This window comes from Bufo gargarizans, chromosome 2 (assembly GCF_014858855.1).
Source record: "Bufo gargarizans isolate SCDJY-AF-19 chromosome 2, ASM1485885v1, whole genome shotgun sequence".
Taxonomy (NCBI): domain Eukaryota; kingdom Metazoa; phylum Chordata; class Amphibia; order Anura; family Bufonidae; genus Bufo; species Bufo gargarizans.
Window position 1 is genome coordinate 505,849,146 of NC_058081.1, and position 144,179 is coordinate 505,993,324.

Consider the following 144,179-nt stretch of genomic DNA (forward strand, 5'->3'; position numbering starts at 1 on the left):
TACTAATCAATGGTTGCTACCTTATACCCCCATTGATACACCATTTTCACATCAAACCAATAAAACTCCAAAAACATGTCGGCCTCCATAAACCGCGACCAAACCCCCCGATGTTCAAGCTTGACGCATAACACGCGCTTCTCCCATTCATTGCAACTAACGCGAGATAGGTTGGGGCCAGCAGGTTAGGCTGATCTCCGAATGAATGATCATGCTGACTGAGTCTGCGCACTTCGCCTATACAGAATCAAGCTAGGTAGAGCCGCGACCAGCAGAATACGAGTTACAGGGCTGGTCAGTGTGTGTATGACGGCGCATGCGCAGACAGGGAGGCTCTGTGAGAATGTAAAAGAAAGGGCTTTGCTTCTAGTTTATATTTAAGTTTCCTGCACTTTCAGCTTAGACATGGACCTGGAGACGGTGCTGGGAAGAGTGAGGCCGGGGAAGCATGAGGAGACTGAATCAGCTCTGAAGGAATACAATGACCAGGTAATGCAATACCCTGCATTGTATGCTGTGCTGTCATTACATTGTGTACAGTGCTACGAGGTGGTCACCAGGCTGTACTGTCTGACTGCACTGTGCTTATGGCATGATTACCCCTCTAATAATATAATATGCTTGATTTCCATAGCAACGACGTATTCGTCAGTGCTTTACAGTCAGCAGACATACATTTATATAGACTTCCTGTTTACATAGCACCGACATATTCTGCAGCGCTGTACACTAGGTTGTCGTCACATCAATACACATTCCCAATGTGGTTTACAATCTGATCTCCAGATTTTACATATACATTAGGTACTGCTTCCTAGAAAGCCAATGAACCCATCAGTATGTATTGGAAACCGCCATCAACGCGTGGAGCACATACAACTCTATGCAGTCGTTGGATTTGAACCCAGGACCCCAGTTCTAACCAAAATGACCACCGTTCATGCAATTTCTGCTTTAGGAATGCCCTTAGGTGCAGTGTATGTGCCGGTAGGGTGCTGTTTTGTTTCCCGTCGTGATGGATGGTCTGAGGTCGTACATTCCTCCTCGTTGACCAATATGATAATCATGTGACAAAAGTTCACAAAAATTGCATAAAAGAGAAAAAAAGAGCTACTAGAGTCTTATGCAAGTCACATGTACAATTTGCCAGAAGACACAAGAGACCTGGAGGGTCAGGGGGGGTTATAGTTAATACACTGGGTGTCCGTTCCATATTCTGTGCTTCGATGTATCTTCATATGTGGGTAAATGGAGGAGATTTATCAAAAAGCGTGGAGCAGTTGCCCATAGCAACCAGTGAAGTTACTTTGATTGATAGCTGCTAGAATTGGGGAAGGCTCTGATGGCGGACGCCTAAAGGACTTGTCTCTAGATACGAATGATAGGGGATAAGTATCTGATCTGTGAGATCCCCACCGATCAAAAGAATGGGGGTTCTGTGTCTCTGAATGGAGCTTAGATTGAGCTTGCACGTAGCTGCTGCATTCGTTCAGTACGGCGCTCGGCTATTTCTGCCAGTCTGATAGGGAATGAATGGCGCATACTCAACCGCCGTTCCATTCATACAAGAACAGGAGACCTGATTCTCCTGATCAATGGGGGTTCAACTATTGGGATCAGATAAAGACAAATACTTTATTGGTGATGAGGGTAGACTCCTAATGTGGGATGGTTGGGGTTTGATCAGTAGTATGATGGGGCTATGCTGCTTGCTTCAAACTTCTCTGAGGGCTTCCTTTATGACATCCCTGTGAAGACCACCATTGCGGTCACAGTGGTTCACTTTCTATAGTGACGGCCTGGGGCATTAGACTGCCCATGCACATTGAAGTAATGTCAGTGTGATACACCAATTACCTAACGTCTTTTAGGTCTTAGTGGAAACTAGATTCAGCCATGTTGGATTTCAAGATGTCTATAAACTACAAGCTGACTTGGTCTCTGGACTGAGTGATTGGGCATCCACTTGGCAAATGAGGTTCAATGTGGATAAATGTAAAGTTATGCATCTTGGTAGTAATAATCTCCATGCATCATATGTCCTAGGTGATGTAGCACTGGGAGAGTGACTTATAGAGAAGGATTTGGGTATCCTTGTAGATCATAGATTAAATAAGAGCATACAATGTCAATCAGCTTCTTCTAAGGCCACCAAGATATTGTCATGCATTAAACGCGGCATGGACTTAATACTACCACTTTACAAAGCGTTGGTGCGGCCTCATCTGAAATATGCAGTTCAGTTCTGGGCACCAGTCCATAGAAAGGATGCCCTGGAGATGGGAAAAGTACAAAGGAGAGTGACTAAACTGATAAGGGGCATGGAGGGTCTTAGTTATGAGGAAAGATTACCATATATAAAGTCCTACTGTAACGAGGGGGTGCAAAACTAGGCGTCGTCTGGTTATCATGATCAGATAGTGATGACTAATCCTAGCAGTATGCTGTTGCTTGGCCTCATTCAGATTATTATTATTATTTTATGCACTTATATAGCGCTACTATATTCCGCAACGCTTTACAGACTTTGCATCGGACTGTCCCCAATGGGGCTCACAATCTAAGTTCCCTATCATATGTCTTTGGAGTGTGGGAGGAAACCGAAGTACCCTGAGGAAACCCATGCAAGCACAGGGAGAACATACAAACTCCATGCATGAGTGGTATTGATGTCGTAGTGAAGAATGGACAGCCCCCGGACTGGACATTGATCTGTTATAGTCCTTGTGCAGTTTTATGCACAAACCGATGGAAAGTCCTAGCATGCACTGTTTTTAGTTCTTGTTTTCCTCCAACACTCGCCCATTTTAGTGACTGGTTGTGCAAGAAAACCAGACTGCACACAAATCGTCCTTCTTTTCCGGCCTAGCTCTCTTTTCTGAAAGAGCCCTTATTATGGTGGAAATACCCTTTTAGGTATATTGTTTTTCTTCTATAACGAAGACTAGGCTGACGCCAGAATCGGTTGTCCTCTCCTAATGGGTATATCTTCTTACATTCATGTATGTTTAATAGGTTAGAGCATCCCATATCTATGAGGAAACCATCTTACCCTAAAGTATCGGTATACACCTACGTGAGTTCAAGTTTGTTTCTAAAATAAATTTGAAACCCTGGATAGTGACGTCGTTCGTAAGGTTGAAAAAAGACATCTGTCCGCCCAGTTCGGCAAGTTGATCCAAAGGAAGGCAAAAAAATTCTCTGTGAGGTAGAATCCAATTTTCCTCACTTTAGAGGCAAAAATATCCTTTCCGACTCCAATCAGGCAATCAGAATAACTCCCTGGATCAACGACCTCTCTCTAGTAGCTATAGCCTGTAATATTATTACACTCCAGAAATACATCCAGGCCCCTCTTGAATTCCTTTATTGTACTCACCATCACCACCTCCTCAGGCAGAGAGTTACATAGTCTCACTGCTCTTACCGTAAAGAATCCTCTTCTATGTTTGTGTAGACGAAGAAGATGTCCCCTTGTCACAGTATTGGATATAAATAGATCTCTGTATTGACCCAGAGGTGGGACCTGCACCTATCTGACATTGGTGGCATATCCTAAAAATATGTGAGGCAACCCCTTTAACACCTGTTTCTTCAAATATAGGCCTCTGTTGGGGGAAGTTGTGCCAGTCACACGGCAATGACCATGTAATGCATGTCTTGGTTCACCAGTGCCAGTGCTGCTTTGTTAGCGGCTGGATTTAGAGAACATGAATAAGGCTCTGTTCACATCCGCGTTGTGGAGTCTGTTTTATACGTGGAACCATATGCGATGCCAGATCACACAACAATCATTGTCAGTGCCCTGCGACCCCAGTGACTTTTATGGGGTCCGATAGATGCTGAGGTGTATGTCATCTTGACAAGAAAAATAGCGCTGCTTCCGGAATCTGCAGTGGACACAAATGTGATCATGTCCTTTTACACAAGCATATGAACACTCTTTCCCGATTATTGCCCCATGCAAATATTTCCGCAATCATCCGAAATGTTGATCATGTCTTTAATGTGGTCATAAAAATGATTGTCAGCAGCAGATCGTCCCTTGTACTCAGGTATCTGATGTGGACAGACATTGTAATTCTGTGAGAACTGAACCATCACAAGAACAAGTCCCGATAATTGCCCAGTGCAAATAAATAGGAAAATCGGGCACCAATCGACTCCTTACGAGCTGTTCATCCTCCTCTGTGAAAGCACCTCGGAATATTCCACTTTTTATGGGAACAAATGTGACTATTATTTAACCCCTTTTATTAGGGATCGACCGATTATCGGATTTACCGATATTATCGGCCGATATTCAGGATTTTGAACGTTATCGGTATCGGCATTTATTTTGCCGATATTCCGATAACGTCCTGGGAACACAGATCGCGCTGCTGACAGCGCTCTCCGTGTTCCCTCAGCAGCAGCACAGGGAAGAAGGAGCAGTGTCTCCTCCCCCTGTGCTGCTGCTGCCGCTCCAGCCAATGGGAGGACAGGGGACAAGAGGAGGGGAGGAGCTATGGCCACTGCGCCACCAATGAAGCTTAATCTCACATTAATTCATATACAGGAGGCGGGAGCTACAGAATCACATAGCCGGCTCCCGGCCTCTGAGCTGTAGCTGCGATCTGCGGTAGTTAACTCCTCAGGTGCCGCGGATCGCAGCTACAGCTCATAGAGGTCGGGAGCCGGCTATGTGATCCTGCAGCCAGCTCCCGCCTCCTGTATATGAATAAATGTGGGATTAAGCTTCATTGGTGGCGCAGTGCGCCCCCCCTCCCCCCCCCCCCAATATTAGGCATTGGTGGCGCAGTGCGCCCCCCCTCCCCCCCCCCCAATATTAGGCATTGGTGGCGCAGTGCGCCCCCCCTCCCCCCCAGTATTAAGCAGTGGTGCGCCCCCCCCCCCTCCCCCCAGTCGCAGTGCACCCCCCACAGGATTCCCTCTCCCCTGCTCCTCCGATCGGAGCCCCAGCAGTGTAATGCTGGGGCTCCGATCGGTTACCATGGCAGCCAGGACGCTATTGAAGCCCTGGATGCCATGATAAGCTCCATGCTGCTGTGTGCACAAAGCACACAGCAGCAGGGACAGTGTGAGCTCCTATTCACCCTGATAGATCTCTATCAGGGTGAATAGGACAAGGGTTCTAGTCCCTAAGGGGGCTAAAAGTTAGTTAAAAAAAAAAGTAATAAAAATAAAAACACCAAAATATTAAATATAAATGAAAAAGAAAGATTTACAAAAAATAAAAATACCCATTAACAATAAACATTAATTTTCAGCAGATTTGTGGGAATTTTTTATTTTTTTTTCAAAAATGAAAATTCCCAGAATATCGGTATAAATTATCGGCTATCGGCCTGAATGTTCACAAATTATCGGTATCGGTATCGGCCCTAAAAAATCAATATCGGTCGATCCCTACCTTTTATACACCAAATGGACCCTATAACAGGGCTGGCCAACCTGCGGCTCTCCAGCTGTTGCAAAACTACAACTCCCAGCATGCCCAGACAGCCTACAGCTATCAGCCTACAGCAGGGCATGGTGGGAACTGTAGTTTTACAACAGCTGGAGAGCCGCAGGTTGGCCAGCCCTGCCCTCTAAAAGTCACTGGGATCGCAGTGCCGACGATTGTTGTGTGATCCGGCACTGCATCGCGTTCCACGTATAAAACAGACTCCACAACCCCGATGTGAACAGAGCCTTATTCATGTAGTTGCTTGCAGTTTTATGAGGAAATTTCTTTGTATAGAGGAAAGTTGCTAACAAAGGCTGGTATAGCTGAACTGGTGGAACTGGTATACAGCGGTTGTATAACAGCTTCCTGGAATGTATCACACGTATGGAAGTGCAGTGCATGACGTCTATTATGGTCTGATGGAAATGATGCCTCCGAAGGGAAAATGCTAAATGGAAGCTGAGTAGTTGACGCAATCGATTCTTCCAATAACACATTAGCTGTGCATGGAAAACCGAAATATATGACAGATTAAAAAAAACCTAAGGCAAGAAGTTAAGTAACTCAGTGAATTACAGCTCGTTTTATACTCCAGAGCTGCATTCACAATTCTATTGGAAGCAGTCGACAAGCTCGGAGACAGATACACCCCATCGGCTTTGCTCAGCTCCTACAATGCAGGGGAAGAGTTATTTTTTCCCCAACATCATATCATTCCAGAGTGCCTAAAGACGACTACTCATAATTTAAATCTGTGTCCGCCCGACCCTGCACCTTGCATAGAGCTGAGAAGTACAAACACATTACTTCCTCTCGCTCCTGGCTTCTTCTTGCTCCGCCTCCCTTATTCAAGTTTCCAGACTCCACCCACCATCTGACATCATCACCGTGCGTCACCCACCCGTGACGGTTCTATGTGGCGAACTCTGTGTGAGTACTGAGTGTCTCTGGAGAGACTTTTCCTGCTGCTGCCTAGTGTGTGCTCTAATGACAAAATTACAAACATATTACTTCCCGCAGCGGGCCGCCCCCGGCTCTCCCTCCTCCTTGCTCGCATATTCAAATCTCCGCCCATCGACATCTGATGTCAGAATCGGAGCACACAAGCGAGGCAGCCGCGGGAAAAGTATATCGTAAAGTATTATTGTATGTATGGTGGCCTGTGGCCACAAGACTTTATTATAACATCTCCTTGTGGCCCCCCGCCCCCTACAGTGTAACGTCTCCTTGTGGCTGCCCCCTACAGTATAACGTCTCCTTGTGGCTGCCCCTACAGTATAACGTCTCCTTGTGGCTGACCCCATACAGTATAACGCCTCCTTGTGGCTGACCCCATACAGTATAACGCCTCCTTGTGGCTGACCCCATACAGTATAACGTCTCCTTGTGGCTGACCCCATACAGTATAACGCCTCCTTGTGGCTGACCCCATACAGTATAACGCCTCCTTGTGGCTGACCCCATACAGTATAACGTCTCCTTGTGGCTGACCCCATACAGTATAACGCCTCCTTGTGGCTGACCCCATACAGTATAACGCCTCCTTGTGGCTGACCCCATACAGTATAAGGTCTACTTGTGGCTGACCCCATACAGTATAAGGTCTACTTGTGGCTGACCCCATACAGTATAAGGTCTACTTGTGGCTGACCCCATACAGTATAAGGTCTACTTGTGGCTGACCCCATACAGTATAAGGTCTACTTGTGGCTGACCCCATACAGTATAAGGTCTACTTGTGTTTTTTTCTTTTAAACGGGTATTTATCGCGATATATATCGTTATCGCGATAAATTTCTTAATATCGTTATCGTCTGAATATTTTTGATATTGCCCAATCCTAGCTGTAACTCGGAATCAGTACAAGATAAGTAATAGACCCATTCAGTGGAATAGGAATCTTCACATGCACGATTTTCTACACAAACCATCCATCTGTGCAGAGAAGATTGCAGAATGTTCTATTCTTGCCTGTTTTTCCTGCAAGACTCTGTGGGAAAACCAGACCTCACACGGGCTCCAAATGGGATATGGACTTCATAGATGGAGGACCTCCCGTCATCCTGCTTACAAGGGACTGCCAACAGAGAATCATTTATCAATGAGTGCTGCGGCGGCAAGCAGGTGTAATTACAACTCCTGCCATCCCCATTCACTCAGTGGGACGGCTCCTTCGTATTCACTTGAATTGGAAGGAGTCGTCCCATAGAAGTGAATGGGGCGGCTTATGTTATAACAATCAATCTTGCTGCGGGGGCTCCAATCGGAAGAGAGGGGGAGCCTGAGGGGTTAGGGTACTTTCACACTTGCGGCAGAGGATTCCGGCAGGGAGTTCCGTCGTCGGAACTGCCCGCCGGATCAGTGAAAATGCATGCAAACTGACGGCATTTGTCAGACGGATCAGGATCCTGATCCGTATGACAAATGCATTGAAATGCTGGATGTGTCTCTTGTGTCATCTGGAAAAACGGATCCGGCATTTTATTTTTTCACATTTTTTGCGGTCTTAGCATGCGCAGACCACAATGCCGGATCCGTTTTGTTAGAACACTCGGGGCCGGATCCGGCATTAATCCATTTCAATGGGAAGTGTTCCGGAATTTTGGACGGAGATAAAACTGCAGCATGCTGCGGTATTATCTCCGTCCTGAAAAGTCAAAAAGACTGAACTGACGACATCCTGATGCATCCTGAACGGATGCTCTCTATTCAGAATGCATGGGGATTAAACTGATCAGTTATTTTCCGGTATTGAGCCCGTAGGACGGAACTCTATGCCGGAAAAGAATAACGCTAGTGTTGAAAGTACCCTTAAGGGTGCACTCACACGTTGCAGATTTTGTTGGAGAAATTGCCACAACGGAAAACCAGTTCCATTCATTTTAATGAGGCGGCAAGCACATGGATTTCTGCAAGCCCCAATCAGGTGAATGGAACTGGTTTTCATTTGCAGAAATTTTTCAGACAAAATCCGCAAGGCGCCCTAAATCTGTGTTATCTCCGATCGTGGTCATTATCTGGCCTATGTAATTGTGTTGCAGATCAACCAACAGATGAGCACATGATGCCCGACTATTGGCAGCCTGTCGCCCTGTGTAACCTGGCGATAATTAATACAGCTGAATGGTGGAGGTAGGATTGCGGTAGGAATTCTTCCTCCTTGATATCCTTTGCATCAACTAGTGTGATAGATCAATGCAAATAAGTGCTGACTGACTCTTGTATCAATGATCAGTGCTTGTCCTGTTTAGGAGCTTTAGGCTCTGTTCACCCTCATGTTAGTTCTTTTCCTTGAAAGTAGCGGCAGAGTGGTCTGGCGGTACTAAGCTGCTGCTCCGATGCTGTCTGCGATGCTGGATATTGTCAGAGCAAAGAAGATAACCCCGCTTCGGGAGAAAATTTGTGGTAGCAAAACACTGACAATTTACATATAGGGCTGCAAGAAGTACCGGGGGCCGTATGTCTGGAACAGGAGGCCCCTCAGAAATAAAGCAAGCACTGGTGAGCGGTCCGGTTAGGCTGGAGACTCTGGTGCCTCCATCGCAGATTAAATAGTACAGCATATAGTGCTAACATGACAGGCACCGTAGCTGAACTGAACGCACCCCGTTATATGTCAGTGCGGTCCGTTGGGCGCCATTTGTGTCTATCTTGTAACTGATTAGTGACAGCTTGAATTCCATCTCTTTACGCCTATCGGTACACGACCTGTATATTGACTAGGGTGCCCTTTTTGTAAAGAAGTTGATCAGCACAGGTCCAACTTCGCCAACACGCGGCTGATAACAGATTATCCACAAGTGAAGCCGCAGCCACCGTACATGTTGTCCATGGATTGTATGAAGGAGCCACTCCTGGCTCATCGAGGGTTAGCATGGCGTCCTAAGTGGGATCTCTATGATGATGCCCGAGATGTCCGTACGCCCTAACAGGGAACATGGAGCATATAATAGAAATGTACCATCTCCGACTTCAAAATAAAAATATTTAATATTATATAGTATTAATTTATTAAATGCGCAGCTTCTTGCATATTTAGGTAAATTTTTAAAAATGTTAATCCTATAAATATATGTTATGCGCCCTCATTGTAAAGCCCTGATTTATCCAAAAAGAATGATAACTAGCAGGACTGATATGGAGAGAACTTGTAGTCCCCAAGAGGAACTGTAACCTCTCCTGACATGTCTGTTTTAGTAACTACTTGCATTTCCCCATTTAATAACAGTTCTGGGGCATCTAGTCTTATGACTTCATGATGCGCTAGTCCTTTATTATTCCTGCTAGAAGTTATGAATTAATTGCTAGCAGTTTGTAGTTAGGCCTAGTTCACACGAACGTTTTTTTTTTGCGGGTGTACGGGCCTTTTTTTTGTGTTCCGTATACGGTCCGTATACGGAACCATTCATTTCAATGGTTCCGCAAAAAAAACTGAATGTGTTCCGTATGCATTCCGTTTCCGTATTTCTGTTTTTCCGTTCCGTTGAAAGATAGAGCTTGTCCTATATTTGGCCGTAAATCATGGGTCGTAGCTCCATTCAAGTCAATGGGTCCGCAAAAAAAACCGGAACAGATACGGAAATGCATCCGTATGTCTTCTGTTTCCGTTCCGTTTTTTCGGAATTATCTATAGAAAAGGTTATGCCCAGTCCAATTTTTTCTATGTAATTACTGTATACTGTATATGCCATACGGAAAAACGGAACGGAAAAACGGAAACGCAATGGAACTTAAAAACGGAACAACGGATCAGTGAAAAACGGACCACAAAAAACAATAAAAGCCATACGGTCGTGTGAACTAGGCTTTAAGGTCCAGATGGGTGTAACCAGATGGGTGTGTCCCCCTGCAGAGTCTGATACGATGCAGGCAGTGCTGCCAGTGCCAGACTGTGCAGGGACACATCCCATCTGTTAACACCCATCTGGACCTTCATGACGCATTGCTAGCAATTCAGTCGTAACTTCTAGGTGGAGTAATAAAGGAATGGCATATCACAGAGTCATAAGAATAGATGCTGCCGAATCGTTATTACATGGTGATGCATGGAGTTACTAAAACAGGTCCTCTTTAAATCAACATTTTCTTTTTGTAGTGTCTCTCTGCTTTAGCTAATCGAAAAGGAATAAGTCTCCCAAGTGGAGAACCCCTCTAAGCCTGTGGACGACCCATGTGAGATTGTATTGGTCAGTCGCATCTATTTGCAGCATGTTGTTTCTGATCTCTGATGCATTAGCAGGTTGGGTTTGCTCATTTTCGTTCTCCACCTTCCTTCATGGAAAGCATCAGAAGCCCACATCATGGCTGCTTTGCATAAAGGAAGTGTTTGATCTATGCCAAATGACGTACTTGGTGATCTTTGCCAGCCCAGCGTAAACTGGGAGAAGCTGCGTGAGGCAGAACAGCCACTGCCATTACGTAGATTTATATATTGATGTCTTTTTAGCATACATTTAGCTACATTTACTGCGAATTCTAGGCTCAGTCTGAATGAAAAGGTGATAAATATTTCAGGAGGACCCGAAACGCGTTGCTGCCTTATACAATGCGCTCTGCATGGAGAATGCTTTGTATAAATTAATAAGCAGGACTTGGAGTCAACTTTCACACTTAATGAGAGAGGACTTGGCGCTGAGATGTACTTTGGCTAAACAAACGCATTTTTCTATTATTTTATCATTTCACTGGAATTTTACATTGTAATTAATCAGATTATAGACCAGTATAAAGAATCTTACATTTATTTTTGAGTGATGGACACCCCCATAAGGAAAGCTTTCTATTGCCTTGCATAGAGGCGCTGTGATTCTGTATTACAGAGCCATCGGTACTCCTTGTCTTACCACACAATACCTTCTTGCGTCAGGCTACTTTCACACCAGCGTTTTTGAGGGATCCGTCATGGATCTGCACAAACGCTTCCGTCATGGTATTACAACCGCCTGCATCCGTTCAGAACGGATCCGGTTGTATTATCTTTAGCATAGCCAAGATCTGTTTTCTATTGTGTCAGAGAAAACGGATCCATCCTCCCTGACTTCCATTGTGTGTCAGGACGGATCCATCTTGCTCCGCACCACATCGTGGACAGAAAAATGCTGCTTGCGGCGTTATTCTGTCTGCGATGGGGACGCAACCAAACGGAATGTAATGCATTCTGCTGCACTTTGTTTCGTTCAGTTCGGCGTTTTCTCCCGCTATTGAGATCCTATGACTGATCTCAATAGCGAAAAAGGGAAAGCGCAGGTGTGAAAGTAGCCTAAGACTACTTTGTGGTTTTTCACATGAACAACTTTACTCACGGCCCTTAATTACGGTAGATAATGGTCAGGTTGCCATAGGTGAGGTCTCAAGATGGATGATGAAATAATTGTATATCCTGGTCAGCAGACACAGTTTCAATCCAGATGGGACATATAGCTCACCCTAAAGGCCCCTATAACTATCCCTGCCTACAGGGGCGACCCGACTCTCGGTGGCTAAACCCTCTGATTCCCTAATACTTCCCTATATATCAGGCATGGCCAACCTGTGGCTCTCCAGCTGTTGTAAAACTACAACTCCCACCATGCCCTGCTGCAGGCTGATAGCTGTAGGCAGTCTGAGCATGCTGGGATTTGTAGTTTTGCAACAGCTGGAGAGCCTCAGGTTGGCCATGTCTGCTATATATGCTTTAAGGTTCTTCAGGGGACCATAAGGCAAAGTCCAAGGAATGGTATTAAAAGATGGTCACTTCAATGCTCAATGTCAGGAGCGCTGACTTTTTAAGGTTATTAGTAGAAGTGATTAATAATAACTTGATTTATGGAATTGTTGGTTAATATATTATTTCTGATGGTTCCGAATTTCAGTTCCCCTTCAAGCTGAGCATCGGCTCGCAGACACAAATACACCTTTGTTGGAAGGTAAACGCATTCAGTGCGGTTATTTCCATACAGGAATGCTCTGACGACCGTGTGCTGTACTTTGCCTCGGCCCCACCGGGGACAATCCCTTGATGCGCTAAAGATATTTTTGCTAGAAAGCAAATACACAGGGACTTCTTTAACGAGATCCACTTAGCTTTCCTGGCACGCCTAAATACTTCTAATCCCCATCTTTTCTTGGAACTGTGCATTGTACCGCTCCTCTGTTATTCCTCCTATAAATGTATTTTTTTTAAATTGACAGTCGGGTGTTATCTTTCCCTCTGTTAAAGGGGTGATTGGACTGTAGTGTCATACAGTGTATAGACCCAGCTCCAGGAGGAATAACAGAGGAGAGTTATGACAGACGATGCTCCAGAATTGATATTTCACAAGGAATACAGCCATTTACGACAACAGGCATGTCAGGAGACGGGTTATCATTTAAAGTGTAACTGTATAGGGGTCTGACACCTTTAGGTGGGGCTAGGAGAGTAGAAAACACTTAGGGGGTTATTTATTAATACCAGCGTTTTAGACACCGGTCTTGACATCCCCTATAGCTGGCGGTGGATCCTCCGGAGTTCTGTAGAGGCACCGTCCATAAAATCCAGCGCCAGCTCTAAATGTAAGCCAACTTCCTAGCTATCCTATATTTAGACCTTTTTCTACGCCTAAACCTGCCGGCCCATCCCCTTTCCCGCCTGCACCACGCACACTTTTTTTTTAGACCTGGCGTGAGTGGGGAAAAGTTGCAGATTGCCAATCTGCGCCAAAGTTGCAATCTGCGCCAAAAATACACCTTATATAAGTGTATTTCTGGTTAGTAAATGAACCCCTTAGTTTTAGAACAGATAGCTCAGTTCCATTGAAGATATCATCAGGGTTAGGCCTCATGCACACGACCGTTGTGTGTTTTGCGGTCTGCATACCGCGGATCCGCAAAACACGGATGGCGTCCGTGTGCGTTTCGGAATTTGCGGAACAGCATGGACAGCCATTAATATAACTGCCTATTCATGTCCGCAAAACGCAGACAAGAATAGGACAGGTTATATATTTTTTATATGACCTGACTAAGGATCCGCACCTATAGTGATCCGAAACCGGTCGATTTCTTGCATTGCTGTACGTTGGTTTTAATCTGCACGGGATTTAATAAACCCTCGAGTATTTTCAGTGAAGCTGGACCGTTTTTCTCTTCATTCTGGGATATATTTTTTTGCGGACCATGAAACGGAGCAACGGATGCGGACAGCACACGGAGTGCTGTCCGTATCTTTTGCGGCCCCATTGAAGTGAATGGGTCCGCATCTGAGCCTCCAAAACTGCGGCTCGGATGCGGACCAAAACTATGGCTTAAGATGCAGAGTTGCCAACCAGAATTTTTCTTTTTTTCTGGATAACTTAGGCCTCTTTCACACTTGCGTTGTCCGGATCCGGCGTGTACTCCACTTGCCGGAATTACACGCCGGATCCGGAAAAACGCAAGTGTACTGAATGCTTTCAGTGTTACTATCGCAGTCAGGACGCTATTAAAGTCCTGGTTGCCATAGTAGTAGCGGGGAGCGGGGGAGCAGTATACTTACAGTCCGCGTGGCTCCCGGGGCGCTCCAGAGTAACGTCAGAGCGCCCCATGCGCATGGATGACATGCCATGCGCTTGGTGCGCCCTGACGTCACTCTGGAGCGCCCCGGGAGCTGCACGGATGGTAAGTATACTGCTCCCCCGCTCCCCACTACACTTTACCATGGCTGCCAGGACTTTAGCGTCCCGGCAGCCATGGTAACCACTCTAAAAAAGCTAAACGTCGGATCCGGCAATGCGCCGAAACGACGTTTAGCTTAAGTCCGGATCAATGCCTTTCAATGGGCATTAATTCCGGATCCGGCCTTGCGGCAAGTCTTCAGGATTTTTGGCCGGAGCAAAAAGCGCAGCATGCTGCGGTATTTTCTCCGGCCAAAAAACGTTCCGTTCCGGAACTGAAGACATCCTGATGCATCCTGAACGGATTTCACTCCATTCAGAATGCATTAGGATAAAACTGATCAGGATTCTTCCGGCATAGAGCCCCGACGACGGAACTCTATGCCGGAAGACAAGAACGCAGGTGTGAAAGAGCCCTTCGGCTATTTTTACACTCGCGTTTGGTGCGGATCCATCATGGATCTGCACAGACGGATACGTTCAGATAATACAACCGTCTGCATCCATTCAAAACGGATCTGTTTGTATTATCGTTAACATAGCCAAGACGGATCCGTCTTGAACACCATTAAAAGTCAATAGAGTACGGATCCGTTTTCTAATGTGCCAGATTTTGTCATAGAAAATGTTTGGCTCAGTTTCATCAGACGGACATCAAAATGCTGCAGGCAGCGTTTTGGTGTCCGCCTCCGAAGCGGAATGGAGACTGAACTGATGGCTTCTGAGCGGATCCTTTTCTATTCAGAATGCATTAAGGCAAAACTGATCCTGAACGGTCTCACAAACAGAAAGCCAAAACGCGAGTGTGAAAGTAGCCTTATCCCAAAATCACCGACAGCCAACATTTTCTATGGAAACATTGGAAAACCACAATGAATGATAGATTTTAAGTAATACAATATATATACTGATAAGAACTCATTACCAGCATTTACTATGAGCTGTAAAATGATAATTACCACCATTACCATATGGGGAATGTAAAGTGATAACTATTATATGCAGTATCATAATCTGCTTTAAAAGCGGAGAAATTAAAATTTAGAAAATTGTGACTCTGCTTTATGTTGGCATCATTTTGAAAAATTTTTTTTTTAGGATGTTAGAAAGCTTAGAATATTAAAATAAAATTAAGAGGATTTCCAGTTCAGTTATGAAGTCACTTTGTGGGTCTTGTATAGTAGAAACCACCCCATTTCAGAAACTACACCCCTCAAGTGTAATGGAAGCACAGCCCGTTGGGCATTTCTAAACCATGTCAAGATATCTTCGCCTAAATAGCGGTCCTTTTACATGGGCAGATAATCTGCCCAAAACAGCCATCATCAACCTGTGCTCGTTTTCTTCCATTTAGTGTAATCATTAACTGTATGTTTAGACGAATGATCGTAAGATCATTCCTCCCCTTACAGTTTGCATTATTATTAATATTATTATTATACAAATCATTATTTACATGAGGGGAGGTTCTGCTGACAAGTAGTAATTTTTATGTCTGCATAAAGGATGGAATCCGTGACAAATGGGCATGCACTCATGAACTGTTAGATCGTGGGGGTCTAACCACTTGTCCCCCATCGACCATGAAAGTGGGGGTCCCATGCTCCAGAATCAATTGAGCGCCTGATCGTTCAGTCGCACAGCTACTTTCTATAGGCCTGGCCGAGCGCTGTACTCGGCTGTCTCTAGCAGTCCCATAGAAAATAAATGGATCAGTGAGGTCCAGCGGTTGGACCCGCACAGATCTAGCAGCTATCTCCTATGCTGTGGATCGGAGCACTTCTGCGGTGCTGCCCAGGTCAGGTTCCGGCAGCCATTTTGTGACAAACATGCTGTATATGTTTCTCCTGTTCATGTAGTTTGTATCTTCTCCACACAGAATCGTACCATGTTTCAGTTTGATCCAGCTGACGAAGAAAAGAGAAAGGCAAGTATTGTTTCTAGAAGGGCATCCTGACCTTGAATGGTGTGATTTTTCTGCCTTGTCCCTGGCATGTTAGTGAAGTTGTTCCCTGTTCATTTTCATTAGGATTTTATGGGAGTTTTTCGTGCAAGTGTAAGCATCTTAGAACTCTGCAGTGGGCTGTTCCTCTGTTATTCTTCTTGTAAATGTATGAAAAAACTGACAACTCGTTGTTACAACCCCCCATTGTACTGTCCAGTCTTACATTGTCAGTACTGGTAGGACAGTGTGTAGGTACATCCCCCACGGAATAGTATCACCCTATTGTCAGTTTATCATTTATTATTTTTATTATTTATAAATATTAATAATTTATACATTTTCAGGAGGATTAATAGGGCAATGGCACAATGCAGAGCTCTAATAAAGATTCTTCAGTACATTTATGTATTTACTAACGAGACATGTGTTTTCCGGGAGTTTAATATTGTTGGCCTATTCTCAGGATAGGTCATCGATATCAGATTTGCAGCGGTCCCCCCAATTAGCAGTTTGAGGAGGCTGCGGTGGACACCTGCCTCCTTGCTGCAGATAGGCCATCAATATAAAAATCTCGGACAACCCCTTTAAACTGTGTATTCTTTTGATATACAGTTAGGTCCAGAAATATTTGGACAGTAAACATAAGATTTGGCGTTTTAGCTGTTTACCAAAACATTTAATATGCAGTTATATCATCAATATAGGCTTCAAGTGCAGACTCTCAGCTTTAATAAGAGGGTACTAATTGGAGGAAGGGTTTAGGAATTACAGCTCTTTAATATGTAGCTGCCTCTTTTTCAAGGTATCAAAGCTAACTGGACAATTATCTTAAAAGCTATTTAATGGGCTGCATCGGCTATTCCCTCGTTAATCCATCATCAATTAAGCAGGTAAAAGGTCTGGAGTTGATTCCAGGTGTGGCATTTGCATTGGGAAGCGGTTGCTGTGAATCCACAACATGCGGTCAAAGAAGCTCTCAATGGAAGTGAAACAGACCATCATTAGGATGAAAAAAAGAAGAAATCCATCAGAGAGATATCGGAAATGTTAGGAGTACCAAATCAACAGTTTGGTACATTCTAGTAAAAAAGAGCGCACTGGTGAGCTCGGGAACTCTAAAAGGCCTGGACGTCCGCGGAGGTCAACAGGGGTGGATGAAGAAAAACCCCTTGACAACATCCATCCAAGTGAAGAACACTCTCCAGAAAGTAGATGCATCAGTATCTAAGGCTAGTTTCACACAAGCGGCAGCCTTCTCCGGCAGGCTGTTCCGGCGGGTGAACAGCCTGCCGGATCCGTGCTGCCACTAGGGCACGCGTGCCGCCGGAGGTCTGCTCCAGCCCATTGACTATAATGGGGGAGGGCCGGAGTTCTGGCGGCAGCACGGCAAACATGCTGAGAGGCGGGCGGAATATAACTACGACATGCTGTACGATTCTGGCACACGCCGGTACAGCCTGACGGAGAAGGCTGCCGCTAGTGTGAAAGTAGCCTTAGTCTACCATAAAGAGAAGACCATCTGAGAGGAAATACCGAGGGTTCACCTCAAGATGCAGACCATTAATCCGCCTCAAAAATAGAAAGCTAATTCCTCAAGCCGATGTTAAAAGCTGAGAACTTTGCTAAAATCTTCCAGTCAGGAACATATATGAGCCCCTCATGCACCACGTCACGGTTTCTCAGCAACCATGCGTGCTGAGACACCGTGACGTGGTGCATAAGGGGCTCAGATATGTTCCTGACTGGAAGATATTGGCAAAGTTCTCCGCTTTTAACATCGGCCTGAGGAATTAGCTAGTATTGTCAGTTGCGTATCATTTTGGTGCATTTTTTGCAGTGATTTGTGTATGTACTCAAAAATAGAAAGGCGAGATTAGACTGCCCAAAAAAATCTAAAGAAGCCAGCCCAGTTCTCGACCAGCATTCTTGGGACAGATGAAACTAAGATCAACCTGTTCTAGAATGATGGGAAGAAGGCATGGCTTCTAATGGCACTGGGTCACTAGTGTTTATTGATGATGTGACAGAAGCAGCCGGATGAATTCTGAAGTGTACAGGGATATACTTTCTGCTCAGATTCAACCAAATGCAGCAAGATTGATTGGATGCCGCTTCACTGTACAAGTGGACAATGACCCAAAACATACTGCAAAAGCAACCCAGGAGTTGTTTAAAGGGAACGTGTCATCAACTTTATGCTGCCCATACTAATGGCAGAATAAAGTAGAGACGGGTGAGTTGATTTTATCATTTATAATCTATCATTTATAAGTAAAAAGTAAGCGGTTGGCGAGAACCAGCATCACAATCATTGCAGCACAGGCCTGGAAAAGAGTCCTGGCCACCTGAGAAGAGTCATGGTTATTCATGAAGTCCTGCTCTCCTGCCCACCTGCTGATGACTGACCGTCTTCTACCTATTTTTTTCCCTCTCTCTCTAGGAGAGAACTGCCAATCATCAGCAGATAGGCAGGAGATTATAATAACCTGGACTCTTCTCATGTAGATTTGACTCTTTTCAAGGCTTTTGTTGCAATGATTATGATGCTGGTTCTCAGCAACCACTTACTGTTAGCTGATGTGTGACACACCGCTGACATCAGCATTTCTGTCACTATTTTATGCTGCCTTCATTAAGGTCAGCATAAAGTTGATGACAGGTTCCCTTTAAGGCAAATAAGTGGAATATTCTGCAATGGCCGAGTCAATCACCAGATCTCAACCTGATCCAGCATGCATTCCACTTGCTTAAGACAAAAGTTAAGGCAGAAAGACCCACAAACAAGGAACAACTGAAGACAGCTGCAGTAAAGGGCTGGCAAAGCCTCACAAAAGTGGAAACCCAATGTTTGGTGATGTCCATGGGTTCCAGAATTCAGGCAGTCCTTTCCCACAAAGGATTGTCTACAAAGTATTAAAAATGAACATTTGATTTATGGTAATGTTAATGTGTCCAATTACTTTTGAGCTCCTGGAATGAGGAGGCTTTGTAGAAAACCTGTTGCAATTCCTAAACGTTTCGCAGGATATTCTTGTTCCACCCCTTTAATTAAACTTGAAAGTCTAGACTTCAATCTCAGTTGTTTCATTTCAAATCCAATGTGGTGGCATGCAGAGCCCAAATCGTGAAGATTGTGTCACTGTCCAAAAACTTCTGGATCTAACCTAGTATATATCATTCATTTTGCAGAAACTGTGTGAAGCCCTTTTTGAAGTCCTGGATAAAGGAGCGAGCACGTCCTGTCAGATGACATGCTTGGAAGCTCTCCGCATCCTCTCCAGAGATAAGAAGGTTTTAGCTCCAGTGACCACAAGGGAAAATATGGAAATCCTGATGAAAAAGGCCAAGCTGGATCCTGAAGTGAAAACTCTGGGGGACGTCGCTGACTTCCCGGTCGTTGTTGAGGCGTTAAAGTGTTTGTGCAATATCGTCTTCAATAGTCCTATTGCGCAGAAGCTGAGTCTGGACCTGAACTTTGCTGCCGGGCTTTGCAGGCTATTGGAAAAGTGCATGGACGGACGCGCAGTCAATGACATTCGCTGCTTCGATCTGCGGCTGCTCTTTCTGCTTACACTTTTGCACACAGACATTAGGGCTCAGTTAAAACAAGAACTCCAAGGACTGCCCCTACTGACAAAGACCCTGGAAAGTATCCTGAGTGTTCAGTGGGCAGGGAAATACCAGGCTGTTACTGAAGTGAGTGCCCCCGCGCTGTCAGTGCAGGAGACGGACTGCACCATCGAGGCTTTAAAAGCGCTATTTAATGTGACACTGGACAGCTGGAACGTCCATAGTGAGGTATGGCTTTATTTTTTACATTTTCTAACATACATGCATGTTTTTCAGGAGTTGTCTACTTGTGGACAGACCCTTTTTGTCAGGTAATATACGCTGATCACAGGATGTCCCACTGTTGAGCTCTCCGGCGATAAGCTGTAATCTGTGGGGGAACAGGTAGTAAATGTTCAGTATCCCTGCAGCGTAAATCATCCAGCAGGTGCGACGTTTCGGCTATACATTAGCCTTTTTCCAGGAATTTATATACTTGAAAAAAGTTTCCCAGTTTCCTTGCAGCGCCACCACAGGAGAAATGAAGCATTACACAGTGTATTATATTAAAGGGGTTTTCTGGGAGTTTTACACGGAAGACCTATCCTCTGGATGGGTCATCAGTATCTGATTGGTGGGGGTCTGACACTCGGGACCCCCGCTGATCAGCTGTTTGAGAAGACAGCAGCACTCGCTCAGCTTTTCCTAGGCCAGGGGTAGGCAACCTCCAGCTGTTGTAAAACTACAACTCCCAGCATGCACAATTGCTCTACTCTTCTTAGAACTCCCAGCGAAGTAATTAAAGCATGCTGGGAGTTATAGTTTCACAACAGCTGGAGAGCCGAAGGTTGCTCACCCTCCCCTAGGCCGTGTGACATCACGTTCATTGGTCACATGGCCCAGGACAAGCACAGCCGCTATACAATGTACAGCGCTGTGCTTGGTGAGCTGAGAGAAGGCCGTGGCTCTCACAGGAGCGCCGGTGCCTTCTCAAACAGCTGATCGGAGGGGGCCCAGGGTGTCAGACCCCCACCGATCAGATACTGATGACCTATTAGTCTAACATACATTTTCAACCAAATTGATCATTCGTTGGGTGAGGATCTTTTAAGCCAGGCGATGACAGACCATCATCATCATCTGAGAACAGGTCCGCTGCGTTTTAACATTTTTATCCATTAGCCAGATGAAAAAGTATTTTATTCAAAAAAAGATCGCTGATGGACAAAAGATAGTTCTTCAATAGAACATTCCCAGAAAGATCTTTTGTCCCTCGCCCGGTTTCACTGAACGTTTATGGCCAAACGAGAAATGAGTCAACTTTGCAATAGGTTGTAATGAAACATCCCCTATGGTTTTCTGTCTATAGCTCCTATACAGACCCACGTGTCTCCATGGTAACAGACAACAAACCAACCCTGTAGAGTCTGATTCTGCAGTCGTACTCCATAGCTGTACACAACTGAAAGCAGGTCCTGGGGCTAATCCTGTGTTCTGTTGTGTATCTTGCAGCCAGCTTTGCGTTGTCTCCATGCATGGGGTATCATCAGTCCGGGTACCTGTATGGCAGTGCGGCCATGTACACCTTTTTCTATATTTTGCCCATTTATCTGTGCTTTACAGCTTTATAACCTCTACACTATGTTGCCATAAAGTAGGCGACAAATGGAAGGCTACATTAGAGTAGGTTACGGCTGTATTAATCGCTAATGAGTATTCGTGTGTAATACTGCCGCCGATTGCCTAATAAATGAGCAAATGCTTAAACTTAAAACATACTTAAAAGTCAGCGCTTGCTGGCGGCAGATCGTGCTGTCTAATAGTGATCTGCTGCTGGTAAACCACTAGACAGTATGAGGACGAGCAGTGGCATTAGCGATCGCTGCTCCCCATGCTGCGGAGGATATCGCTGCAGATCTCCTCGCTAGTGAGCAGGCGAGGAGATCTGACACTCGGAACGCAGCATGCTATTACATGCATACGTTGGAACGCTTCCCTCCTAACAATCGCTTGCTGAGGGTCCATTCACACATCCGCAATTCTGTTCCGCATTTTGCGGAACGGAATTGCGGACTTATTCATTTCTATGGGGCCGCACAATATGCTGCCCGGATCCGAAATTTGCGGACCCGCACTTTCGTAATTCCGTTCCCGAAAAAAAATATAGAACATGTCATATTCTTGTCCACAATTGCGTACAAGATTAGGCATTTTCCATTAAGTGCCGCGATGTGCGGTCGGCAAAATGCGGAATGCACATTGCCAGTGTTCGTGTTTTGCGGATCCGTGCATCTGTAGATCCGCAAAACACTTACGGACGTGTGAATGGACCCTTAGGCCTCTTGCACATTTCCGTTCTGTTTGTTTGCGTTCAGTTTACGGAACCATTCATTTTGATGGATCCGGAAAAAAAAAACGGAAGATACTCCGTATGCCTTCTGTTTCCGTATTTCCGTTCCGTTTAAAGATAGAACATGTCCTATTATTGTCCGCATAACAGACAAGGATAGTACTGTTCTGTCAGGGGCCAGCTGTTCCGTTGCGCAAAAAACGGAATGCACGCGGACGTCATTTTTTTTCGGATCTATTTTTTGCGGACCGCAAAATACTGAAAAAGCCATACGGTCGTGTGCAAGAGGCTTTAGACAAGGTTTGTTTACTGCCTGTTACCATGGAGACACATCGTCTGCATAGCAGCTGTAGTACCAAAACTGTAGGAAGTTTGTAGTTAAAATTTATGGCAAAGTTGCTTCATCTGTCATTTTAAAGGCATTGAGACAGAATCATTTGGCTGCGACCGTGAACATATGGGGAAGCAAACAAAAACAGGTATGGCAGCACATTTCACATACAAACAATAAAACGGGGAAATAGGGATGATACTAAATTAAAGGGGTATTATACCTACTATAAATGAAAAAAAAAATAGAAGCTCTTTGCGCACATTTTTGGGCCCGACACACGTTTGATCAAAAATGTGTGCAAAGAGCTTCTATTTTTTTCATTTATAGTAGGTATTGTACCACTTTAATTTAGTATAATGCCTATTTCCCCGTTTTATTGTTTGTATGTGAAATGTTGTGCTGCCATACCTGTTTTTGTTTGCTTCCTGCATGCTAGCTTTATGGATGTGCACCTGTGACTATGAATGTGCTAGTCTAAATTTTCGTGAACATATGGGGTCATTCATCAAACTGGTGTAAAGTAGAACTGGCTTAGTTGCCCATAGCAACCAATCAGATTCTGCCTTTCATTTTCCAAAGGAGCTGTCAAAAATGAAAGGTGGAATCTGATTGGTTACTATGGGCAACTAAGCCAGTTCTAACATAGTTTAGAAAGTTGAAAAAATACATTTGTCCATCCAGTTCGGCTTGTTATCCTGCAAGTTGATCCAGAGGAAGGCAAAAAAAAACTGTGAGGTAGAAGCCAATCAGATAACTCCCTGAATCAACGACCCCTCTCTAGTAGCTATATCCTGTAATATTATTACACTCCAGAAATACATCCAGGCCCCTCTTGAATTCCTTTATTGTACTCACCATCACCACCTCCTCAGGCAGAGAGTTCCATAGTCTCACTGCTCTTACAGTAAAGAATCCTCTTCTATGTCTGTGTACAAACCTTCTTTCCTCCAGACGCAGAGGATGTCCCCTCGTCACAGTCACCGTCCTGGGAATGAATAGATGATGGGAGAGATCTCTGTACTGTCCCCTGATGTATTTATACATAGTAATTAGATCTCCCCTCAGTCGTCTTTTTTCTATAGTGAATAGCCCTAATTTTGATCATCTTTCAGGGCACTGTAGTTGCCCCATTCCAGTTATTACTTTAGTTGCCCTCCTCTGAACCCTCTCCAGCTCTGCTATGTCTACCTTGTTCACAGGAGCCCAGAACTGTACACAGTACTCCATGTGTGGTCTGACCAGTGATTTGTAAAGTGGTAGGACTATGTTCTCATCACGGGCATCTATGCCCCTTTTGATGCAACCCATTATCTTATGGGCCATCTTCTTTACACCAGTTTGATAAATGACCCCAATAGCCTTTACACCTTTACTTGAGGTTCTCCAGACCATGCCTCGTTACGTAGTGAATGTGTAGTGTGAGAATTCATCTCCGCTGGCTCCATGTTTCCCATCTTCCTCTCTCCAGAGATATTTGTGCTATCAGATATGATGTCAGGGAAGCCATTTATAAGTTGGCATAACAATGCACAATGAAAATGAAAGGAACAAACTCCCGTCCACAATTTCCTGTTGATGATAATACATAATGGATGGTGTTCCCTGTGGGCATATGCTTATGTATTTGATGTCCTAGCAATAGTATCATTGCGGATCTTGTTGTGAATGGATCAAACCAATTGCCGACACATCCATAAACATCATCAGAAGTCAACCATAAAAGTATGCGCCAGTAGCCAGTTTCTTATTCTATTGGCTGGCTTATAAAGTGTTACTGTAGTGTGTTTGAAGAGGTTGCGGCGCTTGTGAAACGCTTGTTTATTATACTCCGCCATATAGCGCTGACGTATTCTGCAGCACTTTACAGACATGAGCAACAAGCTGTCCCCCCAGTATGCCTTTGGAGTACCTGGAGGAAACCCACACAAACACTGGGAGAACATGCAGACTCCATGTAGATGTTGTGCGTGGTCGGATTGGAACCCAGGACGGTGAGGACCCCAGCGCTGCAAGGCAACGCGCTAACCACTGAGCCACTGTGCTGTCCTTTGTAGATGACAGCTGATCGGCAGGGGTGTCAGGAGTCAAACTCTCATTGATATGGTAGTGGTGACCACTCCTAAGGACCATGCCATTAAAGATGTCGTGTGCAGAGCGGGCGCCATAGCCGCCAGGTGCCTGCTGTTTTACACAGCAGACACCCCGAGCTCATGACTGCTCGTGTCATTTGTGAATACGGCATCTGAACAGCCCCCACGCTAAGATGAATTTTTTTTTTTTCAGCTTCCCACTACATTAAATGGTGCCATTAGAACGTACTTTAAAAAAAAAAAAGCATGTGAATGAAGAATAAAAAGAAATATGGCCCCGGGAAGGCAGTGACTACAAAACGAAAATGAGAAAACTAAAAATCGCTGTCATGAAGGCGTTAAAAACATCCCCTTAACTTGTATGGGGGCTGTCGGACCGTGAAGACAAAATAGAACATGTCCGATTTTTAGAGACCAGTATTCACAAATTAAAAACGCTGCCTGTCGTCGTGTGAATAAGGTCCAAAATGATATTCCAGTTTTATGTAAAGAAAAAGCTTAAAGGGGTTTTCCCATCTAAGTACTTTAAAGCTCGGTGACCACACGGGCCATAATTGTGTAGGTCCCATAGCTGATTATACTACACAGATAATGAGCCGTTGGGGTTTAGGTACCTAGTGATTGAGTAAGCAAAATTTGGAATGATGGTCACCTTTAATATATAAAACTTTTAATAATATTAATGATAAAATAAATGCCCTAAGATGAGGTGCAGAAAAAATATATATGGGAGCAGGGTGGGAATCCACCCTACTCTTGGTGAGTATACTAAAACTCTAGGGAGGGAGGGAGGAAGGGGGGGGGGGGGGGGGAGGGATGCTGGGTCTCAGCCCCTAATAGCGCCCTATTGAAAAGAGCCCTATTCCCGTACTCCACAGCCTCCTAACAAATACCCTCAGTTCTCCCTAAGCAGTGCTCTGACTGCCCAGCTTCGTCCTGACAAGGAGCAAGTGAGGGGGGAGGATTTCCCTAGACGTAATTGTGGTACACCACCTGCAGATACGCCGCCAGGTCCCTGGAGGCGATCGCCAATGGTACACTTGACCTGTGAGGATAAGTGTCCTGAAAACAATGTATGTGTGGGTGTCAAGGTTGAACACCCCACACATATAAAAAATTGATGATGCTGAGAAGCTCAATAACCATGAATGGCCCGACGCGTTTCCCTGTTGTATTACAGTTCGTCAGGGGCCCAAAGAAATGGATGTCAGCAACAGTAGCGGTGACTTGTCCACCAGTTGGGACAGTTCACCAAATCACAATTAAACTGTAGACAGCAACGGTTATTAACAGCTGATATGTATCATGTTTCTTTCAAGCAACCCCCATAGTGTGGCATTATAACAACAAGCCGCAGTCACAAATGGGGGTGAAAGGAGGTACTTAGCTCGTTAGGAGTCACCGGTCAGTGGACCTGTCCCTGCGATGCAGACTGGTTCCTATTCATACACAGTCTGTGTGCTGGATCCCGCGTGTGGCAGTGCAGCAAGAGACGCCGGCTCAGCTGCACCATTTGAGCCATCGGCGTCATCTAAGCTCCGCCCATCTGCGCCGTCATGTGACCCATCACGTGACCACAACGTCATGGTCACGTGGGGCATCACATGATCGCAGGTCCTGCGACCATAGTGAGATGGGGCGACATCGACAGCCGGTTATTAAAATATCCAAGTGTGCTTAGTGTATGTTAAACACAATCGCTAACCCACTGTATTTAGACCTCATGGGGTAACTAGAATTGAGTCCCCATAAGTCTGGGACGGAGAAATTGTATGGGGATGCCCTACAGGGATAGGGGGGTCCCCACCATAGTAAATGAAATTCCATATTCATTCAAATGAATAGTGCGCCGCTATGAACCACAAACCAAGTGGCGCAGCGTCACTGCTTAGAGTATTTTGGCCAGAAGAGATGTAATAAACATGTGTCCATAAATTTGGACCCCCCCCATATACTCCAGTTACCCGTATGGTGGTTCAGAGTAACGTCCCTGAAGTATATGACATAATGTCCAGCGGGTCACATAGTGACAGTATATGATCATAATGGTAAGCAGAGATAAATAAAAACTGTTCACCCACAGGGTCTGAATGAGCAGCTTTCATTCAGCTGTTTCATCTGAGTTTATCTCCTACCTCCTGCGCAGTTTTATTTATCTCTGCTTACCATTAGGATCATATACTGTCACTATGTGACCCGCTGGACATTATGTCATATACTTCAGGGACGTTACTCTGAACCACCATACGGGTAACTGGAGTATATGGGGGGGGTCCAAATTTATGGACACATGTTTATTACATCTCTTCTGGCCAAAATACTCTAAGCAGTGACGCTGCGCCACTTGGTTTGTGGTTCATAGCGGCGCACTATTCATTTGAATGAATATGGAATTTCATTTACTATGGTGGGGACCCCCCTATCCCTGTAGGGCATCCCCATACAATTTCTCCGTCCCAGACTTATGGGGACTCAATTCTAGTTACCCCATGAGGTCTAAATACAGTGGGTTAGCGATTGTGTTTAACATACACTAAGCACACTTGGATATTTTAATAACCGGCTGTCGATGTCGCCCCATCTCACTATGGTCGCAGGACCTGCGATCATGTGATGCCCCACGTGACCATGACGTTGTGGTCACGTGATGGGTCACATGACGGCGCAGATGGGCGGAGCTTAGATGACGCCGATGGCTCAAATGGTGCAGCTGAGCCGGCGTCTCTTGCTGCACTGCCACACGCGGGATCCAGCACACAGACTGTGTATGAATAGGAACCAGTCTGCATCGCAGGGACAGGTCCACTGACCGGTGACTCCTGACGAGCTAAGTACCTCCTTTCACCCCCATTTGTGACTGCGGCTTGTTGTTATAATGCCACACTATGGGGGTTGCTTGAAAGAAACATGATACATATCAGCTGTTAATAACCGTTTAATTGTGATTTGGTGAACTGTCCCAACTGGTGGACAAGTCACCCCTACTGTTGCTGACATCCATTTCTTTGGGCCCCTGACGAACTGTAATACAACAGGGAAACGCGTCGGGCCATTCATGGTTATTGAGCTTCTCAGCATCATCAATTTTTTATATGTGTGCAGTGTTCAACCTTGACACCCACACATACATTGTTTTCAGGACACTTATCCTCACAGGTCAAGTGTACCATTGGCGATCGCCTCCAGGGACCTGGCGGCGTATCTGCAGGTGGTGTACCACAATTACGTCTAGGGAAATCCTCCCCCCTCACTTGCTCCTTGTCAGGACGAAGCTGGGCAGTCAGAGCACTGCTTAGGGAGAACTGAGGGTATTTGTTAGGAGGCTGTGGAGTACGGGAATAGGGCTCTTTTCAATAGGGCGCTATTAGGGGCTGAGACCCAGCATCCCTCCCCCCCCCCCCTTCCTCCCTCCCTCCCTAGAGTTTTAGTATACTCACCAAGAGTAGGGTGGATTCCCACCCTGCTCCCATATATATTTTTTCTGCACCTCATCTTAGGGCATTTATTTTATCATTAATATTATTAAAAGTTATATATTAAAGGTGACCATCATTCCAAATTTTGCTTAGGTCCCATAGCTGCCAAAGTCTCAGTGCGGCCCTGTGAAGTAGTCATTGCATGCTGCATAGGGTACTTTCACACATTTGCGGCAGAGGATTCCAGCAGGCAGTTCCATCGCCGGAACTGCCTGCTGGATCTGGCAATCCGGACGCAAACTGATGGCATTTGTCAGACTGATCCGGATGCGGATCCGTCTGACAAATGCATTGAAATACTGGATCCGTCTCTCCGGTGTCATCCGGAAAAACGTATCCGGTATACATTTTTTTTAGCGTTTTTTAAAGGTCTGTGCATGCGCAGACCGGAAAGCCGGATCCATTTTGCTGGAACACTTAGTACCGGATCCGGTACTAATACACTTCAATGTAAATTAATGCCGGATCAGTATTTTTGGACGGAGAGAAAACTGCAGCATGCTGCGGTATTTTCTCCGTCCAAAAAACGTAAGAGGGACTGAACTGATGCATCCTGAACGGAATGCTCTCCATTCAGATTGCATTAGGATAAAACTGATCAGATTTTTTTTGGTATTGAGCTCCTGTGACGGAACTCAATACCGGAAAAGAAAAACGCTAGTGTGAAAGTACCCTTACTCTGCTCTTTTTGTAGTTCTCAAATGTGTATGCATATTCAGTAGGTAGAGAGGAGAAAGCTACTGGTAGACACCTCTGGTGGTGGCATCTCCTGGGGGAATGGAAGGATCAGGCGAAATTATTCATTTCTATTTCAGATCATGTGTCAGGGGAGAGTCAGGAGCTCCCCATACACATTGACAGATAAACCCACCAAGTATGTATGGGGGACCTTTCATTTCAAGGTGGGACCTGCACCTATCGTGCATTTATGGTATAGCTGTCTGAAAATAGTGGGCCTTTTTTCAGTGAATTTTTCTAATATATGTGAACGAGGATGTGGAATCACATTTACATGAGTAGGTAGATTGCACATTTGGGTGTGGTATATCTTGATGAAGTTCTGGCCTGTGAACATAATCCTTCTGCTATTCTTAGGGGAGATTTATCCTGGTCCAGCGTTTTACGCTGGTCTGTGGTATCACATGCACTGCCCGAGGAAGCAGCAATGGTGATTTCTTAATCTCAAACAATTTATTGAAATAAAAGTCTCCAACAGTGGTGGGTATACCCCCCCACAAAAAACTGTCAATGTCTCAATAACTTGTCATGTGGCCTTAAGCATCAATTACAGCTTGACAATGATGTATCATGCTGTTCACAAGACGATTTATTGTCTGCTGAGGTATGGCATCCCACTCTTCTTGAAGGACGGCCCTCAGGTCATTGAGGTTCTGGAGTACAGAGTTACGTACCTCAACGCGGCGACTCAGCTGATCCCATAGGTTTTCAATGGGATTCAGGTCTGGAGAAAGTTCAGGCCACTCCATTTGAGGTACCCCAGTCTCCAGCAGCCGTTCCCTAATGATGTGACCTCGATGAGCAGGCGTATTGTCATCCATGAAGATTAAATTAGGCCTGTGTTGTTCATGCAGAGGCACAATGACTGGATTAATGATGTTATTCAAGTAGTATGGGCTTGTCACTGTACCATTCGCATAGTGTAGGGCAGTTCTGTATTGACTAGACACACCTGCCCACACTGTAACCCCACCACCACCAAAGTCTTGTCTGGTGACAACAGTGGCTGATGCATAGCGCTCTTCTTGACGTCTCCAACATTATTGGCAGCCATCATTTCTGCTCACGTGTATCGACTTTTATCAGTAAACAGCACTGAGGCCCACTCGTCCCTCATAAGCGTAGATGCTCCCTGGCCTACGCAAGACCATTACGCCTGTGGTCAGATACCCTTGCAGGTGTTCTAGCACACAGACCACCCTGATGTAAACGGTTTCGAATGGTGCCTCTCGCCTCCCTTACATGTGCCTGGAGTTGTGTGGCATTCATTATCCGGTTTCGCAGGGCATTGTTCACAATGAAGCGGTCATCAGTGTGGGATGTGGCCAAAGGATGTCCACTTCTATGCCTTTCTGTGACTCTTCTAGTCTCTCTGTATCTCTTTTGCAACCTGCTGATGGCACTCTGTGACACTCTAAGCTCAGTGGCCACTTCCGTCTGAGTACATCCTGCTTGAAGCCTCGCAATGGCGAGGTACAGTTGATGAATTGTTAGGTGTCGTCTTGGTCTTATGATGTCAAAATGTGAACAGCATGATGAGGAGGACTGTTTAATACCAAGTCTAATTGAACCAGGAAATGTTTTGAGCGATTCATGGATCAAACACCGGATGTGAATTTTGCTGTTAAGCTCCTTGTTAGAGAACAGCAAATTTTGCAAAAAGTACTGAAACATTGAACAGTTGGACATGTGCATTCAAAAAGTTTAGAGAAGGTCACATTAAGTTCACCTGTAAAGGTTAGAGTGCATTTTAGGTTTATCCTGAAATTTCACCCACAAGCCAAATATCCCTAACTTTGTACAACCAAGTATTGTATATGTATATCTGCGGTGGCCAACTGGTTCTCCGATTGGCAGTGTTGCAGGCACTCCGCTTTCTATACCACTCTGAGTAGGAAGGTTGGGGGATTTGGGTGTAAGTAAATTCAAATTTTGCTGTATGCAGGTATAATTTTCTTAAATTTTTTTAATGCTGTTTGAGCTTCCTGACTCTTTTTTCCCCTCTTTATGTTGCACAGAGTGACGCTCATCAGTTCCGCCATCTGGCTGCCATTTTACGCCATATTTTACTTTCCCGGGGTCCATCTGAAGATAAAACAGAGGAGCTGCACAGGTTAGTGTAAACTACATATCTGTGACTGTGTTAAGTATGAAAAATAGAAAGCATCACTGCCTGTATAAGACGGTAAAATAAATAATAATCTCTTTATTCATATATTAGCTAAAAATAGATGGAAGTCCTGTTATCAGTAAAACGGGCAGATGGGGGGACTACTGTATACATTAGCACCTTGATGCAAAATAAGTGAACACCTCTGTCTAGTAACAGCACGGGTGTATATCTATTGGGGGCAAAAGTTGCCTACGCCAACCCCCCTCCAATTAGACCCAGATGCTGTGTGGGTTTGGAGGTCAATAGATATATTCCCCCAAATTGTACACCAATGTGCTAATGTATACAGCAGTCCCCCTATCTGCCTGTTTTCCTGATAACAGGGCGACTTCCGTATCTTTTTGACTAATATATGAATAAAGAGAATATTATTTTCTTTTTTAACCGTCTCATACAGGCAGTGATGTATTCTAATTAATTTATCTTCAGTTAGCCTATTGAAAAATAGAAAGCCTGAACACCCAGTGAAAATCCTTCTACTAATAGGGGGCACTATTATTTAGATTTAATACATTTAAAGGGAATCTGTCATGTCATTTTCACCTATATAACTAACAGCATTGCCCCACAGAAGATTGCACATACATTCCAAACCTACTTGTGTGCACTTTGTGTCTTTATTCCCTGTCCAGAAAAAGTGCTTTTATTCTGCTGGAAAACAGTTCCCTAATGCCCGGCTTTGGTGGGATTTGCTGTTCCAAGTGCCCAAAGCAAGCCAGATTTAAGAAGAGGGGAGGGCTGCTTTAGCTGCTCATATCTTGAGAGAAGACAATACCAGAATCACAGCATTACATCCATTACATCGGAAGATATAGCTGTTAAAAATCAGGATGACAGAGTGAAAGTACTTGGGGGTACCATCTCTCCTTGGGGGAGAGCGCCTTAATTGGCATGGAGAGACTAATAGGCCATACATGCTCCTCTTAGGCATGGCATGTAGGAGCATGTATGGCCTAAAAGTCTCCTCACGCCGATTAAGGCGCTCTCTCCCCTAGGAGAGATAGTACATCCCAAATCCTTAGGCCTCTCACCTAGTTAAAGGGAGTCTGTCACCTCCATATGGCCATATACAGCGCTTACATGGCTCTGTAGCACACCTATACAGGATTGTAACGGTACCTTTGTCTTTGTCTTTAGACTTGCCCCAGCAGGAAAAACGAAGTTTAATTCATATGCAAATAAGCACTCGCAAGTGCCCAGGGGTGGCGTTCAGTGTGTAGGTGCCCAGGCTGCTCTGCCTTCTTTTCACTTTACTCCTCCCCAGTCTCTGCCTTTGCCCACCCTCCAAATCTCTTGCCTCATCGATAGGTCTGGACTTGGAGGGCGGGCAAAGGCAGAGGCTGGGGAGGAGTCAAGTGAAAAGAAGGCAGAGGAGCCTGGGCACCTACACACTGAATGCCGCCCCTGGGCACTTGCGAGGGCTCATTTGCATATTAATTAAACTTAGTTTTTTTCTGCTGGCGCAAGTCTTAAGACAAAGAAAAAGGTACCGTTACAATCCTGTATAGGTGTGCTACAGAGCCATCTAAGCGCTGTATATGGCCATATGGAGGGGACAGAGTCCCTTTAAGTCAGTACTCTCTGCTCTGCACTGATGAGGGGCAATCACCCCGAAACAGCTGTCTGCAGATGAGGTGCTGGCTTATTTATTATCCAATCATGTCTCAAGGCTTATTTTAAGGGTCGAACATTGACTTTTAGGATAGCTGCCTTACATCTAGTGGCATTAAAGGCAGAAGTTGAGCTCGATTGCATCCCTAGATTGAAAGTAAAAACACGTTTCACTGATTTCACTCCTGACTTGATTTTTAACAGCCATATCTTCCAATGTAATGGATAAAATGTGGTGATTTTGATATTGTCTGAAAGCTTTGAATGCCATCTTTCAAACAAGACACTACTACTGTATATCTAGCTGCTACCAACTCCAAAATATGAGCAGCTAAAGCAGCCCTCTCCTCTTCTTAAGGCTACTTTCACACCTGCGTTCAGGTGTCCGCTCGTGAGCTCCGTTTGAAGGGGCTCACAAGTGGCCCTGAACGCAGCCGTCTGGCCCTAATGCATTCTCAGTGGAGGCGGATCCACTGAGAATGCATCCGCCTGCCAGCGCTCAGCCTCCGCTCCGCTCAGTGAGCGGACACCTGAACGCTGCAAGCAGCGTTCGGGTGTCCGCCTGGCCGTGCGGAGGCGAGCGGATCCGTTCCGACTTATAATGGAAGTCAATGGGGACGGATCCGCTTGAAGATGACACCATATGGCTCAATCTTCAAGCAGATCCATCCCCCATTGACTTTCAATGTAAAGTCTGAACGGATCCGCTCAGGCTACTTTCACACTTAGAAAATTTTTATAATGCAGACGGATCCGTTCTGAACGGAGCCACCGTCTGCATTAATATGAGCGGATCCGTTCAGAACGGATCCGATCGAACGCTAGTGTGAAAGTAGCCTAAGTCTGGAATAGGAATAGTGTATTGTATTGTATTTTAGAAGCAATAAAAAAATCGCTTGTTTTAGGCAACTTTCACATCTGCGTTTCTGCTGGCTCTGTCATGGATTAACAAAAACGCTTCTGTTAGGATAATACAACCGTCTGCATCCGTTATGAACGGTTTTGGTTGTATTATCTTTAATTATAGCCTTGTTGGATCCGGCACTAAAACCAATTGTAAGTCAATTGGACTGAATCCGTTATCTTTTTTATCCGAAAAAACAGATCCGCCACCATTGACATTTTGTTTCATGCTGGATTCGTCTTGCTCTGCATCCCATGACTCACTCAAAAATGCCGCTAGCAGAAAAAGAAAAATGTAGATGTGAAAGTAGCCTTAACCCACTTGTGGGACTATTAACTGGTTAAAAAGGTAAAAAAATTATAACATTTATTAAATTTAAAAAAATTCAACTAAAAATAGAACATTTTTTAAAAATAAAATCTCTTCCACATGTTTGGTATTGCCGCATCTGTAAAGACCTGCACTACACAAATATCATGTAAATTATTCCATATTTTGAACGCTTTAATAAAAAATGCCACCATTGCTTTTTGCTTAGGTGTCAGCAAATAATCGTACTGACCCAAAGGATCAGTTTTGCCCTAATGCATTCTGAATTGATAAGGATCCGTTCAGAATGCATCCGTTTGCCTCCGTTCCACCTCCATTTCGCTCTGGAGGCGGACACCAAAACGCTGCTTGCAGCATTTTGGTGTCCGCCTGACGATGCGGAGCCAAACGGATCCGTACTGACACACAATGTAAGTCAATGGGGACGGATCCGTTTTCACTGGCACAATAGAAAACAGATCCGTCCCCCATTGACTTTCAATAGTGTTCAAGACTGATCCGTTTTGGCTATGTTACAGATAATACAAACTGATCCTTTCTGAACTGATGCATGCGGTTGTATTGTACGAACGGAAGCGTTTGTGCAGATCCATGACGGACCTGCACTAGGGTTGGGCGATGTTCACGATATACCGCGGTATTAAAAAACGGCGACATGGCGATATCGCCGTTTCCTAATTAACGCAGTATTTTGTGACATCATCGAAGCGGTCATGTGCGTTGACCGCTTCAAAAACTGTGTCTGTGGCCGCCTGCCCCTGCATCATTACATACCAATTGCTTCCCGCAGTGGCCGACCAGGCTCCTCCTCGCTTGCTCCCATGGTGCAGTCTCCGCCCACCGACGTCTAACGTCGGAATCAGATGACGCCCAGGCTGAGCAGCGCAGTACAGGAGAGAGTGGCGGGAAAGGCAGTGAGAACCCCCACAGAATTCACGCCTGCAGAGAGAGACCCTATATATCACAGCTGCCGGACAGGCAGCTATTAAAGGTAAGGTGGCCAGACGTCCGGTTTTAGGTCGGACAGTCCGGTTTTCAGGCTCCCTGTCCTCCGTCCGGCGCAGTGCCTGGACGGACACAGGGATGTCCTCCTTTTCAGTTGCTCACGTCTCAGACAGCAGCATTGTGCTGTCTGAGCGTGAGCTGCAGCAACTGACCGAGGCTTCTCTCACCCCCAGTCAGTCACTAGAGCCGCAGATATGGCTCCCTGTGGATGACTGAGTGGAAGAGAAGCGCCCCAGCTGCCCCCGTTTACCTTCCATTCACAAAGTTCTTCCCTCTCCTCCCCCGTGTTTTTTGCCAGCCGATGGTGGGGGCGTGGCTTTATGAGGTTTGGAGGCGTGGTTTTGGGTCATTGTGGGAGTGGTTTGGACGTTGTGGGTGTGGTTTGGGCCGGTCCGGCTTTCTAGGGTGAAGCCAGTGGCCACCCTAATTAAAGGTGTAATGTCTCTGCCTATCAGATTACCCCAATTATATGTCTTCTGTCTGACCTTGGCCTACTCAGTCCTTCACGCCTGCCTGCCTGCAACTAGCTGCATGCTCCGCACTGCACATTGAAATAGCAGGCAGGCAGGGAATGAGCCATCATGAGTCCCTCCCTCCCCCATGACATGACCAACAAGAAGGAATTACTGTAAGGTGGTGGCAGGCAGGTCACATAGGTGGCAATAAGACATATGGGGGGGGGGCAGCACCCTGTGGCTGCTGCCCCCATACTGTAATGTCTCCTTGTGGCTGCGCTGCTGTCCCCATACTGTAATGTCTCCTTTTGTGGCTGCCCCCATACAGTGTAACGTCTCCTTGTGGCTGCCCCCATACAGTGTAACGTCTCCTTGTGGCTGCCCCATACAGTGTAACTTTTCTTTGTGGCTGCCCCATACAGTGTAACGTCTCCTTGTGGCTGCCCCCCATACAGTATAATGTCTCCTCCTTGTGGCTGCCCCCATACAGTATAAGGCTACTTTCACACTAGCGTTCGATCGGATCCGTTCTGAACGGATCCGATCATAATAATGCAGACGGAGGCTCCGTTCAGAACGGATCCGTCTGCATTATTTTAGCATATAACAGCTAAGTGTGAAAATAGCCTCGTACGGATCCGTCCAGACTTTCAATGTAAAGTCAATGGGGGACGGATCCGCCTGAAGATTGAGCCATATTGTGGCATCTTCAAACGGATCCGTCCCCATTGACTTACATTGTAAGTCTGGACGGATCCGCACGCCTCCGCACGGCCAGGCGGACACCCGAACGCTGCAAGCAGCGTTCAGCTGTCCGCCTGTCCGTGCGGAGGCGAGCGGAGCGGAGGCTGAACGCCGCCAGACTGATGCAGTCTGAGCGGATCCGCTCCATTCAGACTGCATCAGGGCTGGACGGCTGCGTTCGGGTCCGCTCGTGAGCCCCTTCAAACGGATCTCACGAGCGGACCGACGAACGCTAGTGTGAAAGTAGCCTAACGTCTCCTCCTTGTGGCTGCCCCCATACAGTATAATGTCTCTTTGTGGCCCCAAGTGTTTTTTTCTTCTAAATGGGCATTTATTGCGATATACAGGTCCTTCTAAAAAAATTAGCATATTGTGATAAAGTTCATTATTTTCTGTAATGTACTGATAAACATTAGACTTTCATATATTTTAGATTCATTACACACCAACTGAAGTAGTTCAAGCCTTTTATTGTTTTAATATTGATGATTTTGGCATACAGCTCATGAAGACCCAAATTTCCTATCTCAAAAAATTAGCATATTTCATCCGACCAATAAAAGAAAAGTGTTTTTAATACAAAAAAGTCAACCTTCAAATAATTATGTTCAGTTCTGCACTCAATACTTGGTCGGGAATCCTTTTGCAGAAATGACTGCTTCAATGCTGCGTGGCATGGAGGCAATCAGCCTGTGGCACTGCTGAGGTGTTATGGAGGCCCAGGATGCTTCGATAGTGGCCTTAAGCTCATCCAGTGTTGGGTCTTGCGTCTCTCAACTTTCTCTTCCCGATATCCCACAGATTCTCTATGGGGTTCAGGTCAGGAGAGTTGGCAGGCCAATTGAGCACAGTAATACCATGGTCAGTAAACCATTTACCTGTGGTTTTGGCACTGTGAGCAGGTGCCAGGTCGTGCTGAAAAATGAAATCTTCATCTCCATAAAGCTTTTCAGCAGATGGAAGCATGAAGTGCTCCAAAATCTCCTGATAGCTAGCTGCATTGACCCTGCCCTTGATAAAACACAGTGGACCAACACCAGCAGCTGACATGGCACCCCAGACCATCACTGACTGTGGGTACTTGACACTGGACTTCAGGCATTTTGGCATTTCCCTCTCCCCAGTCTTCCTCCAGACTCTGGCACCTTGATTTCCGAATGACATGCAACAGTCCAGTGCTGCTTCTCTGTAGCCCAGGTCAGGCGCTTCTGCCGCTGTTTCTGGTTCAAAAGTGGCTTGACCTGGGGAATGCGGCACCTGTAGCCCATTTCCTGCACACGCCTGTACACGGTGGCTCTGGATGTTTCTACTCCAGACTCAGTCCACTGCTTCCGCAGGTTCCCCAAGGTCTGGAGTCGGTCCTTCTCCACAATCTTCCTCAGGGTCCGGTCACCTCTTCTCGTTGTGCAGCGTTTTCTGCCACACTTTTTCCTTCCCACAGACTTCCCACTGAGGTGCCTTGATACAGCACTCTGGGAACAGCCTATTCGTTCAGAAATTTCTTTGTGTGTCTTACCCTCTTGCTTGAGGGTGTCAATGATGGCCTTCTGGACAGCAGTCAGGTCGGCAGTCTTACCCATGATTGCGGTTTTGAGTAATGAACCAGGCTGGGAGTTTTCAAAAGCCTCAGGAATCTTTTGCAGGTGTTTAGAGTTAATTAGTTGATTCAGATGATTAGGTTAATAGCTCGTTTAGAGAACCTTTTCATGATATGCTAATTTTTTTAGATAGGAATTTGGGGTTTCATGAGCTGTATGCCAAAATCATCAATATTAAAACAATAAAAGGCTTGAACTACTTCAGTTGGTGTGTAATAAATCTAAAATATATGAAAGTCTAATGTTTATCAGTACATTACAGAAAATAATGAACTTTATCACAATATGCTAATTTTTTTAGAAGGACCTGTATATAGTTATCGCGATAAATTTCGTTATCGTGGGAATATTTTTGATATCCTCCAACCCTAATCTGCACCAAACGCGAGTGTGAAAGTAGCCTTAATTAAAAACGATAACTTGTCCCGCCGAAAAAAAAGCCTTAAAGGGAACCTGTCACCGGGATTTTGGGTATAGAGCTGAGGACATGGGTTGCTAGATGGCGGCTAGCACATCCGCAATACCCAGTCCGCATAGCTCTGTGTGCTTTTATTGCTTAAAAAAATCAATTTGATACATATGCAAATTAACCTGAGATGAGTCCTGTATGTGGGATGAGTCAGGGACAGGACTCCTCTCAGGTTAATTTGCATATGTATCAAATCTGTTTTCTTACACAATAAAAGCACACAGAGCTATGGGGACTGGGTATTGAGGATGTGCTAGTGGCCATCTAGCAACCCATGTCCCCAGCTCTATACACAAAATGCCGGTGACAGGTTCCCTTTAAGTAGCTACATAGGTGGAAAAATAAAAAAGTTAGCTCTTGGAATGCAACAATGAAAAAAATGAAACAAATCGCTTGGGGAGTAAGGCCTCGTTCACATCAGCGTTAAGCCTTTCCGTTCTCCTGCTCAGTTATAGGAGCAGGAGAACGGAAAGGACGGATTGGGCACATAACTGAGACGAGCGGAGCCTACGGACCCCATAGACTATAATGGGGTCCGTTAGGTTTACGCTCAGAAAATGATTTTGGAGCGGAGACAAAAGTCCTGCATGCATGCAGGACTTTTGTCTCCGCTCCAAAATCATTTTCTGAGCGTAAACCTAACGGACCCCATTATAGTCTATGGGGTCCGTAGGCTCCGCTCGTCTCAGTTATGTGCCCAATCCGTCCTTTCCGTTCTCCTGCTCCTATAACGGAGCAGGAGAACGGAAAGGCTGAACGCTGGTGTGAACTCAGCCTAAGGCCCAAAATAGGCTGGTCACTAAGGGGTTACACTGAGAAGGCAGAGACCATGAAGAGATCCTGAAGTTAGTGAAATGCAAAACGGTAAAGCCCATAGTTCATTTGACTGTATAGTTTAGGAAAATTTCCAACACCACTGATGTTAACGTAATTTTTTTATGTTTAATTTACTATGGAGTTAAAGGAATCCTCAATGTTGGGCAGTCTCTTGGTGTGATTGATGTCAGGATGGTCAGCGTTTTAACCCCTTCCCGCTTAGTGGCGTACTGTAAAGTCTTTGAGAGCGGGTAGGTAACGCTCTGTGCCAAAATAACGTGTCCTGGTGATAAATCGAGATAATGCACACGGGACGAGAGGGAAGTCTGCATACCTACATGCTTGCAACATTTCAGGAGTCACGCCCCCTTTCTCAAGTATCGGTCTCGATGCAAAAAATTTGGACAGTGCACTTTATTTGAAACTGCACTTTATTCATTGAATTAAACTATGGATGAAGATGTTGGTGTTCTCTATATTATCTTGTAGAGATAAAAGAAGGCTAATGGCTTAAATCCGTATGTTGTTTCATTTGTTGGCTTCCCCTTGGAATAAGGATTCTGAAGTATCTATTTTTATGACTTTCTGATGATCCATTCCTTTATTATCCCTGCTCGAAGTTATAAATAAATTACTAACAGTTTGCAATGAAGGTTCAGATGGGTGTTACCAGTTGGAGGTGTGCCCCTGATCAGTCTAACACTGGCGGCACCCCCAAATGGCACCAAAATCTTCACCTTCGCTGAAAACTGATGGTGATTTATTCATAAACTTCTAGCAGGAATAATAAAGGAACGGCACAACATAAGGTAATAAGACATGGGGAATGCAAGTAGTTAATAAAAGAGACATGAGGAGAGGTTACAGGTGCTCTTTGAGGACGTGGTGATTTTATTTATTTATTTAAAAGATTTTTTTTTTTCATTTCAATTCAATTATCACATTTAGCAGTATGAATAATAAAATGATCACATTGATCACAAAAACATACTAGAAAGCGATCAGAAAGTCATTTGTAGCCCAAAATAGCACCAATGAAAACTAGATCTCATTGCGCAGAAATCAAGCCCTCATTCAGCTCCATCGATGGAAAAGTAAAAATGACCCACAGAATAAAGTAATTGGGGAAAATTTATCAAAACTGGTTAGTTGCCCATAACAACCAATCGGATTCCACCTTTCATTTTTCGGAACTCCTGTGGAAAAAACTGGCATCTGATTGATTTGCTATGGACAACTAAGCCATTTCTACCTTACACTTGTTTTGATAAATCTCCCCTTAATTCATTTATACCAAATAGTGAGTTGCTGTTTTTTTTTTTTTTTTTATGCTGTTACCCCCAAAAACGTAATAAAAGTCCTATAAATCATTAGATGTACCTCCAAAAAGGTGCCATTTAAAAATACAACGGGAAATCCTTATTACCTCATTGCATTAGATGCCTGAGGGCATCTTCTCCTTGGACATGTGCAGAGCTGAACAGCTGGGAAGCTACACTAGTACACACTTGATTTGACCTCTGTTAAAACATTCAGCATTTATCTGGTGTCCAGTTTTCGAAATTTCATGGCTCTCTTCCTATCATTATCATTAGCACCGTGCCTGACTTCTTCTGTTGACTTTGTCATCATCCATGAGGCCACTTCAGTGCGTCAGCAGATTCCTCACTCTGTTTGACCATAGTTAATTCTAAACTTCCCACATCCTCATTCCCGTATACAAAGATGATCTCTTAATTGTTGAGAATATTGGAAAAAATGGCTAAAGATATATTGAAAATAGTGAACTGCATGGGAAATATGCCTTATAGGGGTTGGCTACTTTCTGGCTACTTGTGACCAATGTGTATGGATGATGACCAGGATTGCCAACCAGAATTTTTTCTTCTTTCTGGACAGCTTATCCGCAAATCATAGAGGGGGGCTCACTATACACAGCACTGCTCTACAATAGATGGTAATGATGTGATCCTGCCTACAATATGCCCTCATGGCTGAGCAGCCTGACAGGAAAACTCACCAATATGTAGTATATGCAAGTGCCAGAGCGTAGTAAGGTCACGCCCCCTCAACCCCATAGGCAGCTCCTTAATACACAGTGCCACTGGCGTTTGGATCTTATGACTCTAGGGCTGGGCTTCTGATTTTTGACTGATGATTTCGATCTTGACACGCCCTCCTGGTTCTGACTTCTGGCTTGGCAACTGTTCTGATTCTGGTTTGCTCTAATTGCTATTCTGGTTTTGACTCCTGCACACAGTTTTTTTTATCTGTCTCACTGTTTCTGATTCAGCTTATATTAGTCTCTCCTGGTTTGACCCGGCTAGTCTGTTCCTCCAATTTCTTAATGTAGTCGTCGATCTGTCACTAGGCTCTTCCTTCCTTAAAGAGGACCTTTCACTACTGTAGAAACTGAAAACTAACTAGATCAGTGGGCAGAGCGGCGCCCAGGGGTCCCCCTGCACTTACTAGTATGCCTGGGCGCCGCTCCGTTCGCCCGGTATAGGCTCCGGTGTCTCAGCTCCCTCTGACTGATTTCTTGTAGGAGGCGTGTCCCTTGCTGCAGTGCTGGCCAATCGCAGCGCACAGCTCATAGCCTGGCTTTAAGGTCCAAACGAGCAGTTCTGTGGCGTTCAAGGAGACGAGGTCTCTGAAGACGTTTTTGAAGCCCTTCAGTCTCAGATGCCGTCTGATGGTTATGTGGCTGCAGTCAGCACCAGTAAGGGCCTTAATTTGGGTCGAGGATCGTCCAGTGTCTTGACGGACAGCCAATTGGATCCTCCGGCTCAGTTCTGATGAAATTTTTGTTGGGTCTTCCACTTGACTTTTTTGTTCCATAACCCTCAGGATCATTTAAGAAATTCCAAATGACTGTCTTACTGCGTCCCACCTCAGCAGCGATGGCACGCTGTGAGAGACCCTGCTTATGCAGTTCAACAACCCAACCACGTTCAAAAAGGGAGAGTTATTTTGCCTTTGCCATCACAACGTGTGACTACCTGACAGAAAATGACAATGAATCCACATCTTTGCACAGATTTGGCCTTTTAAAGGCATGTGGTCCTAAAATTTGGATCACTTGAAAAACAGCCTGTTTTAGTTTAATCGTTATTTTCAATTAATTGAATGCTCAAAAAATGTTTTGTCTCACTCTCATTTCTTCTTGTTGCATGTTGAAGCTCTACTTGGAACCTTGTTAAGATCCAACAATGTAAAATATGATTTTTTGCCATTTTTCAAGTGGTCTTAAACTTTTGATCAGTAGATAGAAACGGAACAAACCAGATCCGGCATTAAAATCATCCTAAGTCAATGGGTGCCGGATCCGGGGGGGGGAGGGTTGTTAGTTTTTTTTCATGTTCATGCCATATCCTGTTTGTTCAGTTTTGCAGACAGGACTTAAAAAAAAAAAAAAACGGTCACAAAACGCAACAACGTGGAACTGATGCATCCTGATCAGTTTGCTGCTCATTCACAATGAATGAGGACAAAACTGAACTTGCCCAGTTTTGAGATCCTCTGCTGGATTGAAAACGCTAATGTGAAAGTAGCCTAAATATAATTGCATGGTAAAGTCCAATGTATTACTTTATTATCTTTAGCGTGATACATACACTATATACAGACTGCGACAACCACCCAAATCTGCTTGTAAAATGGTCTTCTAGTGGGGTGGTCCTCTCAAAGAAGAGACATAGTGGTCTGTTGGAGAGGGTTCACACTACATATATAGCCCTGCATTCCCTTCCCTGTGATGCAGGGTAAGCCAACCCTACTGTACATTAGCATATTGCCCCCTCCTCTCATTGCAGGTAGTGGATACATTTTACACCGCCCTTACTGAAGTGGGGAAAAAAAATCTAAACCTATATAAGTCTCAGTTCACATTTCCAATGTCGGAAACTTTGTCCTATTTAATAGAACATTGAGCAGCATTCTACACTATTCTTCCCATGGAAATGACAGAAACCCAACATACCTTTTTATGTGAGACCTCAAGGCACACAACTGTGTTTTGTTATGCGGTCCTCAAACCGCGAATCTGCAAAATACGGATGCAGTCCGTATGATGTCCACATTTATTTTCTTTGGTGAACCTGTTGACTTCACTGGGTCAGTGGTCTGCATTTTGCAGACATGTTCTATCTTTTTGAGGAATGAACATTGAAGTCAATAGGTCCGCAAAAAAATTCTGATGTCACATGGACCATATCCATATATCCTTATGGTCGTGTGCACGAGGCCAAAGTCACTGGGGTTCATCAGGGGCCATTGTAACAGAACCAAAAAACAGGCGTTTTTGGGTGTGAACAGAGCCTTATTTTTTATAGATGTATTCTCCCACTATGCGCTCTGCTAGACATTTTGAGCCATTCAGTGCCTGCATCCCATTTATATTCAGAAATGCGGAGCATCATGTGGTAAACTCCTCTTCATTCCCACACTGAGGTGTCTGAGTGAAACCCCTGCATGGCAGGAGGGGGTGGGGGGCACGTCGAAGTGATTAATGACCACTGGGGAGAGAAAGGAGGAGTAATGTCATTATAGACATACTGACTTAGGAATGCAAGTACTATTGTGCTCCCAGCCCGAGTCACCGGTACCCAGAACATTTTATATACTTTCACAAATAAAACTGACAAAGATCACTATGTGCCCTCGCCAAGAAAACAATTGTTCGTGCACAGCCATGCAAAAAAAATCTCATTTTGTCAGTGGCACGGATGGGTTTCGGTTTGATCTTGTTAGGAAAACCAGAAGAATGGGGGGAATGGGGGCACTAGAATAAACTGTTACAAGTGGGAGCGGTCAAAGATGGCGCCATTGTGTCACTGAATGTAGTGTTAAATGTGTGCCACGTCTGTCATTCTATCCTAATATTGGCAGTGCCACGTCATGTGTCATCACCATAAATCCCTTTTACCTCGAGGCCCTCAGCAAGCTGGTGGTTTTTCTGGGAAAGATTCAGTTGGCTATGCATTACCCTAGCAGCTTCCGGCAGCCATTTTGTGCTATACATGGCCATCCTGACAGACTCCAGTGTTTTTGGCATTCTGTTCTCCCACTAGGAGTTTGCGGCAGATCTGACGGTCCATTTACAACTGTATGGCGTTCAAACCATGCTGTGTGTCCATGAGGCCTAACTGTATTCCATGATATTGATGCTTAAGCAGCAGGGGAGAAGAGTAGTGAGTATCGCTTCTTTGGTTAGTAGCTGCTTGGGTGCTATTATTTTAAAGGTTTTCTGTCACATGAAAAATGGGCATTAAGCTGGCTGACATTATCGGTGTGCTAATGTCAGCTGAACTATATTAGTGCCATATCACTGCCTGAAGCCTTCCCTCACTGCGCCTGCGTCAAATACTGAACGGGACGGCCGCGGATGCGGACAACACATTCCGGTCCCATTGAAGATTAATGGGTCTGCACCTGTTCCACAAAATTGCGGAACAGATGCGGACCCATTTTGCGGACGTGTGAATGGACCCTTAAGTGCACAGGGAAAGGTGCGCTTTTGGGGGGGGGGGGGATATCTTTATTAAAGGGACACTGACAGGCAAATTCAGCATATTGTGTTATATATCTGACATTACAGGTCTTATACAGTCTATTAAAAGCATGTAAGTATCCCCCCTGTCCACCTTCTAAATACCGAAATATAACGTTTTATAACTTGCCTGTCTCCTCACCAATCTGCCCAAGGGGCGGCGTTTCATCTGAAAATGCGCCCAGCCAGCTGCTCCCAACTGCTGTTCTGTAGCCCCGCCCAGCTCATCAATATTCACTTCGCTGGGCGGGGCTACAACTCTCCCCAGTCACGATCCTGCGTATGGTTGATAGAATCCTCATGGCAGCGTCCGTCTAATCCTCTGCGCCTGCGCCCCGCCGTGGTTAGATCGCGCCTGCTGTACACACCCTGCCTGCGTTCCCAGAGGCAGCTGCAGCCTCTGCCTCATGCGCATGCCCCAGGCACTGTTCAAAGCAGCGCTTCAGAGCGCTGCTCACTCACATCTCCAAAGGGGTTAATGATAGTGCGGAGAGTTGTAGCCCCGCCCAGCGAAGTGAATATTGATGAGCTGGGCGGGGCTACAGAACGGCAGTTGGGAGCAACTGGCTGGGCGCATTTTCAGATGAAACGCCGCCCCTTGGGCAGATTGGTGAGGAGACAGGCAAGTTATAAAACTTTATATTTCGGTATTTAGAAGGTGGACAGGGGGGATACTTACATGCTTTTAATAGACTGTATAAGACCTGTAATGTCAGATATATAACACAATATGCTGAATTTGCCTGTCAGTGTCCCTTTAAAAATCCATCAATAAAATATATTACAAAAAGTATTATTAGGGCATCAGGGACATTTTTCCAAAAAGTTAACTCAAAGTTTAGTTACTCCTTAACTTGAAAAAACCCTTTAAGGCATCTTTTCTCGCTGCCTGTAGATGAGTTTCTCTCATATCTTCCTTGTCCCACAGCCCTAAACAACTTTTTAACATTTTTAACTCCCTTCTTCGTCCCCCAGCGCCCCCACCCTCTCATCTCAGCTGAGGACTTTGCCACATACTTTAAACAAAAGATAGTCAACATCAGAGAAAGCTTCAGTGCACAGTCCCCACAGACCCTCTACACAACTGCTCAGTACTCTTCTCCCAACACCCGCTTCTCCACCATTACAGAAGAAAAACTCTCCACTCTACTCTCCAGATCACATCTCACCACCTGTGCACTTGACCAAATCCCATCCCACCTCATCCCTAACCTCACCACAGTGTTTATACCACCCCTAACTCATGTCTTCAACCTATCACTAACCTCTGGTGTCTTCCCCTCTGGTTTTAAACATGCTACCATTACACCCGTCCTCAAAAAGACTTTACTTGACCCATCTTCTTTGTCCAGTTATCGCCCCATATCACTTCTTCCATATGCCTCAACGCTACTTGAGCAACATGTCCATTCTGAACTGTCCTCTCATCTCTCCCTCTGCTTCCTCTCTGACCGGCTACAATCTGGCTTCCGACCCCACCACTCAATTGAGACTGCCCTTACTAAAGTCACCAATGACCTACTAACAGCCACAACCAAAAAACATTACTCTGTCCTCCTTCTCCTTGACCTGTCCTCTGCCTTTGACACTGTCGACCACTCCCTTCTTTTACAAACTCTCTCATCTCTTGGCATCACTGACCTGGCCCTCTCCTTGATCACATCATACCTCACAGGGCGGACATTTAGCATCTTCCACTCTCACACCACCTCCTCGTCTCATTCCCTCTCTGTTGGTGTCCCGCAAGGCTCTGTCCTAGGCCTTCTGCTCTTTTCTATCTACACTCTCGGCCTGGGACAGCTCATAGAGTCCCATGGCTTTCAGTATCAGTTTTATGCTGATGACTCACAAATCTACCTCTCTGGTCCAGACATCACCAGAATCCCACAATGCCTATCTTCAATATCCTCCTTCTTCTCCTCTCGCTTTCTAAAACTTAACATGGATAAAACAGAATTCATCATCTTTCCCCCCCATCTCGCTCAACCCTCCCAACAGACCTATCTATCACGATCAATGACTGCACACTCTTCCCGGTCAACCAAGTCCGCTGCCTTGGAGTGACCTTGGATTCTGCCCTCTCCTTCCGATCGCACATCCAAGCCTCCACCACCTGCCGCCTCCAACTCAAAAACATCTCCCGCATCCACGCTTTCCTCCACTTTGAGTATGCAAAAATGTTTGTACACGCCCTCATCATCTCCGGCCTAGACTACTGCAACATCCTCCTCTGTGGCCTTTCATCTAGCACTCTCACACCCCTCTAATCTGTCCTCAACTCTGCTGCCCGACTAATACACCTATCACCCTATTACTCCTCTGCCTCTCCCCTCTGCCAATCCCTTCACTGGCTCCCCATTGCCCAGCGAATTCAGTTCAAAATACTAACAAATACATACAAGGCTGTCCACAACCTGTCCCCTCCCTACATCTCTGACCTACTTTCTCCTTCTATCACCTCTTCCCACAATCGCCTCCAAGATTTCTCCCGTGCATCCCCCATACTCTGGAACTCGCTACCCCAACATATCAGACCCTCACCTACAGTGGAATCCTTCTAAAGAAACCTAAAAACCCACCTCTTCTGAAAAGCCTACAACCAGTGAACCTGCTGCCTCTATACCGCCACTTTACCCTCTCCTACTGTGTCCTTCTCCCATACCATGTAGATTGTAAGCCCTCACGGGCAGGGCCCTCTCTCCTTTTGTACCAGTTTGTAACTTGCCTTGTTCATGCTTAGTGCAATTGTCTGTATTATGTATGTATACCTCTTCTCATATGTACCGCGCTATGGAATGAATGGCGCTTTAATAATAATTAATAATAATAATAATAATGCTATCTAGTCTGTGGTGGGAGACTGGTAGCCGCACGCAGGCTCCAGATTCTTCCCTCAATAAGCTTCTGTATCTACCACATAATAATTGTTGGTATTCTTGCTAACAGTTAGGCGTCACTTCTGTCTCTGAAATCGCCATCAAGCACTGCCCCCCACATTTTTCGCCAGCTGCTCTGGCATCTTCTGGGGATCGGACAGTGAGGGTCACTGCGCGGCTACCAGTCTCCCACCACAGACTAGATAGCATTATGATATAATAGTGCTGACAAAACACACAGAAACAAAAGAGGCGACACAACCGAGAGTTTTAATTAATACATTTAATGGTCAATGAAGACAATATTAATGATTGAGATTAAAAGCTAAGTTTTATAAGGAAATATAAGACATATGTTAAAAGAAGGCAAACAGTAGTCTGACTAAAGGTAAACATTTACAAACGCAAAAACACAAAATGCAATCGCACACTGCAACCAGCACTCTGCCCTGCCTTTATGCTGGATGTTGAATAAGGCATTGGTGTACATTTTGGCCAAAGCGTAATAAGCCACTCCCCACGTCAAGGTCGCCTTAATGAGTGGTCCCTAACACTAGTTCCTACCTTTTATGGGCCATGACAGCCACACAAAGTCCAGGGAGCGCAGGTACAGCATGCACGCCAAGCACACTCTGCTTTTAACCCCGTCCGGTGCCATTACAGCTTTCATCGGATCCAGGGATGCAAGTACCAACATGCATGCTGAGCCCACTATATACTTCTCCTTGAGCCTAATGGCTACTGGTAGGTGCTATATAAGCAGACTCAGTTTTATACTTACTTTAAAACCAGCCTCCAGGGCAGACTAACTGGTCAGGTGTGCATGGCTGCATGGAGATCGCGACGCCTCCAATATATACTACAAAGAAAAAATATGGGGGATTCAGCCCGCACAACCCCTAGGAGGTGCAGATTGCTATGGCGAAATACAGATACAAACGCATAAACACAAAATGCAATCGCACACTGCAACCAGGCAGGGCAGAGTGCTGGTTGCAGTGTGCGATTGCATTTTGTGTTTTTGCCTTTGTATCTGTATCGTGGCGATCTCCAAGCAGTCATGCACACCTGACCAGTTAGTATGCCCTGGAGGCTGGTTTTAAAGTAAGTATAAAACTGAGTCTGCTTTCATAGGGCCTACCAGTAGCCATTAGGCTCCAGGAGAAGTATATAGTGGGCTCAGCATGCATGTTGGTACTTGCATCCCTGGATCCGATGAAAGCTGTAATGGCACCGGACGGGGTTAAAAGCAGAGTGTGCTTGGCGTGCATGCTGTACCTGCGCTCCCTGGACTTTGTGTGGCTGTCATAACAGGTAGGAACTAGTGTTAGGGACCACTCATGAAGGCGACCTTGACGTGGTGAGTGGCTTATTACGCTTTGGCCAAAATGTACACCAATGCCTTATTCAACATCCAGCATAAAGGCAGGGCAGAGTGCTGGTTTGAATTTGTATTTCGCCATAGCAATCTTCACCTGCTAGGGGTTGTGCGGGCTGAATCCCCCATATTTTTTCTTTAACGGTAAACATTGCCTGTAGTACTCCCTACGCCACTTGGATCTCCGCAAAAGGATCCACTAAGAGCAAATGTACAAAATGACAAACTGCAGTATAGTTATCCTTTGCTCACTCGCCAGCCTTGTGTATTCTCTTCTGATCCTGTAGTTCCTGCTTATTTATTGGGCGTTACGTTTTATTTTAGGATTTAGCAAGTCGTATTTTTTTCTCACTTATTGTATGACTGATTACATTGAGTTTACAGATGCTGGTATATGCATCTGCAGTATTGCACTACATTGCCTCTATAGGTTGTCAGCCAGCTTTATATAGACTGGTATGACATATATCGGCTTGGATATGCAGTTACACTCCCCCTCCCTTCTAATCTCTACTGGTATGGCATTCTGTTCAGGTCTGGACCCTGTGCGGCAATGTATGGATCGGGGGAGATCGCTATATCATGATTAGAGTTGGTTAGCAGTGCTTCTTCTCCAGCTCTAGAAGAGGCATTCCCTACAATGACTATGCCATGCTTCAGTTTATAATTATTGGTCATGGAAATGTATTTTTTTTCCTTATTTCCCCAGCAATACCATCAATCTGTTGAGCAACGTCCCTGTTTCTTGCCTGGATGTCCTCATATGCCCTTCTGGCAAAGAAATGTCTGCCAATAACAATGAGCCAGATATGGAGGCTATCCAACTCATCCTGGATTTCATGGAGAAGAGGATTGACAAGGTATTCGCTCCTGGCCTCATTCACACCAGCATGTTTGCAATCCGCATATGGCCCGGATTTTGTGTACCGGAATCCGCTGCTAATGTTAGGGCTATTCACTTGGGTGTATTATTTCCGTCAGTATTTGAAATCCGCAGCATGTCCGAGTTTTGTGTATATTAGCTTCTAGATATGCCCATTATAGTCTATGGGAGTTCATAAAATGCAGGAGGGAAGGAATACACATGGAAATTTGGATGAATTACTGAAGTATTACTGATAACAATCTTAATAGTATATAATCCGGAATACAGGTGTATTCTAATACCCTCGTGTGAAAGAGGCCTCTACAGTACTGTTTTTTAAAATGACACTTTTTACTAGTCATTGGGGAGTTACTTACTGAAATGACTCTATATGTAATCATTTTTTGTTTCACCCTTACCCCCTCTAACTGCTGGCTATGGACTACATGGGCTCCTGACTACAGATTGCTGTAAATGTGACTAGTTCTGTAGTCAGAGGGTGCTTCTAGTCATCTGCATTTAATTTTCTAAACATGGTTATGCCCACTTAGTCTCCTTTAATATCTATATCATAAAATCCTGCTGTTTTCACACTGGCCACTAAGCCCAATAATAGGCAAAACTTCTTGGTCTGTACGGATCACTTTACTGCAGTTTTCTCCTTATTACAGGTAGGTTTAGAATATCACCTCTGTGTATAGATAAGACAGGATCCACCATTCACAACAGGTGATTGTCAGAGCTTATCTATTCTTTCCTTGTACAATGAGCTCTGCACAGGTCACAGAACATTCCACAGAAAACTCTCCCATAGAAATCAATGCCCTCCTGACCATTGTGTATCTGGCCTATGGGGCTGCCATAAGGCAATTTTCTTAATGCTTAGGCAAAAAGGCCGCCTCCATAATCCTGTTCAGGACATAGAATAAATAAATCTCCAATCAGAAAATAAATACTAATTTAAAGGAAACCTGTCACCATGATTTTGCGCATAGAGCTGGGGACATGGGCTGCTAGATGGCCGCTAGCACATCTGCAATACCCAGTCCCCATAGCTCTCTGCGCTTTTATTGTGTAAAAAAATGTTTTGATTGATATGCAAATGACCTGATATGAGTCCTGTAGCCGGAGAGGAGTCAAGCGGAAAGGAGCCCTGCACCGCCCCGCGTCCTCCGAATCTCCTCCTTGCTGGCTAACGTCACAGAGCTGGAGCGCCGAAATCTCGCGATGCGTGAGCTAGCGCATGCGTAGTTCGTTCCCTGTGTTGATGCCAGTACAGGGAATGAACATGATGCCGACACTGCGCATGCGCTAGCTCACGCATCGCGAGATTTCGGCGCTCCAGCTCTGTGACGTCAGCCAGCAAGGAGGAGATTCGGAGGACGCGGGGCGGTGCTGGGCTCCTTTCCGCTTGACTCCTCTCCGGCTACAGGACTCATATCAGGTCATTTGCATATCAATCAAAACATTTTTTTACACAATAAAAGCGCAGAGAGCTATGGGGACTGGGTATTGCAGATGTGCTAGCGGCCATCTAGCAGCCCATGTCCCCAGCTCTATGCGCAAAATCATGGTGACAGGTTTCCTTTAAAAAAAAAAGCAAACGTATCGCTATTTTTTATCAGAAAAAAATGTTGGTGAACACATTTCCTTTAAACTCTGTGTTCATAGAAACCAATTTTTTAAATAATTGTTAGCTGTTACTTATTTTAGCAGTACTGTAGTATTAAATTAAATACAAACTATTTTCTGTAGCAGTCAGCACAGAGAGATAAAACACCAACAAGGAGAAGCCGTAGGGTTACACAAATTGAGGAATTAGCGCGTGTCGCTAAGCTTAGCACAGCGGGGTGTCTGGGAGCAGCGCTGTGTACGGTAACCTGTGAATCGGTGCTATAGCCACTTCAGCATGAGAAACGATGGGGACTGAGAGGTCGGAGATCCATGATCTTAGAGATATGCAGTCACTTTATAAGCTGGGGATACCCCTTTAAGACCAGGGCTCTACACACGATAAAGGAGCAAACATATTTGCCTTCAAGAACACAGTGCGATATTGCCTCTACTGTAAGACTGTGGAGGCTCATGAAATCTCATATGCTGTCATGATTTTTTGTCATTATTGCAAATAGAAAATATATATATATATAATCAGTATCTCCCAAAAGTTAGAACACCCCTGACATTTTTGTAAATATTTTATTCTATCTTTTCATGGGACCACACTGAAGATCTGACGCTTTGATACAATGTAAAGTAGTCAGTGTACAGCTTGTATAACAGTGTAAATCTGGTGTGCCCTCAACATAACTTGTTCAACATGGCACCTCATGGCAAATAACTCTGAGGATCAGAAAAAACAAACTGTTCCTCTACATAAGGATGGCCTAGACCGGGCATGCTCAACCTGCGGCCCTCCAGCTGTTGCAAAACTACAATTCCCAACATGCCCAAACAGCCACAGCAGGGCATTGTGGGGGATGTAGTTTTACAACAGCTGGAGGGCCGTAGGTTGAGCATGCCTGGCCTAGACTATAAGAAGATTGCCAACACTCTGAAACTGAGCTGCAGCACGCTGGTCAAGACCATACAGCGGTTTAACAACACAGGTTCCACTCAGAACAGGCCTCGCCAAGGTCGACCAAAGAAGTTGAGTGCACATGCTCAGTGTAATATCCAGAGCTTGTCTTTTCATATAGACGTATGAGTGCTGCCAGCATTGCTGCAGAGGTTGAAGGGGTGGGGGGGTCAGCTTGTCAGTGCTCAGACCATACGCCGCACACTGCATCAAATTGGTCTGCATGGCTGTCGTCCCAGAAGGAAGTCTCTTCTAAAGATGATGCACAAGAAAGCCTGCAAACAGTTTGCTGAAGACAAGCAGATTAAGGACATGGATTACTGGATCCATGTCCTGTGGTCTGATGAAACCAAAATAAACGTATTTGGTTCAGATGGTGTCAAGCATGTGTTGCGGCAACCAGGTGAGGAGTACAAAGACAAGTGTGTCAACAGTCAAGCATGGTTGTGGGAGTGTAATGGTTTGGGGCTGCACGAGTGCTGCCAGCAGTGAGGAGCTACAGTTCATAGAGGGAGCCATGAATGGCAACAGGTGACATACTGAAGCAGAGCATGATCCCCTGCCTTTGGAAACTGGGCTGCAGGGCAGTATTCAAACATGATAATGATCACTGCCTTGCTAAAGAAACTGAGGGTAAAGGTGCTGGACTGGCCAAGCATGTCTCCAGACCTAAACCCTATTGAGCATCTGTGGGGCATCCTCAAATTGAAGGTGGTGGAGCGCAGGGTCTCTAACATCCACCAGCTTCGTGATATGGTCATGTAGGCATGGAAGAGGACTCCTGTGGCAATCTGTGAAGCTCTAGTGAACTCCATGCCCAAGAGAGTTAAGGCAGTGCTGGAAAATAATGGTGGCCACACAAAGTATTGACACTTGGTGCTCAATTTGGCCATTTTCACTTAGGGGTGTACTCACTTTTGTTGCCAGCGGTTTAGACATTAATAGCAGTGTGTTGAGTTATTTTGAGGACACACCAAATATACACTGTTATACAAGCTGTACACTGACTACTTTACATTGTATCAAAGTGTTGTCCCATGAAAATATATAATAACATTTTTACTGAAATGTGAGGGGTGTACTCAATTTTGTGAGATACTGTATATCACACATGATTTAGTGCTGCATTCTCATAAGAGATCCCTTTGGAAAATGACATGTCACTATGGAGCCCTGGCCTAAAATGTGAAGATTTGGGAATGTGCAATAGCGTGTATATTTGTAGGGCTATCCTACTGTTTATTCTTATGGTGTAATTGATGGTTTAGTCTGGTGCCGGGGACCCTGTGTCTGACTATAGTTTATCACTGCATTGCTGGATTTAATTTTATTTCCTGTTTATACACAGTCTGGTTAGCATCACACAGTCTTCTCCTTCTTTCCATCTTATCTCAGGGATGCAGCTATAGAGAAGGCCTTACCCCTGTCCTCAGCTTACTCACAGAATGTTCCAGAACACACAGACCCATCCGGAAATACATCAAAGCGGAGGTAACGTCTGTATGCTAAACCATATGATAGAAAGTGCAGGAAACCTGTATTCTGGGACTGATGCTTCAAATTGTGGCCTTTTGATGTTCTGCTTATTACCTCTTCTAATCTGTTATTTGCTGTGCCAACACACCCTAAATTCTGACCCCTAATCCCACTCTGATCCTCACCTTGCCACCTCATCAGTGTCCGTTGTCCAGTGTCACAAGGCCAACACAACCTGAATTCTGACCCTCAACCCCCCTCCAATTCTCATCTTGCCACCTTATCACTGTCCACTTCTAGTCCAACGAAGGTGGGCATTGACAGACTGGAATTCTGGAAGTGGGAAGTCATCAACAACACTAGGGCTTAGAAGTAATGTACTACAGGCTTGTCACCCATTATACCTGCTATACCTGTTGATGGGCAACACTCTTTATCTGTTTGAGTACTTAGAAGTCTTAGGTGATGGTGGCACAACATGAATATGGCACAGTCACAGCATTACTGTTTGTAACCAGCAGGGGTCTTTCTGGAGTGTTATGATTCTGTACTGCTGTGGTACTCGTTCCAGTACTATACGACTACCATCATGTGTGAACGCAGATTTGTGAAGGAATCCTTTAGAAGACCTATTTTTTTTCACTTCCTTTAGGTTCTCCCACCACTGAGGGATGTCTCAAACCGGCCAGAAGTGGGGACAACCGTAAGAAACAAACTGGTGCGATTGATGACCCATGTGGATTTAGGGGTCAAGCAAATTGCTGCTGAATTTCTATTTGTTCTGTGCAAAGAAAGAGGTAATTGACCTATGCAGACCTTATTGTTTAGTGGCTAAGAGGCCCTTCTTTTTACAGAAAGTTCAGACATTCCAATATAATGTCTATGGGTACTGGCCAATGGGGATAGAAGAAAAAAATTCCATACGTGTTAGTGGGGCATCTGGACAGATAGAGGTCATGTAAATGAACATTTGCCATGAGCTATGACATTTCAGTGACCAGCTTAAAGGGACTGTCTTTCAAGAGAGAACCCCTTTAAAAAGGATCTGTCACTTTTTCTGGCATGTCAGTGAATATTCATATTACACATGAAATAATTCTGGAGCATATTTTCTCTTAACCCTGTGTTTTGCCGTTCCTCTGTTATTCATCACAGAAATTTATGACCCCTGGGTATTACCAGTTGGGGGGGTGTCCCTGCACACTGTCCAATCAGTGCCGGACCGTGTAGCTGGCCATTTGGTCTTGCTTCCACTAAAACTAATTTTGCCTGGGGAAACCTTAGCCATCTGAGCTGCTGCGAAGCAGATGTAGTATTACGTGAAAGTAAAGCCATTACTACAGCCTTGTCTACTATTCCTTTCCATTGCATGTTACCGATGAGAGGGATGACTGTACATTAAAGGGGTTCTGCACTTTGTTTAAACTGATGATCTATCCTCTGGATAGATCATCAGCATCTGACCGGCGGGGGTCCGACACCCGGGACCCCCGCCGATCAGCTGTTTCAGAAGGCAGCCGCGTTCCAGGAGCGCCATGGCCTTCTCACTGTTTACCGCTGGCCCAGTGACGTCAAGACTAGTATCAACAGGCCTGGGCGGGGCTAAGCTCCATTCAAGTGAACAGAGCTTAGCTGCGCCCAGGCCAATTGATACTAGTCGTGATGTCACTGGGCCAGCGGTGAACAGTGAGAAGGCTGCAGCGCTACTGGAGCACCGCTGCCTTCTCAAACAGACAAAATCTGTTGACAATAAAAATTTAGAAAATTTCAGATGGGCGGCGTCCTACTCTCCACACAAGAGACTGCGTTCTTTTCGGTGTTCACAGTCTAGATTGCAGCAGTAGTGCAGTGTACAGTAATTACAGCCATTCTGCCCTTTCGCTTGAAAGGGAGAGGAAACTGTAATTACACTGCACTACCTCTACAGTGTAGACACCATGCAGGTAAACGTTAAAGAGGACGCAGCTCTCGCACGAGTCGCCTCTTCAAACAGCTGATTGGCGGGTGTGCTGGGAATTGGACCCCTGCCGAACTGATATTGATGACCTGCCCTGAGGAGAGGCCATTAGTATTGTGACACTGCACAACCCCTTTAAGTTTTCCTGTGTCCCAAACTACCAGCAAGGCAGCAAGGACCCCAGTTCTCTGTTTACTGATCTCCTGTGACTTGGCCAGGAGTGGGTTATGTATTGTGTCTCTTGTAAAGTCTTAGCTTTTTGGGTGGTATAAGTATTTTATTACTGACTGTGATTATCCTGGCAGTGGATAACCTGCTGAAATATACGGGCTATGGAAATGCTGCTGGGCTTCTTGCTGCGAGAGGTCTCCTGGCCGGTGGGAGAGGCGATCGCTGGTATTCTGATGATGAGGATACAGACACTGAGGAATATATAAAGGCAAAACCAAAGTAAGAATATCTAATCTAGTCTATCTGTCTATCTACAGTGGATATATAAAGTCTACACACCCCTGTTAAAATGTCAGGTTTCTGTGACAAAATTAGACAAAGATAAATCATTTCAGAACTTTTTCCATCTTTAATGTGACCTATAAACTGTACAACTCAATTGAAAAACAAACTGAAATATTTTAGTTAGAGGGAAGAAAAAATCTAAACATAATATGGTTGCATAAGTGTTCACACCCCTAAGCTAATACTTTGTTGATCACCTTTTGATTTTATTACAGCACTCTCAGTCTTTTTGGGTATGAGTCTATCAGCATGGCACATTTTGACTTGACAAGATTTGCCCACTGTTCTTTGCAAAAACACTCCAAACGCCCCTATGTCAAGATCCCAGAATCCTACTCCACACTGATGAGGGGCAGCACCCCGAAACAGCTGTCTGTAGTAGGATAACTGGCTTAGGTCTTCCCCATCACATCCTTAAAGCTTGTAAAAGAGCGGGATCTTGACATAGGGGCCACTTAATATGGTGGATTTGGTGATCTCTGTAATGGGGACACCCCTTTGCTCGGTTTTCCTTCCTTTGAGAGATATCTGGCTTTCACTATGTTGAAGACCCATAACTGGGGCTCCACAACTATTTTGCATATTACTGTTTCCCAGGGAGCTTTGCACTTTGGATTGCTGTGTCGAGACTCTTAAATGAGGCTCCACCGAGTTTTCTGTAGCTGGTCTCCCTAAGATCAGCCATTGTTTTGTTTGAGTATATCTTGAGCATAGTTGTGAGCGTGTTGGGCGTAGCCATAGCAGGATTCCAAACATCTGACAGACATGACTTGCAATACCAGAGGCAGTCTTTGGACAAGAGTGGTGCTATTTCAGATGTGATATATAATTTGACACAGCTTGGGAACCTCTGGGGTATTTCACCCAGCAGCAGGTTACAATAGAAGGGAAGCTCAACCAGCACTTAGTGGTGAGTGACATTGTGGGGCATTGCTTAATCTTCTTGGCACAGATGAGACACGTCCTCTTAGGCTAGTTTCACACTAGCATTCGTGAGATCCTGCAGGCTGTTCAGGCAAATATGCAGAGAATTGGTAAGACAAATACTTTGTCTCGCCGATTCTCGCCATATTCGTGGGTTGCAGCACGATCTCCGCTGCTCCCCATTATAAATAATTTGGCCGGACAGCATCCATGTATCGTCTGGCAATGCCAGATGCAGGGAGTAACTTATGAGCACTATTGTGAAACTAGCCTAAGGGTGGGTTCACACTAGCGTTATGGAGTCTGTTATGGCTTTCCGTTATAATAGGGTTATAACGGAACATAACGGAATCCATAGGATGGAATGCAAAACGGAAGACTTTAAGAGGCATTCCGTTTTGCTCCGTCCTAATAGAAGTCTATGGGAAAACATAACTGATCCGTCTGGGTCCCGTTATGCAAGACGGAAAATAAAGTCCTGTCCAAAGGCGTCCGTTTTGCATTCCGTCATAATGCTATGGGCAGCAAAACGGATCCGCCCTTCCGTCTTATGGATTCCGTTATGTTCCAATATAACCCTGTTATAACGGAAAGCCATAATGGACTCCATAACGCTAGTGTGAACCCACCCTTAACATGCCATTTTATATTTTATTCATAAAGAAAAAAAAAAAAAATATATATATATATATATATATATAAAACTCCTTTAGGACAGGTAATTTTTAATGTTAATATTAGCCTATGAAAAAGTGAAATATAATATTAATGCCCATCTCTGTCTTTCAGCATAAATCTGATAACGGGTCATGTGGAAGAACCATTGCCAAATCCTGTGGATGAAATGACAGAGGAGCAGAAGGAATATGAGGCAATGAAACTCGTCAACATGTTTGACAAACTTTCCAGGTACTAAGGCCACATAGAGCTTGTATCATATTATCAGTCCAGTTATAACCCATTAAAAAAAACACTCAAGGATTTTTTTTCTTTGCCTCTATAGTGCAGAATAGGCTTTTATTAAAGAAAAGGATAGAGGCTGTTGTGTATGCCTTATCTATACCTGTTTTATGTTATGTCTAATTTGTAGGTTGGCAGCCATCTTGATTCCTTCTCCCTCAGATAGGATTTTCCTAATTAATCGTACATTTCCCATCATACCTGAATTTGCAGAGACAGAGGGAAGATTCTTACCACACTGCGCTGCTCTATGCACTCCGAGGGCAGCCATGACAGATTAGTCACACAGCTGCTATCCCCTCACACTGCTGTCTCTCCATGTATTTCTTTGTCATGCAGCTTCATCCTGTCTCCCATCTATACCCAGTCAACTCTCTCTCCCCTGTCAGCTCTCCGTGCAGGAGGTAGAAGACCATTGTGAAGGCACATCTAATAGAACTGCACTGGAGAGTCAGCACATACAGATAGTACAGACAGACAGTGTGTCAGGAGGTTTAAAAAACTGCAGCTAATCCTTGTATACACTACTATATATCTGCACTCCTGTTACTTCAGATAGGGGAGATGTTATATCTTCAAAAGAATAAGGGATATACAGAGGAGCGGTACAGGTGGTGAGGTAGTAATATATGTAAAAAAAATATATAAAAATGGAGTGCTTCTTTAAAGGAGTATTTCCATCTTGTAAAGTGATAGCATTTCACTTGGATATGCCATCATTTTGCTTGGTGGGTGGACTGACCTCTGAAACCCTTACTGATCCTGTGAATATAAGCGCTGATTTTGAGTTGTGTCTAAGTTTCCCCTACACAGCTTCACTCCTGGCCAACCAGCTGTGCGGGGAACTGCAGATGAGGGCATAAAAGTAGGGCATTTAAGTAGAAGCATGCAATGGTGATTTCCTCATCTCAAGCAATTTATTAAAACAACAACATTGGTGGGTATACCCCCACAAAAAACTGTCAATGTCTCAATAACTTGTCATGTGGCCTTGAGCATCAATTACATCTTGACAACGACTTCTCATGCTGTTGACTCTTCTTAAATGGCGGCCCTCAGGTCATTGAGGTTGCAGAGGCTTACTATCCTCTACACTGCGATTCAGCTGATACCATAGGTTATTAATGATATTCGGGTCTGGAGAAAGGGCACGCCACTCCATTTGAGGTACCCCAGTCTCCAGCAGCCGTTCCCTAATGATGTGACCCCTGTTGTCCATGAAGATGATATTAGGCCTGTGTTGTTCATACAGAGGCACAATGACTAGATTAATGATGTTATTCAAGTAGTATGGGCTTGTCACTGTACCATTCACAAAATGTAGGGAAGTTCTGTATTGTTTAGACACACCTGGCCACACTAACACCACCACCACCGATGGCAAACTGTGGCTGTTGCATAGTGCTCTCCTTGACGTCTCCAACATTGTTGGCGGCCATCATTTCTGCTCAGCATGAATCGACTTTCATCAGTGAACAGCACTGAGGCCCACTGGTACATCGTCCAGAGTAGAAGCTCCCTGGCCTATGCAAAACGATGACGCCTGTGGTCAGGTACCCTTGCAGGTTGTCTACGCTGATGTAAACGGTTTTGAATGGTCTGACGTGACACTTGGGTGTCTCTCACCGCCTTTAAATTTGCCTATAGATGTGTGGCATTCATCATCCGGTTTTGCAGGGCATTGTTCACAATGAAGAGGTCATCAGTGTGGGATGTGGCCAAAGGATGTCTACTTCTATACCTTTATGTGACTCTACCAATCTCTGTATGTCTGTTGTAACCTGCTGATGACACTCTAAGTTCAGCGGGCACTTCCGTCTGAGAACATCCTGCTTGAAGCCTCGCTATGACGAGGTACTGTTGATCAATTGTTTGGTGTCGTCTTGGTCTCATGATGTCAGAATGTGGACAGCATGATGAGGAGGACTGTTTAAATACCAATTCTAATTGAACCAGGAAATGTATTGGGCGATTCATGGATCAAACACCGGATGTGAATTTTGCCGTTAAGCTCCTTGTTAGAGAACAGCAAGTTGTGCAAAAAGTACTAAAACGTTGAACAGTTGGACATGTGCATTTAAAAGTTTAGAGAAGGTCACATTAAGTTCACCTGTAAAGGTTAGAGTGCATTTTAGGTCCATCCTGAAATTTCACCTAACTGTTAACATCCCTAACTCTTTGTGAGTAGTGTATGAATTAAAATAGGCGGCAATATCCAACATAGTTCATGGACAGGTTTAGTGCTGTTTCTAGGGGATAAAAAAACAGATCTATTGTTCTAATCTTGGACATCCCCTTTAAATCTGCCAGAAACTGGACTCATAACTCCCAAAGTGTGAAAGGGCATTTTAGACATATTCCCATCCACTAGCACTGCAGGGGCAACCCCCCTATGTGATTGACCCTGGCCTGATTGGAGTCTTCTCTATTTTGGATGGTTCATCATTCATTTAATATTTTTATAACATTTACTGTCCGTTTAACAAATGGCAAATTGGTGCTTTAAAGGCTGTTATATTGCATATTTTCCTCAGATTATGCTCTTCCCCATTTACCCTTATAGTTTTAATAAGTGAGCTGTTTTGAATGCAGCGCTTTATGTATATCACAATGGCTTCTTAGTTAAGGCTTCGTGCTGCCAGCCAACCTTTTGTTGGTAATGGAATCCTACAGTGGAAGAATCGGGTCCAATTATCGCCGAGTTCTGTAATACATTCAGTAAAGCAGCAAGGATATAAGCGGCCTGTGCGGGCCTGCTCATTAAAGAGACGTAATTACAGGCTAATTGTTAAGGCCGTGCTGTTGTCACTCCTTGCGCTCTTTGTAGCTAGTGACAAAACAAAATCATGTCATAGAAAGGGAATAGAAAGTATTGTTGGTATTTAGACTTCAATTAACACCAAATATTAATAGGGAGGGAGCGCCATATTGTGAAATAAGAGCTCCAGGTTCTGAATGGCTCTTGGTTCGCTCAGACAGTCATTAATGGTGTATGGGAAGAAGCATGCTTTGGTGTCTTTGTGACTGTCGGGATGAAAGGTCGTAGATGAAAAACAGTGATTTCTCAGGTACGTTTCTAATTAAACATGTGGGTGAAAGGACTTCTCCTCTTAGGAGACCTGGAAGCTAGTGAAGGAATGTTACTCGGACAGACCTGTGTTGGAGATGAGACTTTAGCAGTTACGTAACATTTTTGCAGAACTCTTTATAAATTGTTCCTGCTATCCATTTCCCTGCTTCTCTGCTCATTAAAAGTGTTCTGTGCTTTGGGCAGTGTCTACTTGTTAGCAGGTTCCTTTAATGATGAGCAGATTACAAGTTGTCCCCCTGCTGGAACCATCAGTAATCATCTGTGATCAGTGCAGATGACCTGAGAGTAGGTTGTCTATTTTCCTGAAGCACCACCACAGGGGAAATTAAGAATTAAACATTGCTCCTTCAAAGCGGTGGGTTGTCTTTGCAAGGCAGGAAAGAGAAGGCCTCCAGAGTGAGTGGCGCTCTTTTTAACCGCTCTCCAATTTAATTCAGAGATCAGGATGCTAAACAGGGTCCACCCTTTTATTAACTCAGAATTCCCTAATAGGATGTATGAAAATGGGTTTTCTAAACAGGACATTGCTTTTAAGATATGCCACCAGATAGGTGTGCCTGCTCTGCTACATTGGCTAAATCTTAGATAAGTGCCATATGTCTAAGCCAGTTGTTGTCTAATTCTGTTCCTAGAGTAGAAATTTAGCAATATCTCATCTTATTAAGAGTTATTTAGGGGGTACAAGGGGGGCGTGAGTTTCTTAAATGCAAGTTAAGAAGTTGGAATAATTTCTAATAAGCATATGGGGTGGTCCTCTATGTAGACATAGATAACATGCTGCATAAGAAGGAGCTTGCCAGACTAGTTAGCATACATTAAATTCATGTGACTGTATACAGTCAGCTCATTGGCTCCCCTAGTGGTAGCTGAAAGCAGCCAAAGTTGTATTATCTAAAGAGAAGTAGGATCAGTCCTATTCTGCTGATTGAAATGATTCATGTGTAGTGATGAGCGAACTTCGTGTTTTGAAGTTCAGCGTTCGGGTTTTCTGGCAATTCAGTTATGGATTCTGTTACACCGGACTAGAACCGCACCACAGAAGCCTTTAAGGGGCATTCCATTTTGCATTCTGTCATAATAGAAGTCTATGGGCGGCATAACGGATTCATCCGGTTTCTGTTATGCAGGACAGGGCGCCGTTAAATTGGTTGTCCAGTTGGTGCTTTGCCGTTCTACTGACTGCTGTGAGGTTGTGATGGTTGTAAATCACAATTCCATTCTTTATAGGAACACTCCAGACAAAACTGATACGCAGTATTATGCCTAGTGGAAGTCCTGAGGGGCGGGACATGGCTGATTCTCGCTTTTGTCCTCTCTGAATCTGTGTCATGCCCTGCCCTGCCCCTGAGGCTCAGCACTAGACATAAGTGTTTTACTTGTTGTGTTACTTTGAAGAGGTAGGGGGGCAGCTTTTTAGTAAATACCCTATACCTATTCTTCCACCACACATACCAAGAGGTATGCCTCAGACCTGCTCTACTAAGAGCAGAGCCCCATTTTATAGAGTAGGCTCTTTCCAGGGCACACACCCTGGTCCTACAGCTCTTTCCCTGATCCCTAATAGATTATGTAGGATGGGTTGCAGTTTTCTAATGTATACGTCATCCCAATTCTGCCTATTCGGGGCACAGTTTTATGAACCTCTTTGTAGCGGCATCAAGTCCATGACCACTGTAGAAACATGTCTTATCTTGTACATGCAGGCTGTTCCCGTTGTCCCGGACACATCTTGGTACAGCCTGAAGTTTTTGGTTGATGGCATAAAGTTGAAAATTAATTTCCTGCACTTCTTTATTAGCTTTAAATCAATATTTAATGATTCCTAAATGTGGCAGTGCCTTGCAGGGCAGATATAATTGGATTAATGTTGGAGAGCCGTCGGGAACTTTAAAAGGATTAAACTGATTGTCAGCTCTGTAATTAAACCTGCACAGACAAAAGGTTGCCTAATTCCTAGTGAATCGACTGGGTTTCAAGCACCACTAGAGGATGTGCCTGCAGAATGTTCCTACTAACTACCAACCCATTTCCCCCCCTATTCTTCTTCAACGATTACATTGAAAACACATCAAGTCACCTATTTAATTGGCTCAGAGCCTGGTGCAGAACTGGTGCTGGGTCCGGGGCAAGTTATTTATTTCTATATTTAAAAAAAGATTTAAAAAAATAACAGACAAAAGACACTGCTGATACAGCCCTTGTCTTGTCCGCTACTCATTAAGCATCGGCTTCAGCGCCTTGCCTTTAATTGGACAGCCACAACTATGCCCAAGCGGCGCCCATTCTTCCTCCAGTCATTGTGGTCCTTTATTTGCTAAACATTACGGTCTGACAGTTTTTCTGTCGCTTTGGTCTATGGAAGATGCAGCGTCCATGTTATTATCTAGTACTGAATAGATCTTTTTAACTTTGTCTTTCAGAGAAGATATTATTAAACCGATGGGAGTGAAACCTGATGGGACGATGGCTCCGCTGGAAGAAGCCGTACGCTATACACAGATTGCCGAGGCAGACAGTTCAGATTCAGACTAGACCTTTGCCTGCTGGTTTTTTTTTTTTGTTTTTTTTTTTTCTTACAGTGAGAGATTGCTATTTATACTCTTGATATGTCCAAATTAAAAAAAAATATTAAATTATGATTGTTACAGTCCAGCAGCCCTGGAAAAAAAAAAGTCCTTAAAAGGCTATGACCACCTTTTGGGGGCAATTATTTTGAGATTTCATTTTACTCATTTTGGGCTAATAGTCATTTTTCAGTTGGCCTTTGTAAAAAACTTTGCTTGTTTATCGGTGGCACATACAGGACGATTATTGGTGCGTCTAAATCCACTTTTAACACTTTATAGACACTTATTATGTCATATTCCTATCAGTAAGTTAAGCATTCATTATAGCTCAATTCTTATGAGTCAAGAGATCAGAGATAAGTAGCTGTCAACAGTATAAACAGAGCCCAGCACTAGAGAATCTCAAAGTTGTACAGAGAAAGGGGATAAAAATTTTAAAGACAAATTGAAAAAAAAAAAAAATTTGTTCAAAATGAGTACAATGCAATAATAAAAAAAATGCCCTTAAAAGGTGTTCATAGCCTTTAAGTTTCTCTTTTCTCAAGTTCTACTCACTACGGTTATAGCCACCAATAAAGCTCTTATAGTGGTCAACCAATTTGCCCAGAATTTTCTATGAAAAATCTGTCCAGTTATCCAGTGTTCCACTGCCTGCTTGGAAGAAAGGCAGATTTGCCATTTAGGATCCTAGGGAAGATGGGTGACAATCCTTTTGGAAAGATTATTATTAGCCGTTTTGACAGTAAGAGTTCTTTTGGTGTGGATTTTGCTTGAAAACCAGCTAAAAACAAACAAATACACTCATGCGAATGGGCCCTTAAGGAGGTTAAAAGGAAAATTCTAGGTAAGACCTCTTGCACACGACTGTTGTGTGCCCGTGGCCGTATTGCGGCCTGCATACAGCGGGTCTGCAATAGACGGATACCGGCCCATGTGCACTCCGCATCACAGATGCGGACCCAATTACTTTAGTGGGTCCCCAATCACAGAGATTCGGAATGGAAGCACAGATCGGAACCCCATGGAAGCACTCCGTAGTGCTTCCGTGGTGTTTCTGTCCGTGCCTCCGCACCGGAAAAAAAAAAATAGAACTTGTTCAAGTTGAGTGGGTCTCGATCCATCCCGTCCGCCGCACGGACGTTGCCCGTGCATTGGGGACCGCAAATTGCGGTCCCCAATACGCTGAACAGACCCACAACAGCCGTGTGCAAGAGGCCTAAACCGGATACACTTGGTATGCCTAGTACAGGGGATGGATAGGGGGCATGATGCAGGGACTCAGTGAGCACCAAATAGAATCCATATGTCATACACTGCCTTCTACAAAATAGGCCTCATTTATCAAACTTGCTCACGAATATTCAAATTGCGAATTTTCATTGCAAATATCAGCACTTCGAGAATTCGCGAATATTTAGAATATGGTGTTATATATTCGTAATTTCGAATATTCGAGATTAAAAAACCATCAGTACACAAGATTCCTTCCTGCTTCTAGCTTGTGCGCTAATACAATATCTTTGACTTTAGGAGTAGTGTTAAATGCGAATTCGAATTTTGCCCCTGCCGCTCATCACTATTGCTCACCACAATATTACACCCAATACCGAAAATGAACTGAGATCAAACGGGTACATCATCAAAAAATAAATCCTTTATTGAATATAAATTACATCTATAAATCTTGAGACCATGATGATACACAGAAAAAATGACCACACCTGAGGAGGTATGTCAGCGCCAGTACATGAAAGAGAAAAGGGAGTGGGGTAGAGGAATGGAGACAAAAGGTAAATCAGCTGGCTTAATGCGGTGTATAAATCAGTGACCCCAATTGATATGTATGTAATTGTATAGAGACATATAAACATCCAAAAGAATATAAAGTGCATGTAAAGAATGCAATGAAATAAATCTCCACATGAATAAACGGTCACAGGCAACACAGCAAAGTGCATAATAACAACTGAATCTCCATATCCATAGTTATATGGCTGTGGTACAGTAAACTTTGTAGCCTACCTGCTTCGTAGCTGTGAATAGGGTTCCCACCCCTGTCAACTTGTGTAGTAAAATCACAGCAAGGTTTTTTGAATATTTTTATTTTATTTTCAGAAAATAGGAAAAAGCGGCTGCTTTTTCACGTTTTCTGAAAATTAAAAAAATTATTCAAAAAACCTTGCTGTGATTTTACTACATGTGGTACAGTAACAACATCAAAAAATGGCCTAAGTAGATATAATCAAAGACCAGGGCCTATAGCCACATCCCTAAAAACTCAGACATAATATAAATTCACACCTATTGTGTTGCGGAAATATCCACCTCAGGAGAGCCACGTACCCCGACGCGCGTTTCGGCAATGCCTTCCTCTGGGGGTCCTTTTTGTCTCCATTCCTCTACCCCACTCCCTTTTCTTTTTGATGTACTGGAGCTGACATACCTCCTCAGGTGTAGTGATTTTTTTTTTTATCATGTTCTCATTTTATAGATGTAATTTATATTCAATAAAGGATTTATTTTTTGATGATATACCCGTTTGATCTCAGTTTATTTTCAGTATTCGGTGTATTTATACTTACTCTTCAGGGTCTTTTCACATAGCATACAAATAAATAAATCTATGAATGTACTATGTTTTTTTGTAACCTCTGTAACAATCACCACAATATTAGCCTGGCTTTCCATTACAACCAAGAACAGCACAGCATTCGTTTGAGGAAAACTCGGTCAGTTTTTCATTTCTCAGAGAGTGCATTATCCCAACCAAAAAAAAAAATAAAAAATGCATCACCTATCCACTAGGATCCAACTGCTGAGACTCCTGCTTTAGAAAAAAAAAAAAAAAGACAGTGACCGCAGCAATGAAGAGGTTGGAGCAACGGTGCAGCTGGTCTTCTTGTATTTTAGAAGAGTGATTGAAACATTTAAACGGTTTCAGTGGATAGGCGATAAGTGTTATTTTATAAGTTGGAATACCCCTTTAATTGAAATGGAGCATTCAAGAATTTATATGGGTTTGGTTTTTTTTTAAAGGGAAAGGTTTTGTGAGAAAAAAAAAATGCAGCGGAATACTGGACAACCCCCTCACTGAGACAGGAGGGTGAACTTCACACCCTTGTAAATGCCACAGATGATTCCATACATTGCAAAGTTATACTGTATCTTGATGTGATCTCACAATCAGTATTAAATAGTCTGCAATCCTAGATTGGTGCCACTCTGCTCACACTGGGATGTTGTACGGAACCACTAAGCCTCAAACGCGCTATGCACATCCTATACACTGGGGACTGTATATATATTTACATATGAACACATTTATGTATTGGTTATAGGGACTGTGTATGGCTGATTTGGGGAATTGGCAATAAAATGACTTTTCCAGTTTCAGTAAGCTTTATCCTTTTGCGGGTTTATTGGCACTTACAAGTCTACATACAGGTGAAACTTGAAAAAATTTGAATATTGTGCAAAATGTATTTTAGGAATGCAACTTAAAAGGTGAAACTAACATATGAGATAGACTTATTACATGCAAAGCGAGATATTTCAAGCCTTTGTTATAATTTGAACGATTATGGCTTATGAAACCCCAAAGTAACAATCTCAGGTCCCCTTTGCTCAGGGGGTATGAATTAATTAGCTTACTAGAGTGTGACACAACCTTTTCACAATATTCTAGTTTTAAGTTGCATTACTGATATAGGTGAACTTTTGCACAATGTTCTAATTTTTCAAGTTTCACCTGTAATACACGTACTGCAAAGAATTGTTTAGATCTTTATTTTTTGCCAATAGGGGGCAGTATTAAAATCTAGCTATTACAGAATACTACACAGTCAAGTCACATTATAATGACCACCAACTAATATTACAGAGTAATCTCCATGTGCAGCACCTTCACGAGCTGGGAGTGACTAAGGTCCTAGTAGGCCGTCACAGGTATCTGGAGCCATGCTGACTGCAGTTCATCACACAGCTGCTGGAGGATGGTGCATAGGGAAGAATCCAGAGAGTGAACACAACTATCAAGGTGGGCCCATAGATTCTCAATTGGGTTCAAGTTTGGGGAGTTAGGGGGCCAAGGTAGTTAGAAATCTTGTTCATGCCCTTCTAACCAATGTCAAACATTGCATCATGTCACACGGCTAGATTAGTCTTTCTGGAAGGTCCCATCCACCCCAGGGAAGACTGAATGTATTGGGGGTATGAGTTCTGCACGGTATGAAATCAGTTGAGAGTACCTTCCACATGGATGAGTGGTCCCAAAGAATGCCACAAAACATTCCCCAGACCTCAACACTGCCACCACCAGATTGTGTTCTTCCAGCGATTGTTGCAACGTTTTTATTCTCTGATGTTTCTCCCCTGACGCACTAAAGCCTCATTTATGTCCATACTCAAATCCGTGAGAAAGTGGTCAGTGATGCATCCGTGTGTCAGTCTTTTGCTGTCTGTGTTTCACTGACACTGCACAGCTGAAAAATACATTTTCAAAGCATCTCTTCCTAATGGTCTGTGAAACACTGATAGTCTATGGGTCAGGGAAAAACACGGATGCTATGATGGATCCGTGAAAAATAGAGCATGCATCCTTGCTAAAAACACTGACTGTGCCAAAACCCTGATGTTTGAATACACACATTAAAATAAATGGGTACGTGTACTGTCCGTGGAGAACACGTAAAGCTCATGTCTGACACATTGAAACGTGAATGAGGCTTAACACCCATCCATTTGATGAAGCAGAAAACGTGACTCATTGGCGAAGTCAGCGGAGGTCCAGTTCCGATACTCCCCCATAAATTGAAGCCTTTTCTGCTGATGTTACTTTGTTAGCAGGGACTATACAATCTGCTTCAGAGCCCCACCACATAAGATTCGCTGAACTGTTGTTTTAGGGCTCATGCACACAAATGTATTTTTCTTTCCATGTCCGTTCCGTTTTTTAGCGGACTAGATTCTGAACCATTCATTTCAATGGGTCCACAAAAAAACGAAAACAAAGTTACTCCGTGTGCATTCCGTTTCCGTAGAAAATAAGAAAAATATAAACATGTCCCATTATTGTCCGCATTACAGAAAAGAATAGCACTGTTCTATTAGGGGCCAGCTGTTCCGTTCCGCAAAATACGGAATGCACAGACGTCAAACGTATTTTTTTGCGGACCGCAAAATACGGTCGTGTGCATGAGCCCCTAGACTCGTTTGGAGCCTCCTGGTTCATTTTGATGAGCTAATACACTGTAGTGCATCTGTCTGCTACGAAGGTGCGAACAGGCAGACTTTCACCTATACCATCAGTGGCACATGGTGCTCTGCAGTTTCCAAGTCACTTATTTGCAGCGGTGCCATTTGTCACTCACGCTATTCTTACCACAGCAGCACATAAAGGGTGCTTCACACAGCAGATTGTGGCAGAAAATGCCACAACTGAAAATCAGTTCTATTCACCTTCATGAGGCTTGTAATAATCTATGTGCTTGCTGCCCCACTCAAATGAATGGAACAGATTTTCAGTCGCAGAATTTTCTGCCACAAAATCAGCCACATGTGAAGGCACCCAAACAGTTCCGGGCCAAGGGTGGCGGTATTTCTGAAACTGTGCAGTTTCGGAAGAGAATAATCATGTGTTTTTTCAACTCTGAAATATCCCTCATTGCTGTCATGGCTAAAAGGGGCTATGCGTGCAGACAGTATCACACACGCCATACTCACCAAGCCAGCTCATGACACGTGACTTCCTTCCGCCCTGCCGAAGCTGAAAATGGGAATTTGGGTCCTATCTGGCAGTAGTCCGTAAAACATTGACTGCCTGCAATCACCACTAGAGGAAGTTTACAGCATACTGTGACACACTAAACTCAATAAGACAATTTACAATCAGCTCCCTCTAGTGGTGGCAGCAGGTAGTCAGCATGCTACCTCTTAAATCAATGTCTATAAAAAGGGATCTGGAGCTCTGTAAACGCAAGAAAAAAAAGTTCAAACCACTCGGAAAAAAAAGAAAGGCGCCGAGTTCAGTACCAAAAACAAATTAAATTCAATGAGGCAAATTTTATTAAAAATCTTAAAAGCATGCACATTCCCAAAAAGGAAATTGAAAAACAAGGTATGGTATAATATATATGTATAATATTATATATATATATATATATATATATATATATATATATATATATAATAAAAAACACGACATTTAAAAGACTGATGTAAATACACATTTACAAAAACATATCTGAACGGTTTAGGAATTACATACAGGAAATAAAGTGCAGAATAAAATCCCCAAACCTTTAAATCAATATGATTAAAACTTAATGGCATTTATATTCCGATTTTGCCTGACAGCGACAACTGATCCATTGGCTCTGGTATTGCAGCTTCTCTATATTCAAGTGTAGGAGGCTGAGCTGCCGTACCGAACACAGCCTATGTGGAAAAGTGGCTCAGTGTCTAGGGGAAGGGGCAACTTTAATAGAATTTATTGACATATTTGCAAACTTTCTTCCTAGATTTAAAAAAAAGGTTGAGATTTCCCTTATATTTATGATAAAATAAATGCAATTGATATATTAAGTGCTGTAGTGCATTGGGGCATCGGTATACAAAAATAAAATCATCATCAATGCCCTGTAGATTTCTAGTGTTAATCAGTGGTCGGTCTTCATCACTTCTGGATCAAAGGACATCTTGTATAGCAACTCAATTTATGTAGTATGACATTTTGAGAATGGAATCCACACTGAAAGCAGTCAAATGGGTTACATTTTGTTTTAGTGCAGATGTACAGGGAAAAAAATAAAAAATATTATCTATCTATCTATCTCTTTCCTCCAGAAACAGTGCCACTCCCTTTCACAGGTTGTCTGTAGCATTGCATCTCCATTCATGGCAATAAAAAGGCAGGTGTGCCAGAGTTTCTGGACGAGAGCAACCATGTTTTTCTAATATTGCGACTACCACTTTCACTTCCATTTACAAATTTTGAAAAGTAGAGACATTCAGATTATTTACACATAAAATGATCACCATGATCTCAAAACCCCCTCCCCAGCTTCCGGTCTGCTGAAGCAAACTCGTCAACATAGGTTTCTGTGGCCATATAGGGAAAGAAATGTTTGGACAAAGTCCCATTAAAATGGGCAAGGTTTGTAAATTTGACATGGCACAATACCTACCTAGAGCTTTTGAGATTTAATTAAGTCATCCAGGTCTGTCTGCCAGTTCAGGGCACTTATGAACTTTCTGGTGACCACGCAGAGCTCACCCAGCTCGACAACATCTGTGCTTCTTGATGGCTTGTTCTTAAATGGACCAACAAGATCGCGGTTGATTAGAAGCCGTGGGACATTTGGGCGCACAGCATGTACAATATTGGCAAAGGGTTCAATCTAAGAATATAAAAGGAAAATTGGAAAATAAGTTCTGACTGAAATGAGGATAGGCAAACTAAAAAAAATCTACAAAAGGTTTTTAAAAAGTGATCTGTGGCCCTGACAGAATTATCAGTGTCCCAATAAAGGTAATGGCACATTGATCTGTGGACATCAATCCTGCCAGCGACAAGGGCCAAATGGTCTTTTCATAGCCCACGTCCAATAACATTCTGCTTTTAGCCAGTGCCTTGGATTTGTTATAAGATTCCTGCTTCTAATGAATCAATTGACTTGAAATCGTTGTCAAACAAGCCCTCTTGATGTTTGACCCTGCAGACAGAAGGAGGGGGAAGAGCGGTTGGCATACGAGTATAGTAGCGGCTACCCATGAATATTAGACCTAATTTATGCAAATGGGGATCAAGTTGACATGACCAAAATCACAGCATCCCTCTGCTTAGAAATCGTCCGATTGGTTCCATTAAAGTGGTTCCCTGGGATATTCACATTGATGGCAAATCTGTCAGCAAGATCAAACCTATTAAACCAGGCATACAGCCTGATAGGGTTGATCGTGTTGATAAAACCAATACCCTGAATTTATGACAGTCCATTGCAGAGAAAAACACATTTTTATTCATATGAAAATAACTTTACTCCCAGGGAATATGGGAGGGACTACAGCTGAAAGGGGGTGTAAAACTGGCGCTCCGCGGGCTCTGGCTGGCCCTTCAGTGCTCTAGAGGTTATCTGCATAGGAATAAAAATGCCATTTTCTCAGCAATGGGCCATCAGTTTGGGTATTGTTTTTATGCTTGGTTTAATAGGGTTGATCATGCTGACAGATTCTCTTTAATGCTGGATTTAGACAGCCTGACTGTTCCTTCCCGATAACTGCCTGCTCGTCAGTGGAGGTAAGAGCTGCATTTACATTCAGCGACTACCTTCACTGTATGGGACATTGCTTATCCTCATAGAAATTCATCATTTCTGGGCAGCAGATCGCCGTTTACGCAGCATAATCTGCAGCCCAGAAATGATGATTTAATGTGCTGCACAAAGGGTAATGTCACCCAATGAATGAGCATTTTGCTTGTTCATTGGGCGATTGGCAGCACATTTAGGCTACTTTCACACTAGCGTTCGGAGCGGGTCCGTCTGATGTTTCATCAGACGGATCCGCTCCTATAATGCAGACGTTTGCATCCGTTCAGAACGGATCCGTCTGCATTATAACTTAGAAAAATTTTCTAAGTGTGAAAGTAGCCTGAGCGGATCCGCTTGAAGATTGAGCCATATGGTGTCATCTTCAAGCGGATCCGTCCCCATTGACTTCCATTATAAGTTGGAACGGATCCGCTCGCCTCCGCACGGCCAGGCGGACACCCGAACGCTGCTTGCAGCGTTCAGGTGTCCGCTCACTGAGCGGAGCGGAGGCTGAGCGCTGGCAGGCGGATGCATTCTCAGTGGATCCGCCTCCACTGAGAATGCATTAGGGCCAGACGGCTGCGTTCAGGGCCGCTTGTGAGCCCCTTCAAACGGAGCTCACGAGCGGACACCTGAACGCAGGTGTGAAAGTAGCCTTACACTGGCGTATTATCAGGAATGAGCATTTGTAGTAATGTTAGTTGACAAATATTGGGCTGTGTAAATCAAGCTTAAAGATCCCATAGTCTTGTCAGCTAAAACATGCCATTTTCAGAGGAACTGGCCAGATGAGGTCATGGGAGAGAAGAATCGGGTGTGTTGAATTTCAACACCGATCCTTCTAATTGTGGAGATAAGCCACTGGCTGGCAGCAGCTTTTACCCTTCTTCTCATTCAAACTGCATACAGGTATTGAAGGTGTATGGGCACCTTTAGGTTAGAGTGATGAACAAAAGCCAAAATAGTAAGTTTAGTATTTGTTTTGATGGGGCCACAGAGATGGAGCAGGTATACTACACACAAGGAGGTTTAGACATGGGTGTACATAGGTTGGCCGAATGGCTACTTGTAGGCCATGGTGGCGATAGAGATGTGGATATCATTCTTGATTACGTAAAATAGCCCCCATATCCTCCAGCTCTCAGCTAATGCCTCATTCACTTAATTTCCAAGAGGACCCTCCTCCCTGATGTGTCATGACGTATGCTGTACTGCTGTGAGCCGTGCTTGATAAAAGTTGAGATAGTCCTGAACCACAAATTGACAGTGCTTGTTCCTCATGAAACTACAACCCAAAAATCTTTTTGTTGCCTGCCATTTGAGAATGCAGTGTTCCATTTTGTTGCCCAACAATGGTACTGTCCAAAAAGGTGTAATACGTTGCATCCAGCCAACCTGTTGCCTCTGGAGAAGAGGCACATGACTGTTTGCAGAGGATGTTGCGAGAGACAGCGGGTGATAAATCAGTCATTAGAGAAACCAGATTATGTGCTCTATGTGGATGGATCGGGATACAGGCAGGATGGCAGGTACTACACAGGTTGGGCAGTGGTGATGAAACAGGACACTAAAAAGCAGAGTACTTACCACCACACACGTCTGCCCAAGATGCAGAGCTAAGGGCTCTGGAGATTGCTTGCAGATACGTACAGGGAAAAAAAGCTGCCAACATTTACACTGATTCCAGATATAGCCCATGACTATGGGCCCATTTAAAGCCAGAGACTTCCTGACAGTTTAACGTAAACCCATCAAAATGAGGAAGCAGTGAGGTCTCTTATAGAAGCCTTCATGTCACCAGCTTGAGTGCCGGTGATAAAAACAAAAGGTTGCTGTAAAACAGACTCGGAGGAGGCAAAGGGAAAAGTCAAGGCAGATCAGGCGGCAACAATGGCTGCCAAATTGCCTAGGCAGACACCTTCCTTAGTGGATACAGCTCTGATGACCTGAAATACCTCCTCCTCTCTCACTGGAAGTTCTTAACCAGGCAGGGAAGGAGGAAAGGGACTAGTGGATGAAAAAAAAAAAAAATGGGGGACTGCAAATGAGGAAGGCCTAATACAGTTCCAAGGGAAACTACCTTCCTAGGTCCCTCTAACCCATGATGGCACAGGCAGCACTGAGTGACTCAGTCCAAAAACTACTTTGTGTTATTTAGTACATGGTACGCCCCAGGGTTGAGCACTGTAGCAGCCAGATATACTCAAGGATGTATGATTTTTGCCCAGAACAACGTGAGACAAGGTGGTTAAGGTACCCCAGAAACACACATCTTGCCATTTGTATCTGTTTCAACTCTTGCAGACTACATTCAAACCTTCCAAGGTGGGCGGATACGAGTATGTAATGGTGTGCGATTACTTGTTTTCAGAATGGCCAGAAGCATACTCGGTAGCTAAGACCACAGTAAGACAGGCCTTAGTCCCTATAAGGTCCTTTTTGGGTCAGCCCCTAGGACAGCATTGTATTTCCCACAGCAGCTCCAGATGCAACATGGTTGTCTGACAGATTAGGCGATCAGTTTGCACAGGCATTTGACTAAAATACATTCGAGTTTTTGCTTCACTTCCAGATCCTGATAAAGTACCAGAAACCCACCCACTTGTGCCTGGAGATTGGGTGGTGGTAAAAAGACACTTTAGAAAAGTCCTTAAACCCCGTTATGATAGTCCATTCCAAGTGTTGTTGACCACAAGCACATCAGTGAAGCTCAAAAGGAAAGCCTAATTGGATCTACATCAGTCATTCCAAGAAAATGTTGAGTCTTGTGTGGCTACTGACCCTGACTCAAAGAAAATGGATTTCAAAAGATATAGTAAAAATAGGTTTCTGAGCTGTGAAAAAGTTGTGTAAAAGGAAGTACAAAGCTGTTACAGCATGATACTTCCAGTCCAGTGACCCATGGATAGTATTGCCCAAAGATTCCTAGTATTAATAGTTTTATGTTCACAATAATGGAGAAGCCACCACTTAACATCGCCCCCATATATTCTGTATTAGGGATAGGTAAGAATCTGACTTCCCATTGTATAAGTCCATTACGAAGGATTCTATCCAATAGGGATAGGTTGTCTCCAAAGTGGTAAAACAACCAACAGGTACAATAGAACAGATTGTAGAACCTACTTCGTTTAGGGACAGCATTAGGCCAATTAAAATGGCTTCAAAGTGGGGGACTGATAGAGATGTGGATATCATTCTTGATCAAGTAAGATGGCCCCCATATCCTCCAGCTCTCAGCTAATGCCTTATTTACTCAAGTTCCAAGAGGACCCTCCTCCCTGATGTGTCATATATGACGTATTCTGTACTGCTGTTAGAGCAAAAAGCTGAAGCCATTACAATATGGCGCTTGGACTTAGATATTTACATAGTTCGCATACCAGAGTTAGTAAAACAATGCACAAATGCCAAGTGTTATCTTTTTTCTTATTATTGTATTCTCGCCAATGAAACAATGCCATGAGCCTTTAGGGGGATGCCCCCTCCGATGTACATCTAAACTGCTTCACTTCCTTAAATAAAAGGAGAATTTGCTTTGACCCCAGTGTGTGTCAGTTATTTTCTTCTGTGCAAGTAAAACCTTTGGGTTACTATTAATGTGGAGCAGTAGAGCAAACCTAATAAGCCCTGATTGAGGGCATCTTCAACAGTGGGCCTACTGATTGATGCCATCAGGTTGATTTGTTTGAAAGCCCAAGTTACAAATTACCCATACCCTGAAGAAGTGACTGGTCTCCCAAAAATAAATTAAGAAAGAAAAACCCACTTGATTAGTAGTTCACACTACTTCTTGCGCTCAAGTGCATTCTTAAAGTACTGAGATGAAAACCCCCCTTTAAAATTATTAGAACATCTGCTAGGTACCTTGATATAGAACAGTGATGGCTAACCTCCGGCACTCCAGCTGTGGTGAAACTACGGCTCCCAGCATGCTCCATTCAATCCTATGGATTTCTGAGAATAACCAAGCAAGTGTGCATCTTAGGAGCTGTAGCTTTACCACAGCTGGAGTGCCGGAGGTTAGCCATCATAGATCTAGAAGATCTGTCAACATGAGGGGCAGTTCAGTACATAGGACACATCCATAAGTTTACCTAATAGGACTAGATATGGTGGCAGTCATATGATCTGTAGGGTTCATGACTTGGTACATCATTTAGCCATGTGTCCTGTTCAGTTAGCCAGCACGGTAGGGGACACATTTATGGGCTACACAGTTTCACTGCAAAGACAGGGGGTTTATCACACTGGTATAAGACAGGTATACAAGTGGAATTTTAAACTGTTATTGTTTACCTCTAATGATGTCCCCATTACAATTAGTAGATCAGCCTTAGGAAAATCCTTTGAAAAGTTAGAAAAACTTTTTGGAAGGTCTTCACCGAAGAAAACAATATCCGGCTTAACAACTCCATAACAGACATTGCAGCGAGGAGAATTACCGTTCATAATGCAATCCTTTTAATAAAAACAGAATTTACAAGAGTGTGTATAAAAAAATATTTTACACACACACAGTAAATAATATATAAATTGTAACCAACTTTTCATACAAGTTTGCATAAAATAAATATTACAGGCGAATACAAGAAACTTTATAGTATATCAAAATAAAATAGCTATTTCTCGACTTTCCAGCTCTTACACCCACCCCCCCTTCTTCCTGAAGTAACATTCTCTGAGGCAGACTGAGCTCCACGTTAAAAGGATTTTAGTTTGGGTCCCCTATAATAAAAATTTATGGCCAGCAATATTTGATCAGTATAGGTTCAACATTTGGGATTATTTGTGAGATTGATTAGGCTACTTTCACACTCGCGTTTTGTGCGGATCAGTCATGGACGGATCCGTTCAGATAATGAAACCGCCTGCATCTGTTCAGAACGGATCCGTTTGCATTATCTTTAACATATCCAAGACGGACCCATCTTAACCACCATTGAAAGTCAACGGAGAACGGATCAGTTTTTTATTGTGCCAGCGAAAACGGATCCGTCCCCATTGACTTACATTGTGTGCCAGGACAGATCAGTTTGGGTCAATTTCATCAGACGGACACCAAAACGCTGCAGTTTCATCAAACGGAAAGCCAAAATGTGAGTGTGAACTTAGACTAACTCTGGATCATCTGTGATGATTTTGCATACTAAAAACCAACACACAACCACACACACACACATTAAAAGTCTGGATAATGTATTTTATGACAATAGAAAGCAACATGGGCACAGCAACTGGCTTGTATTGCCATCCCTGCAGTGTGTGACCATCAGTTCTTAGGGCTGGATAGACAGCATTCTTCATTACAGGAGGAATACTTTAAAAAGGAAAAAAAATAGTAACAGAAATTGACAAAAAGACCCCATTATATGGGACGACAGAACAGATTGTCGGGAAGGAAGTATTCCTTCCTGATAATTTGCTGCTTGCTGTTGGAGGAGACCGGTGTATTTATATGCTCCAAAAAGACGGGGGCACATCAAAATTAGATTAAGAGTGCCGGCACACAGGTATAAAACACACTATGTAATTCAAGAAAGAAAAGAATACCGAGATAATAGCCGCACATCTATAAAAGTATCAAATTTATTAAGGACAACAGACACGACAAAAATTGAATTAAAAACATTGTATACAATGAATCTGGGCCACGTGAACAAATCGTGTAACATGCCCTCCTGACTCACCACAACACCATAAGCAAACCCCCACACATACAAATGAGCTGAAAAGTAAAATGCATGTAATCCATCAACAATGAAAATAGTGGAAAGCTGTAATACTTATCATTAAAGATGACATGGTGGAGGTATGCGTGGTGGTCAGGAAACAAGCCCAACGCGTATCGCCAGGCTCTGCTGGCTTCCTCAGGGGTGCCTGTTTGAGTACCACAATAGGTCCTTATATACGCACATAATAGTTACTGATAATGTTCAGACATCACCTGTGTTGAGGCGGCAAAAAAGGGGGGGAGGGAGGGAGGGGGTGTGGCTTCTGGCTTGTCACATTGTCCACGGCGCACTCACTCAGAGCCCACAAAAAAGGAGGGGGGGGGGGGAAGGAGAGAAGGGAGACAGATGAAGGGAACCATATATGCCAGAAAATGGAATTATTACATATATTGTACCGAATAATGCAATTCAAGGCACTATTCTATGTCCATAACAAGAGCAACAATTCTAACAATTCCGGAGGACTTCCGGTATTTGGCACGCAAAGTGTGCCATGTGAGCATGCGCGCCCTGCTGTTTCCGGGAATTGGAACGCAGGACGCATCGGCTCCCTCCTCGCTTCTTCCCATTGACCATCTGCATGGAGGGTTGCAGTCTCCACGCCCCCCCCCCTCCCTCCCCCCTTTTTTGCCGCCTCAACACAGGTGATGTCTGAACATTATCAGTAACTATTATGTGTGTATATAAGGACCAATTGTGGTACTCCGAAACAGGCACCCCTGAGGAAGCCAGCAGAGCCTGGCGATACGCGTTGGGCTTGTTTCCTGACCACCACGCATACCTCCACCATGTCATCTTTAACCTCTTAAGGACACATGACGTACCGGTACGTCATGAATGGTTCCGATCACCGCCACTCGGCGGGCAGTGATCGGAACCCGGTGCCTGCTCAAGTCATTCAGCAGGCACCTGGGGCAAATGAGCCGGGGGGGGTCCTGTGACCCCCCCCCTACCATGTCAATTCAGACCTGCGGTTTTCTGAGTTTCCGGGGAAAGGGAAAGTTAGGCCTCATGCACACGACCGTTGTGTGCATCCGTGGCCGTTGTGCCGTTTTCAGTTTTTTTTTCGCGGACCCATTGACTTTCAATGGGTCCGTGGAAAAATCGGAAAATGCACCGTTTTGCAGCCGAGGCCGTGATCCGTGTATCCTGTCCGTCAAAAAAATATGACCTGTCCTATTTTTTTGACGGACAACGGTTCACGGACCCATTCAAGTCAATAGGTCCGTGAAAGAACACGGATGCACACAAGATTGGCATCCGTGTCCGTGATCCGTGGCCGTAGGTTGCTTTCATCCAGACGGATCCGAAGATCCGTCTGCATAAAAGCTTTTTCTGATCTAAGTTTTCACTCCGTGAAAACTCATTTCCGACAGTATATTCTAACACAGAAGCGTTCCCATGGTGATGGGGACGCTTCTAGTTAGAATACACTGCAAACTTTGTACAAGACTGCCCCCTGCTGCCTGGCACCACCCGATCTCTTACAGGGGGATATGATAGCACAATTAACCCCTTCAGGTGCGGCACCTAAAGGGGTTAATTGTACTATCATATTCCCCTGTAAGAGATCAGGGCTGCCCGGCAGCAGGGGGCAGACCCCTCCCCAGTTTGAATATCGTTGGTGGCACAGTGTGCGCCCACCATCCCCCCCCCCTTCCTCCCTCTATAGTTAAAAATCGTTGGTGGCACAGTGTGCGCCCACCATCGCCCCCCCCTTCCTCCCTCTATAGTTAAAAATCGTTGGTGGCACAGTGTGCGCCCACCATCGGCCCCCCCTTCCTCCCTCTATAGTTAAAAATCGTTGGTGGCACAGTGTGCGCCCACCATCGCCCCCCCTTCCTCCCTCTATAGTTAAAAATCGTTGGTGGCACAGTGTGCGCCCACCATCGGCCCCCCTCTCTCTATAGTAGTAACAACCATTGGTGGCAGTGTGCGGCCTCCCATTCCTCCCCCCCCCCCCCGCACCACAGTAGAAGATTCATACTTACCTGCTTGCTGCTGCGATGTCTGTGACCGGCCGGGAGCTCCTCCTACTGGTAAGTGACAGTTCTTTAGCAATGCGCCGCACAGACCTTTCACTTACCAGTAGGTGGAGCTCCCGGCCGGTCACAGACATCGCAGCAGCAAGCAGGTAAGTATGAATCTTCTACAATTGTACTATTGCTAAGTAACCATGGCAACCAGGGATGCAGTAGCTTCCTGGTTGCCATGGTTACCGATCGGAGCCCCAGCGATTAAACTGGGACTCCGATCGGAACTCCGCTGCCACCAATGATGGGGGGGGGGGAATGGGAGGCCGCACACTGCCACCAATGGTTGTTACTACTATAGGGAGAGGGGGGGGGGGCCGATTGTGGGCGCACACTGTGCCACCAACGATTTTTAACTATACAGGGAGGAAGGGGGGGGCGATGGTGGGCGCACACTGTGCCACCAACGATATTCAAACTGGGGAGGGGGGGGGGCTGCCCCCTGCTGCCTGGCAGCCCTGATCTCTTACAGTGCGGCACCTGAGGAGTTAATTGTGCTGATCACGGCCCCCTGTAAGAGATCGGGTGCTGCCAGGCAGCAGGGGGCAGTCATGTACACAGTTTTTCAGTGTATTCTAACCTGAAGCGTCCCCATCACCATGGGAAAGCCTCTGTGTTAGAATATACTGTCGGAAAGGAGTTTCACGATGTAGCTCATATCCGACAGTATATTCTAACAGAGGAGTTCCCATGGTGATGGGGACGCTTCAAGTTATGTTCGGGTGTCCGCCTGGCCGTGCGGAGGCAAGCGGATCCGTCCAGACTTATAATGTAAGTCAATGGGGACGGATCAGTTTGAAGATGACACACTGTGGCTCAATTTTCAAACGGATCCGTCCCCCATTGACTTTCAATGTAAAGTCTGGACGGATCCGTCTGAGGCTATTTTCACACTTTAGAAATGTTTTAACAATATAATGCAGACGGATCCGCTCTGAACGGAGCCACCGTCTGCATTATGAACACAAGTGTGAAAGTAAAGGGACTCCTGACTTTACATTGAAAGTCAATGAGGACGGATCCGTTTGCAATTGCACATATTGTGTCAACGTCAAACGGATCCGTCCCCATTGACTTGCATTGTAATTCAGGACGGATCCGTTTGGCTCCGCAGGGCCAGGCGGACGCCAAAACTATTTTTTTCTCATGTCCGTGGATCCTCCAAAAATCAAGGAAGACCCACGGACGAAAAAACGGTCACGGATCACGGACCCACGGACCCCAGTTTTTGCGGACCGTGAAAAAAAACTGTCGTGTGCATGAGGCCTTAGTTTTTGAACTTTTCATTGCATCACCATAGTTAGGGTGTCTGGGGTCCACAGCACAGCTGTGTGACCCTAGACCCCACAGGGGTGCTGCCACTTGCCCCCCCCTCCCCCACTTTTTTGGGGTGCAGGATTTTTTCATTTATTTTTTTGTGTACGCTGACTGTGGCCGGCACTCTTAGCGTCCGGCCACTGTTAGCGCATCGCACACCCCACAGCTGATCAACTTCGGACGGTTTATCAGCGTTTCTTTTTTGTTCAAATTTTTGGGCCTTTTTTTAGTCAGTTTTTTTTTTTTCTGTTAGTTTTAGGGTGAGTTCGTGAACACCCGTGCCCCCACACACACAAAATAAAGATTTCCACACACACACACACACACTCCCCTATGGCCCGCCGGACGTTCTCGGCCGAGGAGGCATACGCCCAGCTTGCCTCCGACTCAGAGAGTCCCAGTGAGGACGACTCCACATTCCTGTTATCATCCGCGTCCTCCTCATCATCTAGCGATTATGATGAGCCCCCAAGGCGGCAGAGACGCTGCCAGGCGGAGCAAGGGGACCGCCATGTTAGGGACCCTGTGGCCCAGCCTAGTACGAGCAGCTCTGGGGCTCGTACTGGTTTCCTGGCCCACCAGTTAAATCCACCGGAGCACCCTGCCGGTGAACTTGTCTGGTGTAGCCCAGAGCGATACGAGCCCGTGATTCCTGATTTTGTAGGCCAATCAGGAGTCCAGATTTCCACAGTGGGCTACACTGAATATTACTTTTTTCGTCATTTTTTCAGTGACCCACTGGTAAATCTGATGGTGGAGCAGACGAATCTGTACGCCCAACAGTTCGTCGCTCAACACCCGGGCTCCTTTTTGGCCAGGCCCGGTGGCTGGACGCCGGTCAGTGCAGCCGAAATGAGGTTATTTTGGGGCCTCGTGCTGCATATGGGCCTGATCAAGAAACCCAGTGTCAGGCTGTACTGAAGTGGGGACGTCCTCTACCAGACCCCACCTTACAGTACGGCCATCCGGAAATGTCTACATTATTCCGATAATGCAGCATGTACCCCCCCCCCCCCCCCCCGAGGTGATCCTGCCCATGACCGTCTGTATAAGATACGGCCGGTCATTGATCACGGTGGCCAAATTCATGGAGGCCTATGTACCTGGAAGGGAGGTCGCGGTTGATGAGTCTCATTGCATTCAAGGGGAGACTCATTTTCCGTTAGTATGTGCCCTCCAAGCGGGCGAGGTATGGCGTGAAGCTATACAAAATTTGTGGGAGTACCTCAGGGTACACTTACAAATTTTGTATATACGAGGGGCGAGATTCCCGGATTCAACCCCCAGAATGTCCCCCCACTCTGGGTGTTACCGGGAAACTTGTGTGGGACCTTATGCACCCACTGCTGGATAAGGGTTACCACCTGTACGTGGACAACTTTTATACCAGTATCCCCTTGTTCCAGTCCCTTGCCGCCAGATCCACGTTCGCTTGTGGGACCGTGCGGAAAAATCAACGCGGCCTCCCTGCCCTCCCCCTCCAGGTACCTATCCCCAGGGGTGAGACCCGTGCCCTTACCACTGGAAACCTGTTGCTGGTCAGGTATAAGGACAAGAGGGATGTCCTTATGCTGTCCACAATTCATGGTAACGGCATCACCCCTGTCCCTGTGCGAGGTACCGCGGCAACGGTCCTCAAGCCCGATTGTATCGTCGCCTACAATCAGTATATGGGAGGAGTTGATCTCTCTGATCAAGTCCTCAAGCCATATAACGCCATGAGCAAAACCCGGGCATGGTACAAAAAAGTTGCGGTCTACTTGGTGCAGGTTGCCATGTACAACTCTTTTGTACTATCCTGAAGCGCTGGCAGCACAGGGACATTCCTCCAGTTCTATGAGGCAGTCCTCAAGGCCCTGATCTTTTCAGACCGGGAAAGAGCAGGCCGGAGTACCTCGGGAACTGTAGGCGCCCGGATCATCCCTGGCCAACACTTTCCAGGTGTGGTCCCCCATACTGGAAAGAAGAGACGAACCCAAAAAAAAGGTGCAGAGTGAGTCACAGGAGGGGGATACGGAAGGACACCACAACTCAATGCGACACGTGTCCCGATTATCCGGGCCTCTGCATTATTGGTTGCTTCAGGGGAGTATCACACTTCCATGGAGTACTAAATTTATATCCCAATTTAGGACTGACATCGGATAAAAAAAACTGGTTCTCAGACTTGACACCCAAAATAACTAAAATAATTTATTAAAAGTAGACATATTAGGTATTGCCGCGTCGGTAATCTCCTCTAAAAAAATACCCCATGACCTACCCCCCAAGATTAACACGCGTCAAGGAAAAAAAGAAATAAAAAGGTGCACTTAGACTTAAGAAATAAATAGTTAATAATCTATTCAAAAGACAATTTAGGTAGCCCCACAGAGCGGGAACTCCGCTTCCACACAAAATAGCTCATGATAACCATGATTACAAAGGTATCAAACTGGCATTTTTAGCGTACGATATATAAAGGCCCCCAAATAATGAACCTTTTGTAGATTAGGTTATTAGGTATCACAGCGTCCATAAACTCCTCTATAAAAACCATGACTACCGCTCCCCAGATTACCACTTTAAAACTGTTAAAGAAAAAGAAAGAAAAACGGTGCCAAAAACGAAATTTTGGGCACTTTTCCATTTCAATCAGTTTTTTCCGGTAACAAAACAAGGGTTAACAACCAAAAGTTAATATTTATTACCCAGATACTGCAGTTTACAGAAATGCCAGATTTGTGGTCGTAAACATCTGTATCAGTAAAAGGGAGGCCGCAAAAAGGAAAGGACCGACATTGTTTCTGGAAGGCAGATTTTGATGGCCTTTTTTATTGACACCATGTCCCTTTTGAAGCCCCCCTGAAGTAAAAACTCCCTAAAAGTTACCCCATCTAAGAAACTACACCCCTCAAGGTATTCAAAACTGATTATACAAACTTTATTAACCCTTTAGGTGTTCAACAGTTAATGGCAAATTGAGATGAAATTTCAGAATTTCAATTTTTGGTAACCTTGCCTCACAAAAATGTGATATAGAGCAACCAAAAATCATATGTACCCTAAAAATAGTCCCCCAAAAAATACCACCTTATCCCGTAGTTTCCAAAATGGGGTCACTTTTAGGGAGTTTCTACTCCAGGGGTGCATCAGGGGGGGTTGAAACAGGACACGGTGTAAATAAACCGGTCTATAAAAATCAGCCCTCCAAAAACCAAACGGCGCACCTTTCACTCTACGCCCCGCTGTGTGGCCGTACAGTAGTTTACGGCCACATATTGGGTGTTTCTGTAAACGGCAGAGTCAGGGAAACAAAGATACAGTCTTGTTTGGCTGTTAACCCTTGCTTTGTTAGTGGGAAAAAATGGGTTAAAATGGAAGATTAGACAAAAAAAAAAAAAAATGAAATGCTCAAATTTCATCCCCATTTGCCAATAACTTGTGCAACACCTAAAGGGTTAACGACGTATGTAAAATCAGTTTTGAATCCCTTGAGGGGTGTACTTTCTTAGATGGGGTCATTTTTGGGTGGTTTCTATTATGTAAGCCTCGCAAAGTGACTTCAGACCTCAACTGGTCCCTAAAAATTGAGTTTTTGTAAATTTCAGAAAAATTTCCAGATTTGCTTCTAAACTTCTAAGCCTTATAACATCCCCAAAAAATAAAATATCATTCCCAAAATAATTCAAACATGAAGTAGACATATGGGGAATGTAAAGTCATCACAATTTTTGGGGGTATTACTATGTATTCCAGAAGTAGAGAAACTGAAACTTTAAAATTTTTCAAATTTTTTGGTAAATTAGGTATTATTTTGTGCAAAAAAATAATAATTTTTGGACTTCATTTTACCAGTGTCATGAAGTACAATATGTGACGAAAAAAACAATCTCAGAACGGCCTGGATAAGTCAAAGCGTTTTTAAGTTATCAGCACTTAAAGTGACAGTGGTTAGATTTGCAAAAAATGGCCTGGTCCTTAAGGTGAAATAAGGCTGTTGCCCTATGGGGTTAATGATAAGTATTACAGCTTTCCACTAATTTCATTGTTGATGGATTACATGCATTTTACTTTTCTGCTTATTTGTATGTGTGGGGGTTTGCTTATGGTGTTGTGGTGAGTCAGGAGGGCATGTTACATGATTTGTTCACATGGCCCAGATTCATTGTATACAATGTTTTTAATTCAATTTTTGTCGTGTCTGTTGTCCTTAATAAATTTGATACTTTTATAGATGTGCGGCTATTATCTCGGTATTCTTTTCTTTCTTGAATTACATGGTGTATTTATATGCAGCGATCTCATCCAGAGTATGGAGAGGAGCGATCACTAATTCCATCCTCTTCTCCATACCGATTCGTTGTTTGCCGACAGTAGATTGTGTTTACATAGCACAATCTGCTGCTGGCAAACAACGATTTTTGTGGAGGCACAAATCAGATTAACTAAATGAATAAGCTTTTCGCTTGTTTATCGGCGGTACATTTACACCGCCAGATAATTGCTAACTAGAATTCCTATGAATGCTCCTTAGCGATTATCTAAGATTCTTGGCCCGTGTAAAGGGCCCTAAAGTTGCACTAGCCCAAAAGGTCTAGGTGTCATTCAGAATTTCAAGGTCTCATCACTGGTCCATACCTGTGCCTCTTTTGCAGGGTAAGGTGTGTAACACAAATGACACGATGCAGTGGATAAAGTTCCATGAGCTTCGACAAGCTTTTCTGGAGGGATCCCAGCCACTGGAAAAAATAAAAATTAGTCACAAACAGGTCGTAGCAATTCATTCTGTAAGTGGAAGATTACTGCACTCCTACAGTTCCTAACAAATTCAGTAATAAAATCCGACTTCTAAATTCCTCTTAAATCCTGAGTGCTGGCTGCTAGTGGAAGATGAGTGATGACCCATTCACTAGAATGAAGGCTGAGGTGCAGAGGACAGACCACTACACAGTGGATGGTGCCATCTTCTTCTGGCTATGTACACTGTTAGTCCTGTGGCCGTGGCTCCTGGTAGCAGTTGATAGTTACTGGGTCTCACACCTCCAGCAATCTGATATTGACGGTCTATTCTAAGGATATCAATATCAGATTGGAATAGAGGGGAGAAGGCGATTTGGAGCTCTGTAGCTAAAAACAAACTGACTTGCCCAATAGGATCATATAGAAGCTCTCTTTTTGGTCAGAGATGTGAGAATATTTATATATATATATTTTTTATTTTTTTATTTATTATTAAGGCCAGCTGGCCTGTAATTGTAGGAGGGGCTTGTTATTTACTCCTAGCCCATTTAAGTGACGCCCCTTACCTGGCTCCATACTGTTCAAGGTCAGTGTTGAATGACCCTCCCACCACACTAACATTAGTTTCCTTTCCCTTGGTAAGCCCTCTTTCTCAGGCCTACCTCATCGTCTGTTCCGGCACACCACAACCGACTTGCCATTTTATACCATCCTACGTTCATTATGGTATTTTACTCTGTACTATCATTAGCCCCTAACACAAATAAAAAATAAAAATATATATATATAATTTATTTTTATTTTTTTAAATAAGATCTTACTTCTTTCTAGTCCATCAATGTTCTGTGTGTAGCATCTCAGTAACAAGCCTTTTTCATGCAGCAGCTTCAGAAAATAGTGAACGACATTTGGCTTGTATTTTCCTGAATATAATTCCTTGGCAAGAGCAAAGAAAGGCTGAGGGTTGTAGGTAAAGTAATCAATGTCAAAAATGGCTTCCGGGTATGGAACATTGTACTTCTCCAGGTTGTCGTACAGGCCAGAGCCTGGTGTCCTGTGACAAAGAACTACAATCATTACTTACAATTAGCTATAAAGAGTTATACGACATTAGAAATTGTCTGCCTTTTTCCAGAAAAATGACTGGGGTTGACATGCAGTACTAGGCACAGCCTATGGACGCGAGAGGTGCCGTTTCTGGATAAAGAAAAGACGACTCCTATAACCCCTGTAACTATACTGTAGTTTATGGCTGGCCCACCTTGCTACCTTCCTTCTACCACCCGGCAAAAACTAGAAATTCTGATTTTTCATTATGTTGGCTGATCCCACCACCCTCACAAAAGGTTCCTTAATTTTACTACACAATAGGCAGCTACTCACCTGAAGTCAGGTATGCCACTTGCTGTACTAATTCCTGCACCCACCATAACAATTATTTTCTTGTAAAAGTTCTTCAAAATCAGATCAGCAATATCTTCTAATGCAGAACATTTCAGGGGTAATGGTGGACCTCGGAGTCGGGAGCCTTTCTTGCTTAGTTCTGGCTCTGTTAGCTGATGTATTCTGAACCAAAAGTCAATAAGTAATGAGAAATGATATAACTAGTAACTACAAATCCTTAGAACATTGGATTTCATTGCCAGATTTATTACCTTGGCAGAACCCTTACATTTTTTTCCATACCTCACAAAAACCTTCATGCCGCAAGCAGCTCTAATAAAGCATTCTAAATTCTGTCTCAGATTTCTTGACTGCTTTGCCTAACAGTATGCCAAACATCAATGTATACTAACTAAATAGCAGGGGCAGACTGGCCATATACCCTACAGGGAAATTTCCCGGTGGGTCCTCCTCATGACCACTGGCCAGGTACATAATTATCCAATGCTCTCAGCATTAATTCATACTAGGAGCATCAGGTACTTATGCATTTGACCAGCAAACGCAGGTGTCCTCCTGAATTTAACTGCATCACCATCCTCAGTATGGCGACAGGGCTGTATTTCATGCTGCGCTGTGGCATTTGGTTTTGCTTGGGCAGTATTTTGTGCTTCACTACAGTATTTGTGGCCCGCCTACTTCTGTTGTCCATCCCTAATTGTGGCTTGTGTTGGTCCTGCCTACTTCTGTCAATTTGGACTCACCTACAACTTAGAGCCACTTTAAGTTTCCAGTCCATTTTGTTGCCACCCATGTTCCAAAGAACCCCAAGGTTCGTGGGAGCCATTATCTCTGAACAACTTCTTTAGGATATGCACACACTTTTATCCCATAGGAACCACACTATTGAATATATTAAAGTTATTTACCCTACCTTGTTGGATTTTGTTCTTCAGTCACAAAGAGTCTATTAATGTTCTTTGCCAAGAGTTCTTCTGGGGCTTGACTGGTTTTTGAGGTTCCAAATTTTTGCCCTTTGGTCTTGAGATCAGAAGAAGCAATACAGGTTTGTTTTCCAGACTTTTTCCATTTTTCAAGACACTCTGTGGCCACTTTTGAAGGTGTGAGAGTATAGGTAACACGTTTCATATTTTCTGGCTTCGTACATAAAAAGACAAGGTAATAAAAAAATAAAATAAAAAAAAGGCGCAAATTTTAGTATAATTTTAACACGAGGAGAGAATTCCAGTTTTGGGTGGGATTTACCAGTGTAATACAAGTTGGGGATCTGGTGTCCCAAAAACTTAGAGGCCCTGCCCGCCAACTAATACAGGTTGGTCTGGTAGTAAGTCAACGTATGTCAGTTTTTCCAAAACAATCACTAACCACCTTCACTGATGCTTGTGCAATTCATCTATGGTGGGGATATTGCTAGAGGTGGATGGGTTAGAAAAGGTACTAAGGGACACAAGGTGACCATTAAAGAGTTACTTAATTACATGGGCAATTGGGCATCCTTATGCTGTCTAAATAAGTTGCCATGTGCATTACCATAGATGGTGGGGCAAGAGAAGGGTCGTGCATGTAGTATTTCTTCATTTTATATTGGGGACATAAGCTGTCCTGCCAGAGGTGTATGGCAGCAGCTGCTATCTCCCCTTTCCTATTAACCCCACATGCACATCAAATGGGTGTTCGGAAGAGAAAGCAGTCAGAAATGCTTGCTTGGCCGATAGCCATATCTCCCGAATGCCTCCAACATGGGCATACTTGGTCAGTTAAGGGTGGCATATTACAGTTCCATTATATGATCATAAAAGTGGGCTCTTCATCTGATCACTCAAGAATTATGATCACTATCACTTGGCCTAAATAGGCCAGTTTCCTATCTTATACCAGATATTGAAACTTAAACTTTTACCGACTCATTAATAAAACAAATCTAATAAAGCTAACTCTTACTAAGTGAGCACAAACACATGTAGTTCAAACTAGCTGGTAACCATGGTTGTTTTTAGCGCAGAGGTGCTATATGGTTTACAAACAGCAGCTGGGAGTGCACTTTCCCAATGCGGTCTCACTTTCTATAACAGTTATAAGAGTTAGCTTTATTAGATTTGTTTTATTAATGGGTCAGTAAAAGTTTAAGTTTCAATATCTGGGATAAGATAGGAAATTAGCCTATTTAGGTCAAGCGATAGCGATTTTGGAAATTTATTTCCCAGATACCAGTCTCCATCAGTTTTGATTTCATAAAAATTATGTTGACAACTGAGCATTCATTAGTGAAAAGTCAAAAGGAGGTGAAGGCATCTGCTCGACCTACAGTATTATCTGCTTGTCTAGGATTAGATAAACATGGCTGCTCATTTTTATTAGCTTTAAAAAGGGGGTCTTCCTATCATTTTATATTTATGGCTTATCTTAAGGATTGGCCACCAATATCTGTTCAATCGAGGGTCCGACATCCTGCACCCCCACCGATCTATTCTGCAGTAGCTCCAGGTCGGTCCATTTTTTGCAGTAAATAGAGTTGGTTATTCTAACGCTGCTCCCACCGAATGGAGGCATCTCTGCAGAAACCAGCTCCATTCACTACATGCAATGGATGGAGCTGTAAGTTTCGATCCTGAAGTTATTGCAAAACATCTGATTGGCCAGATAGACCATGAATATCAAAGGATTGGAAGAGCTCTTTAATGTGGACTAGATGCAATACCAGACCCAGCCATGCCCAACAGTGTTTTTTTTATCTTAGACAACCCCTTTAAGAACCTTGATACAATAAACAAGGCTAATATATTAGCAAGAAAGAACGAGAAGTGTTTCTGTTTTGTATTCTTCTTAGTAAGGATTTAGCTCAGAATACAATTATTACAACAGAACGTTTAAGCTGCAATATCTTGAGGAATTGTTCTAAGCTTTGAACTCTTATATCTGCACCAACGATTAGAGGCAAGTGACCTATATTTAAGATGCAAGCCAGAAGAAAAGTTAAACTTCTATTGTGAGAAGAGACTTTCCCGTGAAAAGCAGAGAGGTTTTAAAATGGTCACCTTTTGACAGAGGTAATGACTGTAATATATCTCGTCTCTTCCCCCTTGTAGTGGAGAGAAAGGCTATGTTAATAAAGGACACAGCTGTAGATGCTTTATAACCTTTTGAGAGGGGGGGGGTTACGGAGGCGAAGGAGGAGAAAATGAAGGATATAAAAGAGGAAGGGGGTAAGATAGGGTCTTAACTGTGTCAGCAAATACAGCTGGAAATAGCCAAACGCTACTGAATAAAATTAAGGGTCTGGGGATCTGGAATGGACGATGGTGGAGGCTAAGTAAGGAAAATGTACCAACGCTGTAATGTATATTAGACACCTCAACAGTTTTAAAAAGGGATGTGGCTAAGAGGTAACATGCAGCAAATTTAAAGACATCAATATTCTGTGTCAAAATGGTGCGAGTAAACGTGCAGCAGGCATATTCCTCTGCCAAGTAAAGCTGGATTTACATGGCTCAATTTCCCAACTGATTATCGGGAAAGAATGTTACTATGAATGCTCATTCACGATAACTGGCCCATGTAAATGTGCTGCCGATCAAAAGACAAAAAACACGTTCATCCTCTGAAAAAAAAAAAAAATTGTGCAGCAGATGCCCTTGTGTAGACAGCGATCTGCTGCCCAAAAACAATTAATCCGTATAAGGATGAGCAATGGCAGTAGCAATCAATTGTTCCCATACAGAGGTGACCGCTGCATGTAGATGCAGCGACTCATCTCTGCTGACCCGTAGGGAATCAGGAAGGAACGATTCCTTTCCGATAATTGCCTGCCAGGTCGGCCCAGTTGGCCCATCTAAATCCAGCATAAGTTGCAGCCAATAGATCATGTGCCAAGGGTCAAGTATTTTTAGGGGTAAAGGCTGGTTTAGACTGCAGAATTGTAGCAGCCAATTGTTGGGAAGGAGGCGTTCCTTCCCGACGGTCAACTCCTCGTTCAGTAAAGGAGGAAACCGCGCATTTACAGGCAGCGATCTCCTTCACTGTATGAAGTCAAGGAATCTATATTATGATCCCTTGTCCTCCTACAGAATAATTGTTTCTGGGCAGCAGATCCTGTCCTAATCACACAGCAGGACAAATCACTTCAGAGCACTGAGCTAAAGAGCTGCCTCATCCACCTCCCTGAATACAACTGATAAGAACTTTATCCGAATCCCTTGGGAATTTAGTTAATGAGGAGACATGAAGTACAGAGAGGACGGACAGGACAGGCTGTGGTAATGGTGACTGCATAAAAGTGCTGCTCCTTTTCTGCTCATGTCTCCTCGTCATCTCCATTCCCACAGAGATTCACCTGTATTTAGGATAATAATCCCTGACCAGTAGGAGAGGAGGATGAGGCAGCTCTTTAGCTCAGTGTTGTGAAGTAACTTGTCCACCTGTGTGACTAGGGCATATTTTGTGTGTACTAATAGGACGGCTGCCATTTTATTTCTCCTAATTATTGCGCCCTAGACAAAACAAGCCATTATAACTAATTAAAAGATATTTACCATAACATATTTAAGCATTTTCATAATTCCCATAGAACCCCTTTTTTTAAAAAAAGCTGCAGTTTTAAAATCCCATTAGTGCTGAACTCAGGGCATGCCTTGGATTTTTGTATTTCTTAGCATGCCTATTATGCTGCAGAACAGCAGGAGATTTCACACCGCCTTAGTGCTCCCATGGCCGTATTGTGGGCCGCATATGGCAGTCCCGCAATACACAGGGCACCGGCTGTGTGCATTCTGCATCACGGATGTCGACCCATTCACTTGAACGGGTCCGCAAATCTGGAGATGCTGTGCGGAACGGAAGCACGGAACGGAACCCCATGGAAGCACTATGGAATGTTTCCGTGGTGTTCCGTTCCACAAAAATATAGAACTTTTTGCAGAATGGACGGATCGCGGACCCCATTGAAGTGAATGGGCTCGCGATCCACATGCGGCTGCCCCACGATCGGTGCCTGTGCATTGCTGATCGCAATTTGCGGTCTGCTGCATGGTCCCAGCCAGCACACGGCCATATGAAAGAGGCCCAACAATGCAGACTGAATAAACATAGTGGTATCATTAGTTTAACTAGAGCCAGGTGCGGCCTGTACACCATGTGGTGGTACCCTAACAGGCTATGGATTTACCACATACACATCTGCAGTGCATCATGCCACATGGACGTACCCTAAAACAACATCTGTGACATGCAGTGTCTATATTTTAGGGCATCTACAAGATATAGGGGAGTTCGTGCTCCAGCATGCACTAAACAGGCCCACAATAGGGGGATCAGAAGTCCGATGTGTTCGTAAGAGGACCCGTCACCACAAAATACAGTGCAACCTGCATGCAGCATGTTATAGAGCAGATGGAACTGATAAGAGTGATAAGAGTTTTATGGGAAAATATTCAGTATAACTTGCAATTTAAATATTTAAAGGGTTATCCCATAAAGTAAAAAAATGAAAATACATGACACTCTTTCTAACAAAAGCGCGGGTGCAATGGTGAGGTGAATGCATTGCACCCGGACCCATTCATTTCTATGGGGCTGTGCACATGAGCTGTGATTTTCACGCATCACTTGTACGTTGCGTGATAAATCGCAGCATGCTCTATATTGTGCGTTTTTCACGCAACGCAGGCCCCATGGGGCTGCGTGAAAATCGCAAGCAAATGCGGATGCAGTGCGATTTTCACGCATGGTTGCTAGGAGAAGATCGGGATGGGGACCCGATCATTATTATTTTCCCTTATAACATTGTTATAAGGGAAAATAATAGCATTCTTAATACAGAATGCTTAGTAAAATAGGGCTGGAGGGGTTAAAAAAAAATAAAATTTCACTCACCTCATCCACTTGTTCGCACAGCGGCTTCTGTCTCCTTCTTTGCTGTCCAGGAGGAAAAGGACCTGTGGTGACATCACTGCGCTCATCACATGGTCCATGATGATGGATCATGTGATGGACCATGTGATGAGCGCAGTGACGTCACCACAGGTCCTTTTCCGAGAAGGAGAAGCTGGGCTGCGCGAACAAGTGGATTAAGGTGACTTTTTTTTTACCCCTCCATCCCCATTTTACTAAGCATTCTGTATTAAGAATGCTATTATTTTCCCTTATAACCATGTTATAAGGGAAATAAATAAAATCTACACCTAACTCAAACCTGCACTTCTGTGGAGTCTGGGTACCAAACATGCAGATTTTTTTCTCCCGCACGTGCAAAACGCATAAAAATGTTTTGCACTCACGCAAAAAAAAATTACAAATGGCGCATTTTCCCACGACGCAGCCGCATCTTATCCGGCCCAAATCAGTGACGCCCGTGTGAAAGAGGCCTTAGGCTACCTGCACATGGGTGGGGGTTTCCAAACAGAATTTCCATGCAGATTTTTCTTGCAGGCGTATTGGCAAAGTCGGTCTTTAATTTACTTTTCATTTATTATCTTTTCATAAATCTGGTTTGTCTTTTTTAGTTTAAGTCTGACACCTAGTGGTCGTTTTCTTGTAAGAGATTCATATTCACTAAACTAACCTAAATAGTATGCATAAAAGTGTGGCGCACATCTCAATGAAAGTAGGCAAATTGTGGCGTAACTCACCACTCAAAACAAAAAGTACGCCAGCCCTGGGTTGGCGTCGAAATTAGCATTCCTTCCCAACAATTGCCTGCTAGTCAGTGGCGCAGAGTGCTGCTATTACACAAAGGGATCTCCTCCAAAGATCTGCTGTTTGAAAATAACGATTGTGTGCACGTTTCACTTGTTCATCGGGTAATCAGCGGTACATTTACACCGCCAGATAATGGTTAGCCAACGTTCCTATGATCGCTGGTTAGTGATTATCTTTAGGATTTTCAGCACGCGTAGAGGACCCTTTAGTGTCCCATCCAAAGGGAATGGTCACATGACTGCATTTGCATGCGACATGGAGACATTTTTTACAATTAGGTACTTATTAAGTACTGGACTACCCACTGACTTTGCTATAGCAGGGATTCTTATAAGGCCAAGTTCACACTTCAGTTATTTGGTCAGTTAATGGGAGCCAAAACCAAATGTTATATCTGTAAAGAATAAATGAAGGCAACTGGACTTGCTGTAGATTTCTTGAAAACGTTTCACTCGTTCTTCCAACGAGCTTTCTCAATTCTGAGTGACTGTACAAGAATTCTCTGGGAATAAATATTATAACTAAATCAACATTTGGTAATTATACCCAGCATGGGATCAAAGGTGTGAAGGATAAGGAGGCCGATTGGTACAAGCGAGGTGTGAAGGAGGCCATCTACGTAAAAATGGAGAAGCCAAGCTTGAATAGAGGCGGGCGATTAGACATCTATTGTCTGCCACATACAATGCTGTCTTGACACCTTTTTCTGGGAGGTCATTATCACCTACTGACTCCAATTAGGACAATGGAATCAACACCTTTGACCCCATGCTGGGTATAATTACCAGATGTGGATTCAGTTACATATTTATTCCCAGAGAATTCTTGTACAGTCACTCAGAATTGAGAAAGCTCGTTGGAAGAACGAGTGAAACGTTTTCAAGAAATCTACAGTAAGTCCAGTTGCCTTCATTTATTCTTTACAGATATATACCATGACCTGGATAAATGAGAACCTTCACAGACAAAACCAAATGCTGGTACAAAACACAGGAGCAGATAGTTTCCATTATACCCCACCTCTGAGTAGGCTTCACTAATAGTTTTGGCTCAAAATGACTGATTGAAATAACTGACCAAATAACTGAAGTGTGGACTTGGCCTAAATGTGCTAAAACGCCACAGTATCAGGTATAACCTTCAGTCAGCTTCAACACAGTTAGGACCTCATGCACACGACCGGTGCGTTTTGCGGTCCGCAAAAACACAGATGGCGGCCGCGTGCGTTCCGCGATTTGGGGATTGGCACGGACAGCCATTGATATAACTGCCTATTCTTGTCCGCATCTTTTGCGGCCCCATTGAAGTGAATAGGTCCGCATCCAAGCCGCAAAAACTGCGGCTCGGATGCGGACCAAAAAACGGTCCTGTGCATGAGGCCTAAATCTATTCTTAATCAGTGTAAGCAGAACAGTAATGGAATTCAATGTGTTCCTTGTTTTGCACAGCTAGATCTACACAAGCACTCTTAAATTTGCCGTTGGAAGCATTTACAGGAAGGGAGGCCAATCTCACACATGACATCACCTTTTAATCATTAAAAGACTCACAATACAGCAGGAAAAGAACAGAAGAAGTAATAAACAGCAGGACAAGTTTACAGCCCTCCCTGGGGTGACCTGGCTAGTTTTATCAGCAATGGACTTGTCAGGGGTCAAGGCAGTCTGTAGATCTTGACTGAAAGACACAGATAAGTTAAAGGGGTTGACTCCCTTTTATTACAATCAGCTAGTAGCCATGTTTTATGAATGTGTCACCTGAGCCACTGTTTGCAACTCTCCTCCATGATCCTTGGAGGGATCAGGAATGACAAACCTTTATGATTACCATAAGCCATAGGGTACTTTCACACTAGCGTTGTTCGGATCCAGCAAACAAAATGTTTTTTTTTCCAGATCCGGTGATATACCGTATCAGTTTCATCTAGAACAACAGATCTGGTACTCAATTTTTTTCAAAGATCAAAAGCAAAAATAGCTCCTCCTATGTCCCAGTGCGCGTGCAGACTGGAGAACCAGATTCGGCAACGTGGCAATTTCCAGGACTCTTGATACCAGATCTGGCATTAATACATCTCTATGGAAATTAATGCCGGATCCGGCAAGTGTTCATGGATTTTGGCCTGAAAAAATACCGTACAAGGGACGGAACGGAAGACATCCCGATTCATACTGAACGGATTGCTTTCCATTCAGAATGCATTGGGACAAAACGAATGCATTTTTTTCCCGGTATTGAGATCCTTTACTGGATTTCAATACCGGAAAAGAATAACGCTAGTGTGAAAGTACCCTTAAGTGGGCAACTGAGTTATTCATGCGAGACCACCCCTTTAATCCAATAGGATGTCATATGTAACCCAAGCAGGACAACTTATATAAAGTTGCCACATAAAAAAGAACCAAAAAAAGACTTTATTCCGGTTTAAAGTAAGCTGCCATGTTTTTTAATCCTGGTCATCCCTTTTGACTCATTAGAACTACAGTATTAGTGTTCTTTGTTAATGGGTGTGCAATAAACCTTTAAAACTGAACGAACAATATTTTCTAATGAGTTTATAGAATATTGCTGCAAGTTTGCGGTCCACAAAACTCAGATCTGCAAGATACAGATGTGGTCCTCGTGCAGCAAGCATTTTTCACAGGACCCATAAAATAGACAAGAGGACAGGCTCTATAATTTGTGGCCTGACCGTGGACAATTAAATTTTTTTTTTTTTTTTTTTTTTAAATTAATTTTAAGCTTTTGCAGACCCATAGAAATGAATGGGTCCGTGCACACCAAAAATACGGTTGTGTGCATGATGACTTAGAGGCTGAACAGAAGTGCTGTTAATGGATCACTTAATTCCCTAAAAAAAAAAAAAAAAAAAAAAAAATATATATAAATTGCATCTCATGGACTAACGCTAATGATAGTTCATGTCAGTACTGACAGTGAGCAAATTTGCTCAATGGCATGAAATAACCCAATCAATTACTGTACTGTATTTTGGAGCACCAGTTATATAGTATTAATGCAAGAAAACCCCACTACATTAAAGGGCTTCTGTCACCCACTAAAGTGATTTTTTTTGGGCTGGTGAAATTAGTTATATTGCGATATATCACAATATAATTGTGTTACTTACTTTGATCCAGCAGTTTCTGCAAAAAACGAAGTTTTATCATATGTAAATTCGGTCTCTAACAGCAAGTAGGGCGGCTACTTGCTGCTAGCTGCTGCAGAAATCCGCCCCCTCGTCGTGTTGATTGACAGGGCCAGCCGGGATCTCCTCCTCCGGCCAGCACTGTCGGCATTTCAAAAATCGCGCGCCTGTGTGGATTCGGCGCAGGCGCTCTGAGATGAGGAGGCTCGTCTCCTCAGCACTCCCTCAGTGCGCCTGCGCCGATGACGTCTTCTATTTCGGTGATGTCATCGGCGCAGGCGCACTGAGGGAGTGCTGAGGAGACGAGCCTCCGCATCTCAGAGCGCCTGCGCCGAATCCACAGAGGCGCGCGATTTTTGAAATGCCGACAGGGCTGGCCGGAGGAGGAGATCCCGGCTGGCCCTGTCAATCAACACGACGAGGGGGCGGATTTCTGCAGCAGCTAGCAGCAAGTAGCCGCGCTACTTGCTGTTAGAGACCGAATTTACATATGATAAAACTTCGTTTTTTGCAGAAACTGCTGGATCAAAGTAAGTAACACAATTATATTGTGATATATCGCAATATAACTAATTTCACTAGCCCAAAAAAAAAAAAAAAAATCACTTTAGTGGGGTGACAGAAGCCCTTTAAATTGCTTAAAAATGAAATTGGGCTATTTCCAGATTATTTTTTTCCCCCTTCTATCTTCACCATCAATAGCCGACCACCAATTTTAATGCACTTGACATGCGATCTGTCACAGTAGTGCCTGCACCCTGACACTGGGACAGAACGTCCACTTACATGACCTTGCCATCGTAAAGATACTTTACCCAGCAAGTGAAAAGACCAACATGGTCACTAGGATATGCAGAAACTATGGGGAAAAGCAATCCTGGGACATGGCAGAGTGAGCAGTCAGCATCTCCCCTGTGCTTCCGTCAGACAGCCATGTATCCGATTCAGAATCTACAAAAAGACAACAATTTAGACAAATTGACTCAAAATTGCTTCACTGCGGTCAGAGCAAACAGTAGCCTGGAGTGACGATGGTGCCCTAGCAACAGGCGCAGCTCAAACCTCTGCCAAAATAAATAGACATTCCCAAAAATATTGCAGGGGAAAAAACCACCAAGACTATTTTCCACATACAATTTTTTTTGTTTTTGTAGAAGTAGAAGTTGTATTACATCTGCTGCAGTGCGGCATTTTGTAACCCTTTCATTAAGTGAATGCCAAATACATCCTTAAATAGATGCATGGAGATTAAGCGAATTTGAAATGTACCGGTAGTTATCTGCCTTTAGTCTAAACTGGTCAAGACGTAACAAAACCAATTCCTGAATAGGCTGTGATACCCACTGCCCAGTAGATATAAGCTACTTACAGGAATTAACCTAATCTAATTATACAAAAGAGCTTTAGTACAGGCCCCAAAAAATAAAAAAAAATAAGTAAAAACACAGAAAAAGGTACTACAACTATCAATTGCCATACAATAGGAAAAAAATAAAAATAAAAGTCAGCTTCTATCCCCAAAAATAGTGCGACTCATTTCTGTTGGCTTTGCCAAGACTCACTTACTTCAAAGAGCGGCACAGTTTAATGGACAAGATATACAGTATATTTGTCCTCAGTTTTGACTGCACAGTACCAGGCTGGCAGAGGGCATTGTCAGCATCTGATCTGTATATAGGACCCTATTAATGCATACTGTATATATTCTGCGTCTATGAATGTAGGCAAAGCTCCCTCCCCCAAATCCATGGAAACCGCGTTCCATGAAACCAGGGCTTATGCTGCATTCACATGCGCCGACATAGCAGGCAATTATCAGGAACGGTCTGTTCCCGATAACTGCCTGCTCGTCAGTGGAGGTGAAAAGCGGCATATTGCTCATTCATCGGGTTATCAGCAGCACATTCACAGCCTATTATAACCGGCCCGACAACTGTGCAGTGTAAATCTACCTTTAGAGACTGGTCTTGTTTACACATCCGTATTACGGACACAAGACCTGGTTCCCCTGGTATTCTAATGAACTGGACATAAACAACATTTTCCATTTATGGTGATCCAAGTTCGGTTCAGTAGAACTCTGGCGGAACCAAGTGTTAGCATATTGTGGATGTTAGAATGCAGCCGCCTTTGCATTATAGATGTGTAAAGCTGGGAACACCTTTACTGGAAGAAGTTACTGGTATTGTCAGCTTTCAAGCAAAAATAAAAAATAAATTATTTTTTTGATAATCGCCAAATTTTCCAGGTTTGAGAATGAACATAGCTACTGTCCATGCCATGAAAAGAACCATACTGCCATCTGCTGGTTGTATGAAGTATTGCAGTATATTATACAGTACTATTTTTCTATCCCATTTCTGAGAAAAACTACAAACTGAAGGTAAATTTGTTCGGGGGGGGGGGGGCTCAAAAAAAATAATTAATAAATAGTTATTTGAGACTTATAGCTGCCTTCTTAAATATATACATTGGAAGGGCACCACACAGTAAGAAATGAGTCCACTGACATCACCTGCATGACAAGCCGCATAATGTGCACTGACCGCTGAAACATTTCTAGTCAGCGCATGAGGAATGCCAGAAATATGCCTGCGGATCCTTGTTTTAAGACTGTTGGAGGTACAGCCTATGTATTGCAAGCGATGCAGTACCAACTTTATTTACAAATGCCTATACAGGCAATAGAACCTATCTTGGCCCAGGTGCAAACTAATACTTCACTTTTATTATAATATAAAATGTGTCACTAAATATGATTGTGAATCACAAATTGTGGAACTACAGACAAAGAAACAAAATAAGCTACTAAAGGGTATTAAAAACCACAGTCTACAATCCACTGTTGGAGATGGATATAGTCAATTAGAGGCGATGTGCACACTCGCTCACTCCAAAGGCTATGAGGGCAACCTCTTGCCATGCCACGTCTGTGCCATTCACTGTTATAACTCCTGTATATGCAGACTGCTGACAAATAGTCCGGCTGGATTACTGTGACCTGTTTGGTACAATCAGCAGGTTGCATATACAGGAGTTATAACAGTGTTGCCAACGTCTGCACTGAATGTTAGCTGCCAAACAGCATTTCAAGTTGGGTAGTGGGTCGATGGAATAAGTCCCCCACTACAAATACAGGGCAACAATTTGACAATCAGATATAGCTGATAATCAGATCGAGCAGGCATTAACATTTACAGACGTGGCACAGCAAGAGGTTGTCCTCATAGCCTTTAGAACCATTTGCCCTGGCAGAGAAACAGTAGTCTGGCTGGATTACTGTTACCTGTTTGGTACCACCAGGAGGTTGTATACACAGGAGTTATAATTGTGTTGCCAACGTCTGCAATAAATGTCAGCTGCTAAACAGCATGTCAAGTTATATAGTGGGTCGATGGAACAAGTCCCCCACTATAAATATAGGGCAATAAATTGACAATCAGATACAGCTGACAACTAGTAGTCAACAATATTTACAGACGTGGCACGGCAAGAGGTTACCCTCAGGCTGGGTTCACACCTGAGCGTTTTACAGTGCGTTCCTACGCGCTGTAAAACGCTCAATAAGGAGAAACCAATGCTTCCCTATGGGAATGGTTCTCACCTGAGCGTTTTACAGCTTGTACGATCGCGCTGTAAAACGCCTGACGCCCCAAGAAGTACAGGAGCTTCTTTGGGGCGTCTTGTCGCGCATTCCCACACATTTCACAATGGGCGTTCGCTTGTCTCTGTATGCGCGATTGCAAACGCCCGTACAAATAGCCCTTGGGGGTGGGGTAGGAATTAGACTGTTTTTATGACAAAATCTTGTGCAAAATAAGGGGCACCTACATAAATAGGATGGAAATTAGGAGTAAAAAAAAATTGAAAACTGAATTTGTCTTAAAACTCAAAATGGACGCAACACACTCCAAAACAAGCACAAAAACACAGTTGGTAAATGACACCCCCCCCCCCCCCCCCCCCACACACACACACATGTCGGAAAACCTTAATTATACTTACCGGTAATTCTGTTTCCTTGAATCCACCATGACGGCTACAGATGAGAACTAACAGATTATACAGTGAGGGGGGGGGGGGGGGGGGTATACTGCTTGTAGAACTTTCTGGCCAAAGGCCAGATCTGTAGAAGGGGAGATATTTAGACGATAATGTCTATACTAGACCATGCAGCGGCCTTACATATCCGATCAAGAGATACACCAGCTTTCTCCGCCCAAGAAGAAGCTCTGGTGGAGTGGGCTTTTATTCTAGTAGGCCAGTGAGACCCATTAGGGAATAGCAACCTGATATAGTGGATTTTATTCAGTGACCTATGGATGCTTTGGAAGGCTTCTTCCCCTTATTGCGTCACACAAACTGACTCAATAGATCTTCATGTTTCCTAAAAGCTTTAGTGGCCGCCAGGTACTTGATAATAGTCTCCCTCCCATCTAAAAGATGAAATTGTTCTTCTGTGGGGCTTTTTGGGTCACTACAGAAAGATGGTAAGACAATTTCCTGGTCCCTATGGAAGTTTGAAACCACCTTAGGAAGGAACCCTGCATCCAATTTTAGAACTATCCTGTCGGGAAAAAAACCTGAAAGGGTCTCTGCATGAAAGGGTCTGGATTTTTCCAGGCATCTAGCTGATGTTATAGCTATTAAGAAAGCAGGAAAGGAGAGGTGCTTAACGGAAATGTCTGAAATTGGAGCAAAAGGTGCCCTTGTCAACCCACAGACTAAATTTAAATCCCATTGAAGAACCTTAGGATTAAATGATGGTCTAAGGGTACTTAGACGCTTTCTTTTCCGGTATGAGTTCCGTCCTAGGGGTTCAATACCCCAAAAAAAAAAAAAAGTTTTTATCCTAATGCATTCTGAATGGAGAGCAATCCGTTCAGTATGCATCAGGATGTCTTCAGTTCAGTCACTTTTGCTTTTGGACAGAAAATACCACAGCTGGATTCAGCATTATTTTACATTGAAATGCATTAACGCCGGATCCGACCCCAGGTGTTCCAGAAAAAAGCCGGAATTAGTACTTACCGGTAATTCATTTTCCATGAGATCACCACGACGGCCATACAAGGAGATTGACCCCTGACCTCTGTAGGGGCAGGAAGCAGAGAAGGTTTAAATGCTCCCCTCCCACCAAACACCAGTGCTTCCAAAATATCAGAGTAAAGGGTGGTGGATACACACGTGAAAGAATAAACAAATAGGAGAAGATATTACATCATATCAACCCCCGGATAAACAATAGGGAGGGAAATACGGGCCGTCGTGGTGATCTCATGGAAAATGAATTACCGGCAAGTACTAATTCCGGCTTTCCATATCATCACCACGACGGCCATACAAGGAGGTATATCAAATATAAATTCATGGGTGGGACACAGACTGAAGGACTTTTTGTCCGAATGCCATATCAGTCTTTTTAAAGAGGTCCAACCTATAATGTTTGGCAAAGGTATGTATACTGGACCACGTGGCAGCCTTACAGATCTCCTCTAGGGAGACACCCGCTCTTTCTGCCTGAGAAGAAGACATTGCCCTGGTAGAGTGGGCTTTGATATTGCCTGGGCCCGAAAGATTCTGTAAGGAATAACAGGAAGTGATGGTAGCTTTGATCCATCTGGCAATGGAGGACTTGGAAACTTTCTGACCCTTGTTTCTTCCTCCAAACTGGATAAAGAGGCAGACTTCCTGAAGTCTTTAGTGGTCTCTAAATAATCCAGTACTGCCCGTCTGACGTCATGTGAATGAAGGGTAGCTTCCTGATCATTAGCTGGGTTGTCAAATAAGGAAGGAAGGGTGATCTCCTGGTCCTTATGAAATTTCGAGACTACCTTTGGTAGAAAACACGGGTCTAGTCTTAGGACTATCCTGTCATCCAGGACCTGTAAGTAAGGCTCTCTAATTGAAAGAGCCTGTAATTCACCTATCCTTCTGGCTGAGGTGATGGCAACCAGGAATGCAGTCTTGTAGGATTTGTGCTTCAAGGAGCAGTCACTCAGGGGCTCAAACGGAGGATGAGATAGCCCCCTCAGGACGATGTCCAGATCCCAGGAGGGTACATGAGGTCTTAGGGTCGGACGTAGCCTCGTTGTTGCCTTCATGAAGCGTTTTATCCACCTATGGCCTGCCAGCTCGGTGTCGTAAAAGCAACTAAGAGCCGATATCTGTACCTTGAGTGTGGACGGTCTTAATCCCATGTCGAAACCCCTTTGTAAAAAATCCAGAATCATTTGGATGTTTGGGGCCGAGGTATTTGGTGACGGCGAACCTGCCCATGAGCAGAAAACCTTCCAGATTTTTAGATAAATTGAAAAGGTCACCTTTTTCTTGGAAGCCTTCAGGGTTGAGATTACTGCGTCTGATAGACCCTGACTCTTTAGGATCTGGGTCTCAGGATCCATGCTGCTAGGTTGAGGAAGTCCGGGTCCGGGTGTAGGATCAGACCCTGGTGCAGTATGTCTCGTCTCTTTGGCAGGATCCAAGGATCTTCACTGGCAAGGTTCCACAGGATTGGGAACCAGCCCCTCTTTGGCCAGTAGGGTGTCACCAGTATGATTGAAGTACTGTCTTGTACGATCTTGTACCACCCTTGGTATTAAGGGAAGAGGAGGAAAAGCATAAAGGAGACCTCGGTTCCATCTGAAAGAGAAGGCGTCCAGAAACCTCGGGCTGTCTCTGGGGTGTAGGGAACAAAAGACTGGTAACTGAGTTTACGCGAGTGGCAAAAAGATCTATTGTAGGACTCCCCCACTTGTCCACTATCGTCCGGAAGACGTCCTCGTTTAAGGACCATTCCGAGTGATCTATTCTCGCCCGGCTTAGGTAGTCTGCCTCCACATTCAGAGACCCCTTCAGGTGGATTGCAGATACTGACTGGACGTTTGCTTCGGCCCAGGCGAATATTCTTGTTGACAAATCCAGTAGGCTGCCCGAAGCTGTGCCCCCCTGGTGGTTTAAATATCTTATCACTGTCGTATTGTCTGACAGGACTCTTACGTGATGGCTCTGAAGATGAATCTTTGCCTGCTCTAGAGTTTTCCAGACTGCCATCAATTCTCTGAGATTTGATGACTGAAGGCTGAAAGATTTGGACCAGACTCCCTGGTAATAAGCTTCTCCGACCTTTGCTCCCCAACCGTACTGGCTTGCGTCTGTGGTGATCTGGGCATAGGGATTCCTTGACCACTGCACCCCCTTGGAAATTTTTTGCTTGTCCTTCCACCAAAGAAGGGAGGTCTTTACTCTTTGAGGGATGATCACCCTTTGGTCTAAGGAAGATTCTCTTCTGTCCCAAACCCTGAGGATCCACATCTGTAGGGTTCGAAAGTGGATCTGACACCACTGAACCGATGGAATGCAGGATGTGAGGACCCCCAGTAGACTCATTGAGTCTCTGATGGAATAAAGATTCCTTGAGTTGAAGATGGAGATCTTCCTCTGGATGTCCTGTACCTTGCTCTGAGGTAAGCAGGTTATCTGTTTCTGGGAATCCAGAATAACCCCCAGGAACTGGATCTTTGTTGTCGGATCTAACTGGGATTTTTTTATGTTGATCAGCCAACCCAGACCCTCTAGAGTTTGACGGAAGAAGCTTAGGTCTTTCAGCAAGAGATGAGCGGAGCTGTTTGAAATCAGGAAGTCGTCCAAGTATGGAAAAACCGTCAGACCTTCCTTTCTTAGATAAGCCACTACCTCGATCATTAGCTTTGTAAAAACTCGAGGGGCCGAGGATATGCCAAAGGGGAGAGAGGTAAATTGGTAATGCAGAATCTTGCCCTGGTGGTCTCTGACCGCGAACCTTAAGAACCGCTGAGAGCTGGGATGTATTGGTACATGATAGTAGGCGTCGGTCAGGTCGACCGAGCACATTACTGAGTTGCTCTGGAGCAGAGGGACTATAGATCTTAGGGTCTCCATCCTGAATTTCTGGTAGGTGATGTATCTGTTCAGGCGTTTTAAATTTATTATGGTGCGGTAGGAACCCTCCTTTTTCTTCACTAGGAAAAGGTTTGAGTAGAAACCCCCTCCCCTTTCGGATTGAGGTACTTCCATCACTACCCCTTTTGAGAGTAATTCCCGCGTACATGGGATGATTGGAGTCTGGTCTTGCCACCTTGGTGACTAGAAACCTCCTTGGGGGAGGATCCGAGAACTGTATTCGGTAACCCGACCTCACAATCCTCAGAGCCCAGGAGTTTGAGGATATCTCCTCCCAGCGGGGAAAAACATCCTCAATCTCCCCCCCACCCCGATGTCATTGGTTTCCATTTCCTTTTTGGGGGGCAGAAGTGGGAGCCCTACCTCCCCCCCCCCTTGGGGTAACTGAAACAGCCCGACTTGCCTTTACCGGTGTATTGACTACCCTGGTTGGAAGGGGCACGAAAGGGATACTTCCTTTTATAGACCTTTTCCTCCGGAAAACCCTTCTTTTTATCGGAGGCCCTTTCTAGGATTTTCTCTAGTTCAGGTCCGAAGATATATTCTCCAGAAAAAGGGATACCACATAGTCTGGACTTTGATACCTTGTCCCCCGACCAGCACTTCACCCACAAAGCCCGGCGAGCTGCATTTGACAGACCCGCATCCTTTGCTGAAAACCGTACCGACTCCGCGGAGGCGTCTGCCAAAAAGGCTGTCGCGGATTTTAACAGGGGAATGGCACTCACAAACTCATCTGTTGAGGGATCACTGCAGGCCCTATTCTCTAACTCAGAGAGCCAGATGAACATAGATCTAGCGACAGATGTGGCTGCTATGTTCGATTTAAGCGTGAGCATAGCCGCTTCCCAGGATCTTCTCAGCAGGCCGTCGGCCTTTCTATCCAGAGGGTCTCTGAGCTGAGAAGCATCCTCAAATGGTAGGCTGGTTTTCCTATTGACCCTAGATACCTGGGCATCAATCTTAGGGATGGTATTAAACGTCTTTGCTTCTTCCTGATCAAAGAGAAGCCAGTTTTGGAAAGATCTGGCGACACCTAGCCGCTTCTCCGGATCTGCCCATTCATCCAAAATCATCCCTTTGATATTTTCGTTGATGGGGAAGACTCTGGATTTCTTTACCCTGAGACCTCCAAACATTTCGTCCTGTACTGATGGCGTAGAAGCCACTTCTTCTACTCCCATGGTAGCTCTGACGGCTTTTAAGAGCTCGGGCATATCCTCAGAGGAGAAATAAAATTTCCTTCTGCTCTCAGAAAAATCCCGCTCAGAGAGCTTGTCCTCATCCTCCCTATGGTTAGAGGAGGAAGCTGAACCCCCATAAACCTCAGAGTCGGATGAGACGTCATCGTCCGATTTGTGGCATTTAGCGGGGGGCTCTGAGACCGCAGGACAGGGCCGCTCCGCAGGTTTCTCTTTTTGAAGCGAGGAAAAAGTCGCGAAAGAAGACTTAATCTCCTCCTGCATCATGGACTTAATCTCGTCCATGAGGGACGGTTGTTCCTCCCGGACAACTTTAGCAATGCAGTCCCTGCATAGTTTCTTAGGATAGTCATCAGGAAGTCGTTTGAGACAAGAAACACACTTCAATGACTTCTTGGGTTTTCTCAGAGGATCTTTTGCAATCTGGAAAAGCCAAGAAAATCCTCATTAATAATAAGCCCAGGTGAGAGGAAGAAAAAAAGACTCTCCCCTATGGGGAATTTACAGACGGTAGAGCAGAGGCCTCTGTATGGTCCGATGCAGACATCCTGAAACACACAGCCCAGAAAGGGGAATGTACTCACCGCAGGACGCTGTGGTAGGAGAAACCATTTGAATTCTCCCGCCTTCTGAGACCGGCCCCCTCCGTCCGCGTCACTTCCGGAACGTCCGGCAACCCGGAAGTGACGAATTTATATAGCGCCGCCCGGCGCTTGGGCGCACAAGCCGGCATGGTTTCAATGAACCAGCGGGCGTTCCGTGCACCGGGAGCAGGCCCCAGATAAAACCGGAGGCGAGTCTCTCCCTTCCCCCCCCCCCCCCCCCGTCCGGCGTTGGTACGGGACCGCAGGCTGACAGGAGGGGGCCCCGCCGAAGCAGGTACGCGACTCCCCACTCCTGGACCTTCATCTCCACGGCGGCTGCCTGCGGAGACCTTCTCTACCCCTGTCCTCTGTAGGGACAGGAAACACTGGTGTTTGGTGGTGGGAGGGGAGCATTTAAACCTTCTCTGCTTCCTGCCCCTACAGAGGTCAGGGGTCAATCTCCTTGTATGGCCGTCGTGGTGATGATATGGAAAAATGGATCCGGTATTGCAATACATTTGTGAGACGCATCAGCATACGGATCCGTCTACAAATGGTATTAGTCTGCATACAGATTGCCGGATCTGCAACGGAACTGCCTGCCGGAATCCAGCGACACTAGTGTGAAAGTACCCCAAGTCTGGGTTTGAAGGTTCATAAGAGCTGCATCCATCTACGACCAGCTAGATTTGCATCATAGAATGCACCTAGGGCGGAGATCTGGACCTTTAGGGTACTTGGCCCAAGACCTAGGTCTACCCCTTTCTGAAGAAAAATCTAAAATCTTTTGAATACATGGGGAGGACATATTCGGAGAGTTTTCCCCCAACCAACTACAGTACTTCTTCCAGAATTTTAGGTAGATAGCTGAAGTAACCTTGTTTCTACTGGCCTTTAATGTACATTTAACTTTGTCCGAGAGTCCCTTACTCCTTAAAGCCTCGCTCTCAGGATCCAGGCTGACAGTTTGAAAAAGACTTGGATTTTTATAAAGAATTGGGCCCAACAAACGTGCAGTGAAATACTGCCACTCCCTGTAATGCCGTAGCCATGTTGGCTACTGGCATTACAGTGATTGGTTGGCCGAAATGTGTCATTAGGTGCTATATAGCACCCGATGACACGTGGTTCGGCTCAGACTTAGTTTAGGGAGTTTTGAGTGTTGAAAGGTGTTAGAGACCCAACAGTCCTTTTAAGGACTATTGTTTTATCTGGCTGCGAAATATATCAGCGCAACGTGCAATACATTGAGTGCAATTGTTTGGCTGCTGGTGACAGCAGCGACATTACCTGCGCTACATCTCCACATCCTAAATATCTGTGCAAATAAATTAAACTGAATTTCACTTACAAAGCCTGCGCTACTGTACATGTGACATGCTTGCAAGCATATATATCATTTAATATGCTCAAGGCGAGCAGTAAGGGACGGGGAAGTGGCTGTGCTGCCGATGGTGCATGCAGAGGCCATGGCCCTGGGCGCGGTGAAACTGTGTCCGCTTCCAGAGCACAAGAAACACACTAATGCACAATACCTAGCTTCATGTCAAAGTTTGCAGGGCGACGCAGGACACCACTTTCAAAGTCAGACCAGTGCGACCAGGTGGTCGGTTGGATTGCAGCAGATAATGCTTCCAGTTGGTTAGCACCACCCCGTCTTCTACAAAGTCCAGTCTCAGTAGCCAAGAGTCTGGTAAACAGCATCCTCACCCTGATCCTCCTTCCTCCCACCATGAAGAGTCTTGCCAAACAAGTGATCCCACACTTAGATATTCCTTGATTTGGGCCTCTCGCCAAGCACGCTTGTAGAGGGACATTATCAGATCATGTGCACTGATGCCCAAACTCTTGAGCATCCACAGTCAGAAGAAGATGACGGTGGGGGAACGGCAATTACTGTTTCACGAAGTGAATGATGAGACACAGTTGCCAATAAGTGAGGTTCCTGTTAGGTCAAAGTCAGAAGGATGACAAGAGTGAGGAAGTGGTGGACGATGAAATCACTGACCCAACCTAGGAAGGTGGCAAGCCGAGCGAGGACAGCAGTACAGAGGGGGAGGGATTCACAGCACCGCAACAGGCAGTGGGGTGGCTAAAGGGAGAAGGCAGGCCACCCCAAGCAGGTCCGCAACTGTTCCCCGGAGCACCCCCTTGCGGCAATCTCCCTTGGCAAGTAGTAGGTGTTCCGCAGTAAAGTGCAGATGATAAAAGAATTGTCATTTGCAACCTGTGCCGTACCAAAATGAGCAGGCGCAGGAACACTAGCAACCTCACCACCACCAGCATGATCCACCACATGGCATCAAAGCACCCTAATAGGTGGGCCGAACGCCTGGGTCCGTAATCACTGTCTGTGGGTCGCACCACTGCCTCCTCTTCCCCTGTGTTTCGTGCTGGCCAATCCCCTGTCCAAGACGCAGGCCCAGATGCCTCCCGCTCTGCACCTGGACTTTTGCAAGCATAATCAGCTAGCACAGCGTACAGATGTCCATATCCCAGGCCTTTGAACGAAAACGCAAATACCCACACAGCCACCCAGGCTCGGACTGGCCCACAGGGTTATCCCCCGGTGGGCCCTTGAGCAAGGTGGGCCCCTAGTCTCCCACCCCCTGCACAAATGGCACATAACACAGTAGACTTACTGCACTACATACATATATTCAGTGTACAGCACCTCCAAGAGCCTATGTTCATATAAAAAAACTAGTTAGTTTATTATATTTAAATGTATCCATATGGTGGGCCCCCCCCCCCCCCCAAAAAATAAATTTTACTGCCCTAGGTACCCCAGTCCGACACTGTAGCCACCCACAAGCCATAGCACTAAATGCGCACCTTTCCAAATTGCTGGCCCTGCAAATGTTGCCATTTAGGCTTGTGGACACTGAGGCTTTCCACAGCCTGATGGCGGCGGCCATCCCTCATTACTCAGTTCCTAGCCGCCACTATTTTTCCCGGTGTGCCGTCCCCGCCTTACACCAGCATGTGTCCCGTAACATCACCCGTGCCCTGACCAAAGCAGTTATTGGGAAGGTCTACTTAACAAATGACACATTGACAAGTGCTTTTGGCCAGGGACGCTACATTTCCCTGACGGCACACTGGGTGAACATTGTGGAAGACGGGAGAGATCCACACCCTAGGAAGGCACAGGTACTACCGATGCCGAGGATTGCAGGCCCTACTTCCATCAGGATTTCCACCATCACCTACATTAGTGCATTAGTGACTGCAACCCCCCCCCCCCCCTTCTCCTCCTCCACCTCTGAATTGTCATCTTGCAGCACCAGTCAGTAGTTGGAAGCAGTGTAGCACTGCAGTGGGGAAGCAGCATCAAGCCGTGCTAAAACTAATATGATTAGGTGACAAACAGCACATTGCTGCAGAACTGTGGCAGGGTATAAGGGAGCAGACTAAGCTGTGGCTCTCGCCACTCAACCTAGAACCAGGCATGGTAGTGTCCGATAATGGCCGTAACTTGGTAGCGGCTTTAGAGCTCGGCAAGCTCACACACATACCATGCCTAGGCCTTGTGTTCAACTTAGTGATTTCAGCAGTTTTTAAAAACGTCCCCAATTTTCCTGAGCTACTGGTGAAGGTGCGCTGCGTGTGTGTCCATTTCCGAAAGTCATCTACAGCTGCCTCCGGTCTGGCAACACTGCAGCGCTTGCAATTGCCAGCTCACTGACTGTTGTGTGACGCGAGCATGCGCTGGCACACATGGCTGACTTAATGTTATGCTACCTTTCCCGTGACCCTCGCGTTATACACATTTTTGGCCAACACCGATTACTGGTTGTTCACCCTTCTCGACCCCAGCTACAAAGAACTTCTCATCTCATTCCTGTAGTGGAGAGCAGTGGTGCATCTTGGTTTTGTGCTGCCCTAGGCGAGACTAAACTCGGGCACCCCCCTAATATAAATTTGACCCATCCCTTCCTTGTTAAAAAAACAACGTGCAGCTAGAGTTAGTACAGTATTAATCCCTCCCTAATTCTCCCCCCTCTAACCACCCAACGGGTCCCAACCCCCTTACCCCATTAAACAACTAAGTAATTGATTTTTTGTGAATTACTGTAATTTAAGTACTTACAGTTTTTGAAGACAACAGGCTCAGGGTTCAGTGCATTGGTGGCCGGGGCCTGGCCTCAGTGTTCACGGTGACCGTGTGCAGGATCCGCTCTGCACGAGGAGATAAGGCTCACGCTAGCGTTGCCGGCCCGTGACTCCACCTCCGTGTGACGTCACGACAGCAACGTGAGGACGCAAAAGGCAGGGGAGGTCGGGAGGAAGTCAGGAGGGGGAGGAAGTAAGTTTTTCAACTCCTTCACTATGCGGCGCCGGCGATGCCACTCGCATAATGAAGGATCGGACAAGGGGCAAAAAATATATTTTGCATATTGTGTAACTATCACTAAGCAAACAAGGCATTTTGCCGCCCCCTTTTCAAGTGCCGCCCGAGGCAAATGCCTTGTTTGCCTTGTGATAGATACACCCCTGGTGGAGAGGACTAGCTAAATGGTGCAAAACCAGAAGGTCCTTGTGGAAAAATTGCTCTAAAAATTTCCAGCTGAAAAAGCTGGCAGCAGAGTACGTAGTTCCTTGGGCAACCGAGGAGGGGAGACGAGGGGAACACACAGCAGTTCCAACAGAGGCAAGGCAACACTCTTCAAGGCCTGGGACAGTTTCATGACACCCCAACAGCACCCTCACCCTGATGCGCGGCCTAGTGCTTGTCGGTCGCACTGAAGCATCATGCCCATAAGCCCCCAGCCATTGCGCCTCTGCCGGACTCCCCGCACACCACGATCTAAGGACGGGGACCGCAGGTAATGAAGGGCAGCCACAGGGAGAGAAGGATGTACCACAGGCTTCCCCTCCAAAGACTTTGGGGGTGGATCCTCTCCCGTGGTGCTGTTGTGGGTGGGGGGAAAATAAATAAAATAAAAAAGAACAAAATTATTAAACTAAACCGCTTCACCTTCCATTAGGGAGGCCTTTCCATGTAATGCCCCCATAGGGACAGGAAACACTGAAGGGAGAGAGTGGGTGGGGGCTTTTAAGCTGTATTCCTGCCCCTACAGAGGTCAATCTCATCTGTAGCGGTCATGGTGAATGAAGTGGAAACAAGCTTTTTACTCATGAAAACAGATGGCGACAGGTTAGTAAATGTGCCTCAGACTGCCAGAGAATGAGCCCAATTTATGACAAGGCATGCGCCTCTCATCCTAAATTAAGTGCAGCTCAGTGGCGATCAAACACGAGGCTGCTTTCACATCTGTGCTTTGGTTTGCAATTTTAAGATATGGCAGATAATTAAAAAACCGGACAAAAACGGTTTCGCTTGATTTAACACATCAGTATGCATCAGTTCCGTTAGGATGCGGTTGTGTTAAATCAAACAAACCGGGTCACTAAAAATAATGCAAGTCAATGGGTGACAGATCTGTTCTTTTTAGGAACCCGAAAAAAACCAGAGCCGGCACCATTGACTTACATTGTTTTTAGCAATGGATCCAGTTTGTTCCGTTTCAATGACTGGACACAAAACCGTAGCTTGCAGCGGTTTTATTTCTAGTCACAAAACGGAATGCATACCGATGCATCCTGAACAGAGCATACCTCATTCACATTACACTGGCCCCAAACTGAACCATTTGGCCCAGTTTTGAGTCTCTGCTGGATCCCTAAACCAGAATGCCAAAACGCTGATGTGAAAGTAGGTCACTGGTCTTTGATAAATGATCCCCTATGTGTAACCCAAGCTAAAATTCAGAGGGGCACATTTACTAAGGCATTTGCAAAAAAAGCTTTTTTAGCCATTTTATTTTTTGTCGCATTTACTACTAAAAATGGCCCCAGTTTTAGAAGCTTTTGTGCCTCGTTCTCCCATTTGGATTTTTTAGACCAATTCAGAGGTTTTATAACTTTTGTGACTTTTTTCTGACCTATATAATGTAGGCGTGTCTTTTTTGTTGCACCTGAATTCGTCACAAAAACAATCTAGATTTCTACTCTATCCAAGGGCTGGCGTGCTGTTCTTTGTGTTTAGTGGTGAAGTGCAACTTTTTTTTTTGCATTAAAGATCACACTTTCCGTGAGACATGCAACTTTTTTTTAGGTGCAAATAAATTAGAGCAGTCTAAGTGAATATGAACTTGTCTAACTGAAAAAGAACCACCAGAGGTCAGACTTGGGGCTCATGCACACGACCATAGTTTGTCTGCATTCGACCTGCATTTTCTTGTGGATTGGTTGCAGACACATTCATTACACTGGTGCTGTAAAAGATGTGGACATCTTCCCCAGGTCTGTTCTATAATTTTAATTTTTTGCGGGGCTGCAGAACATGTCCTATTCTTGTCCATTTTGCAGACAGATTTTCTAGGTTTATTTAGGTCTGGTGTGGCCTTTGAAAGTCGCTGATCTAATGGTTTAAAAAGTCACATTCTCCCCAGAAAAGTTGCAGATAATTTTTGAAAAACTTGCTAATTATACTGAAAGTTGCATCTTTTTATTTTAATTCAACAGTGCCACAAAAGATACTCAACTAATCTCAGCTATATATGCCAGCCAGGAGCTGGCAGAGTTTTGCACATGTAAACTAATCAAATTTAGACGTTTAAAAAAAAAAAGGCACACTTACATAAATTGTACTAGGCCACCGAAGAAACCGCTCAATCTCCGAAACAGACGGAAAAATAAGACATGCTCAAATTACAGGACTAGGCACGAACCTAAAAATTAATGTGTTGAAATAGAAAAGTCTGCCCAAGTGAATGTGAACCTGTCATACTGAAAAGCAACCACCAGAGGTCACACTAATAAAAATATGCTTTGTCTAGTTCATCAACGGCTGTGCGACTTAATACTCAGCAAAAGACAGACAGCCAAATGAAATCTGCCAGTCTAATTTTACGCTTAAAAACAGCCAAGTTTGATAAATGTGCCCCAGAACATGTTGCCATAGTATAGTCACCTGTAACCCCTCTTGTATAGTTGTAGATATATAATACCACTATTGCTTCCAAGAATGCAGTTGTATCAGTACTATGCCCCCTACAGATGGAACATCTAGTGTCCAGCATGCTATTTATTAACACGTGCTCTACTCATAGTACATCCAGTGCTCTGAATGACCACAGCCTTTACCAGCGATCCTTCTCCGTCAGACCCTGCAGCATGTGTAGGAAACACGTCCCCTGGTGGCAGCTGATCTGCACCTTCCAGCTCCCGGCTATTACTAATGGCCTTGTAATTAACATCAGCTGCTTCTAGGGCTGAAGAAAACCTCCGCTTCTGTGATAAGTCCACATGGGGTGGTGGAGGTGCATTCAAAATCTGTGCCAAAACTGAACTGGAAAAACCATATAACAGTTTTGATGCATGTCATGCCACACATCGGCCTTTATTTGTGAACATACCCTTAGGCCTCCTTCACACTTCAGTGTTTGGTCAGTGATTACCATCAGTGATTTGTGAAGCCTACACTAGGATAAGGTATAAGGGAAAGATCTGCACCTGTTCTGTGTTTAGAGCCGCACCTGGTTTTGGCTCACTTACCATTCACTGAAGTGTGAACAAGGCCTTAAGCCTCATTCCCACCTCAGTGTTTTGGTCAGTGATTTCCATCAGTGATTTGTGAAGCCTACACTAGGATAAGGTATAAGGGAAAGATCTGCACCTGTTCTGTGTTTAGAGCTGCACCTGGTTTTGGCCCAAAATTACTGATGGAAAACAGTGACATCTAAATATTTGCACATTGAATAAAAAGTTGCAGCCATATACACGTGTTATGTTTGTGAAAAGTCGCATGTCTAACATAAGATGTGACTTTTTAAATAAAATTGTCGCACAGCCCCACACATTATAGACGAACAGAACTACGCCAACCCTAAAAATTGGAGTAAAAATAAGACTTGTTTTTCACCAAATTCATACTTAAAAAAGGCGCACCTACATAAATAGGCCCCAAAAAAAATACACTGCACAGCTATCCACACCCACAAAATTCACCCGCATCATAAAACTGTCTAAAAATCTAAAAAGACTACAAAATAGGCACAGCATGATTAGTATATGGGGCTAATTTACTAAAGTGTTTGCGCCTATTTTTAGTCTACAAATTGCTGGGCACATTTATCATGATGATTTGCCCCTGTTTTGGTCATATTTCATGTGTGTTGGGCAGACATTTCTTTAGTTGCATTTATTGTTATCATTGCGTTTTTCTAAGATTTTACATGTCTATTTTTTCCATCTGTTTCGTTGATGGGGTAAATGTTTAGTCATTGGCAAAGTGCGATTTATGTATTTGAGACATTTTTTAATGTATTATTGTGATTTGTAAAAGTGCGCAAAACTGCTCCACCTCCTAACTGGCGTATGTTGCTTCTCCAAGTTGGATCTTTTGTGACTCTGAGGATGGTGAAAGTTGCAGAAAAAAAAAATGTATGCGCCTTTTTAGTTTATTTTGTGATTTATTTTTAAAAAAAAAAACATATTTGTGACTTTTTTAGTCAAAAATGCAACTTTCTTATACATTTACATTTGTGACTTTCTAAATCTACAGCGACCATAAGTTACAGATAAAAATTACGACATACCTTTAGCCCCCTTAGTGGCCAGCCTGTTTTGGGCCTTACTGACCAACAGTTTTTCTTCATTTTATCATCCTCGCCTTCCAAGAGCTATAACCTTTTTATTTTTCCATCTTTGTAGCTGTATGAGGGCTTGTTTTTTGCAGGACAAGTTGTAGTTTTTAATGGCGCCATTTTGAGGTACACATACCTTTCTGATTAACTTTTATTAACTCTTTCTGGGAGGGAGATGGGGAAAAAACTGTAATACTGCTCCTGAGTTTTTATGTTCTAAATTGTGTGACATCAATTTTTGGGCATAAATAACAAGATATCTTTATTCCATGGGTCAGTACGATTACAGCAATACTAAATACATATATATATATATATATATATATATTCTTTTTTTTCTTTTATGTTTTACTACTTGTGTACAATAAAACCTTTTAAAAAAAAAAAGAAAATCTTTTTGCCTCGCTGCATCCTAAGACCCATAACTTTTTTTTTTCCTTTCTATGGAGGAGACACAGGGAGTCCGCTTTCTCTGTCACAGTTTACATGCAGCAGGTGCCATTGACTACGGCATGTAAAGGGTTAAACAGCCTGCATCGGCCCCCCTGCCAGTCTGGGCTGTAAGGCTCCATTCACACGTCCGCAAAATGGGTCCGCATCCTTTCCGCAATTTTGCGGAAAGGGTGCGGACCCATTCATTCTCTATGGGGACGGAATGTGCTGTCCGCATCCACATTTGCGGATCCGCACTTCCGCATCCGTGCTTCCGTTTCTGCAAATAAATAGAACATGTCCTATTCTTGTCCGCAATTGCGGACAAGAACAGGCATATTCTATTATGTCGGCAATGTACGGTCTGCAAAATGCGGAAAGCACATTGCCGCTTTCCGTGTTTTGCGGATCCGTGTCTCCGTGTATCCGCAAAACACATTGCGGACGTGTGAATTCAGCCTTAGAGCAGGAGCATGGCTTTCACATGAGAACTGAGCCCCCTCTCTCCGCTGCATGGGGGACCCCTGCAGCGCTTAGTCCAGGCCGCCGTGATTTATTTATTTATGCAGGTGCGCCTTTTTTTCCGCCTGAATTTGTCGCAAAAACAGTTTAATTTCTACTACACTCTGTCTTTTTTCACAGATGAGTTGCAACTTTTTTACATTAAGGCTACGTCTACACGACGACATATGTCGCGCGACAATTTTTATAATGGCAGTCTATGGTGTCGCACTGCAACATGCTGCGACTGCAACGCAACAGTCGCAGTGGGGTACATTTACTAGGACCAGCCTTTTACACAGGTCTTAGCATTGCCCTTGCACTGCTATGTGCATCTATGGCAGTCCTTGCGTCTGATGATAAAACCTGTTTCCAGGCAAACTGCCCCCATCCCGCCCAACTGCCGCACACTGCAAAAAGCCAGCTGTGTGACTAAATATTGTCACATGGCCGACTGGTCAAAATTACTGTTACTGTGAACAGTTAAGCAAGTTGAAGTTGAAATAATAATATCCAGAAGGCATAAAGCTAAACATGATATATTACCTTTACATTTTAAAAATAACAAAAAAGGAAAGGGGCCTGAAGCTAAAATTTGGGCACCCTGCATGGTTAGTACCTAGTAGCACCCCCTTTGGCAAGAATCACGGCTTGTAAATGCTTTCTGTGGCCTGCCAAAAGTCTTTCAATTCTTGTTTGAACGATTTTCATCCATTCTTCCTCGCAAAGGTCTTCCGGTTCTGTGAGATTCTTGGAGCGTCTTGTTTGCACTGCTCTTTTGAGGTCTATTCACAGATTTTCAATGATGTTCAGATCAGGGGGCTGTGAGGGCCTTGGTAAAACCTTCAACTTGCCCCTTTTGAGATAGTCTATTGTGGATTTTGAGGTGTGTTTAAGATCATTATCCATTTGTAGAAGCCATCCTCTTTTCAACTTCAGCTTTTTTTTACAGTTGCTGTTATGTTTGCTTCCAGAATTTGCTGGAATTTCATTGTATCCATTCTTCCCTCCACCTGTGAAATGTTCCCCATGCCATTGACTGCAACACAACCCCAAACCATAATTCATCCACCCCCATGCCTAATGGTTGATGAAGTTTTATTTTTAGAGATGAGCGAATCGAAGTTGACGAAGTGGAATTCGATCCGAATTTTAGGAAAAATTAGATTCGCACCGAATATGAATTTTCCCACGCTTCGAGGTGACAAATCAAATTTTTTCCTAAAATGGCTGCTGCACATGTTAGGACATGGAGCAAAGAACTCTGGGAATGAAGGATAACCCACAATGCCTTACATGCAGCCAATCAACCGCCAGCAAGCCCTGTGATGTCACAGCCCTATAACTAGCCTTAGCCACCTTGGATTCAGCCATTTTCCTGTGTACTTAGTGCAGGAAGAGATGTCAGCAGGTGCTAGGGACAGTGTTAGGAAAGACTTGAAAACTTATATTTTGCTGAATAGAAGTTCAGGGAAAGAGCATTAGAAGTGTAGGGAAAGGATAGGGAGGAATTATTCCACATTATTGTAGCAGGGTCCAATAGAGAAGTGTGCAGCCGGGGTAATAGGGACAATCCTTGCTGCACTGACTGCGGATCCAAATTGCAATTATACTGCAGCTTTCAGGTTTGCAATAATTGATACCTCGGTAATTTCAGCAAACCGTTCTCTTTATTGGGGTGCAAGTGATGTGTGAAATGATACAGCCATTACCAGGGAAAGATTTCTGTCTTATTAGCCCTTGTGCAGTGCAGTTATATGTTCTAAAGCCTTTTTTGTTGTGTATTAGTTGCAAAAAAAGTATTTTTTTGCTGTTCAGCTGTGCAGTTATATGTACTAAAGCCTTTTTTGGCATGTATTAGTGGCAAAAAAGGGATTATTAGCTGTTGTGTGGTGAAGTGACAAAATTACAGCCCTTTTTGGCGTGTATTAGTGGCAAAAAAAAGTATTTGCCGTTCAGCTGTGCAGCTATATGTTCTAAAGCCTTTTTTGGCATGTGTTAGTGGCAAAAAAAGTATTATTTGCTGTTGTGACAAAATTACAGCCTTTTTTGGGGTGTATTAGTTTCCTTTTTATTTATTTATTTGATCTAACAGTATGTCAGACAGAAAAGTGACAGGCTCTGCACAGGGGAGGGGCAGAGGCCTAAATGTTTCTGTCGCAGGCACAGGTTGCAGCAGAGTAAGGGGGCGTGGCAGCAGGGGTCACTTCGAGAGGCCTGAGCTCCCGATGTCATCTAGTGGTTGTGTCTTGACCAGCAACCCAGCGGTTCTTGAATAGTTGACTTGGTCATCCACTTCGTCCCAAGTGACATCAGACACCCCAGCAAAGGTCGGTGGGTTCGTCAGACACAACCCTTAGTTGGCATGGCATGGGAGCAGGCCCTGTGCCTATCACCTATCCTCAACATGCCTCTGTCCTTTTCTGTTCCCTCAGCCAGAGAAGTATTATATGTTGTGGGCTCAGCTCCACTATACAGCGAGGATGAGCTACTAGAGGACAGTCAGCAGCTACTGCCCAGCCAAGATCTGGAGGAAACATCCGCTGCTTCCTCCGGTAGGCGGGCAAGTAGTGATGAGGAGAGTGTCGTGGGAGCTGGTGTTGCGAGCAGTCAGGCTCCTGGCTCAGAGACCATTGAGGAGGACATCAGTGATGTGCAGACAGTACTCAATGATGATGTAGCTGATCGCAATTAAGAAATGGGTGACTAAGGGGCTTCATCATTATTGGGAAAAGAGGGTGGCAGCTTGCGCGTGAGGCAGAAGCAGAGCCGGCAAGTCGGTAGCGTGGCCGGGAGTCAGCAGGGTGGCAGCAGTGGAAGGTCAGGAGCCAAACGTGCTTGGGGTAGACCTCCCGCTTCGCAGGAGCCTACCTGCCCGGAAAGAGATGGTGCAGGGGTTCACAGAGGCAGCGGCGGTAGCAGTCAGTCAGAGCGGAGTGTTGGGGGTAAAAATCACCTACTCGGCTGTGTGGCAGTTTTTTGTTAAGCTGCCGAAGGAGGTGTACATGGTCCACCCAGTAGCACGCACCCGATTTCAGGCAGTCAAGGCTCCACCACCGCAGCCGAAAAGACCTGTCTATCCTTCGCATCATCTACCGGTCCTGATGCTCCTCGCCCTCCCACTCCTCATCAGTCATTCCGTCAGAAATCGATCACCAAAGCGATTGCCAAGAGACAACAGTATGCATGCACTCATCCAACGGCACAGAAGCTGAACGTGCTCCTGGCCAAGTTGCTGGTGCTGTAGTCCCTCCCTTTCCAAGTGGTGGACTCTGTGCTTTTCAGAGAACTGATGGCTTGTGCGGAGCTGAGGTGGAGAGTCCCAAGCCATCATTTCTTTGCCAAAAAGGCAGTACTAGCCCTGCACAAATATGTAGAACAGAAGGTGGACCAGTCCTTGAGCCTGTCGGTGTCTGCCAAAATGCACGGCAGCGCCGACGTGTGGAGCTGTAACTACGGTCAAGGACAATATATGTCCTTTACGGCCCACTGGTAAATGGGGCTCTTGCCCAGCAAAACCAGCAACTTGGCCAGGTGACGCCCCTTCCGCCTCCACGTTCTCACGCTATTGGTCCTACGACAATGTCCGCCTCTGCCTCCTTATCCTCCACCGTGTCCTCAGCAGGGACAATTCACAGTGCTCCTCCAGCATACCACATGTGCAGGGCACGGCGGTGTCACGCTGTTCTACACCTTGTTTGCCTGGGCGAACGGAGTCACACAGAGGAGAGACTACTCCGTGTCCTTCATTCCTTCATCAAGAAATTGAACCCTGGCTTTCTCCGTGACAACTCAAAATCAGAACCATGGTGACCGAGAACGGGAAGAACATGGTGTCGATGCTGCATCAAGGAGGGCTGAGCCACACGCCCTGCATGGCGCACGTGTTCAATCTGGTTGTCAAGTGGTTCCTGAAGTCTTCCACCCATCTGCAAGACATCCTAAAAATGGCCAGGAAACTTTGCATGCACTTCAGCTACTTGTACACTGCCAAACACAGAAAATGAACTGAGATTAAACGGGTATATCATAAAAAAATAAATCCTTTATTGAATTAATAACATATATGAACGAGAACGTGATACAACAGATAAAAAATGACTACATCTGAGGAGGCATATCAGCACAGGTGAAACACTAAAAGGGAAGGAATGGAGTACAGGAATAGAGGCAAAAAAGGAGAGTATAATGCCTGCCTGAATACTGAATATTGTGTGTAAGGGCTCATGCACACGACCGTATGGCTTTTTCAGTGTTTTGCGGTCCGTTTTTTTACGGATCCGTTGTTCCGTTTTTTGTTTCCGTTTCCTTTCCGTTCCGTTTTTCCGTATGCCATATACAGTATACAGTAATTACATCGAACAAATTGGGCTGGGAATAACATTTTCAATAGTTGGTTCAGCAAAAACGGAACGGATACGGAAGACATACAGATGCATTTCCGTATGTGTTCCGTTTTTTTGTGGACCCATTGACTTGAATAGAGCAAAGCACCGTGATTTGCGGACAAGAATAGGACATGTTCTATCTTTTCACGGTACGGAAATACTGAAATGGAATGCACACGGAGACACTTCAGTTTTTTTTGCTGAACCATTGAAATGAATGGTTCAGTATATGTACAGCATACTGAACTCAAAGGCCAGTATACTGAATGCAAAATACTGTCGTGTGCATGAGCCCTAAGTCCGTTACCACAATTACTTTGTAAATATAGGGGCATAAAACCACCAAAAGATACTAAAGTGCAAGTGCATATAATGAGACACCACATCAATAAATGGTCACAGACTACACAGCAATATACGGATGTGTAATGGTTCCAGTAAATATGTATATATGGGAACATACAACAACCATTTCCCGGATGGCACACTGAGTGAACGTTGTGGAGGCTGGGAGCGAGTTGTACCTTGGGATGGCAAAGGTGCTACCGATGCCAAGGATTGCGGGCCCTACTTCCATCAGGATTTCCGCCACCATCTACATTAGTGGCTGCAACCCCCCCTTCTTCTCCTCCACTTCCATCTCTGAATTCTCATCTTGCAGCACCAGTCAGCCATCAGTCAGTAGTTGGAAGCAGTGTAGCACTGCAGTGGGGAAGCGACAACAGGCCGTGCTGAAACTAATTTGCTTAGTATCTGTAAAGAATAAATCAAGGCAACTGGACGTACTGTAGATTTCTTGAAAACGTTTCACTCGTTCTTCCAATGAGCTTTCTCAATTCTGACTAGATGGGCCAAATGGTTCTTATCTGCCGACACATTCTATGTTTCTATGTTTCTAAAAGGGCAGTAGTGGAATACCAGCTGCAACATGGTCGTCGCCTTTCCAGTCAGCTTCCGCTCTTCACAAGCGACAAGTGGGCATGGATGTCTGACCTCTGTGAGGTTTTACGCAACTTTGAGGAATCAACACAGATGGTGAGCGTCAATGCAGTTATTATCAGCGTAACCATCCCACTTCTGTGTCTACTGAAATGCTCGCTGCTCACAATGAAGGCGGACGCTTTGCATGTGGAAGAGGTGGAAATGGGGGAAGACAGTACACAGGGTGATAACCAGACCACCCTCCGTTCGTCTTCTGAGCGCGAATTGGATGATGATGAGGAGAAGGAGGAGCAGGAGATGGTTGCTTCTGCTACAGAGGGTACTACCCATAGCAGCTTTATTCCATCTGTTCAACGTGGATGGGCCAAGAGGAGGAAGAGGATGAGGAGATTGAGAGTCATCATCCTGATGAGGACAGCGAAGTCTTGTCTGTTAGGACTCTGGCACACATGGCTGACTTTATGTTATGCTGCCTCTTCCGTGACCAACCGATTACTGGTTGTTCACCCATTTCAACCCCTGCTACAAAGAGAACTTCTCATCTCTCATTCCTGTGGTGGAGAGGATTAGCAAAATGGTGCAATACCAGAATGTCCTTGTGGAAAAATTGCTCCAAAAATTTCCAGCTGACAACGCTGGCGGCAGAGTACGTAGTACCTTGGGCAACCGAGGAGGAGAGACGAGGGGAACGCACAGCAGTTCCAATGTCTTTCTCCTGATGAAGGGGTGACCAATACCCCAAAACGCGTTGAGCGTTAAAGAACTACCTTGCTTCAGGTAGTTATTAAAGAACTACCTTGCTTCATATTGAGAGTCCATCGGGTCATCAATTTGGAGGACATCAAAGAGTTTACCATTCTACATGCGACCTTGGCGGGGGAGGGTTTGGCGTCAAGTGTCTTGAGCTTATCTTGCGCCACCCTCCCTGGTGAAGTGAGTAACACACAGTGTGTGTATATATCCTAATGTGATCAAATCTTATGGATTCCTTTTGATTTTACTGTTAGTGAATTTTATTTTCATTTTATCTGCTTAACTTCCTAAAACAAATTCTCTTGTGTATCCACCCTCTGGGACTACTCAGAAATTGGGTGTCTATCACCTTATAGTGGGCTTCTAACAACCTGCTAACCCCACACCTCGGGATTTCCTTGTCCCTCTCCTGATAACATACAGCTAGACTCTTGACTGTTCTAGCTTCTAACTGCCTGCTTTCCTGCCTTTTGTCTTGGCGCTCCACCATCTTCTTCTTTTTTCTTTCTAAGTCTTGTCCACTACGGCCTGCGAGTCAGACCGTTACCTGGTGTGAGCAGCCTCATTACTTTATTCCTTGACCTTTGGCTTTCGTCTGGACATCCTCTGGTGCCCCTCCCTGCCCTAAACCCCTTACCAAACTCTTTTCACCCTCCTACATCTCCTTCTCCCTAATCCCCTTCTTTCCGCCGCTTTTTTCACGCTTCCCTTTTTTTTCTTTTACAGTTCCAACAGAGGCAGGGCAACACTCTCCAAGGCCTGGGCCATTTTTATGACACCCCGCCAGCACCCTCACCCTCATGCGCAGCCTAGTGTCACAAGGAGGGAAAAGTTTTGGAAGATGGTGAAGGAGTACGTAGCAGACTGTGTCAGCATCCTCAGTGATCCCTCTGTGCCTTACAACTATTGGGTGTCCAAGCTGGACACGTGGCATGAACTGGCGCTCTACGCCTTGGAGGAGCTGGCCTGGCCTGCTGCCAGCTTTTTGTCAGAGCGGGTATTTAGTGCTGCTGGGGGCATAATAACTGATAAGCTCCTGCGCCTGTCAACTGAAAATGCTGACAGGTTGACTCTTATCAAAATGAACAAGGCCTGGATTGCCCCTGACTTCTCTACTCCAACAGAGGAAAGCGGCTGAAGATAAAGGCACTTTAAATGTGGCTTTTATGGTGTATTAGGTAAATACACTGTATTCCCATGCACCCCTTCCACCACAAAAAAGGGTATATGGTTCAATTATGCTTATTAGGCTGCCCTCGCTCCTAATGTTTTAGAGGGTCAGCTCAGCAGCAGACCCTCACCCCTAATGTTTTAGAGGGTCACCACAGGCCCTCGCCCATAATGTTTTAGATGGTCAGATCAGCACAGGCCCTCGCCCCTACTGTTTTAGATGGTCAGATCAGCAGCAGACCCACGCCCCTAATATTTTAGAGAGTCAGCTCAGCAGCAGACCCTCACCGGTAATTTTTTAGATGGTCAGATGAGCAGCAGACCCTCACCCCTAATTTTTTAGATGGTCAGATCTACAGCAGGCCCTTGCTCTTAATGTTTTTGAGGGTCACCAGCAGGCCATCAATCATAATTTTTCAAGGGTGTGTATGATGCCCTCCTTTATGTGTAATAAAGGGTGTATTGGAGTGCCGTTTCCTTGTAATTTATGGCAGCCCTTTCACATAGTGCATAGGCTTTCTCAGTGTAGGAGTCCCACTACCTGAACAATTGTACCACAATGTGAATGAGGCCATACTTTATGTGATATACAAGTTGTATCGGAGTGCCTCTTCCTTGTAATTTTTGGCAGCACTTGCACTTTGTATACAAGTAATTATACAGGAACGAATGTTTCCTAAAAAAAATTCCTCTAAAATCGATTTTATCTTCGGTTTTGTGCTTATTATTGTCAGTCTGTAAAAGTGGAGTACTACTCGGATAACATAGTTCCCAGCAGTGACCTGGGAGTCCAAGATTCATCCAGACATCCTCCCCATGCTGTTCCCGAACCATTTCGGTGGTGTTTCCATCAATTTCTGACCTTTTCCTGTGGACCTGACACCCTCCCCAGGGGGTGCCTGGTTTAATGCTCTGGTTCTCCCATTGACTTCCATTGTGCTCTGGTGCTCTGTAGAGCACCCGAGCATCCCAAAGTGTTCTACTCGAGCACCAGAGCACCCGAGCACTTTGGTGCTCGATTAACACTAATAGTGACAGCCGAATTGTCACCATTTGGCAGAGGGATGACTTCTGGCTCTCCACCTTGTTGGACCCTTGCTACCGGTTCAAAATGGGGGCCTTTTTTACACCCGCTGGGAGGGAGGAAAAACTGGACTACTATAGAGACATCCTATATAGTCAGTTGGCCGCTGCCTATCTGCGCCCTTGTCCATTCTCTCACAGGTCTGACTCATTCCACTGCTATGGCTGCTGTGGTGGTGGTGGCGGGGGGGGGGGGGGTGTAGGAGCAGTACCAGCTCCATCAGCAGCTACTTGAGTCTAGAGTCGATGATGAGCAGCTTTTTTAACCCGCCTAGTGAAGAAATAATTCATCAGCAGCAGCAGCTAGACCTGGAGCAGAACCTGGTGGCGGCATACTTGGGCAGCACCCTGCCACCCCACATTGAAGATCCACTGGATTACTGGGCTGCCAAACTGTATTTGTGGCCACAGCTGGCCGTGTTTGCCCTGGAAAAGCTGTCCTACCCGGCCAGTAGTGTGGCATCAGAGTGGGTGTTTAGTGCGGGGGGGGGGGGGGGGGGAGGTGATAGTTACCCCAAGGAGAATTTGTCTGTCCATCCAAAATGTGGAGAGGAGAGACTGACCTTAGTCAAGATGAATCAAGTGTGGATCAGCCAGGATTTCCACCCACCAATGCGACAAAAGAGACCGATTTGTTCTGGCTACCTGCCTCAGCTACTATTCTGATGCTGCCACCCGCCTGATGCCACACATCTGATGCCAAGTGCTCCTTCTTACACTCCCCATCATTTTTTTTTTTTTTAAATTTCCATATTTTATTTATAATGCAAAAATACATATCCGCATAACATTTATAATATTATAAATTCTAGTAGCTTGGCATCTGTGTTTAGTAGCGAGATTGGTCTATAGGAGCTCATTTCTATCGGGTCCTTATCCTTTTTAGGAATTAAAACAATAAGAGCCTCCATCATAGTGCATGGTAAGCTCCCTCCCTGTATTGCCTGAGAAAAGACCTCTAACAGCTGGGGGAGAATCACATCGCTGTACTTGCGGTAAACCTCATATGGAAGGCCATCCATCCCTGGCGACGAATTCCCCGAGACAGATCCCAAAGCCTCCTGAAGTTCCGAAAGGGATAACTCCTCTTCCAGATATTCTATTTGGGCTTCGTTTAAAATGGGGAGTGAGATCCTTTCCAGGAACCGCGTCGCCAGGTCGGGTGGCAAGCCAGAAGAGGGACTGTATATCTGGGTAAAATATTGTAGAAAGGTGTCCCTAATTCCTTCTGGATCTGTTATAATTTCCCCCGCTGTATTGCGGATCGAGACAATAGATTGATTTTTTTTTGTCTTGTTGTGAAATTATCCTAGCTAGCAACCTACCAGGGCGTCCAGACTCCGAAAAATATTTTAAACCCTTGAAGAATACTCTATGATTTGCTTTCTCTGTTATGTATTTATCCAAGGAGCAGCTGGCCTTCTGCATCTCCTCCCTATTATGCTCAGTAGGTTGACCGGTAAATTGCTCAGTTGTACATGCAACAGCCTTGGTCAGTTCCTCCTCTTTTTTTTTAAATGTTCTCTTTACTGCAGCAATCTCACTTATAAAGACCCCCCTCAGATATGCTTTCAGGGCATCCCATACTATATTGATGTTAGCAGAGGGGCGATTCACCTCCCAAAAGGAGGATATCAATGATTTAGTGGGCTGAAGATTATCCATAATAGAAAACCAATATGGATTCAGCTTGAATCCTAGCCCCCTATTGTCCTTGTTCTTCCCCGTGCAAATCTCAACCAGTACGGGTGAGTGGTCCGAGACTGTTCTTACCCCATATCGTATCTTACGGATGTTGCACAGATTATCTTCATTAGTAAATGCTAAATCAATTCTAGACATTGCTCTACCACCCCTGCTAACACAAGAATATACTCGCTTACCTCCGCCAAGATGTTCCCATATATCCACCAGTCCAACCTCCTGGCAGAATTGTGGCAACGGGGAGGTACATAAATTCCTCGCGCGTTCTGCATCTAATGTAAATCTATCTTTATTGGGGTCCATTACTGCATTGAAGTCCCCCATCAGAACTAGCCGGCATTCTGATCTCCCTTCAAAAAAAAGTGTTAGCTGGACCAGTGGATACATTGAGAAGGGCGGAGGTATATAAAAGAAAGCAAGGATGTAACTATGGCCATGCAGCTTACCATGCAAAAAGATAAATCTGCCCTGGTCATCTATATAGGATTTGATAAGGGTAAAGTCCACAGAATTATGGATCAAAACTGAGACGCCCCTAGAAGAGCTGCTAAAAGTAGAGTGATAAGATTGAGAATACCATCCCGTTGTCAAGCGGGACACGGTTTCTTTAGTAAGATGGGTTTCTACCATACAAATAATTGCTGGAAGATATCTTTTAAGTGCATCCATAATAGCTTGCCTTTTGACCCTTTCCCCAAGCCCTCTGATATTCCAAGTTACAATCCTAGTGGGCATCCTTCACTGTAGCAAGAGAAAGACAGAAAAAAAAAGAGAGAAAAAAAAAAACCACACATCCCCAAACCTGCAAGGTGGATTCCCCCCTCCCCTCTCCCCTCTCCATTGATCCGCCCGATCTAGTCAGCAAACCTCTAAACCCCCGGCCGTTCTCCCCTACCCTAGCCCCTCCTCCCTTCCGTAATAATATTACGCAGTTTCATATGCCCATTTGCTCCATCCACTCTAACGCTTGTTGTGGTTTTTCAAAAAATTGGACAGTTCCCTTATGGATCACTCTTAGTTTCACTGGATACTGTAGCGAGTATTTAATGTCCTTAGACGCCAGACGTTTTTTAATCTCTCTAAAATTTCTTCTTTTTTCCTGGGTCTGCCGAGCAAAGTCTGGAAAAAAGAGCAGTTTGGTGCCCTGATATTCAATAGGTGTGCATTCTCTTGCTCTCTTCAATGTCATATCTCTATCAGCAGACAGTAATAATTTCATTATAATTGCTCGCGGCGGCCTCCCTGGGGTAGGTTTCCCCCCTGGTATTCGATGGGCTCTTTCTATTTGAAACATCGAGGAAAAGTAATCACTGCCAAGATTGTTCAGAACCACATCTTTAAGTTGGTCCTCTAGCTGTCGGCCTTCGACTCCTTCTGGAAAGCCAATTATACGGACATTATTTCGCCTTGCCCTGTTTTCCAGATCCTCCAGCTTATTTTGTAGTGATTGATTATCTGAGGCCAGGAGCGCGGTTTTAGATTTTAGCGTTTCCACGTCGGTTTGCAAGGAGTCAGCTATTTTTTCAACATTATGGACTCGCTCCCGGATATTTACAAGGTCCTCTCTTATTAAGGCAATGTCACTCTGCACTAAACCCAGCTGGGTAGCCATCCCTTGCGCTAAGGTGCCGTTATTTTCCACGGCGCACAAGATTTTAGTCAAAACTGAAGGATCGTATTCAGTACGCATTTGTGCAGCTTGCGTTTGTGCGGAGAGACTTTCCTCTCAAGCCTCATAACCTGCCTCTACTGAGCCGTCATCGGATAGTTCATCCGTTTGGGGAATTTTCGCAGGTTTTTTTAAATTCGCAGTCACTTTTGTTTTAGCTATATTCTTTTCATTTGGGAGGGGTGATTTCAGGAACCTATCTATTTTATTCTCCGGGGTCTTAGACGCCATCTTTGCTGCGGAGGAGTCCACTGACCGTCGTTTTGGGGCCATTTTCTTCCCCCCCCTCTTTTTTTTTTTTCTTTTCTTTTTTCCCCTTCTTCCTTCCTTTCCCCCCCTCTCCCCTTTCCCCTCCTCTTTACTCCTCTCGTCTCCCTTCCCTTGCTTTATCGCCCTTCTATCGCTTCTTCTCCAGACACCACGAGGAAGAGCAAAAACCAAAAAGGATATTTACTGTGGTACAGCAAGGAACTTAGCGAAAAACAAGCAAAAAGAAAAAAATTAAAGTCACAAACAACAAGTCACAGTGTTCTCACGTGTCCAGCACGATCGCAGTCACAGTATGCACCTCGCGCCTAACAGAGAGTCCGGAGCCGGCCAAAAACGAGGGTGCGCGGAATCCTTACTAGTCGCCCGGATGGTTGAATAAGCCAGGTGGTGAGCCAGGGAATCTTCTTCAAATTTCCAAAAATAGCCGTCCGAATACCTGCCTCAGACCGCAAATGAAAGCCCAGGTCCTTAAAATAGAAGCTTCATAGATGCCTGTAGTCCCGAGAACCGCCAGCAGAGGGCAGGCTGCAACAAGCTGCATCAAGCCGAGAAGCTGATTACAGACAAGTGCTGCGCACCAGGGCAGAGAGCCGGGAACAAACAGAGGAGAAGACCACAGAATCCACAAGGGAAAATCAGAGGACGAACCCCCAGGCAGCGACACCGGCCAGCAACTAGTAAAGCAGCCGGCAACCCAGCCGGCAGAGAAGGAGGGAAGCTGACAGCAGCGAGAGTCAGCCAGGGAGCTACCATGTTCAGGGCATCAGCTGTTCAGCAGGAGCCTGGAGGGAGGAGGCTAGCGAGGAGGGAGAGCGAGACGCGTCGCTCACATCACGTCATCACGCCGCCGGCGTACACTCCCCATCATTAGCGGGTACTGTTATTGCCACCCACCTCTCCACTCTGTCACCGGGTCACTCTTTGGTCTCCTGATGCTGCTGCCACCTCACCACTAAGGTCTCCTCATGCTGCTGCTGCCACCTCCACACTATGTCACCTTGCCAGTTCGTTGGCCTCCTCATGCTGCTGCTGCCACCTCCACACTCTGTCATTGTGCCACTCTGTGGTCTCCTCATACTGCTGCCACCTCCACACTCTGTCATTGTGCCACTCTGTGGTCTCCTCATGCTGCTGCTGCCACCTCCACACTATGTCATTGTGCCACATTGTGGTCTCCTCATGCTGCTGCTGCCACCTCCACACTATGTCACCTTGCCAGTCTGTGGCCTCCTCATGCTGCTGCTGCTGCTGCCACCTCCACACTATGTCACCTAGCCAGTCTGTGGCCTCCTCATGCTGCTGCTAACTCAACACTATGTCACCTTGCCAGTCTGTGGCCTCCTCATGCTGCTGCCATCTCCACACTATGTCACTGAGCCACTCTGTGGCCTCCTCATGCTGCTGCTGCCACCTCCACACTATGTCACCATGCTAACTCAACACCATGTCACTGGGCCACTCATTGGCTTCCTCATGCTGCTTCTACCTCAACACTATATAAATTGGACACTCTGTGGTCTCCTCATGTTGCTGCTGCCACCTCCCCACTATGTCACTGGGACACTCTGTGGTCTCCTCATGCTGCTGCTACCTCAACACTCTATCATTGGGCCACTCTGTGGACTTCTCAAGCTGTTCTTCCACCCTCCCCACTCCATGACTGGGACACTATTTTGCCTTTTTGACCTGGTTGACATCATCATTTATTTAACCCTTCTTCAGATCTGTCAGAAGGAAGGAAAAATTAGAGACAACGGATCCTGTCTGTGCAGCAGCTGTAAGGCCTGTATGGTCCCTGTATGGAATTGGCTTATCATTTAGTAGCCAAAAGCAGGAGTGGGTACAAAACACAGAAGACATGCAAATATTCCATTCACGTGCCATCTCTGTTTTGGATCCACTCCTGTTTTTTTTTGGGCTTTAGCAATACTGATGGATTACTGACCAAATGCTGACCAAGTGAAGGAGGATGCTCAACAGACAGGATCTGTTTTTGGGGGGGTTATTGTTCTGACGGATCAAAGAAAGGGCAAAATAATCAGTGACGTCAACACAAACTTACTGCTGACACCCTCTCCACTCTGTCAAAGGGGTTCTACTTGTATAAGCGTTTAATAGAACAGGTTCTGTAGACATCTATGTGGAATCAGCTGATGACGGTGTATAAGGAGTGCGGTCTTTCACGCTACAGTAGGATCTTGGGCCTCTGCACGGTTCTTTATACCTGACGCTAACATCGACCTATAAGGCTGAGTTCCCACTTGAGTTATTTGGTCAGTTTTGGCCCCGTAACTGCTCAAATAAGTGAAGAGTGCAGTGATTCTAAGAGCGACGCCTGTCATAGAATCACAGTATTGTTTCACTACACCACAGCAGACTATGAGTGTTACTGCAAGGCACAATGTTCTACACCACTACAAAGGCTCTCTGCAGCCAGGAAATAGCTATTTTTTTAAGCAATTCACCGCAAATAAATTCGGATCGAATCGAATCTATTCGGAAAATTCGGCGAATCTCTAGTTATTTTCAGGAAATTCTTTGCCCTTTTTCGCCAAACATAACTTTTAACTTTGGTCCACAGGTCTTGTTTTCAAAATTCTTCAGGCTTTCAGGTATCATTGAAAATCTGTGGATAGAGTTCAAAAGAGCAGTTCATGCAAGACGGAATAGAAATCTCACAGAACTGGAATGCTTTTGCAAGGAAAAATGGATGAAACATCCTAAAAGAACTGGCTTGTTCTTTGCGGAGGCTGTGTATGTACTGTTATAGATAGAACTGTACTATTCACAATATGGTTTGCACTTAGAGTGACATGGCTAGCATTCATGGGAATAATCTGGATGATGTTGATAGGGTAATGTGGCTGTAGTGATCTAAAGTGTGCTCCATTATGGCATGTTTTACTGTTTGTGTTAGTATTCTGTACTATGCTGAGGTCTTGGCCTTGGATAGTATATTATATTTTTTATACCGGGGGTGGGTATGTGCCTTGGGGCTTGTGCCCCTAATCTTTTAGTATTCTAGCAATGCCCCTGCCCCCTTACTGACTCAGGTTTTTGTTCATCTTGCCTAAGAAGATGCAACCAAGGAAAAGACTCTAACGTACCAGAGCTCCTTGTGCCCCTCACCTGTGGTTCCAGGACTCTGTTGGTAAGAATCACATGTGGGGGATCCATTTTGTTTGGTAATGGTTTAAGGATGAGAACCCACCTTCAGGACTCAAACGTACCTGAGCGAAGGTGAGCCTGGGTTTTGAGTTCCTGGAACTCTTGATTAGAGCCACAGGCCCAAGGATTCTACCTCACTGAGGATCCCAAGGACTCTGACATAAAAGAGCCCCACAGCTGGGAATTGATTATTCCAATAGAATTTGGTACTTAGCACCCCTCCTTGGCACCACCATGGACTGGGCCCCCTCCAGCGCTAGCTAATACGTTCCCCTGGCAGTCAGGATTGTTATGCCTAGGCAATATATTTCTGTATGAGCACTTCTGCCCTTAATCGGGTCTCTCCACAGCAATGGGAGGGATGGGTTCAGCATGAACAGCAGCCTTGGATATCTGATGCAAGACTACCAACAGGGGCCACAAGTACAGCCCAAGAACGACCTGGCTTTCAACAAAAAGTTGAGTGCAGTACCTCAGACCTAGGGGTACTACAATTTGTACAGAATTTGTATTGTTATGTATTATATATTTTATTGTTTGCTTTTGACCATAGTTCCCACCAAGGAATGATTGGCAAAGGTTTGCAAGGAACAGGGCTAACCACCCTGTTTCTCCCCTCTTGGTAGGAGTGGGTTGGTCCTGCTCCCTGCCAAGAGGTGGAGTTCCTGTCAAGAGAGAGAGAGGAGAGGAATCAGACTGCTGCAGTTCCGCACGTGGATTTCTAATATGAGTGTGGACACTGGCTGCAAGTGACTTTTTTTCTACGCTGCTGATTCCCATCAAAATCCGTAGGATGCTTATGTTAGGAGGTTTTTGATGCAGATTCCAACTCAGAAAAACTGACATTAATTCTCTTAACCCTTTCGCTGGAGCGATATGCGAACATGGTGCTTGCATGCACAAGCAGCGGGCGTCATGGCCGGCAAGTCTCTGCTGTTTTAAACAGCAGAAAACTTCGGGTAATTACCATGACCAGCAATAATGCTGATCGGGGTAATTAAAGGCTTTAGATGCCGTGATCAAGTGAGATCATGGCATCTAAATGCGCAATAATCCAGAAGCTCGCCCTTCCGGGCTTCCTACCGACACCCCCTGCGGCCAATGAGGCTGTCGGTAGTTGTTCTAAATGCTATCAGTCTCTCTGACGAGGATGATAGTATTCATGCTGCAATTCTTATTTTGGCCACCAGATGGCAGGCCACCATAAGAAATGAGCAATTCAGTTTTTATGTTAAAGGGCTTCTGTCAGCCCACTAAACCCTTTTTTTTTTCTTTCCGTTAATATTAATCCCTACACTGCAAGCTCCCTGTACATATGCTAAATATTCATTTTCGTTCAGTAGATATTGTTAAAAATCAAGTTTTATAATATGTAAATTACCTTGCTACCAGCAAGTAGGGCGGCTACTTGCTGGTAGCAGCCGCATCCTCCTCTCATCATGACACCCCCTCCGCCGTTTGATCGACAGGGCCAGGGAACGGGTTCGTTCTCTGCTGGCCCTGTTTGAATTCAAAATATCGCGCCTGCGCCGTACCTTTCTTTAATTGGCGCAGGCGCACTGAGAGGCGGCCGCTCTCCCGGCCGCTCCATCCTCAATGCGCCTGCGCCGGGTGTAGATGTGACGTCATCGGCGCAGGCGCATTGAGGATGGAGCGGCCGACAGAGCGGCCGCCTCTCAGTGCGCCTGCGCCGATGACGTCACATCCACACCCGGCGCAGGCGCATTGAGGATGGAGCCGCCGGGAGAGCGGCCGCCTCTCAGTGCGCCTGCGCCGATTAAAGAAAGGTACGGCGCAGGCGCGATATTTTGAATTCAAACAGGGCCAGCAGAGAACGAACCCGTTCCCTGGCCCTGTCAATCAAACGGCGGAGGGGGCGTCATGATGAGAGGAGGATGCGGCTGCTACCAGCAAGTAGCCGCCCTACTTGCTGGTAGCAAGGTAATTTACATATTATAAAACTTGATTTTGAACAATATCTACTGAACGAAAATGAATATTTAGCATATGTACAGGGAGCTTGCAGTGTAGGGATTAATATTAACGGGGGAAAAAAAAGGGTTTAGTGGGCTGACAGAAGCCCTTTAAATTAAAAAACATAATTTATAGGCTCATATATGAGCTTCAAAATCATTACAAAACATTTAAAAAAAAGTAAAAGATTCCACCATTCATTTTTGAGAGCTCCTTTGGAATATGACAGGTAAAATTTGATTGGTTGCTATGGGCAACTAAGACTACTTTTACATCTGTGTTCAGGCCATGTGTTCCGGCAGAGTCGGCAATCGGCCAGTCAAAAACCGATGCATGCAGCATTTTTTATCCAGCCGATTCTCGGTATATTTATAGTCAATGGTGTCCAGCAGGCTGGCGAAAGTATCAGGCAATGCCTGCTGGCAGCTCTGCCGCAGATGTAAAGCTTGCCTAAGCCAGTTTTCCTTTACACCAGTTTGATAAATTTACTCCATAGACTTCTGTTGCCATGTTTGGTCTGCAAAATGGACCTTAGTAGTGCATATGTTGACGGTTTTTCAACATCAATGAATATGCGTGCTGTCTATGATTCACTGATGTGGGAATAATTATGCACATGACTGCATCCGTATTTCGCTCTGCAAACCTTAGATCTGCAAAATACAGATACCTTCCATGTGCAAATGCACGTAAGGTTTGGTTAATATGTAATTTTTGTATGACACCATTACAAGTTTGTCCACCAGGTGTCCCCACAGTCCTTCTGATTCTATTTGTTATAGCGTGGATGGATTTTCTAATAAATATGTGTATTTTAATGTTATTTATGAATAAAGATTAAATGTCTTTTATGGATATTCATGTAACCCCATATAAGTAGGTTTGGTTTGAATAGATGTTCTTTAATATAACATTTTTAATTTAAAGGGGTAGTCTCAGGATAGGTCATCAATATCAGATTGTCTTCTCTGCTCTGTTTTCCTGCTCACCTCAGCAATTGTACTGGCAATTGCACTTCTAAGGGAGAGCTCTACAGGTCCTTCTAAAAAAATTAGCATATTGTGATAAAGTTCATTATTTTCTGTAATGTACTGATAAACATTAGACTTTCATATATTTTAGATTCATTACACACCAACTGAAGTAGTTCAAGCCTTTTATTGTTTTAATATTGATGATTTTGGCATACAGCTCAAGAAAACCCAAAATTCCTATCTAAAAAAATTAGCATATCATGAAAAGGTTCTCTAAACGAGCTATTAACCTAATCATCTGAATCAACTAATTAACTCTAAACACCTGCAAAAGATTCCTGAGGCTTTTAAAAACTCCCAGCCTGGTTCATTACTCAAAACCACAATCATGGGTAAGACTGCCGACCTGACTGCTGTCCAGAAGGCCATCATTGACACCCTCAAGCAAGAGGGTAAGACACAGAAATACATTTCTGAATGAATAGGCTGTTCCCAGAGTGCTGTATCAAGGCACCTCAGTGGGAAGGAAAAAGTGTGGCAGAAAACGCTGCACAACGAGAAGAGGTGACCGGACCCTGAGGAAGATTGTGGAGAAGGACCGATTCCAGACCTTGGGGGACCTGCGGAAGCAGTGGACTGAGTCTGGAGTAGAAACATCCAGAGCCACCTTGTACAGGCATGTGCAGGAAATGGTCTACAGGTGCCGCATTCCCCAGGTCAAGCCACTTTTGAACCAGAAACAGCGGCAGAAGCGCCTGACCTGGGCTACAGAGAAGCAGCACTGGACTGTTGCATGTCATTCGGAAATCAAGGTGCCAGAGTCTGGAGGAAGACTGGGGAGAGGGAAATGCCAAAATGCCTGAAGTCCAGTGTCAAGTACCCACAGTCAGTGATGGTCTGGGGTGCCATGTCAGCTGCTGGTGTTGGTCCACTGTGTTTTATCAAGGGCAGGGTCAATGCAGCTAGCTATCAGGAGATTTTGGAGCACTTCATGCTTCCATCTGCTGAAAAGCTTTATGGAGCTGAAGATTTCATTTTTCAGCACGACCTGGCACCTGCTCACAATGCCAAAACCACTGGTAAATGGTTTACTGACCATGGTATTACTGTGCTCAATTGGCCTGCCAACTCTCCTGACCTGAACCCCATAGAGAATCTGTGGGATATTGGGAAGAGAAAGTTGAGAGACGCAAGACCCAACACTCTGGATGAGCTTAAGGCCGCTATCGAAGCATCCTGGGCCTCCATAACACCTCAGCAGTGCCACAGGCTGATTGCCTCCATGCCACGCCGCATTGAAGCAGTCATTTCTGCAAAAGGATTCCCGACCAAGTATTGAGTGCAGAACTGAACATAATTATTTGAAGGTTGACTTTTTTTGTATTAAAAACACTTTTCTTTTATTGGTCGGATGAAATATGCTAATTTTTTGAGATAGGAATTTTGGGTTTTCATGAGCTGTATGCCAAAATCATCAATATTAAAACAATAAAAGGCTTGAACTACTTCAGTTGGTGTGTAATGAATCTAAACTATATGAAAGTCTAATGTTTATCAGTACATTACAGAAAATAATGAACTTTATCACAATATGCTAATTTTTTTAGAAGGACCTGTATAGTATTCACTTGAACAGACAGAGCCTTTCCATAGAAGTGAATTGGGACGCCATTGTTATAATTACACCTGTTCACCACTGTAATTGCTGCGGCGAGCAGGTAAACAGAGCTTTCGTATGACTGCTGCCTTCTCTTCAAACATAGGATAAGTCATCAATAGTAAAAAGCGTACAACCCCTTTAACAAACAAGGGTTATTCAGACCATTGTGCCCTGAAACACGATGGGTACTCGGATTGTTTTAGGGTTATTCCTATAGACCAGGCATCCTCAACCTGCGGCCCTCTAGCTGTTGCAAAACTACAACTCCCAGCATGCCCGAACAGCCTACAGCTATTAGCCTACAGCAGGGCATTGTGGGAGTTGTAGTTTTACAACAGCTGGAGGGCCGCAGGTTGAGCATCCCTGCTATAGACCATGTGCTCTCTGATATTTACCATAGGTTTGAGGACAGAAAGAGGTGTATTGGACATATACATTGGAGTCGATCTATCCCTAGAGTAGATCCATCCCTAGAGTTGCAGAGACTGTAACAAAAAGACAGAAAAGAAACCCTATATAACTTATTACTTCCTTGAAATATTTTAGCATAGCTATATATTATAATAAGTAGCAATTTACTGAATAATAAGGGTGTAAGTATACGGTAGTTTCACCTAATAATGAGACTTTATATTTTTTCAATAGCTTACTCCTGACACCTGGTGGCCAATACTAGTAATTCAGAAATTATTAGTGTGAGTACAGTATAGAATATTAGATTTTCATAAATGTTCATAGTTTTAAAAAATAAATATATTTTAATTAGTTTAGTAATTCATTTTAAATTTTTTAACTTTTAATTCTTAGTGGAAGTAGATAAGTATTCAGATCCAGGTGCTGGTTTGAAAAGTATGGAATATTTTCAGTGGGACAACCCCTTTAATGCAGCATCATTTCTAGTATAATCCATCCTGAGTCATTCAGTATCTTTTTGTGATGCCTTTTCATATATTTTCAAAGAATAGAATGGGGTTAAAACCTCATCTGCTCAGAGCGCATATTTTTGTATATAATATATACTGGTCTTCTCGGTCTCTACCCAGGTCTATTCATTACTTCACCACGGCACATATTTGGGTAAGGCCTCATGCACACGACAGTTTTTTTTCACGGTCCGCAAAACGGGGTTCCGTCGTTCCGTGATCCGTGTGCGGTTTTTTTTCTGTGTGCCTTCCGTGATTTTTGGAGGATCACTAGACATGAAGGAAAGTAAAAAAAAAGTCATTTTGGTGTCCGCCTGGCCGTGCGGAGCCAAGCGGATCCGTCCTGACTTACAATGCAAGTCAATGGGGACGGATCCGTTTGACGTTGACACAATATCGTGCAATTGCAAACGGATCCGTCCCCCATTGACTTTTAATGTAAAGTCAGAGTATATTTTAACTTGAAGCGTCCCCATCACCATAGTGATGGGGATACTTCAAGTTAGAATATACTAAGAACTGTGTACATGACTGCCCTCTGCTGCCTGGCAGCACCCGATCTCTTACAGACGGCTGTGATCCGCACAATTAACCCCTCAGGTGCCGCACCTGAGGGGTTAATTGTGCGTATCATAGCCCCCTGTAAGAGATCAGGTGCTGCCAGGCAGGAGGGGCAGACCCCCCTCCCTCCCCTGTATTACATTCATTCGTGGCCAGTGCGGCCCCCCCCCCCTCCTAATTAAAATCCCCCCCATATACTATGTTCCCAGTTGTGCCCCCATCTTTATATTATGGCCCCAGTTGTGCCCTCATACATATACTATGATCCCAGATGTGCCCCCATACATATATTACGGTCCCAGTTGTGCCCCCATACATTTATTACAGTCCCAGTTGTGCCCCCATACATTTATTACAGTCCCAGTTGTGCCCCCATACATATACGATGGCCCCAGTTGTGCCCCCATAGATATATTATGGCCCCAGTTGGTGGCAGCGGAGAGTTCCGTTTAATCGCTGGGGCTCCGATCAGTAACCATGGCAACCACGACGCTACTGCGGTCTTGGCTGCCATGGTTACTTAGCAATTTTAGAAGCATTATACTTACCTGCGCTGTCTGTGGCCGGCCGGGCGCTCCTCCTACTGGTAAGTGAAAGGTCTGTGCGGCGCATTGCTTATAGCACAGACCTGTCACTTACCAGTAGGAGGAGCGCCCGGCCAGTCACAGACACGGAACAGACACGGATGCACACTACGGTCGTGTGCATGAGGCCTAAACGGGACATATTTGTTCAGATTAATTGTATGCCATGATTTTTTCAATTCAGATCTTGTTTGGGAAAATTCTAAAACATTTTGGTTTTATGCTTGTAAAACCTCTTCTAAAACTGCTAACATACTGTTTCCCCATTGACTTCAATGCAAAAACCACTCAATCTGCTTCGAAGTAAATGCCACTTCTAAAGCAGATTAATTGCTTCACCTGTACATGCCGTTTGGCTAGAAACCACATGACAAAACTGCAATAAATGGACATGCCGTTTTGCTGCGGTTTTTTATACAGTCTAACCGTGGTTTTAAAAATGTCCCATGTAAACTTACCCTTAGGGTATACTCAGATGGTGCAGTTGCATGTTTTTACTGCATTGCTGAGAACTGTGCTGTATGAACTTCACATGGTGTTATTGCGAATTGCTATACTACTATTGTTATATAGTCAGATCCCACATATTTAGTGGTGTACCTTCAATGGTGATAGACCACAGCATTACTATGGTGGCAATGTGGCCCCTGAGCACTGTTTCACCAGCTTCTTGACACAGTCATAATGTTTTTCTGCACCTGCCACTATGAGGCGCTTATTGAATTAAGATTTCTACAGCCGCTATTGAGTTCTATATAGCAGTTGTACAAATTCATATGTTTTGAGCTCCCCCTAGTGGTGGCTAAAGGCAGCCAGCGCTTTATCAGGTGCAGGGAAGCCAGGGGATTTGTAGCTTACTGGAGGATATTTATTAATGTATGTATACCATAAAAACACTGAAAAATATGGCATTTGGGTTGAGTGGCATATTTATGCATCCCTTGTAGCACTTTTTCTCGCATAGGCAAATGTGTCACAAAGAGTGTTAAAGGGGTTCTGCACTTTCAATTAACTGATGATCTATCCTCTGGATAGATCATCAGCTTCTGATCGGCCGGGGACCGACACCCGGGACCCCCGCCGATCAGCTGTTTGAGAAGGCAGCGGCGCTCCAGCAGCACCGTGGCCTTCTCCCTGTTTACCGCCGGGCCGCCCGCCCACTGACGTCACGACTTGTATCAACTAGAGTGGGCGCGGCTAAGCTCCATTCAAGTGAACAGAGCTTAGCCGCGCCCACTCTAGTTGATACAAGTCGTGACGTCAGTGGGCGGGCGGCCCGGCGGTAAACAGGGAGAAGGCCGCGGCGCTGCTGGAGCGCCGCTGCCTTCTCAAACAGCTGATCGGTGGTGGTCCCGGGTGTCGGACCCCCGCCGATCAGAAGCTGATGATCTATCCAGAGGATAGATCATCAGTTAATTGAAAGTGCAGAACCCCTTTAACAATCTCCACTACTATTAGAAAAGTGATGCCAGGTTAAAGTATGCCAGAAAACAGACATAATCAGTGGGGTGAGTCCTATTAAATTTTGCCAAGGGCCCTAAGATTTCTGCGTACGCCTCTGCATAGGTTATTGATGGGATCGGCTGAGCTAAATGTGTTTATGGGCTGTTTGGCTGGCAGCTATTGCATATCTCTTACCAGCTGTATGGCATTGTGATATCTAGAATCAAACAAAAACCTGTTAAAAAAAAAGCTATAATGACTTTATCACTTTCGTCTGATTCACGGTTTATTTGCACGGTAAACAACAAGTGAGCAATTCCTTTAGCAAGCTTTGCAGAAAGTGTTTTCTTTGCAATGCAAATGTAATGTGTATACAGTTCCCACGGAATGCTAATTACGACTGGTGGGATGAACAGGAGATGGGAACCAGTGGATCCGAATGAATACATATAATTACTACTAATGATGAACAAACATCGGCCGGGACGATTCGCGAATGCGATCAAATGTTCGCGAACCGCAAATTTGCAGCATGCCCCATTCACTTTAATCGCAGGCGAATCTGAAAAACCTTCAGGTCATATTTTCAGCCACCAAATACTTACAAGAAGTGCACAAATCGTCCCACAACATGGACAGTGACATACCAGAGGGGGATCAATGGCAAAAATTCACCCCAAAAATATGTATTTTTATGCGTCTTAAAAGAGAAATTCTCAGAAATGTGCCCTGCTGGAGCCTCGAAAAATTATATTTTAGGCCACAGGAGTACAAGCTGAAAAGAATAGCGTGGTATTAGCAGGAGGTGCTCAAACCCACATGCAGTCGTGCATATATATAGGGGAGCAAATCCTGCACTTGTGGCCCGCTGCTAATGACGGTCCCCAGCAAAAATACATACGTGGCGGATGCCCGCAGCGAACCACAAGTACCACAATAGACATCCCACACAAGATAGCAATTATGTGGATGTGATAAACAGTATAACAATATAACAAAATAATAGCAAAGACAGGTGCACTCTGCGGTCTTACTAAACCCTCAAACTGATTTTAAAATTGAGAGATTAGCCAACATGTCCTACGGTGTAGAACATGTCTAAGCCCGGGCACCACGCCAAGGTTTCTCAAGTAGCCCGGGACCTAACACTCTCCTCCCTGAGCCGTATGGTCAATACCAGGGGCCAGTGGGCAAATTACAGGAGCATGAGGCCGACTCTCAAACAGCTCACCAGTTACCTCCAGCATGTAGCCATGCTTGCAATGGGAGGACGGAGGAGTCTGCGAGTCCCACTCAAGACTGGCTGATATGGCCCAGGCCTCACAGGTGCACCTAAATGTGGCCTGTAGATGGAAAGCAGGCACATTTAAATTGAAGTTTATACACCTCCAGACAATTCTATATATACAAACTGGAAAGAATAGCGTGGTATTAGCAGGAGGTGCTCAAACCCACATGCAGACAGAAAAGGCCTTTTATGCCGTTAAATTTACCTAAGACAGGGATTATTATATGTTCTGGGTGGTGGTGGAAATTCAATTAAATGTGATCGTCACAGGTGTTGTATTCCTCAGCGATCCATGCCTCATTAATTTTTTGAAATGTGAGGTAGTCCACATTCTTGTGAGCTAGGTGAGTGCGCTTATCGGTCACGATCCCCCCTGCTGCGCTAAACATCCTTTCGGACAGGACACTCGACGAGGGTCAAGCCAAGAGTTCCATGGCAAATTGTGCCAGCTCTGGCCACAGGTCAAGCCTGCACACCCAGTAGTCCAGGGGTTCATCGCTTCTCAGAGCGTCCACATCGGGCGTTAACCCGATCTAGTCAGACATCTGTCTTTCTAGGCGTTCCCTGAGGCTGGATCCGGAGGGCGGCTGTCGATGGGTTGGGTGCAAGAATGATCTCATATCCAAAGTGACCAACACATCTTTAAACCGCCCTCTTCTTGTCTGCGCTGTAGGATTGGTACTCGCAACTGTGGGTGGAAATTCCTCTGCCAGTGCCCGCAACAGCAGAATGCAGCATCTCTAGCAGCAAGGCCTGGAAATGTTACATTCTGACAGCCCTCTGTGATGCTGGTAACATGTCCGCCATTTTGTGGGGGGTCTAAGTACGTTGCCACGCAGTACTGGTCCTTACCCTTTATGCTTTTTATACAGGGGTCCCTTTTCAAACACTGGAGCATAAAGGCCCCCATTTGCACTAAATTGGAAGCGGTGGAGCGGCCTGGCTCCTGCTCATCCCTCGTCCCCGGTCTCCTCCCCCCATCCATGGACAACACCAGGGATCCCAGAAAAGTTTAAAGCCTGCTCTTCTTGCTCCTCCTCCTCCCCCAGGCACCATCCTCCTCCTCTTCAGACTCCTGCTGACTTGTCTCAGATTAAGTAGCCCCACCTGGGAATTCATTCAGCATTGCAACTGCTCCTCAGCGGCTTGATCAATGACATGACGCAATGCGCGCTCCAGAAAGAAGGCGTAAGGTATGATGTCACTGATGGCGCCATGCCTGCGACTGACCAGTTTGGTGATCACATCAAATGGCCGCAGAAGTCTGCATGCGTTGCGCATGAGCAGCCACTGGCACAGTGAAAAAAAAACAAGCTCCCCAGAACCTGTCTTGCCGCAGAGTTCATACAGGTAGTCGTTAGCGGCACATTTCTGCTGGAGAAGCCTATCAAGCATATACAAGGTGGAGTTCCAGCGCGTCGGGCAGTCACAAATCAGACGTTTGATGGGCAAGTGGTGTCGCCGCTGAACGTCAGCAAGGCGAGCTATGGCCGTGTAAGATCTTCTAAAATGGCCAGAGATTTTCCTGGCCTGCTGCAAGTCGTCCTGGACCCCGGGGTATTTGGTAACGAAACGCTGCACGACTAAGTTCAGGACTCGTGCCATGCACGGCACATGTGTCATTTTGCCCTGTTTCAGTGCGCTCAGCAGATTGGCACCATTGTCGCACACCACTCTACCAACTGTCAAATTCCTGCGTGGTTAGTCACTCATCGGCCTGTGACCGCAGAGCTGAAAACAGTGCAGGACCGGTGTGGCTCTTGGCTTCCAGGCACAACAGCCGCAGCACAGCATGGCAATGTCTCACCCGGCACGTCGAATAGGTTCTGGGGAGCTCGGGGGGTGCAGAGGAAGAAGCGGTAGCAGCGGAAAAGGAGGAGTCAGCCGAGGAGGAGACTGAGGATGGAGTAGGAGGAGGAGAAGAGACAGGCCTGCATGCAATCGGTGGCGGTGACACTAAATCCATATGGGTGCCATGGGTTACATGCTTGACGGCCGTCAGGTTCACCCAGTGGGCAGTAAAAGTTATATACCTTCCCTGCCTGTGTTTGCTAGACCACGTGTCTGTGGTCAGATGTATCTTGGCACCGACACTGTGTGCCAGAGATATATTAATTTGCAGCTGAACGTGGCCATATAGTTCAGGGATGCCCTTCTGGGAGAAATATTTCCTTCCGGGGACCTTCCATTGTAGTGTGCCAATGGCCACAAATTTTCGAAAAGCCTCAGAGTCCACCAATTTATATGGCAGTAGTTGGCGGGCTAGCAGTTCAGACAAGCTAGCGGTCAGCCGTTGTGTAAGAGGCAGCCCTGATCATCCAGCAACATTTCCAACACATATATATATATAGCAGACTGTCATGTTTCCCTCCAGCCACCAGAGGCCACTGTGGCTGAGTAGGACAGTGAGAGGAGTTGTTTCCAGAGGACAAGGAGTTAAGTGTTTTTCCCGGGCTGAGCAGAGAGCCTGGGCTGAAGGTGTCTGAGTACACAGGAAGAAGGACGCTGTGCACTGAGAGGGAGATCCACAGGGAAGATTAGAGTGATTGCTCCCTGCCTGCTGACACAGTATCTGGGACATTAGAGTGTGTTTGCTCTCTGACTGAGCTGATGTGTCCTGGTGTAGAAGAGAGACTGCTGTAGTGTGAGGCACTTACCAGAGGAACTGTGAGTGAATTCCAGGCCCTGCCTGATTACACGTCCAGAGCTGCTGATTATCTCTAACCAGAGTTACAGAGACTACAAAGAGAGGCCAGAGCTGAGCCACGCTGAAGCAAGCAAGCAAGCAAGCAACCAGATCGGGACCCAGACTGTACCTGCCTGCATGTGCGGACACCGAACTGTGAGTGCACTGATGCTAACCTGAGCTAGGGCATAGTGGAATAGGATTTAGTTTAGTGCACCGTAGAGGTGCACCCCGGGTAGCGGGGACAGATAGGACTACCTAGAAGAGAGTAGCCTGCTATTGTCTGTACTTGTGTTTGTGATTCATTTGTGTTCTTTATGCAAACTTTCATTATCTTTATTGTGAATTCCCAAGCTGTTCATATTGTAAATCTGCTTCTCCGGCAGTTAGATTTCTCTTTTAATAAAGCCGGTTTCTACTTCAGCCTCCTTGTCTGCTGCACTGTACTTGAGTCCTGCTCTACGGTCTCTTCCTCTGCTGACCGTTACAAGTGGCGCTGCGAGCAGGGTACAGTCACAGAGATGGAGGCGGCTGAAGGCAATGTGCATGATGTTAATGTGAGTACCTCAGGCAATGGTGGAACCCTTGCAAGGGCCCTTCCTATTGGCACGTTGTTCAACTTGCTACCCAAATTTGATGGCCAGAACATGACACTGTCAGACTGGGTGACAAGGTTACAGAGTGCTGTTAGGATTTACAATGTCAGCCCAGAACTACAAGTAGAAATTGCTTTGGCCGCTCTCGAGGGTGAGGCCCGAAGAAATGTTTTCCTAGAACCAGAAGCCACGCGCAATACATTGCAAGAGATGGTGAGATTCCTCGAAGAAATATATGGGGAAACAGCCAGTGCAGGGCACCTCCGGGCGAAGTTTTTTTACCG

General features: G+C 44.8%; 2 protein-coding genes across 2 annotated transcripts; one reads left to right on the forward strand and one right to left on the reverse strand.

Moving 5' to 3' along the window:
- The first annotated feature begins 258 nt into the window (after nucleotides 1–258).
- RIC8B (RIC8 guanine nucleotide exchange factor B) lies at nucleotides 259–63,978 on the forward strand. The gene is made up of 10 exons (XM_044281275.1): nucleotides 259–489; nucleotides 15,941–15,988; nucleotides 19,196–19,804; nucleotides 30,562–30,656; nucleotides 49,160–49,310; nucleotides 53,289–53,384; nucleotides 54,022–54,166; nucleotides 55,632–55,776; nucleotides 57,556–57,675; nucleotides 63,238–63,978. Exons 1-10 carry the CDS (start codon nucleotides 406–408, stop codon nucleotides 63,347–63,349), a joined length of 1,605 nt encoding a protein of 534 aa, XP_044137210.1. The 5' UTR covers nucleotides 259–405; the 3' UTR covers nucleotides 63,350–63,978.
- Nucleotides 63,979–69,666: 5,688 nt separating this feature from the next.
- Nucleotides 69,667–87,042, reverse strand: LOC122926538 (NAD-dependent protein deacetylase sirtuin-3, mitochondrial-like). Its single transcript, XM_044277933.1, has 6 exons — nucleotides 86,884–87,042; nucleotides 86,322–86,554; nucleotides 85,399–85,499; nucleotides 75,993–76,154; nucleotides 70,569–70,781; nucleotides 69,667–70,132 (listed from the first exon to the last, which is right to left on the reverse strand). Exons 1-5 carry the CDS (start codon nucleotides 86,928–86,930, stop codon nucleotides 70,569–70,571), a joined length of 756 nt encoding a protein of 251 aa, XP_044133868.1. The 5' UTR covers nucleotides 86,931–87,042; the 3' UTR covers nucleotides 69,667–70,132.
- Nucleotides 87,043–144,179: the final 57,137 nt, after the last annotated feature.

Excerpts from the sequence above, each read along its gene's own strand:
- RIC8B (XM_044281275.1), top strand. The coding sequence starts at position 406 with ATGGACCTGGAGACGGTGCTGGGAAGAGTGAGGCCGGGGAAGCATGAG. Across the intron at positions 15,989-19,195 it reads CTGACGAAGAAAAGAGAAAG|AAACTGTGTGAAGCCCTTTT; the intron begins GCAAGTATTGTT and ends TTCATTTTGCAG. Across the intron at positions 57,676-63,237 it reads ATGTTTGACAAACTTTCCAG|AGAAGATATTATTAAACCGA; the intron begins GTACTAAGGCCA and ends TTTGTCTTTCAG.
- LOC122926538 (XM_044277933.1), bottom strand. The coding sequence starts at position 86,930 with ATGGTGGGTGCAGGAATTAGTACAGCAAGTGGCATACCTGACTTCAG. Across the intron at positions 86,555-86,883 it reads AGTGGCATACCTGACTTCAG|GACACCAGGCTCTGGCCTGT; the intron begins GTGAGTAGCTGC and ends TCTTTGTCACAG. Across the intron at positions 76,155-85,398 it reads ACCCTGCAAAAGAGGCACAG|GATTGCATTATGAACGGTAA; the intron begins GTATGGACCAGT and ends TTTTATTAAAAG.